Source organism: Coffea eugenioides, chromosome 9 (genome assembly GCF_003713205.1).
Source record: "Coffea eugenioides isolate CCC68of chromosome 9, Ceug_1.0, whole genome shotgun sequence".
In the NCBI taxonomy this organism is placed as follows: Eukaryota; Viridiplantae; Streptophyta; class Magnoliopsida; order Gentianales; family Rubiaceae; genus Coffea; species Coffea eugenioides.
Genome location: NC_040043.1, coordinates 3,271,595 through 3,380,170, shown reverse-complemented (window position 1 = coordinate 3,380,170; position 108,576 = coordinate 3,271,595). Strand labels below are relative to the sequence as shown.

Below are 108,576 nucleotides of genomic sequence, written 5' to 3'. Positions count from 1 at the left end.
CTTAACCTTAGCGCTAGCATTGAATGTTATACTTCTGAGTTCAACTCCTAAGCCCACAATCCTATGAAATTTGATAGTAACCAAAGGTTATAACTTGTTGCCTCGTCAGCTACTGAAGAAGACTTACTTGATCAACCTGAAAAAAGAATTGTTAGATTGAGTAAACTCAAGAAAAATTATTAAAAAGAGAATCAACTTCTAGGATTCATAACTATACAACACACTAAATCTACTGACCAAATTCACATCAACTAATCAATAATATTCCTGCAACTCGTCAATTAGTTAACCATAGACATATTTTAGTTAATGGTCATATAGTAGATATACCAAGTTATCGCCGCAAACCCCGAGATATTATTACGGGGAAGGATGAACAAAAATCCCGAGCTCCGATTCAAAAATCTCTGGATTCATCCACTCAAGAGAAATTGCCAAGCCATTTGACCTTTTACCCATTCCAACATAAAGGATTGGTCAATCAAATAATATATAGTAAATGGGTCGGTTTGAAAATAAATGAATTATTAGTCATAAAATATTATTCTCGACATACTTAAACCTAACTAAACTAAATAAGGGTTTGGACATTTTTCTGCCCTTTCGTCAAAGTAAATTAACCTAACGTTAAGTAAGAAAATTGACCTGAATTTTCTTGCTTTTATTTATCATTAAAGGAATAAATATCTAAGTGAATATATAGAATAAAAGCAAGGAGTGTAGAAGGAAATTTACAATGAAACATAAATTTACAAAAGCAAGGAAAATCACCAATTTCATTTACCTTTCCACAAGATTTTGAGTAAATTCTTCAGCCTATTTGACAAAAAAATTCACAACCAAATTAGCAAAATCAAATAAGTCATTAACAACCTCACTAGTTAACGATAATCCAATATACAACATATTAATCAAGAAAAATAGACTTAAAATCTTGTCCATAGTAATAAAATATAGTAGAAGAAAATTCCAAAACTTTAAAGCAACAAAGAAATACCTGGCAGACTAATGAAAAGCTTAATATGACAATCAATTGGGGAAAAATAAATTAAAGTAAAGGAAGAAGAATGGTAAAGTATTATGAAGATTGAAGTAACGGAAACGAATAAATAAAGTTCAATATAAGGAGAAGTAACGGAAAAAGAAGGAAAATAAGCATCCCAATTCTAAAGTAATGGAAACTTAACGGTGGAAGTAATTGCGCAATGGATTGCCTAGCTTTTATTCCTCGCCAACAGAACTAATCAAACACCTCTTAGGATGAAAAGGTAATCATACCACCAAATTCTTTGCATATATAATTTGTACTCAACTTTAAGATGCATCTTACCCATGTGTGAAATACCTATCCTGACCCCTAAATGAGGCGGATGAAGGTCAAAGATTGAGTTTATCACAAACTCCTTTTTATATAATATACTGGGGAGGGACAGCCCGCGTGACGCGCGGGAATTTGGTGCTTGTAATTCAAGATAATTAATAATTATTGTTTAATATTTTGTAGTATAGAAACTGAAGTATGATGATTTTATCATGTGATTTTAATAGAAAAATCATAAGTTACATAGTGAGTCAATAAAAATAATGTGCAATGAGACATCCTTATCATTATACTATATAAGAATCCGTTGTGATCAAAAGTTATGTTTGAATTTCAATTACAAAGATAAGGGTAGTTTGAAAATGTAAGAATGTTTGAAGTGCAATTGAAAAGTATCCAAAGGTCTCTTCTAAAACTTATCCAAGATGATAAAACATTTTAAAGTATCAATTGGACCCTTCATCTCTCGAATCTATATATGTTCGTGAAAGATCCCTCAAGCAATGCTTCTGATTTCTCCCTCGACTTAAGCTCAACCTGAATTATCAAGTCAAGTTTATCCAACAATCACTTTGCGTCCAATCTAATCTAAAATAATTTTATTTTTGACTAACTATTTATATAATTTGGTGGGCATAATACGACTTAATCACATGTTTCTTACAGAGATAATAATGCCCAAAAATGATAGATAAATAAGAAACTTAAGTGGTTTTTTTCAAAGTTTTGTAGAAACTATTCAGATTTGGTGTTTTTTGCTAGGAGCATTTCTTTATAATATCTTAAATAAGTTCAAATCTGCATAATTGTTAAAGATCTGAATTGAAACTATCTTGATTATAAAAAATTGGTGTAAATAATATTTTCTAAATTTGAAATTGTAGAAAATGGTAACTAAAATCAGAAGAAATTCCTCATACGAGTTCAAATTGCAAACTATAGGTAGAAACTGCTTAATGATATTTTCCAATGTTTACTTGTATAAGTATCCAATATAGCATCTCTACTTAATTGACTTGTTTGAACTATGGATAATAGTTGGTTCAATCAAATCAAGAAACATTATTTATCATTGTACAACATACAATTATGAGTAAATGAATTAATACAATGCAATCAAAATGGTACTATAGCTAAAGCATTTAAACTCATCAAGTTCCACTACAAATTCTTTTAAATAGCATAAAAAGTAAATTTTTTGTATTTGAAACTATATAAACAGTAGAATACAAGAACGAGATCATAACATGAAAAGCAAATAGAGTGCAAATGACATCTTAGTACTATGTAGCATGATTAATTTTCTTTTTTAGTTTCAACGAAGTACAAAATTCTAAGTTAATAAATTTTACAATTATAAAATTCTCAATTAAAATAAACACAAGCTGAATTCCAAATTACACTACATGAAAAAATAACTACTTGAACCATAACTGTTGGAATGTAGTCAACAGATCTCTGGAGTCAAGAACAATAGGAGAAAGTTCATGAGAAATAAGGTTATTTGACTTAAATAAAGAGATAATACCTTGGCTGAGGAGAAGAAGATGATAAAATTGCTTTTCTGATTATTTTAGAAAGTGACAACAGTATCTCAAATTGTACTTTGATTAGAGACAGAATCTCTGGGATCTACTAAGGAAAACAATACAATTAACTAGTTTTTGGAATTAGAAGTATCAAAAAGCAAATTATATGGAGTTTTTGGATAAACCAATCATCAGAAAAAAAAAACTACAATCGAAAAAAACAAACCCAAAGAACTCACCTCAATTTAAAGGAAAAGCTACGCATTCCACCAAATATTTAATAACCATAATAAAACCAAAGGGGTGAAACCGAAAAAGAAGAAAGGGTATCGGCTAAACATGGGGGCATAAATATGATAATGATTGTTCAAATAATAATTAAGTTAATTAATTGTAATTAAAATCCAATTATGTAAACATCCAATTAATTCCTTAACGGATGGGAGAGGTTTCAAGAAATTGGAAGGCTTGGATGTCAGTATAATAAATGATTAAAAGGGCTTTTATGTAATTCTATCAAAACACAAGCTTAATTCAGTTGTACTTGATACTCAACTTGGCACCAAACATTGTAACATACCAAACCTGCTCCTAACCTTAAATGCCTGAAAGGTTATATATGTAATTATAGTGAAATTAAAGCTATAATGACTTGTACTCAATGTTTCAATTACACTTCAAACACTCTTACATTTCCAAAATAGCCCCACCCTTGCGGTTGAAATCTAAAAACCGTCTTTGTCCTAAACTCGTTCTTATATGGTATAAGGAAGTAAATTATCCACACTTGTTTAAGATAAATTTCTCAAAACCTTGAAGTATCGCTCTGTTTTTTTTTTAAAATCTTTTTTTATACTAATAAAATTACTAAACTATCGCTCTCAATCAACAAATTACGAGGTCAGGCCAGCTGTAGGAATATTTCTTAAATGTCAGTTGCCTGTCAACTTTTCCCTTGTTTGCTAAGTGTATATCTTTAATGGGGCCATCTTCTATTCTCTAATTATTATGAATTAAATAAGGAAAAGTAAGAGCTTAAAATCCGGAATCTACTATTTGATCACTTTCAATTTCTACATGGAAGATTTTCAACACAGCGGAGAGGGCCAGCATCACGAGTCAAACTAGTAGGAACTCCTTTTGCCGAAGCCACCTTAAATGCTTGAGATCTAGAATAATCAGGTCTCCAAAATTTCCCAGATGAAACAAAATATGCCCCGTTAAAAAATAAATCATTCTTGGATTTCCATGACCACTTCTTCCACCTCCGATCATGTGATATTCTCTTAGTAACCTGCCACAAAAATGCCACACCCAAACATCTCATCCTCCAGCAACTATATATAAACAACGTACTGAGATATATATATATATATAAACATTTTCTTGGATGTGGATTTATGGGAAATTATTAGAGAATTATATGAATACTCAAGCACCTCTTTAGTACGAGGATCATTTTGTGCAGTGTAGTGGTTGCCTTCGCTCAGTATTGTTGGATGCGAGCTCCCACCGATAGCATAAAACCCCCATTCATCGTACTTATTATTTGCTACATGAGCATATCCATACCTAACCCTGTAATTTTATCAAAAGTTGCAAAATACATCCGAGTTGAGAAAATATTTAGACAAATATGTAGGAACATCAAAATATATCCTAAACATGAAAACGACGAATTTCTGCCAAACAAGAAATATCAAGTGGTTTATAAGCCTCCTCCCCATTTTCAAGTTACAAGTTGCTTAAAGAAAATGCCAACACATTCAAGCATATCACGAACTATGTGCTACCTAGTTAATTTAAAGAATTGAAGTTCACATTTTAAACATATATTTCTAACCAAAAGCACTTATAATTTATTTAGGTAAAATTTGACCAACCAACAATTGATATTTTTATTAAAATGGGCACTACTAAGTGCGCCCAAAAAATTAACATGTACAAAATCGGCGTTCAATTGAAAAAGAACATTAATTAGATGGTTCGTAACCACCGCAATAAATTGATCTAACAAGCTAAACATTTGATGCTTTATAACGAGCTCAACAAATACGTAAACATTGAGAAGTCCAACAAAAAAAACAAGAACAGTAAGATGGGTTTATAATCACCAAGACATATTTTAAAGCAAAAGAAGCGAAGATCGCGATTTGATTAGAGCTTGATTTTACCTTGGCATTCTTTGGCCTAGTCCAGAAGCAAAATGGTTGAATACCACGGTAACATGCATCTTTTTGTCCTTAGGATACATATTTGAATGCCCTAACAGCATCACCTGTAAAGAGATTACATCAAAGTCATGACCACCTGAAATCAAGAAAATCCTTTTTTATGGTTTTTTTTTCCTTCTTTTTTTTCCGAGTTTCCTATTAAATTTATTCTGGATATTGTACTGTATATACCGTTTTTAACTTGTCCATTTTACCTTGTTATGCTGTGTGAAATAGTTGTTGGATACGGTGACGGCAGCTGATCCTTGAGTTATGTCAAGAAGACCATCTCCACATTTTGAAAGGTAGCAATGATCAATCCAGATTTTGCTAGATGAAGTCACTCGAATGCCATCTCCATCAGATTGCCCAATGGTACTTGTATTAACAAGATGATCGGGATCACGACGAACCAAGTCAAGTCTCCCACGCAAACAATTATGAATAGTGATCCCATGGATAATAACATGGCTCACGTTATCGAGTCTGAGGCAAGGTCCGTTTGCAATCTCAACCCTGGCACCCCTTCCATCGATAGTCTTGTAACTACTAATAAAAAGTTCACCACCTTCCAAGGTTATGCTCATGTCCCGTTTAAAGATGATCCAAAGAGGTCTTTTTTGAATTGCACCATATCTGAGTGTCCCCTTTTTGGGATGGATCGGGTGGTCAGAAGGGTCAGTGACAACATATATGGCACCATTTTTGCCTCCTCGGGCATCAGCTCCATATCCTTTGCCACAATCAGCTAATTTTTGGCGATTGGAGGCCCACTTGCTGTCTTTTCTCCAACAACTATCGATAACGTTGAAACCGCTGCCGACTTCAGATGGATAGGAGTTTGGGAAAGAGGATATGTTTTGGGTACTTTTTGTCTGGTAGGCTTGAGTTATTATATGGAAATAACACATGATGGCTAGTATCCATGAAAGCACTAGGCAAGGACTTAAATTTACCATGGCAGAAATTTGATGAATTGGGATGAAAAAGAAGATTGAATTAATAGAATTTTTCGGCAGATGAGATTAGCGTTTTCTCACATTTTACTTGTATTGACTTTAGTTTCAAGTAAATATCACTCATTTTCCTTGCACTTGTAGTCTATACAAGAGCTGACGATTGCTCATAATAAGCTGAGGCAGGTAGATGAGGAAGCTCATAGTTTGGCACTTAATGCGCTGATCTACATTGCTTTTGTCCTATTCTGTCACAGCCTGCTGTTGTGTTCGTATTACAAGATTAAGCATGATTAAGAATTTCTTAGTTGTCCAAAAAGAAGAAAAAGAATTTATTAGTTGGTTACAACATTGTTTTCAAACTCGGACTGGACCGATTGGTTTGATCGATTAAACCAGGAACCGGTCAGGTATCCGGTCCGAGTTATGCCAAAAACCATGTTGGAAAAAGTTCTGTCAAATCCGATCAAAAATAAGGTTGAACCGTGAACCGTGCAAACCGAGTTAATTTCTATGTTCTAATTTTGCTTGACTTGCCAACCGACCAACCCTAATTCTTGATTCTTCCCGTCATATTCACACCAGCCGTCACCCCCCAATTCACATCCCACTTCCCTTTTCCTTCTTACCCAATTTGCCTCCGTACTCCTCAGAGACATGACAATTGCCTCATCTCCCTAAGCCGACGACTTCATCTCGCTAATGTAAATTTCTCTCTTCATTTGTCTTTTTAAAAAAAAAAATTTCATTTTTATTTATTGCAAGTATAAAAGTGTTAATTGGCATCTGCTTTGCTCTTGGGGATCGGCTCTATGCACTGATTTTGTTTGTTTTCATACCAGTTGTAGTTAAAAACGTGCATCAATATAAGAAGCAGAATAGTAATAATTGATACTATTTGGGAATCAATTTTTGTATTAGTGTTTTTTCATTTTTGGCATTTGTATTTTAGATTAAGCATCGCATGTAAGTAAGAACTTGCCAGGGATTATACTTTGCAATAATTTGTGACATATGAATTCTAAGAAAAAGAACTAAAATGTATATATTGGGCCTAGAAAATTCTTGAATAACTCAATATATAGAAACTTAATATGTGAATGGCTAAATAAATACTATGATATGTTTTCAACTAAACAAAACTTATTATACTTCAATTTGTTCTGTTTTTGTTCTTTCAGATGATGTTGCTGCATCGAAGTTTTAGATTGAAACAAATTATTACAGCATTTCAACTTGAAGGAGTTGATGAATATACAGAAAAAGGTGTACTTTTCATTGTCTTAAGATTTTAACATGTGTTAGATTCCTATTTAGTTTAGTTTGTTAGTTTGGATGGATTTGGAGGCTATTGCTCTTCATTTGTGAAGTTATTCTTTGGATTGTATTATTTGAGTTATCAAAGTTGGTTTTACTTCATGGGTATGATATGTAGGAAATGTGTAGGAAAAAGAAAAACACCAAAATGTGTATACTTTTCATGGTATTTCAAGTTTTATATGTTTAATATATATTTATGATATCATGATGACATCACCTGGTTCGGCTTCAATTGAACCCAATCAAACTTATTGACCCTTAACCCCTGAGTTCGACTGAATCGATACCCAATCCGAGTCTGAAAACATAGGGTTACAACTATTACAGAACTTAAAGACTCGGCAGAGAGAGAGAGAGAGTTCAAGTATAGTCACTCTCAAGCAAATCTTCAACTATACAAATCTTGCTGGAACGTTGAGATCATCCCCTATAACTGATGCTTGTTGAAACCACAACAAATACAATACCTATTTCAGAAAGATATATTTTTCAGTGCAATGATAGTAGGGTGGATCCAAAGGGATTGATTGATTTATTTCTTTACTAAAGGAAAGAGTGAGGGTATTGAGAAATTTGGCTAAACAACTTAATTAAAAGAAAATAATAATGCAACAATACAATAAAACTAATTTAATAATATAGAAACTTCTAGTCAAAAGACTAATCTCGATTTTGGTGCATGTAATTGATCAGTGATACAAAGATAAATTAATATATTTATGAATAAATTGGTTAAATTAGTTATAGTTGTTTATAAACTCGGACAAGCAATCTTTGCTTACTTTCTTAATAACTAAGGTACGACTATTAATTACTTTTTTAATCAAAAGACAATCCTAAATAACTTATTAGGATTTAACATTTCAACAACATTAAGAATTAAAAAAGTCCAATTCTAAGCAAAACACTCACAGGTTTGGCTCATTTAGATTAGATTATATATTTTCATGATATATATTTGAAACTTTTATATACAATCAAATTATGCCATATGCCACAAATACTAAAACAATCAAATTATGTCTCGCGTCCCATGAATTTCGGACTTTGCGGATGCACCTACGCCATATTGACAGCAAGTCTTCTGAAAATTCCTCTTTGAAGCTCTTTCTACTTCAAATTTCTATGAATATCACCAAACACAAAATATGAGCAGATTCCATCAACTGACATTTTGCTTCAATCAAGGAAGATATTCATAAATAAAATACACAATTAGCTCTCTATCAATAACTGACATCCTTAATCCATATCCAAAATGACTTCTACATTCGTAAGAATATCCAAATGGGATCATAATTGAAAGTCGAATTTGTGGTCTCAGTCACGACCAAAGTTGTTACACTACACAGTAGCTGTGGCGTATGGTCACAGCTGCAGTGAGAAGTAGTTTTTCATATACAAAAATTGTGAAAATATGTCAAAAGTATGTAGAAACATGTAAAAGAAGAAAATGATCAAAGTAGGTTTTTTTATCCTTGAGTATTAAAAATATCAATACAGTAAAACAAAAGTAGCTATAAATTAAAAAACAATTACAAGAAAGTAATAAAATTTAAATTACTATGCAATTATTTTAGTTTAGAAATTAGTTAGTTCAATAATAAAAATAATATTATTTGACAATTTTGGTACTTATAGATGATTTAGAGATGAATTATGATTTTAGAAAAGTGAAACAAAAAAAAGAATAATCATAAATAAAAATAGGGCTGACTATGAGAATTTAAGAGAAGTATGAGGACTTATATGTAAAAACCAAATATTGCATCCAATTCAAAGCCTGCTTCGACATCACCCGGTACTAAGGGCCAGTTCGGAAGTTGGTGATTCGGGCAGAAAATAAAAGTAAAAGAACTGAAAGATAGAAAGAATTTCTATTGCCCAGCAATTTTTTTTTTTTTTTTTGGTTTCTAGGGAGAGATTACAGTCTCTAGATCATAACAAACCCCCCGGGGGGGTTGGTAGCAACCCTTATAACATCTGCACCAAGTATTTGACTCATCCCTTCTGGTGGCTTTTCAATGCAGTTTTGAGCTGCTTCCATGTACAGTTCTCTGGCCAGCCAATCTGCGCTCCTATTTCCTTCCAGGCCAAACATGCGTCAGTTTGCACCACCATTTCTAGGCTCCATTTCTGTTTCAGGAGATTGTTATTTTCTTAGATTGTTCAGATGCTATGATGGTAGGCCATGTATAGAGTATAGAGTAATTGTATTGCATGGTACAAATTAGAGTTCATTTTTTTGGACTATGTTAATTGGTTTTTTTGCTTAATTGACCTTCTGAAATCAACATTTGTATGGAGACAATTTGCGTTGTGAACCAAGGTTAAGATTTGATCCCATTGACAAGTCCTGTGCATCCATAGTTGGGATAATGGGGATCTATAGAAAATTTATGAAACGTACATCTTCTCAATGAGTTAAGAGTATATGTACATGAATGAATCTCAATCATTCAAGTTTAGCACTAAGATTTTGACGAAATGTTGACCTTCACTTTCTAAACAATTGCACAGGCGGCTATTAATTAACTGAGGCTCCTGGGCACTGTTGGTGCTCTTACATTTTCAGAGTTCTTGTTATTCCCATTTCTTTTTCTTTCCTTTCCCCCTTTTTTTTTTTTCTGGGAAAGTCATTAACTACATAACCATATTCCATTAAGCAGCAAATAAGAGGCATTAGTGTTGTTGGAATTTCTGAAAGGAACAGATTGCAAAAATTTTGTCCTTTGCGAAATTAATTCAGCCAGTTGCACAGGAATAAAATTATGCACATTTGTACGATGTAAATTTTTCAAAAGCGTGAAGTATTTTTCTTTTTTTTTGGGTTTTTTTAGTTTAGTTAATAACAAAATTACTAAAATCACACTTCCAATCAAGAAAATATGCAGTTAGCCCAGCTGTAGAATTAAATCTTAATCTTGAGTTGGACGTACGTTGTTGTGAATTATCTTGAATAGTTCTATATTGCAACGAGAATGCATGAAAATGATATAAAGTAAAAACCAAAAATGGGGAGCTGATCACAAGACATAAAGAAGACAAAAGCCCACAATCTGGAATCAATTATATCACTTTGAATTCATACATTGGAGACATTCATTATAATTGGAGAGGACCAGCATGAAGAGTCAAAATAGGTACACTTCCTCCTGGAGCCAATTCAAATGCTTGGGATGCAGAATAATTAGGCGTCCAAACATTCCCGGATGAAACAAAATATGCCCCGTTAAGAAATACATCATCCTTGGAATTCCATGACCAATTTTTCCGCCCCGAATCGTTTGAAATTCTCCTGGTAACCTGTCAAAAAATGCCACATCTCCGACGTTGTTAATCCCCCAGGCAATTCTAGATAATTGGGATGCAAACATTTTCTTGCTATAGAATTTATGGGACATGGTCAAATTATAAGAGCAATTATTCAATATTTGAGCACCTGTTTAGCATCAGAATCATTTTTCGCTCTGTAATAGTTGGCTTGGCTCAGTATTGTTGGACACGAGCTGCCACCGATAGCATACATTCCCCATTCATCATACTTATTGTTTGCTACATGAACATATCCGTACCTGACTCTGTAATTATTTCAAAAGACCAGAATCCATCCAAGTTGAGAAGAAATATATATATATATATATATATGTAGACGGTTTACAAATTAAAACCATTGAAATAAATTCTGAGTAGAGCTTGATTTTACCTAGGAATTCTTTGGGTTAGTCCAGAAGCAAAATGGTTCAATACCAAGGTGACATACATCTTGTTATCCTGGGGAAACTTATCCGAATGCCCTAACAGCATTGCCTGTAAAGAGATCACATCAAACGTTATGAATAGCTGAAATCAAGATCAACCTTTCTAATGTTTATACTTTCCCATTTTGGTCTGGATATTGAACCATATATTTAATTAGTTTCTGTGGCTTTTGATTTTTTTGGCATTTTACCTTGTCATGCTGAGTGAAATAGTTGTTGGACACAGTCACGGCAGTTGATTTATGGGATATGTCAAGAAGACCATCGGCACAATTAGAAAAGTGACAATGATCAACCCAAACATGGCTAGATGAAAGTATTCTAATGCCATCTCCGTCAGGTACTCCATTAGAACTTGTGTTAAGAAGATGATCAGGATCAATCCGAACCAATCCAGGTATCCCACGCAAACATTTACGAAAGTTGATTCCATGGACAATAACATGCTCCACATCATTGATTCTAAGGCAAGGTCCATTTCCAATCTCAACTCTAGCACCTCTTCCATCTATAGTCTTGTAACTATTAACAAAAATTTCAACGTCTTTCAGTTTTAGGTTCATGTCCCCTTGAAAGACGATCCAAAGAGGTTCCCTCTGGATTGCCCCATATCTGAGTGTCCCCTTTTTGGGGTTGATGGGGTCGTCCGAAGGGTCAGTGACAACATATGTGGCACCATTTTTACCTCCTTGGGCACCAGCTCCATATCCTTTGGCACAATCAGCTAAGGCTTGGCGATTGGTAGCCCAATCCCCGTGTTTTCTCCAACAAGTATCGATCGCATTGAAACCAATGTCCTGATCTGGGGTACTTTTTATCTGAAGGGCTTGGAATGTCGAGAAACAGCAAATGATGGCTAGCATCCGTGAAAGCACTAGGAAATGACTTGATTGTGCCATGGAAAAGATTTGATAAATTGGGATGAGAGGGAAAATTGAATAGCATTTGGGAAGATGATCAACATTTTTAGACTTGATATTCATGTTGATCAATTTACTTCTAAACAAATATTACTGATTTTTCTTGCACTTGTAGTCTAGAGCTTCTGATTCCTTATATAAGCTGGAGCTGGTGGAGAACGTAAATTGCAAGCTTGGCACGTAGTGCCCTGATAATTTAAATTGCTTTTGTCCTGTACTTTCAAATCCTGCAGTTATGATAATCTTAAAGATTAAGGATAATTAAGAATTTATTAGTTGCCACAAAAAAAGAATTTATTAGTTTGTTGCAGCAGTTGCAGAATATTAAAGACTCTATATATAGAAAGAGAGTTCAAGTATTATCATTCTTTAGCGCATTAGCATTGTTTCTTAAACGATCTAGTGCACACTTGGCTTATGAACAAATCCCTCGTGTCACTTGAAATTTAGAAATGTCCCAGATTTTTAACTTCTCCAATGTTCTTTTTAGTTAGTTTACAGGGAATTGTTTTGTATTGGTTCCTAAAAATCGAAATTTGTTAGAATGAATTGGCCTATACATTTAGATGGATTATTTCAAATTGGCCTATACATTTAGAATTTGTATAGCTACAAACGTAGGGATGAAACATATATACAGCTACAGAGCACTTAGGCAAGCTATCCTCACATTCATCCAACAATGGTACACTTAACTATATCACATCCAGCCTAAACAAGTTTCAGCAATTGTTAATTCTTCAAGTCCAAACTGATTCAACTCAATAAACATGTATAAGCTACATTTAAGCTCATTAGATTTAGGCTCCCTTTGGAGTTGTGATAGCTTGTAAAGAAGCACTTCTGACACAAGTACTTTTATAAAAGTTGCTATTAAATTATCAAAAATTGGACTGCTTAAATTATGGGAAATTAGTTACCAAACATTTTATAACTACTTGGTGGAATTTTATAAAATCAATTAGAATATGCAAATTATATATTATCTCAGTAGTGGCGTTGTGCCATGCCGAGATTCGAAATGGAAATGATTTAAACAGTCTGCACGAACATTACAAAAGGTACAAGATATGTATTTCATAAATCACTTGCTTCCTCGTAAGGCATTCAAATTTATTTTATTTTATTTTATCAAAGACCTTAAATATTTAGCCACTGGTTGTAGGTGTACAATTTTAAGGTTATCATGATGGCACCAACATTATGGTGCAAGGCACAGGCACCAGTCCAAACCGGTGCTGAATACTGGATCTTTCTTCTGATTAAAGAAGTCATAAAAAAAATCTAACTCCTCGAGATTAATTGGTTATGATACATGGTGGAATTAACGCAGACATCAACTAACAAGCTTTATTCGTAGTGCAGCGCATGGGGCCTGCATCAGCTGTTAAAGCAGGTACCAACGAACCATCGGCCACCGGAAAATTCTGATATCTGTTGTAACCAGGCGCACAGTTTCCATATCCAGATTGAACAAAATATGCTCCATTCATGAATTTATCTTTGGAGGACCTCCATTTCCAATTTTTCCAACCATTTTTAGCCTCTCTCTTCGTCACCTGTTCAATCAAGCTAGTAATTACTAGGTATTAAAGAAACTATAAATCTTGCAAGTGTTACATGATTAGAAGATCTCTCTGCTCTAAAGGTTTTAAGTGATATCACAAGATTGGTGAATTAATGTTGTTGGTCATATAATTTGGATTGGCAAGCTGATTAGGTGAAAGAACATCTAGAATGCAGATAGCATCCAAAGAGATTCTAACAACGGCAATTCTTGCCTCACCAAGAAATCAGTTGACCTTACTTGTTTAGCATCAGGACTGTCCGGAGCCATGAAATAGTTCCCTTCGCTGAAAATGGTTGGATTGGCACTTCCACCAATTGCATACATCTCCCATCTATCGTACCTGTTATTTGCCACGTGCGCATAACCTAGCCTAACCCTGAGAGGATTATACGTTAAACTGATGTGCATGAGTCATATATATATATATTCAGACAAAAAAAAAAACTGAAGAATTCCCAAACCTTGGCATCCTCTGCACAAGACCAGGACCAAAATGGTTGAAGACTACCGTAACTTTTATGGCTTTATCTTCTGTGTTCTTATCGTTGTGCCCAAATAACATCACCTGCCAATGAAACCCAGTGAGAAAATCTGCTGTACCTACGAAACTAAATTACATGAAAGGCTCACAAATATTGTGTAATTTCTAGCGAAATCTAGTCGAATATATATATATATATATATATATATATATGTGTGTGTATAAATATATAAGCATTTTGCTGACCTTATCATGCTGAGTAAAATAGTTATTGGAAATGGTAATGGCAGTGGAAGCATGGATAACGTCAATGAGGCCATCGCTGCACCTCGCAAGAGAGCAATGATCAATCCATATATAGGAAGAATCGAAGATATCAATGCCATCTCCGTCCGAGCCACCACGGCGGCCTGTGTGGGTTGAACTGCTCTGGACAATGCCAGCCTTCCCTGGCTTACAGTCATGAATGCTAATCCCATGAATAATCACATGGCTAACATGTTGTACTGTGATGCATGGTCCATAAGCAATCTCCACTTTCACCCCTCTCCCATCAATGGTCTTAAAACTATTTACTATCAGCTCATTTTTCAGAGTTATAACCATGTCCCTAGCAAATATAATCCACAATGGTTTTGTCTGTACAACACCGTGTCTAAGAGTGCCCGGTTTTGGGTGTCCCGGATTATCGGATGGATCTGTGACGATATATGTTGCACCATATTTTCCACCGATTGCATTCTTGCCGAAGCCTATAGCGCAATCGGCCAATGCACGCCGGTTATCTGCCCAGTTAGACCTGCTTCGCCAGCAAGAGTCTATGATATTCATGACTTTTCTGGCGGGCTTAGATGCACTAGGGCCAGCAGCTTGGGAGGTGGAGAAAGTGATGCTTAGAAGACTAGTTATGATGATCAGTAGCAAATGAAAACCCTGGGAGGCCATGGCTTGGGAAGTGATAATTTACTTGTGATTATAAGATGTAATATGTCAATTGTGTACAAGATTACAAGGTGGCACACACGATTAACTTAGACGACTTTCTCGTGGTATTGTTTTCTCGAAGATTTAGGGGACGCAAAAGATGTGATTGCACGAATTCAGGTTGTTTCATTGACTTTTCTTATGAATCCAAGTTTTGAGTGCAGAAATGAGGCATTTCTATATTATTTGACCACCAAAGATGTTGTTTATACATTACATTAGGCTCCCTACCGCTCTCCCTCTGCCCCTTGGAGGGGTGCGAGGGGGAAAATAGTTAGGAGAAGAAGCTATTGACTTTTAAATTCTTGATCATTGAATATTAGCCAATTTTGAATGGAGGATGAATGTTTTCACATAATATATTACTACTAAGATTCTCTCTTTCCATTCAGATGTGCATTAGGAATAGTTTTGGTAAACTAAAATATAATAATGTTCATGCAAAGCGAGGAAAATGAGACTAGTAACTGGTAGTCGGAAAAGTGAAATTAGGATAATAAAAAGCAAGAAGGTAAGTTGTACACTTATATTATATACCGTACGTCCTTAATATCTAACCAAACCAAATCCCTCCATTTCCTTCTTCTCTTTGGTAAAATTTGGAATCTCCTTTGAATTGATAAAAGTTCATATTTAGTATTAATTTCTAGTCACAAATTCTTATTTGATTTTGAAAGATAAGGATTAACCTATGCATTGGACAGTGACTAGTACATATTTAGAATTCACATGACCTGAATTTTACCGCTCCCCTTTAAGTCTCCGTTCTGTTTCAATATCATCTTGCTATGTCCATTTTATCTCGTACGACAAAGGTTTTTTCTTTTTCATTGGTATGACAGTGATTTTTTTTTACGCCCATAAATGCACTTCTCTTTTCTCATGTTATTTTCTTCTGTTTATTTTGTATTTTTTAGTATCTAAGTCCTAAAACTGTTCATCTCCTATCACCTGTACAGTCATTCTTCCTCATAAGAGTTTTTTTCCTTTTTTTTTTTTTTGTTTATTGTCACCGTCTATACCTACTCCTACTTCTAGTTCTATTCTAACCTATACTACAGAAAGTGACCCAATAGAGTCATCGGAAATCGATAGGAACTGAACCACCATCGGACCATACATATGCATTAAGCGCCCATATGGATCGCCGTATGTATTAAGTACCCATATGGATCTTAGAAAATCCACATTAAATAACAACTTTTTTATGAGAGAGAGGCAAGGTTTGAATTCTTGAACTCCCACCTCACAAAATATGTATTGACCAACACCTTCAGAGGAGGTTGGCTATCCTCATAGGGCAAATTACATTTTATCTCCTGTGATTTAGCATTTTTTTACATAACCCCCCTATGGTTTCAAAAGCTATACATAACCCCCTCATGATTTGGATTAAAGTGTCAAAGTGACGGAAATAGTCATTCGTAACGGAACTTCTAAAAATGTTGAAATTACCCTTATAAATACATGACACACTAATTCCGTAAGATTTTTATATTTTACCATATAACCCCTTTATGGTTTAATACTTTACCATATAACCCTTTTATGGTTTTCAAAATATACACATAACCCCCCTTGGTTAATAAATAATATTCAACTTTACATAAGGGTATTTTTGATATTTTAGATGACTCCGTTACGAATGATTATTCCCGTCACTTTGACACTTTAATCCAAACCATGAGGGGGTTATATATAGTTTTGAAAACCATAGGGTGGTTATGTAAAAAAATGCTAAACCACAAGGGGATAAAGTGGAATTTGCCCTTCCTCATAGGAGTTAGCTGCACCAACTTTTCTAATCTTTATCCACGCTGTTGATAGATTCAATCAATAAATATTAATAATATTTTGGTCTAATGGTTAAAGTTTAGATCTTATGAATTAAAATTTTTTGAGTTCAATTCTGTCTTTTCTCTCTCCAATTCTTAAAACCATGATAATCATCTTTCTTTCCCATATATTTTTTCTCCTCTCTAGTTTATTAGTTTCCGAAAACTCCTCCAGTTTGATAGTTGTATCTTAAATCTATGATTGTTTGACATTTATCATGGTTCAATGTGATGATTATAAGATTATATATTTTCCACATTTTAAAGAAACAAGAAATACAAATTTTTTTTTCATTTTCTTGACCATAAAAAACTTCCTCTCTTTTAATCTTTATCCGAGTACCTCCTTTTTCTAATTCGCTTTTGATTATTTTTTCTCTACTTTTTTTCTGTCTCTCTGTCATTGATTAGTATTCTCATAGTCACTCAAATTTTTTTTTTGGGTAACTTGAATCACAAAATTACTGGATGCATGCTCTCGAAAAAATTCTTTTCATCATCAATATAGTCCCACATGACTTATGTTGTACCTATTTTCTTTTTTTTCTTTTGTGATTTTCTATATTTAATTTTTTTTCTCCAGATTCTGTATACTGTACTTCAAATTTTCATGACATTTCTGAATCTCGATTGCTCATTCCTTTTCTTTTGCTAGGCTAGCAAAGGAAGGAGGTGATACTTGATGGAACAAAGTAATTAGAGATGTAAAAGAATTATCATTTTTCTTTAAAGATTTGATTTGTAATATTTAGCAAATGCCATGCATGTGGTACATAATTTTTATAATCCATACTATATGCTTTCATTCTTTTCTCCTTCTAATCTCCTTGGAACCTTCCCACAACAATCCGAGTTCTTTTCGTCTATTACAGAAGATGCTGCTTACTTTTAAAGGAGGAAAAATAAAAGGGTGCAATATTCCAATAATATGATTTTTTTTATTTAAATCGGTCTAAATCAGCATGCCTCTCCAGGATGACAATTGAGAGGACCAGCATCCGAAGTCAAAGAAGGAACCAAGAATCCTGAAGCAACAGACAATAATTGAGATGCAGAATAAAGAGGAGAGCAGCTTCCCAATCCAGATTGAACAAAGTAAGCCCCATTAAGAAAGACATCCTTAGAGGTTCTCCATTTCCAATTCTTCCACACTCCTGGACCCCCTTCAATGTCTCTTTTGGTAACCTATCAAAATAATTGCACCACAGATTGCATCATTTATTTAGTAGATGTATTCATACAGAGCTACTTACGAAATTGGGGAGCTAGATTTTTCTGCACCTGTTTAGAGTCGGGATTTTTTGAAGCTACAAAGTAATTTCCCTCGCTTAATATTGTTGGATTTGAGCTTCCACCAATTGCATACATAAGCCACTGGTCATACCTATTGTTTGCTACATGAGCATAGCCGTACCTAACCCTGAAATCAAGCAATGGATCCAAGAAATTGAGTCAGTTCTCAAACATGCAATGATTGACTAATCCATTTAAATGCTTTTAGAAGACTTAGAATTCATGGATGGCTGGAACTCGTCTACCTTGGCATCCTTTGGACTAATCCAGGACCAAAATGGTTGAATGCCACTGTCACCTTCATAACTTTGTCTGCAATATAGCCATCTTGATGCCCAAGCAGCATCACCTGAAATTCATCCAGACGACAACATCTCACTCATCGATGATCAGTTAATGAAATTCCATTTTCGAAGTGTATGCTAAAGAATTTTCAGTGATAATGGCTCCATTCTTTTTTGGTGGAAATGGCAAGCTATTGGACTCCCTAGCATAGACTTTCCCATTCTCAGACTTTCATCATATGCTTAACATGATATTTTAATTCCTTTAATGCCGGATAAAGTACTTAAATGGAAAAGGAAAAAAGAAAATCATGATAAAAGATGTTCTTGATCACCTTGTCATGCTGAGTGAAGTAATTGTTTGAGACAGTAATGGAAGTTGATGCATGGATTATGTCAATAAGACCATCGGTGCAACGAGCCAAATAGCAGTGGTCAATCCAAATATTAGAAGATGCAAATACAGCAATTGCATCTCCATCAGAACCCGTTCTCTCTCCAACATGATTCAGACTACTTCGGACCATACCACGTTTTCCAGGTTTACAGTCGTGTATGCTGATCCCATGAATAATAACATGGCTGACACCTTCAATAGTGATGCAAGGTCCATTGGCAATCTCAACTTTGACACCCCTTCCATCAATAGTCTTATAGCTGTTCACCATCAGCTCATTCTCCAGCTTGAGGACCATGTCTCTTTGGAAAATGATCCATAGGGGTTTATCTTGGGTAGCGCCATATCGAAGTGTACCTGGTTTAGGATTTATTGGGTCATCGGACGTGTCAGTGACAACATATATGGCGCCGTTCTTCCCTCCTAAAGCAGCGTTTCCGAACCCTCTAGCACAATCAGCCAAGGCTTGTCGATTTGAAGCCCATTTTGGGTTCCATCTCCAACAAGAATCAATTATGTTCATGGCTTTCTTTTGGGGGTAATATGGACTTATGGGATTAAAATTTGTCGGAGTAGTTTTATATGGAGTGATATGAATTTTATGAGCTTGGAAGGTTGAAAAACAACAGATTAAGATCCATGAAAGCAGTAGCAAGAAACTAGAATTTGCCATGGCTGAGGTTAGAGAATTTGGGAGATGGAAGGAGAACAAATAGCTAGCATGTCAACTGCGAAATGGTTAAGGAGGTGGTCACCATGTTTAGAGCATTCGTCAGGAAATGATTAATAAGTTGTTTAGGAGGATTTCGGCTTGATTTTCTAACGCTTTAGATGAACGTGATGGCACGAGATATAAAGATAAGTTGACCTAGAGATTACGAAGCACTACTGCCTACTGCAACATCTTCAGGTACTCTAGCTAATTAAAAGCCATTTTTATTTTGTTCTTTTGTTTACTATCATAAAACCATGATGTAGTATATGACTGGAAGTGTTAATTCTGGGAAAGGTTTTGTGTAGCATGTCTAGTAGCAATAGATGTGCCATCAGTACGCTCTTTTGAGATGCAGCAACGCAAAGCAAAATTAGTGAATCAAATGCAAAATACAACTCTAGTTTTCAAATTGGGCTGTAACAAGTACCAACACACTATTTTCTTAAGTGTTTAATTCATATTAAGTCCTCAATGATTGAGTCCGTTGCAGTATATGCATCAAGAACCCGAATGCGACAGGAGGAAATAATTTGCATGTGATATTATATTTGATTCTTGGTTGAAGCACGGACTTCTTAACCAATTCTCTTTGAATTCTATGGCTAGCTAAGCTGTTGTTTGCATGCACCCTCAAATTAACATAAATGTAACTTTTGTTTTGATTCATGGTACATCACAGCCAAGAAAAGGCCTATAATTGATATGACTATTGATCTAAGTAATCGACTCAAAAATCAGCACGCAACTCCAGGATAGCATTTGAGGGGACCTGCATCCGATGTCAAAGAAGGAACCAAATCTCCTGAAGCCACAGTAAATACTTGAGATCCATTATAATTAGGGTAGCAGCTTCCATTTCCAGACTGAACAAAATAAGCCCCATTCACAAACACATCGTCGAGGGATCTCCAATTCCAATTCTTCCAATTGTTCGGACCACCAGCATTGTCTCTCCTGGTAACCTACCAAAATAATTGCATAATCTTACGTCAATCTATTACTATTAACACGTGTCATACAAAACTATGCAGTAGTAGTAGTTTTTTTTTTTTTTGTCAAAACGATAAGTTGCTATGAAGTAGTAATTTGCGCACTTGTTTGGTATCAGTACGGTTTGGAGCTATAAAGTAATTCCCCTCGCTAAGTATTGTTGGATTTGAGCTTCCACCAATTGCGTAGAAAAGCCACGGCTCGTAGAAATTGTTTGCTACATGAGCATAGCCGACCCTAACCCTATACATGATTTGTCCATGCAATCCATTCGGCCATCGAGAGTGAATCAGTTATCAAACGGAAGGAAGATTTATAGGATAAATTATCAATAACTTCCTGCGAAATTGCAAATGACTGCATTATTCGCATTATCCCTCTAAAATGTACCTTGGAATTCTTTGAACTAATCCATAACCAAAATGGTTAAATACAACGGTCACCTTCATAATTTGGTCCTCAATATTGCCATCTCGATGTCCAAAAAGCATCACCTGAAAATCATATTCAATGTAAGCTCATACCATGGTCCTTGGGAACAAATGTCAAAAGCTGAGCCCAACTTTTTTTTAAAAATTTTTTTTTTGTTAGCAACGATACATTTGTATAACCTACTCTATCATAATCTAGGGGGAAGGAGAGCCTAAAGAGGCTGTGGTAGGGGCTAGTAGGTATACAGACCCAACTAGACCAAGGAAGTGCTATGGCGCAACTCTTTAGATTTTTTTCGCTACTGGTGAGGTTTGAACCCTCACCAACTGCCCAAGGAGGGACTTAAGTCCCTCCCTGGTGCCCAACTGAAATCTAACTGATGATACCATTAATTTCAAACTCTTAATCAAATGTATCATCGATTTCTAAACCATCAATTTCAGATAATTGAACCCAAATTTAAAAAAAAAAAATTTTAAAAAAAGCCATGAAGTACTACATTCGTCACCTCCTCATGCTGAGTGTAGTAATTGTTGGAGATAGTCACAGATGTCGAACCACTGACTACATCCACGAGGCCGTCCGCACAATTAGCTAAATAGTTGTGATCAATCCAAACATGAGAAGATGTGAATACAGTAATTGCATCTCCATCAGAACCCAATCTGAGGCCGACGTGATCTGGGGTGCTTCGAACCAGCCCCCGTTTCCCTACCGTGCAGCTATGGATGCTAATCCCATGAATAATAACATGGCTCACATTTTGAATTGTGATGCACGGTCCATTTGCAATCTCAACTTTGACTCCTCTTCCATCTATAGTCTTGTAACTATTCATTATCAGCTCGTTCTCCAGCTTAAGGACCATGTCTCTTTGAAAAATGATCCATAACGGTTCATATTGGATCGCACCAAATCTGAGTGTACCTGGCTTGGGATTTATAGGGTCATCAGAGGGGTTGGTGACAACATATATCCTACCATTCTTCCCTCCAAGGGCATCACTTCCAAAACCTTTAGCACAATTAGCCAAAGCTTGGCGATTTGAATCCCATTTTGGGTTTGATCTCCAACAAGAATCAATTGCATTAAGGGTCTGAGTTTTGGAATTGGTATTATTTTGAGGAATACTATGTATTTTTTGAGCTTGAAGGGGTTGAAATCCATATACCAAACCCTCAAAAAAAAATCCATATATCAAGATTGTCCATGAAACCGCTAGGAAGAATGCACCAGACTTGGCCATTGCCGAGGAAATTGAGAATTTGGGAGATGGATGGGTCAATAAATAGGATATGTTCCCATGTTTAAAATGCATGTCATTCAATCCAATAATCATAATTTATCTTTTTGGGCAGATTATGAATTGATTTCTAAAGATTTCGTTGCCAAAAGCACATATGCACACACATATATATCATGCGATGCATATAAACGTCATGGCATTTATATATATACCTAGCAGGAAGATTAGAAGTTTATTAAAAAAAATCTTCATCACTCACCGCTCAAATTAAGGTACTTTATTTCTCTCACCAAACTAATATCTAAGTATTTATTTATGTCTTCTTCTAGCAGCCTTATGTTTCTTAGTGAAGTCATATTATTAATTTTTTTCAATAAAAGGATATTTGCTTGCTTATATGTTATATACGTACATTGCAACTCATAATAACCCTCGAGTTTTACCCTTAATTACATTTATTCGTATAGGTGCATCAAGTAGCGAAACGGAAGCATTATATAGAAAGCACTTTACTCCTCAAACGACTAAATTATTTGCAAATATGTTGAAAAAGTAAATATGATTACTAGAAGAAATCCACTTCGTACGTCATTTTATGAACTTCAGAATAATGCTACCTTCAGCAATATAAAAGGAAAAATATCTTCTTTTGTCAAAGTTAAAAAGGAAAAGTTTTTGAATAAAAAGGCAACATTATAACTCAAAATGTACTTGGTATAATACGAATATTTTTGCATCCATTTTCCTTTTGTTCTTCAACAAGCATGTCTATACATTGCGTTAGGCTTAAACAAAGGAAAGACACCATATACATGCAATATATGTCATATCCATTATATGTACAAAAGCGCTCCAACATGGGCAGGTTTTTCTTAACTTCCCTTCTCGAGCTTTCTCTGCATTTTACTTTTATTTTTTACTTTTTTTTATTTGTTTACTTCCTTCTATTATTTTCTGTCAATCAATAATATCTGTACTTCTGTTACAGTGACCTATACTGGGAGAAAGTCAATTGGACCAAATGTGGTTACTGGGAGGGAAATTTACTCTAAAGTAGAGGAGTAATGCATTACTACACGCCCCGAAAAAGAAGAGTTTGAACTTGTGCCCCGCAACCAAAAGTATATACTATGCGTTGCTTGTATTTACTCGCGTTGATTGTTAACAAGTAAATTTTGTCATTGTTAGAAGAATTCATTCGGGAGAAAAGTGTTTATTGAATTTGTTAATGTAAATAAAATATTTTGTTGTATTGTTAGCACCAACTAGGATTAGAGTTGCTGGTGAGTTAAGTCGCTTGCAAGTTACTCACGAGCAATTCAGTCAAATACTCGATTCAAACTCGATTTGATCGAGTTTAAACTCGAACTCGAGTAGATCAATGCATATACCAAGTCGAGTTCGGACATCCATTTGTGTTACTCGAGCGCTAGTCAAGTAGTTTAATTATTGGTATATTGTTTATATTATATTTTTATTTTTATTATGAAATGATTAATAAGGGCTAATGTTTTAGGTAATTTACCATAAGTGTTGTCTATTCAATAAAATTCATAAATGGCAAAAATGTAATATTGTAAAAACTAAAAAGAAAATGAGAATTTTAGATAATTTACCATAAATTTTTGAGGCATAGTATCAAACCCAATACCCAACTCTAATACCATGGATCAGAAGTTATTCTTTTAGATGTTTGTGCTGCTCATATTATGGTTGAGTTCAAATAACGTCAGGATTCGTCAAAGTACTTCTTTTGGATGCTTAGTTCTTAATTTTCCAAATTCTTGCGTAAAAACACCTTTTTTGATCATGTTCTGGATTTAAAAATAAATCATTTCATACTTTCTTTGAACTTCTGAAATAATGTTCTACGTATGACTTGAAAATTGCAAGCAATTACAACGGAAATACCCATATAGGAAATTGAAAACAAATAACCAATTGAAGAGACAACCAACCCGAGAGACTATGGGAAGGCTTTCCTTCATTATTCCTTGTACACAAACGAATATTTAGGACCAAGTAATAGTGCTTCAATAGTCAGTTAATTACATGCATGTTGCCTAGCTATAAATGGTTTCAGTCTTCTTTATAAGAGATGTGTGGCATCAGTGCTGCGATTTCTATGCGTAGCTGCACATTCCATAAACACAAAAGCTACCTTTGTTGCACTTATTGCTGCAACTTCCACAGTGTCTCCTATCTGACAATGGATTCACGCACCTTCCTTTGCAACAGATCTCTGGGTACTTGCATTTCTTCCCGCACATGCCACAGTTTAGTCTGTCAATTAAAACATTCACACATTTCTTCTTGCAGCAATCTGGCCCTGGACTTCCCCTTATGTGGCATACTCTGGGGTAATTGTTGCATGTCATTTTGGCCCTATATTTTTGGGGAAGGAAGCGGCTAGTCCCACGAAGTGACATAGGTGCTTCATCTTCAGGCGAAGAAATTTCAGAGGAATCAGCTACTTCAGAGCCTTCCTTGTTGCCAAGAAATGATTCGTCTCTAGATGCTTCTGCTGCTGATATGGTAATGGCCAAGGCCATCGCCATCACCATTGCAAGTAGTACTAAAATCTTTGCGCACTTCATTTCAATCCCTGGTCCAATTTTCAATTTTATAAGCTGAAGAACGAAAGAATGAGGGATTAGTTGGAGGAAGTTTGAAATTTGGATGGGTGGATGTAATGGAGGAACAAGAGTTTATATAGACAAGAATTGCATGGAAAGAACGTGGTATTCCCTGCATCGTTAGTGGGATAGTCTACTAGAACGGCTAGGAACAAACTTCAATCAAGCAAACCTAAGTTAGGCAGTGGAAGAAATATTAGCTCCTCAAGAAAGGAAGACTGCTGCCACCAAAATAAGTCAGCAGGCTACCACACATTTGACAGATTAGGAATAACCGTGAGTTTTTGTCCCTCATTATTTTGATTTTCACACGCGAAGGTAGTGGAAATTAGAGAGATACAAAGATGGAAAAACCATCATGTTGATTGAAGATCAGAAAAAAATTCTTTCAGTTGAATACTTGGGATCTCTTTTTCAGCATAATAAATAAAAGGAGTGGCCTCGTTGGCGTTTTTTTCCCAAAAAAAAAAAAAGGAATAATAGTGCCTCATTGATCGTGCATATATATTTTAAATTAGAAAAGTATCACTAAATTAGAATTGTTTTTGGAAAAAGGTACTCTAACTTCGTAAAAAGATATCCTTACCTTCAATATAAAACAAATTAAAGTTCTGGTAGGCAAACATCATGAAGCTAAATTGTCACGGACAGTTAAGACTTGATCAACTTTTTTAAGTCCTAATTTATTTACCAAGAACCTTGAGTACTGAGTTAGTCGTCAAATACTATCCTAATCTTAGCCAAAGTGATGGATTATGTAACTTTTTTCTAAGTTTGGGCAGATAAATCTGGAGTTGTTAAAAGTCAGATGTGGATTTTGCAGGTCAATGGATGTTAGCTGCTTAAATTTAGAAACCACTCGAACCAGAGCTCACAAGAAACGTTTAAATAGGTCTAGAAAGCCCAGAATGAGACCAGAATCCTGCTTGGATTTCTGAACTTTGATTTTGGAATTCGTTACACTTGCACTTAAAGTGTTCTTAGCGTCTGTGATTTGACTATCATATACAATTATACAGTACTAACATTTCAGGTTCCTAATTTGACCCTACGGAGCAGAGCGGACCCACCTTTGACTCGTTGCCTTAAAACTTTATTTTAATGGGTAAAAAACAAAAGAGTCCCAGTGGGAAATCTAATATACAGAAAAATCTCCATGGTTTCAAAATATACAACACGACACCCCGTACTTTGAACTAAATTGTAAAGGTGACGGAATCCGTTAAACTTAATGGAAATGGAGAAAATAACCAAAATACCCTGATATAATTAAGCAAAAGACAGCTCAAAAAAATCATTTGTTTTATTCTTTAGATAGAGAGAATTGAGGGTTAAGGGATAAAACAGGTATATTTGTTAAAAATTAGGTATAAATTTTTTTTTTTTAGGTTCCAATAAGTCATTTCCGTTAAGTTTAACGGATTCCGTCACCTTTACAATTTAGTTCAAAGTACGGTCGTGTTGTATATTTTGAAACCACAGGGAGCTTTTCTGTGTATTAGGTTTACCACAGGAGACTTTTTTGTATTTTATCCTATTTTAATTCATGTGAAACGCAACAACAGATCTTCCCTCCAATTTTCTATTCCGCTCTTTATTTCACTATTTATTATATTCTCATTTCTTTTGCATAAACATTTATACTTTATATTTTTTTATTTTCTTAAATTGAAATAACTCTAAGGGAGTAAAAAATAAAATGCAACAGTCTAAAAAGATAATATATAATAGAAAAGTAAAATTTACAATAGAAAATTCACAAAATTTTCATTAAACAATTAATTTTGCTCTTTTTAGTTTGTTGAATTTCGTGTATTACCTTGTTAATATTTCTTGAAATCTTATGAAGACAGAAAAAAAGAATTATAATATGATGTTTATAAAGGAAAAATAAAAATATAATAAAAAATGGAACAATGAGTGGGATGGAAGATTCGTTCTCAAAAAAATATATATATTATCACATTCTATTGCTTCTGCTTATTTTCCTGCGAAAAAGGGAAAAGGAAGCTCAATTGTTTCCGCAAAATTCATTACCGTATATGAAACTTGCAACTGCATTTCACGACTTATTATCTAGGTTCATGATTTTAATACTCGCGTAAGTGAACGTCTAGCCCTGAAATATATCATAGTTATTGAAGCACAAAAATGGAAATATCTGGTTCCTTTATTTTGGTTACTTTAAGATAAGAAACTGGACGCAATAATAATAATAATAATAATAATAATAATAATAATAATAATGATAATAATAATAAAGGAGAAAGAATTCACAATGATCTTCTTAGTTTCTTAAATTTAACAATAAAAGTATTTTAAAAAGTTTCTTCTCAAAGCAAAGCCGACATTGGCTTCTCCCTTTTTACAGTTTCTTTAGACCCCCTCCCTGTAGAATAAGACAAATTAGCCTCTTTAGATTCTTTAGATTATACAAATGTTATCGTTGTCAAAAAAAAAATCAACTATTTATCATTCCCCTACATAGACTAAATTAGTTTATACAAATGTTATCGTTGCCAAAAAAAAAAAAAAAAAGAAGAAGTCAACTATTTATAATTCCCCTACTGACTGAACTTAATGAAAATCACCTCCTTTTTTTTTTCTCTCTTTTTAATTCCTGAAATACTGGTGGATGTGGAGGGAAGGGGGCACCCACAAGACTTTAGAAATTCTTTTTTCCCTCCTTAAAAAAATTAAATTTTTTATATCCTTTTAGAAATTAGACTTTACCCTCTCCCCATTAAGATTTTTTAGAAATCCTTCATTTAATCTTAAAATTTAACAGTTTTCACTTATATCGTCGCAATCTTAGACTTCCTTTTATGTACTTGTACACCTTTACTAGTCTTGCCCCCAAATCCTTTTTTTTTTTCGCCCCTAGTTCTGCATTATAAATGTTCTCAGGGAAGTAATACTCATTGACTTCCTAAAATACCTTTCTACATAAATAAAGTCAATGTGAGGTTAAAAATGAGAGATAAATGCTAGTCAAGACAGTACAAGTTGTCCCTTTATTCCTAATTTCTTATAGTTGATCTCTGAAATCTTAAAAAGAATTGGGAAAATTTGGCACATCTTCGCCTATATATTTTTCCCTCTAACAAACCTTCTGAGACATGCTAGCATGTTGAATCTCAAAGTCGTAACATAAATATTTTTCTTGTAAACTGGATTGAGCTGTGACGGCTGACAAATGCTAAGACTATGTAATACCTATTATATTAGAATCGAAATCCTGTGTTTTAAGCTCCTTGAAATTGAACAGTAAGACAAATACATTCTTAAATTTTACCAACAGGAAGAATATTCGTACCTATATATATATATAATTTCATCAAGTTGTATTCCATTATATCAACTTGATCCCAACTCCTAATTACAGTCAACATCAAGTTGGTGAATATGAAATTGATAACGTTGACAGTTTCATGTACTTTCTGCCTTCAAGGAAAACCAAGATGGCCAAATTTTTCAAATTCTAATTCCTATAGCATTTTACGGCCGGCAAGCAGCAAAAGTCAGCGGCACCAAATATGTTCTACTATTAATGTGACCATTCGAATTGAAGCCCACCTCTTTGATCAACTCATCGGGTTTTTTTTTTTTCTTTTTTTCAACTGTTTAATCAGTTCCAGTTGCACTATAATATTCAATTACATGCAGTGCAAGAGTTGGATTTATTTTCTTTCACGACTTTGTTGCCAGTGCTCGTCAATGTTTAATAGGCTTAATGTTCGTTCAGTCAAAGTCCATCTGCAAATTCCTGTGCATTACTAACTAATGGGATTGTGACAAGAAAGTTGCCCGTTTAGTCTTCGAGTCTAAAATTTGCTTGTGCCCACATGTATTTCCAACCTGTTCAACACAATTACTTGGCACGTAATTATCATTCTTTCAATCACCGTTTTTAGCTAATACTTAATGAGTAAATCTTATATATACTGACAGTTTATATACTATAATCATTAGATTCATGACATGTGTGCAAATGTTGAATTTCAAATTCAAATTTTACATAGTTATCATTCATCCAACGCTGACAGTGTATACACTGTAATCTATACTTAATTAGGGTTTTTTTTCTCCTATTTTCTTCCATTGTATTAGGTTAAATTTAGAACATATACATCTTTGGTGTTTGTTACCATAGGAACCTACATGGTAAATCTTGATCTTATAATGGGTGATAAGTTCGCAATTAATGGCTGATAAAGCAATATAAGTCAGTTTTGCTCAGTATACATCTTCAATTTCTTTGTTAAAGAGAATGCATTCGATAATTCATGTCAAAAACATGCTACTCATGATGGATTTTGTATTTTTATGTCAAAGTTTATTTGTTATTAGTTGTTCATATTTTTGTTATCACTTACAAAATAATTCTGCATGCGTTGTTGCTTTGTATGATTAGTGGAACCAATTGTTCTGATTTTTCTAATAAGATTACAACTAACATGTTATTGTCCAACATATTGTCTAATTATAACAAACAAGATTACACGTACCCAACAACAATATAAGGAGATGACTACAAACATATTCTTAAATTACGCTCACAATAGTAATAGTAGAACCTCAGATCTCCTTCCGATAACCATGGTACAATTAAATGGTTAAAACAACTGTCATGCGAAGAAAATAAACTTTGTGATTCCAGAATAACAGACACAATAAATAAATAAATATAAATATAAACATATACATATATTCATACACACACACACACATATATATATATATATATGTATAATGGTACTAGAACTTAAAGCCCATCTAACTCAAATTTAAAGAAATGGCAGATTTCATCATGACAATTTATTTTTCTAACTAAATAGAGGAAATATGCGGGATTTACTCTGGTTTACTGGATTACATTGTATAAACTGAAGCCACATGACACCGCGGTCTGATCATCAGTTGAGGTAAAAAGAACAACCCGGCCTGGGACTTCAGTCGGGACATAATTTGCAATTCTGCAAAGTTTCTTCGAGAAGGACTTGTAACTTTGCAACATGGCACATTTTAACTGTAATTTATTAGTATATTACTGGCTTGTTTTAAGCTTTGTTTCCAAGCCTTTATTTGATAGACACCATCTTCACAAGTCGCAGATTGACATCACTCTCACCCTCCAGACTGGAATTCACGTAAGAAGTGATTAACAACAAAGCATTTTTAAAAGTAATTATATGTTACATAGCTCTCACGGAATTTGTAATTGTAATCAAAATGAAAAGAGGGAAATTCAGTATGAAGAAACAATGAAAAAGTATAAGTATTGATTGAGCCTTTGTAACCAAGAATTTTATGCATAACCGCAGAACCCATAATCACAGCGATCACCAGGTTTGCATTTGACGTTGCATCCGCCGCAGTTATTCTTATCGTACAATGTATTCTTGCATTTTCCGTTGCAGCAGTTTTCACCAAATTTGCACTTGATGTTGCATCCACCACAATTTATAGTATCGTTCGACTTGTTCTTGCATTTTCGATTGCAGCAGATTTCACCAGATTTGCACTTGATGTTGCATCCACCACAATTGTTCTTATCGTTTGATGTGCTCCTACATTTTCCATTGCAGCAGATTTCACCAGGTTTGCACTTGATGTTGCATCCACCACAATTATTCTTATCGGATACCATGCTCCTGCATCTTCCATTGCAGCAGATTTCACCAGGTTTGCACTTGATGTTGCATCCACCACAATTATTCTTATCGGATACCATGCTCCTGCATTTTCCATTGCAGCAGATTTCACCAGGTTTGCACTTGATGTTGCATCCACCACAATTATTCTTATCGGATACCGTGCTCCTGCATTTTCCGTTGCAGCAGATTTCACCAGGTTTGCACTTGAGGTTGCATCCACCACAATTATTCTTATCGGATACCGTGCTCCTGCATTTTCCGTTGCAGCAGATTTCACCATTATTGCACTTATGGCCACACATAAAACAGTTCAAGCTATCAGTCTTCACATTGACACATTTCTTGTAGCAGCAATCTGGTCCAGCACTGCCCTTCAGACGACAAACTCTTGGATATACGTCACAGGTATAATTTCCCGGAAGTTTTTGCTGAGCAAGGGAGCGGCCACTTAGTCGTATCAAAGGCTTGGATCCTCCAAAATCAGGGGTTAGAAAATCATCGAAGTTGCTCAAGTCCTCGTCTTCATCAATCATGTCATCAGCTCCGAATGCTCCAACGATAATTGTTATTGATGATAGAAGAAGGAAGAGTATGAAGAGTCTTACTGCCTCCATGGCTTTGAAATTTTAGTTGTGGGACTCTGGGAGGCAGTAGGGAGTTGAGAATGACATTCGAGGAATTGGGCTTTTTATGGAAGCATTAATTGGCAAAGAGTTGACTGAGGGAAATTGAAGTTGCAAGTCTTTCTTTTTTTCTGTTGTCTCGATTCAATTTACTACTTGCAGTTTACCGAGTATAAGAAATACCGTGTTTCTACTTGCCAATCAGCGAATCTATTTTCAAACAGCTATTTTCTTGATTGGAGATGAAGAAAAGTGGATTACCAGAGGATCTGTATCCCCACTCTAAAGAAAATTGCAGCAATTGACTTCTTGATTGGCCTCTACTCGCCCAGGGGTGACACGGTATGTGGTCGGTCAAGTGTGTATATTCTTGCTTCGAAGGGCAATTTGCAGAATTTTTCACTGCTCCACTACTTTATTCATGATGTCAACCTTCAACAGCCTGGAGATGAAAGCAAGGATCTCTAAGGCCTAGAATTTTGAATTCTTAGTAATTTTCTGAAGCGAAACTCGTTAATTAGGAAGACTCAGTGAACCTTTTTTTTTTCCCTCCTGTTTTTAATTCTTTCTTCTTATTGCAGACTCAAGTTCAATCTTAACTTGATTAGCATAGAATTGAAATTTATAGGAACAAAACTCAAGTTACTCGAGCTCATCTCGATAAAAATTCGCTCGAGTTAGGCTCGATAAATAAATAAATCAAACTGGAGCACAACTGTAAACTCGTTAAAATAATCAAACAAATTTGAACATAAGGTTTGATTAGACTCATTCACATCCCTAAACCAGAGTAACCATTACCAACTGTCTAACTCTTGCTCTACAATGAGACGTATCATTCGATTCCTAAAGTTAAAGCAATACATCGGAGAAGATCTAAATCAGAAACTACGCCTTACATGTTCAAAGAGATTCTAGAAAAAGGAAAAAGATGTGAAATGATGTTGGAATAAAATCTGATTTCGTTTGCAGCTCTTCTGTCAATTAAAGTGGTCGACAAATATTTCCCTTGTTGAGTTGGGTAAGTAAGGTACATATTCTAATCCTCCCAGCCGCAGCTTTCGAGGATCAAGTGTGCCTAGTCTTGCCTGCATACACGATTATAAAGGATCGAAGAAGCTATCATTTAAGACATTCCAATTCTACTCCAAGAAATTACACTAGTATTTCTGAGCAGCCAAAGACCATGATTTTTCATTGTCTCATTTTTGTGGGTTTTATCTCTTTCCTACCCTCAACTGATTCCAGTATTTCTGCACTCAGCGAGAAGCTTTCTCCCACGATGAATGATGACAAGATTAATAATGTTCCTATAATGGAGTTGCAATCCAGCAAGGGGCAATACAAGCTTCCCGTTCCACATCAGAACTTGAGGCCGCGGAACCTCCGGCATCACCCTCTCCGCCTAAAATTAGTAAGGGGTGGTGCTTCATTCTTGCAGAAAGTGTTGTATTCTTCTTCCGATTACTTTTCCTTCCTTCCTTCGTGATTCTTGATCTTAGCTTCAATGAAACTTGACACTTCACAGTCACTGACGGAGTAGCCATGTGGCCCTCAACTTTCAAATATTAGAATTTAAGCTCATAATTTTGTTAATTTAGCTCGCACTATTGCACTGCATAAAATGCGACTTAAATTATTGATTGAGCATCAAAATCATAGATAAAATAGTGTAGAATATGATTATGTGAGAGTTGCCAACAGGTCCATGGAATGGTCAACATTTTTGGATGGGGAGTTCTCTTGCCTATTGGTACAATAGTTGCAAGACACTTCAAGAAATTGCCTTCGAACAACGCTGATTGGTACTCTCTGCACATATTATCCCAAACATCAGGATTCCTTTTGGGCACAATTGGATGGGGCCTTGGTTTGTCTATTAGAAGTGCAGCCAAAAAGCATAATATGAGTGTCCACGGAATTCTTGGCACCATCATTTTTGCCTTGGCCACATTACAAGTAATTAAGATCCCAAATCCCTTCCTTTTTTTTTTTTTTGGTCAATTAAGGGTTATTTTTGTTTCTTTATGCAGACAAGACAATAACATATTACAGTTAATTATAGCAGTGTGTGTGAGACCAAATCAAGAAGAACATGGATCGAAGACTTATTGGGTGATAAGCCATCATATTTTGGGCTATGCTCTGATTATTCTCATCATCTCAAATGTGTATGAAGGAATTGGCCATCAAAATTTTGCAGCAGCCAAGAATTGGAAATGGATATATGGCGCCATCCTGGGGGCACTTGTCTTTACATTCCTTGCATTGGAGCTTGTAAGGCGTGTTAAATTTGATGTCAGGTCAGCGTAGTGATTCTAGATCATCAGAAGAACTACTGTATTTTTTTTTATATATAGAAAACAAAAATTCAACAATAATATTATTAATGAGTTAGTTGGAAATCGTTCGAGTACAATTTATTTGACAAGGTCAGGAAGAAAAATTCATAAAGATTCAGTTAGGTTGGCAAATTTAACGATCAAAACTACTACATCTGATTGTATCCCTTATGGAGGAATTTCATGTAATTTTCTTATCGATTTTTTTATTAATTGAATGTTTATTTGAATTTTTAATTAAATCTTTGCTTTTAAAGCTGCTTTACTGTTCGTTAGCTCTTTTGAATTGATTGCAACATGTTTGATTATCCTAAAATTTGATTTTTGAAATTTTACACCAAGAAATACGGAATTTCAAATTTTTTATTGTTATCAAGGCTATACATCTCATCCACTGGTTTCCTTGTACAATACTTTATTTATTATCACAAAAGATGTTTCTGAACATTTTAGAGGTTGGTATAAATTTTTTGTGTCATTTTTTATAATTTTTATTTTACCCTCCAAATAAAGGATAAAATAATACTGTCATCTCTCTGAAATAAACAACACATACACGCACCCCTATTTTTCTATCCTAATATAACTTCCAATAAAGAATAACTGCTAATAACTTTCTATCCCAAAAAAAAATAAAAAAATATTTTTTCTATCCCAAAGAATAACTGCTAATAACTTTTATGTGAAAATATCCAAATGGAAACCTACTTGTGGATTATACACACAGGAGATATTGACTGCCCATAAATATTTTTTGGTAATAATGCAAATTAAGCGAACTATATATTTATTGGCGATGGATCTCATTTATTTATTTATTTATTTATTTGGGGGTTTATTATGAGTTTTTGGATGCCAGGTGGTAATTGTTACCCAAAGAAAGAAAGGACAATGGCCCCAATTCAAACAACATAAAATCAAAACCGTAGAAATATAAAAGAAAAATTTGTCAAATTGATCCCTAACATTTTCATAAAAAATTTTTTTAGTCCCTAATATTTAAAATCAGCCAAAATAGTCCCTAACATATAAATTATGAGCCAGTTTGGTCCTAATGCGCGTATTTGCTTATTTCTCCGACTAAAAACAGCACACTTCTCTCACGTGGGCATAATTTCAAAGGCAAAATAGGAAAATATTGGTTAATCCATGGTTTTACAGGCAAAATCCCCTTGGATTCCTATTACTTTTCTCCCTTTCCCTCGACACCATTTTGCAAACTAGCCGGAAACCATCAACAAATTTCACCTTCTCAGTCAAAGCAGCTTTTGCACTTTTCTTGATTTCCCTGTCCCCATATCAAACCGCCAAGCCCTTCTTCAATTTCAACATACCTCTCAAAATAATTCAACAAAGTCTCAAAACTCATCTCAATTGGTTGGCGCATTCTCCACCAATTTTATTGCTGACAAACCCATCAATTTTATTGCTGGGATTTTCTAGGGCAAGTAAGAAAGACTTAACATTCTTGAAAGTAACAAAACCATAGACTTTTGATAAAAATCTTGCGGTAGGACGGGATGTCATCAACGATGGAAAGAACGGTATGAAGACTGCTAGGATGGACAATTACAGCTTCTGAAGGATTCAACAACTTTGGATTTCGTGAAGGATTGCAAAATGCAAAATTTCACCTTCTTCAAACTTCAAGTTTTCTAGTTCTCTTGAGATCATCAGGCTTTGGGTTAGTGGTGATGGTGGAATGCATCTGATGGAGTAGATGCAGGGAAAATGACTCAAGATTGACTCTAGGAGGAGTGGGTGGAGTTATGGAAGAGTAACTGTTGAGAACTCGAGCTTTGAAGAGAATATTCTTTTTCTTTCAAAGTCTAAAACCATGGATTAACGAATGTCTTCCGATTTTGCTCTTAAAATTATATCCACGTGAGAGAGGTGTACTGTTTTTAGTCGGTGAAATGAGCAAATACGAGCATTAGGACTAAACTGGCTCATAATTTGTATGTTAGGGACTATTCTGACTGATTTTAAATTTTGTGAAAATGTTAGGGATCAATTTGGCAAAATTCCCAATATAAAATGAGCAATACTTTATGGACCAAAAAATATATTTGGACCCTATAAAACCAATATTTGCTCCAAAGTCCCAAAGAAAATGGAGAGTGCAGAATCAGCCTCAGCAATCGCCGAGAGAGAAAAACGGGACAACCAAAATCCGATTTCGAGCGTACCGAAATTAACGGAAAGTGGGAGTTCAGAAATGGCGGCTGCTTCCGCCACGGACGGTGTGGCTGCGGCGGCACTGAAATCGGTGCTGCAGCGCGTGCAACAGACGGCGGAGAGGTGCGGACGTGGGTCAGATAGGATCCGTGTAGTCGCTGTTAGCAAGACGAAGCCGGTTTCACTTCTCCGGCAAGTTTACGACGCCGGCCACCGTTGCTTCGGGGAGAACTACGTCCAGGAACTCGTAGAAAAAGCGCCTCAGGTTTTTCTTCTACTTCTTAGCTCCTCCCTATACATAATTTTAACTTGCTTATTTTTTTGAAAAAAAAATTCAGATTTTTGTGGGGATTAGTTATTGAGGAATTTATTTTTTGTATTTCAGTTTGTTCGTTTCCCGTTAATTTTTTATTTATAGCAGAAGTATGAGATTTTTATCAAAAAGATTAATACGAGATGATGGACTATAAACATCCAATTTGGGGTGGAAATGAAGACCTTGAAAGAAAAGGATTGTATTTTGGCTGAGTTTTTCTACCTTTTTTTTTGTTTGCTCACATTTCGTGTGATAGGTATACAGAAAGTATGAATCTTTAGCTGAAAATTTATGTTTTTTGGGTGAAAATGCAGCTACCGGAGGATATAGAGTGGCGTTTCATTGGGAATTTGCAGAGTAATAAAGTGAAGCCGCTTTTAAGTATGTTTTCCTAACTCCGAACTCCCTCATTTTCAGAGTATGTATACATGCAACTGCATCTTGGTTTTGATTTCGTTGGTTTAATAAAAAGGCAAGTGTGCTAAGAAAAAATGGAGATAAACTAGAAAACAGTTCTTGAGTTTCTAGGAAATGAGTTTAGTTGGAGTAAGATGTAGGCTGAGTGCGAACCTCAGTCTTTTTTTTTTTTTTAAGGGGTACTTGGATAGGGAAGATATGATGTTCGGATGGAGGATTTAAAATGTTATTCTGGAGCAATTTCTTGAACAAAATCTTTTGATGCTTTACGCCTGCCCTTCAAGTTAAACTAAACATGCAATTCCAATTCAACCTACTGTCCGACATTCTGACTGGATAGTTAATTTAGACTGATGACCTAAATTTATGATTAAGTGTCAGATAACCTATTGTGCTTTGAGCATTTTGGCTCATCATTTCAAGGTAGTATTGAAAGCAGTGTACTTAGCTAATAGGGCTTTAAATAGGACACTTGATTGCTTATGGTTCATAATGTCATTCATCTAGAGTTTGAAAGACCGATACAGCATTATATTTGCCAATTCAGCAGGAACGGACTGATGCGCGCTTAATTAGTTTACTCTCCGGTTGATCATCTGTTTAATAAATGGCTCTATGGTGTCCAGAAGTCTGGATTTTATTACTTGTATTTCTTGAAACTTCTTATTGCCCCATTTATATTCTTTTCTCCAGTATGTTGAGTATACTGTGCCATTTTCTTATCAGTTGATTCTCAGCCACTCTTTTTTTTTTTTTGCCAGCTGGAGTGCCAAATCTTGCCATGGTGGAAACTGTTGATGATGAGAAGGTATGAATGTTAGCAGTAACAGTATTTTTATCAAATAGGTGAAGACCTTCATAGAGTTAGTTCTTGGTGCTCTGTGGTCGCACTTTGCTATTGTGCTGTCTCAAAAGGTATCTACATTATTAAGAGACGCTTTAGCTACATTTATAATACTTTGGTAGTAAGGCTGTCGGTCCAAAGATTTTCTAAAGTGGTTGGTTTACATGCTGAGACATGTCATGATTGATAGAGAGTAAGGTTGAAGCTGTTCGTCCTAGGTGATTACTGCAAAAGCACCTCCCAGCATTCCCTCCCTTCCTCCATCTGTCCTAGTCATAATTAAGTTTAAATCACTGTGTTGCTTCTCATAGTAAAGATGACTTTACTTTCAGCATAATGAATCTTAAAAAAATTTTAACTTGGAGTTCAGAAAATGTTGCTGGATCATATGGATAAGTACAAACACATCTTCTTGCGCCAATGGTTCCTGATGGGCATTGTGATGATACCCAATACCTGCTAATGAGTATCATTGCCGATGTCTTTATGCATTGTTGTGATTGTTATTGTCTTGAACTCAAAATCTATCCTTTGATCTTGTAGATTGCCAATCTTCTTGACCGCGTGGCTGGAAACATTGGAAGAAAGCCTTTAAAAGTGTTTGTCCAAGTTAACACAAGTGGGGAAGCATGTGGGTAACTAGCGTATGTCACTAATTTAGTAGGATCTCCAGTATTTTTCAGAAGCATATAGGAAGCCACGTTTAATTTGCTGCTGGTCACAGTTCCTTGGACAGATCAACACACTGAGACACAAACACTGCAATGAACAAATTTTTTCTGCTGGAGAAAAATGAAAAAATTGTTAAAGTTAGTTTTTTCTGCTTTTTGCAGCTAAATATGGTGTTGAACCTGCTGGTTGTGTGGAGCTTGTCAAACATGTTACTTTGCGCTGTCCAAACCTTGAATTTTGTGGCCTAATGACAATAGGAATGGCTGATTATACTTCCACCCCAGAAAATTTCAAGGTGGTAATTTTGCTTAAATTGGTAATTGTTGTCTCGGATTGTCTTATTCTAGTGCCATTTAAATTGTTCTGATGATGGCAGTGATTTACTTGCAGACTTTGGCAGATTGCAGAACTGAGGCCTGCAAGGCACTTGGAATTACGGAAGAGCAATGTGAACTGTCAATGGGCATGTCTGGCGACTTTGAGCTTGCTGTAAGTTAATTTTCGCTTGTGACTCGCTGTTAGCATCTCATTTGCAACTGAGATATATTTCTTGAAGTGAATGTACCATATTTCTTGTTGGTTTTCCCCATTCGCGTCTTTGGGTTGGAGTATTAGGCTTTCCTACTCATCGCCTGCATGACTTACGTGAAGTATCTTGTGTGTGGTGTTTTTTTTTTTTTTTTTTGGCAGATTGAAATGGGTAGTACAAATGTTCGAATTGGATCCACCATATTTGGAGCGAGGGAGTATCCAAAGAGGCAGTCGAATTAGCAATGCAAATATCAGCATCGCCACCCTTGGCAAGTTTAATTACAGAAATCACACACCGTTTACCCCCAGCAGCTGCTTGATCAGCTTGCCCAAGATTTATGTTGTATTTTTTAATATCATGCAGCTAGACTGAGCCCTCTGATTTTAAGGTTGCTTATATTTGAGCCCTCTTGACAGTTTTTAATCACTTATATCCGCTGATGTATCAAATGGCATGCAAAGCACTTGATGAGTTGTGCATTTTTTCTTTTTTATCTTCAATTCTTAAAACTGGCTGTCTCCTTTTTTCTTCCTTCTTATGGCTCTCAACATACACAACAGTATTTTCGAGGAGCCTATATTAGCAATTTGGCACTACGCTAACGGCACTCCATTCTACATTTCCTTCTCTGCATTATTGGACTGGCTTTTCTTGGTTTCCCAATTTAAATTAGTCAAAAGTGATATTTAGCTTCGTCTATTCTTTCCCAGCAAGCAAATAGACGACCAATTAGGAGTATTATTTTATCCTGCACCTGCATTCCTGTCCCTATTGCAGGCCAGCCGTCTCCTGGTGACTTGTTCCTCGCAATAATTTTTCGAAATCTGCTCCGTGTCGCGCCCCATTTTTTTAAAAAATAAATAAATGATTTACTTTGGTGGTAGAAAAAATGTATTTTATTTGAAAATTTTTATTTTGAAATTAGTTTTTATTTTAGAAAATAAAAAAGGAGGGCCTAAAATAGGACTTAAAAAGTGTGACGATTTTGATTCAAATTAATAGTCTAAGAAGGGTTTTTAAGGAAAAATAAGAGTCGTCACTTGATATCGAGTTTAGAAAACAATTAAGTTCGAAGAGATTGATATCATTTGGAATAGGTTGAAGATTTATTTATAATTTTTGCAGATCTGGTATATATGTAAATCTTTTAAATCTGTTGTTTCTATGATACATTCGATGATTATTTTTTTGTCATTAGTGCAGATTTATGAATGAAATGATATTTTTTATTCAAAGAAAAGAAAAAGAAAAAGATCAATGATGATTATAGGACTTACCATTATTCAAGCGACTGAGGTAAGGTACTCAGATGATCTTTTAGTAAAAATAGAAATAAAAATGAAGTAAAAATAAAAGGTAAAATTTTGGTGTCTACACTCCGAGACAAAATTCTAGGGATAAAAACCAAATAAGATACTAGATGGGATGACAATAAAAAGCAAAGAATAACAGAGCGTAACATACTCAACCGCCGTTATTCCAGATCCCAAAAGATCTCCATGCAAAGACATACAGGCAAAAGGAACAAACTAACGAGTATAACTCCAGAAACACAGATGAATCTACAGCACAAACAACAGGGAACATGCAGTCCCAAGATGATGAGGTTAGCTACAGGGCTGATGGGTATGTGCCTTGCCGGTTACATAGCTGTCCCGCCAATTTATTGGCACCTCTCCGAGACACTGACTTCCGTAGGCCACTTTTCTTGTCCCCCTTGCGACTGCGATTGCCCTGATCTACCCCTTTTCTCCAACTCACAAGGTAGACAAAAATGTACAGCATGTTACCAATTATCCCTCAATGATGATGGTTGTTTATATTATAAATATGTGAAAATCCAACAGTTATTTCGCCATTGGACAGTGAATTTTTTTAACCTTAGGGTATGATAAACGTAAATGCCATTTTTATTTGGTCATCTGGAAATAATTTTTGGTACTATCACATGCAATGGAATTTTTATTCTGGGTTCATCCTAGAGTATAGTCTGATGAAACCATTAAAATTTGTTGAAATAATTTGGTTTACAGTCGTCGGCCATGTGTGGAAATAATTTGTTGAACATACGTGTCTGATTAATTTGCTAGATGCATTAATGCAGTATTTATAGCGATGAGCATATCTAAGCGTACGTGGTTTCGTTGTTTACCATGCAGGGTTGAACTTCAGTTTCTTTACAGGTTAGTTCTTCAATTCCCCTATGAAGTATCATGAACGCAGTCTAGGATAATATTTCTGGCGCCATGAATGATTGAAGTCTACTTTAAAAGATGCAAGCTCTCAATTTGCTGCGAGACCATTATTGACCTAGGATTCTTTTTTGATCGAAGAAGATCTACTGTCATTAAAATTCTATCATTATATATTCTTGGTGTAAGATGGCCTCCTTTGTTCTTCTTGATTGGAGATAAATCTACGAATCAGAGCACTTAAATACCAGTCTGTTCCTTGCAACATCATACAGCAGAATCACTGGCTGAATTAGCTGATATCAACTTGGTGCTTTCAACAGTAATTAAAATCCATTTCCTTTGAGGCCGCGCCTCGGAACTTCGCATGTTCTGCAGCAATGCTAGGAAAGAAGGCTTTGACATTCCCTTGCATAGTTGATTAAGTGCGTCTTTAAAGAACTCTCCTTCGGGGGAAGAAAATCAGTTTACACAGGAACAGGACATTTTAGGGTGCCCCTTTGCTGATTAACATGATGGTTTTCTATTCTTACTAATAGTTGATTATTTCCCCACTCAGATTGCATGAAACATGATCCCGAAATGAGTGAAGAGACGGAAAAGAGTTATGTGGATTCGTTGTCTGACGAGTTGAAGCAGAGGGAAGCTGGAGCTCTGGAAAATCAGTACCGCGCCGACATAGCACTGCTGGAGGCTAAAAAAGTAACGTCACAGTATCAGAAGGAAGCAGAAAAGTGCAATTCCGGGATGGAAACTTGTGAGGAGGCCAGGGAGAAGGCAGAAGCAGCTCTGGAAGTGCAAAAAGAGCTCAGTGAAATGTGGGAGATGCGGGCTAGGCAAAGAGGATGGAAGGAAGCCACCATCTGATCATATCATCTTAGGCTCATTGTAGAGTCGTGGTGCAAAGCTCATAGCAATGCCCCGATTGAGTTGGGAACTGTGATCCTACTAAATTTAAGTTAATCAAATGTCAGAGCTTCAATTTGATCCCCCAGATTATCAAATCACAAAGCCTTCTTCATTTGCAACACCACTTCTTTCCTTTTTTTTTTTCCCCAAAAGCAGGAATGATGGATTGCAGGAGTAAAGGATTGCGTGTATATGGTTATAAAACTCATTAGCCAACAAATTACAAGTATAAATTGCACCTTTGAACTTTCCAAGTTCTTTACAACCTGAATGAGTATAAGAATGGTCTTTCAGAGTTGATGGCAACTCTAGCTATCAAAAACTGGGTGATTCGGTTTCGAACAAGTCATAATTGGGTGATAGATATAGTTAAGTCAACCTATCAAAATAAACGGATCAAAAATGAATATGACCCTGAATGGATAGGAATTACCTATTTATGACCTATTTAAAATTTTACTTACAATTTTTTTGTTCGACAAGAAATAATAATATTTTATTACGGTAAGAAAAAATCAAAGATATAGTATCAAGGTTAGTAAATAAATCCTTTTATCCAATAAAAAGAAAAAAAATCAATGAAAATTGTACATACTAAAAATAATGATGAGCATGATGAGCTCCAAATGATGTCAGATGCTAAGAGTTGAAATATTTAAGTATAACAAGAGAAATCAATTAACACAATAGTTGAAGAGTTTACTTGAATTTTAGAAGCGGAGGAGAGAAAGAGAAGGCAAAAATAAATGAAAAATCAAAGAAAACAAATATAATAGTAAACATGATGGATAAACTTTTTTGAAAAATAGTTATTGAATTGATGAAAAATCTAAAATTTTCCACCTAACACCCACTAATAAATGAGTTTGAATTTACATTAGTTTTAAAATAAAATGGGTCCACACTGGTGATCCAAAGTCAAGCTATCATCTGACACCCACTAATTAAATAAACCTACTTGAACCACTCATTTAGACCTAAACAAGATACATTACACACCCAAACCCATTTATTCGTGGACGAATATTGGAGTGGGTCCCCTTAAAACAACTCTAATAATGTCTACATATGTTTGGGCAATTCATGGTATGTCAATATGGACATACATACAGCTAAGTATGTAATTGGGCCTTGTATCAACAACGATCTACAGGCAGCCCCGGGTCAACCTAAATATCAGTATCAACTACCAAAAAACATCTCTGCTTGCTATATATTTTTATCTGTATGTATGATATCTATCAATCTTTGTATATCCTTACTGGGTAGCATCAGCATTTTACATAAGATAGCAACTAGCTGGATGGTTTGGTGAGGTTGAGACGCCTGAGATGTTAGTAACAGGAGTACAATTAACTCAGAGCGAAGTGTCCAGCAATGAAGGGGGTACCAGATTGGCCAACCACCCCTTCACTTAAAAGGCGCATGGCAGCTCCTTGGGAGAACTTCCTGGCAAATAGAAAGCAAGGAACCAGTGTACCATTATTGCTGCACCACTCTGTCCTAAATTCTGTCTCGTAGTATACGTGGTTCATACCCTGTAAACATCCATAGGAGAAGAGTCAGCTCTCCACTCAAAAACAGGGACTTGATATGGGTGTCTTAAAGAGTGATTGAAGGATGAAACAGTTCAGTGATGAGTACGCGTCATGTAAACCGTCTATTAGTAGTTTAAACATCATTTAACCATAAGCTTAAATGTCAAGCACCCCATCAGAAGCAGAAAGGCCACAAGATTAAACCTTTATTCTTCGGATTTGTTGAGGTCCAGCATCTGCATGTCTAAATGTTATAGGGTGCCAGCCCTTCGTTTCCATGTTGCTCATAGATTGGTTCCACAAAGTATAAGTCACCGGCCTTTGTTCAATTTCATCTTCAAGATCATTCATCTGTCCAGAATAAGAAGGTGATTGCCAATAAACTATAGGAAACCAAAGCATCAGGAGCAAACATTTTAAAACCAAAGAAACAAATCTTGACAAAGAAAGGGAGCGCACAACCAAGAATGTAGTAATACTGTACGGAAACAAAAACAATAAATGTGAAAGAGAATAGATTGAAGAGCAATCATAACTTACAGCAAGTAACGTCGGCACGTAATGTTCATCGGGGATACAGTTGTGCTGCTTCTGAAGCTTCTGTAATGGTTATTGCGAAACGTTAATGAAATAGGTTAGAAACATAGACACAAATGCCGGCAAACAAGCAGCTAGGCCTGTTTTTCAGACCCAAATTCCAAAATGAACTGGAAGCACTTCTCCATTTTAGAGCAGGCTATTACAAAAATTCTTTAACTTACAAGGTTCATCTTTCCCTTACTGGCGTCCACCATAGGACGTCTCTGAACAAGTCATAGGAAAATCACAGTGAGCTAGCATGTAATTGGAATCCCTTCAAATTAGAACATTACACCAATTTTGCAAAAAAAATTTATGTAAAAGACACTGTAGCTCAAGCACTTGTAATTTGAAGTCAGAAGCTTATTTTTTAAAGAAAAAAAAAAGGTAATTGAAATCAGGGGAAGATAAAATAAAGTGGTTTCTCTCTCACATACCTTGCAGAACTTTTGAAAAATTGGAAAGATGACTTGATCATCTACAATAACTTCTGCATGCTTCCGGATCACAGTAATCCACTGCAATTATCCATCACGTTAATTAGTTCTACTTGCAAACCATTTGACCCAAGTACTCAATCATGAAAAGAAAGTTATCAGCTAGTACTGCCAGATTACCCTTGAAAATGAAGTATTCTTTCCAAGTATCAACCCTTTAATTCTTTAAGAGAAATCATTCTCATCTTTTATATGACTTTTCAATTTTTTTTCCCGCAGAGGGAATTGGCTTCTTCATAGAGAGAGAGAGTTCTAACAAATTAGCAAAAACGTTTCATATGAACATAGCAACACACAGAAAAAGTCTACATCTAAAATTAGCAATTAGTACAACAACGGTTTCCTAGCTCCACAGATTGAAGGAACCAGTAGATGTCACCCAGCATATTCGTGTATTTCTATAGAAGCCACCTTAGAAGACGGATCTGTTTTGCAGTGGCAAATTTGGCAATCAAGAACATAAATGCCACCTTATTATCATAATTCAATACATAAATGAAACAACTGACTATTATCAAGTAGATAAACCGTTATCCTAAATCAATCAGACTACCTTACTTGAAAAACAAGAATGAAGCAGCCATAATTTGCTTCTCCTAATCATCCAAAAAACACGGAAAATAGTACACAATTAACATACTAATGGAAATCGTGTCAAAGATAGAAAAACATAAAATCAGGATTGAAGGGAATTACCTGTGATCCTTTCCGCCATTTGTTCTTAGGTATAACTGGTGACATCTTCTGATTATAGCGTCCTTCCTTTTTATCAAGAAAACTGCAAGATGGAACAGAAACTCAGGAAGTTCTGTTATGTGGCAGACAGCCTAAAAGATTTGACAAGGCTCATGTGATTTAGAAAACCCAAGAGTCAATCTGCAATCACACAGCATTTATCCTAGCAGATCAAGTATATCCACTTACCTGTCCACGAAACTCCTTGGAGAAGCCATTAGATAGTTGTAGATATAGCTGAAGTTGTACAATGGAACACAACTGCAAAACGAAAATGGTAGATTCAATCAGAAGCAACAGGAGAAGGGCTGTAGTCAAAGAGAGTAAAAACCTCTAGTCATCTATAATAAAACACCCAGCTCAATCACTCTGTGACATCCAAGTTACCTATACCCAATGTCTCTAGGAGGAATTTTATGAATTAGCAAGTAAAAATAATTTAAACAAAAATTAAATGAGCTAAAAGGTGCTGCTGATAAATATGACAGAGAGAATCAACTGACTTGATAAGCTAAAAAGGTGGGGGTGTTTTTGAAAAACTTTTCTGTAGCAGAGTTTTTAGAATATATTTTGGAATATTTTTAGAAAATATTTTGAGATATTTAAGAGTAGAAGAGTTTCTAGAATATATTTTGAGATATTTTTTAAAATTTTAAAAAAATTTAAACTAATTTTTAGATTTCCTTTTAGAGTACTTTTTAAAATTGTATTTGAAAAACTAGTTTTTGAAAAACACCCCAAAAACAGGGGATCCAAACAGAGTTACTGTTTTTCCATTTATCAGTCCCACTTTTTGCATTGTGATTTATGCATCTAAGAAGAACATTCCTGCTAACTTGTACATATAAAGGATTGACCACCCCATGTAGGTCAAAAATCCAAGTACGCAATACAGCCATCACAAACTACATAAGAACGCCAAAACTTCATCATACAGAGTCTCAAGAATTACTAAACAGAGGCTAATTTGAAGGCAAAACAGAAGAACCTTTCTGATAAGAGAACAAATCTCTGGTTAGCTGGATTTTCCAGAGCTGCTCCAAGTAGCAACCTCTCAGCTTCAATCATGCTAGATTCTCCCCATGCTACCTACACCATCTTTCATGTCAATCAGTGGAAAAGACAGAACTTACTTAGACAACTTATTTAAACAGAAAAGAAGATGGGAAAATATAATTTAAATTCCAAATTAAGTCCTCCATTTTTCTTCTGCCGCGAATGCTTATCAAAACATTGCAACCCACACTTAGGTATTTGAACATCCAATGTGCAACATGTTCACAGTGACATGCAGGAGAAATCAAAGAGAACAAAAGCCAGTCTGCCTGGGTAATCCATTTGTCTATGACCATATAACGCTCTTCCTTTTTTGACGAAAATGTTGTTGTCTATTCTCTGACTTTTCTCCTAAGGACTCATTTTTTTGTGGGTAATGTATGTATATTATTCGGTCATCCCTGTCATAATAGTAAAATATCCATAGAAAAGATGAACCCCCAAGTTTAGATGTTCGTTTACTGACAATCAGATAAACCAATGGATTTTTGCTGTCCTGACTATCAAAAGAAGTCCTTTTTCCTTCAGATGTCTTTTCATTTTTATTATTGGTTCATGCAAAATATACCGGCATCTATCATCCCTCACATTTGCTGCTCTCTGATCAAATTAAGCGCAGACTAATACCCTGCCATCCAAGCAACTAAATGGTGAGCTAGTGAATACAATTCTATTTACCTTAATGCTATTCTTTAACTGACGATTATAAAAGAAAGATGTCTTCGTAGTTGATTCATCAAATACAAACCCAGGTTCCGCATGTATATACACCGAAAAATTTCCCACATCAGCATTCTGCAAATAAGAGGAAAAAATTAAATTAAAAAAATAAATGCCAAGTTGTAAATTCAGCAGCTAGGCATAAAACACTTAGTTAAACCATGCTCCTCCATTCTTTTGAATAAATAAACGAAAAGATATTTATTAATAACCCAAATAAAAAAGACAATTTAAGAACCAAGTAGCGTAGCCAATAGCACAAACGCCAGAACTCACAAGTTCCCAACTTCGAGTCATTTTCAACGGAACCAGCCGGAGAAAATTTAACCAGACGGGGAAAAAAAACTGAATCTTTACTTCAATTGTCATAAATTGCAGAAAATGAATCGAAGAAATCAGCAATTGTAAAATAAAATTTCCAAAGAGAAAAAAGAAACGGCTACGTTTTGAAGAATTTTGTCATCATCTCAAAAGAATACTAGTTGAAAAGAGTAATAAATAAGGAAAAAAGAAAATGATATAAAGTACTAATAGCACTTGCGACAAGGAAGATTGATTTACCTCGAAAAAGCTTCCCCAAAGAAAATCCAGCGGTAAATTTCTCCGAGCAAGAAATAAAAACGCAATCTTGGCATTGCCTTCAAACTCATAACTGCTCATAAATCTCGACCGATGACGAACAAAAGAAGTGGGGGGCGACAAACCCGGCTCCGAGTCGGAGTAAGACAGAGAATATTGCAGTCTGAGAAAAGCCATTAAACAAAGAATAATGCACACTCCAATCACCAGTTTCCAGCTTAACCGCAGCATGTACCTCACCGGTATCCCCGGCGCCGCCGTTGCTCCTCCGCCACCTGCCACCGCCTTCTTCATCATACGTCCTCCTCAATATTTCAAAAAAAATTCTCATCAATTTTGAATCATTTAACAAAGGAAGGCGTGAAAAAGGTTGAAAAATTATAGAAAGTCTTCAGGTTCAGATGTGGCGTGTGCTTTGCTGGTTGGTTGCTGCCTCTTTTCTTTTTTTCTTTTTCTGGTTATGTCATGCGGAAAGGCGGAAAGTATACAGCTGGTGAGGGAGAGAAGAGATGCCGACTCCGAAACGGAACGCTGTTGTTTGGTGGATTTCGTGAACTCTATAGCTTGTTCTGAATCTGACAATCGAAAGTTCAAATGCCCACTCGGTCATTACTGGTGGTATTTAAATCAGGGGATGGCTGCGGAACCACCGCAACATGGTCAGTTTTAGGGTTAATTACACTTTGCCCACCTGAACTTGAGGGTGAGTAACACTTCACCCCTTTGTACTTAGGCAATATACACTTTACCCCCCGTACTAACATCTTGAGGGTTCTGAATGAAATCATCAATTTTCATTCCAAAACTAACCCAACTAAAGTTTTTTCACGTGGAGCACAATCTGTAATACACTATTCCAACTATCACTTTCTTAATTATTGCTCAATATTCTCTACAAATTTGGCTATAAAAGGGCAACTTGAACTCTTGCACATTCCAAACTAAAGAAGCACGCTATTCAATCATTGTATAAACATCTAAGAATCCAAACAAAATACACAAATTAGAAAAGCAACTAGATAGCATGAGATCCATAAAAAGCCTGATGCTCATCTCATATTTCATCACTATGCTCAATCAAGAAGGAAAATATTTCAAGAAATAAGATGTACATCCACCTTAAATCTGTTTGATGTTTCATCGATTAAAGGCCATCAATTGTAATTTTACGAGATGAATCATGACATGCACAAGATAGGAAGGAGTAGTAATTTTGGAAGAGTTTTAGAAGTTTTTAACTTGTTGCGGATGACATTTAAGATTATCTAATCTTTTTTGTTTTCTTTTTTAACGTTACATGAGGTTTTATTATTTAGGCGCCTATATTCCAACCTAATGGACAAAGTTATCCATACAAACAATATATGTGGGCATTAATGTCAATTCACTAAATTTTTGTACGAAATTCTAAAATTTGATGTCAGTAGGGGGTAAACTTTATATATTCTGAGTTCAGGGGGGTAAAGTGTTACTTACCCTCAAGCTTAGGGGGTAAAGTGTAATTAACCCTTAGTTTTACTTTGGTCCTCTAAAAATCGCTCAAAAACTCAATTTGTTCTCTCAAACTGAAAAGGTCTCAATTTGGTTCACCAAAGGTGCAAATGGTCTCAATTTGATCCCTTAAATTGAAAAAGAATCTTAGGCATTTGGATTCGTAATAGTATATCAACTATTAAAATATATTTTAAATATTAGAATAATTGGTTATTTAAAGATCCAAGTACATTCTAAATAATATAAACATCTAGAGGGATTTGAGAAAATTTCAAATTTTTCATCAAATCCCTCGATTATGTTAATGGTCCAACTTGTGGAAATCGTTCCAATTTGGTCCTACAAAATTGTTATGCTAATGGATCGATAAGTAGAGAAGAACAGAAAAAAAAAAGAAAAATTAAGGAGGATTTATTCAGCACTCCATTAAAAGTTTTTCTGATTTTAGAGGTTTTAATGATTAATGTCTTTTTACACTCAACTAAAGTTTTGCGCACTTATTTCCCTTTTACCGCTGATGAAGCCTCTAAATTGCTCTTATTCACATCAAAATAACATGAAAAAAATTGCACCTTTATCATCCACAAATTATGGTGTGGATGCTTATCAGACTTGTAAAACAAGCTTTGAATTTTCTATATTTTTTTATAATCAATGAATATTTAATGCATTCAATAAAATATGGTTGGAATATCAATGTAGAACATCCTTCTGAGTTTGGAGGAACAAATTGAGATTTTTAACTTAGATGGATCAAATTAAAATTTCATACTACTTTGAAGGGCTAAATTGATATTTTCTCAATTTGAGGGACCAAATAGATGTAGGGAACCAAATTGAGACCTTTTTAGTTTGAAGGACCGGATTGGCATTTTGATTCACGTTGGAGGACCAAAATGAAATTAACATACCTCAATATCGATAGTAGTTATTATTCTATTAATTGTTACGGGTACTATATTGCAACTGAAGAGAGAGGGGTGGACCATTTGTCATTAACATTTAGCCATTATTTGGCAAAAATTATTTGCTTGCATTATAAATACAATTTTCAACACATCTTTTTATCTTTTCAATCATGTTTTTATCTCACATACACCACATCACAAAGAGTGCTACACTAAGTATTTCAAATAATATTTTAAAAAATCTCCTATCCAAACACTACCAGTAGTAATGCATTTTGTACCGTGGGTATAGTTAAATAGTAATAGGGAACGTACCGTAGGATTTTTTTTCTTTCTATAATTGTCTATTTGCCATGATCAAAAAGGTTGTTTATTGGTAATTTGTTACTTGATTAATGGAAATGATTTACCAAAATTGGAAATTGTACATATTGATTTAGATGTATGGGTGATCAAGGGGCCATGCCAACTTCCAAAATAGGAATAAAGATCACTTTACCAGCTGTAACTTGTGCAGAAAACCAAAAACAAACGTTTCATTACGAAAAAAGAAGATTTGTTTTCAAATTTTCACTCATATAGTTCAATATGCCATCACTAATTATTTCTTTTTTGTTTTTAAGAAAGAATTAGTATGATTTTAAATGTTTTTGAAAAAAAAAAATCAATTACTTGTTTGTTGGCAATTGGCACCCTATATGTTTGTTAGCATTTGGAAAAGAACGACAATAATATCGATTGGATTATTCTCTATTTGGAAAAGCACGACAATAGTTGATTTCATTGTAATATACCTCAAAGGCTAAGGACAGCAACGGTGATGAAACAAAAGAAAGCATAACGTGTTATGAAGAATCCAAGAATCCAAGAATCCAAACCAATGCTAACTTCTAATTAATGGTGGTATTTGCTTAAATGTGCATTGTAGATTTATCAAAGAATGAATATAAGTTACATACCATAAGAAGGATCTACAATGAAATTACTAGATGTAAATGATTCTTAATATTGTTGCCTGGTGCTCAAATTAAGGCCAAACAGCAAACCATTGTTTCGTTCTTTGCTGCTATGTTCTGTTGTTTAACGCATCATTGTTACTTCATTGGTAAGACGCTTCGTCGATGACTAAATAGGTTACGATTTGAATCATCAAGAGAAGGTTAAATGAAGAATATCTAATAATCCTCTCTTGAAAAGTGGGCTCAAAAAAAAAGACCGTTAGAACGTGTAGTTTACCAGATGTTTATTCTTGGTATTGGGTCTCCTAACTCCAACCATTAACTGAGTGTTGTGGTCGTGATGCAAAATTATTTCAAAAAAAAAAAAAACCATTGAAAGTAGAGAAATGTCATAGGCGCAATAATTAAACGAGACATTGCACCAGCAAGAACGTGAGACTTGAAGAAGGCGTCAAAATGATAGTACATAAAAGTTTAAAGAAAGAAAGAATAATGGGCATTCCAAGCCAAGGCAAAGCACTGGTTTCGTTTTGAAGGGAATTGGCAAAAAAAAAATTGTGTGATTTGTTTCTTCTGCCCTCTTCGGGTGTGTTTTCTTACCTAATTCCCCCAATCTTCCCCTCCCTGCGAACCTTTTACCTAATTCCCCAATCGTCCCTCCATGTCAACTCCCCACATGTTGCGTTACACCTACATCAATCGCCACATGGTTTGACCGACTAATCTTTTCAAATACTTCACATCTGTGCAAGCAAGGGGCAGGACGTGGCGCCAACTGATTACACCTTTCTCTCTGTTGCAGTGAAAATCTTGACAAAAGAACAATAATATAGTCATATATGGGGATAATTGCAGAAACCTCTCCTAAGGTTTCCGACACTAGCACTTATCTCCCCTGTGGTTTAAAAAATAGCATTGACCTGCCTTGAACTTATTGATTCTTTGCATGTGCAGTCCAAGCTAGAAAAAGTGCCATTCAATTATTATTTTAAGGAGTGAAATGAAAATTTTGTTCCATATTTGCTAACAAAATATTGTGAAAATTTACCTTTATACCCTAATTATTTGGAGAAACCTAATGAACAAATTTTGCAAAAGAAACCTTATTTCTTGTCAACAAATTAAGTAACTAATTAAACCACCTGTAAGTGTTACTTTCACATTTTAATTTATGTTAAATACAAAACCTACTACTTTCCTTTTCGTAAAAATATTAGTGTAACACTTTTTGAATTATACTGACAAATATTCATGTATTTAACATAAATTAAATGATTCAGAATAAAATGTCCATAAATAGCTAGTACTTTGTTCATGTAATGAGGAAACTCATAAAGAACTGATATGTTATGGGCAATTTCTTTTTTTTACCTTCGCGTATTTAATTTATGTTAAATACAGAACCTATCAGTTTTCCTTTCGTAAAAATATTAGTGCAACACTTTTTCAATTTTAGTTACAAACATTTATGTATTTAACATAAATTAAATGATTCAAAATAAAATGCCCATAAAGAGCTGATACTTTATTCATGTAATAGAAGAAAGCCATAAAGAATTAATACTTTATGGGCCAATTCTTTTTTTTTTTAAATATTTAATAATCTACCGGTTTTCTTTTTGTAAGAATATTACTGTAATATTTTTTGAATTTTACTTACAAACATTGATGTATTTATTATAAATTAAATGTTTGAGAGTAAAATGCCCCTAAAGAATTGGTACTTTAAATGGGTAATGTCTATTTGTCCATAAACTATACCCCTTAAAGTTTATTATTTGTTAATTGATTTGTAGTGCTATGTCATTCCTTTACTAATACTCTACTTGGCATGTAGCACAAAAGACAAATCTGGCACAAATTTCTCATCTCATTCCCTAAAACAATATTTTAATGACACTTGTTCTAGTCTGAACCAAATATGCAAAGAATCAGTAAGTTCAAGGGAGGTCAGTACTATTTCTAAACCACAGGGAAGGTGTGTTTTAGTGTCAGAAACCTCCCTTGAGGTTTCTGCAATTTTCCCTAATATATATTAAAAAAAAAAGAAACAAAGTAGAAGCACCTTTCATCACGCCCATAATCTTTGGGACTTCTGATCACTGGCGTCCGACCGAGCAGCTGATGGGAGCTCTGAATCATATAGTAGTACTAAATTATCCCAATTTTCTCAGGGATCCGATTCACATGATGTATAGGTGTTATTCACGTTGCCAACATTAAAGACAGAGTCAATTTAGATAGTCATGATTTGCATGAAAGTTTCATCAGTTACCATTGGTAAACCAGCAGCAATTACTAGAATTTTCTTGAAGTTGGTTTAGCTCTCCTTACTTTGCCAATACAGAGGTCAGGAGCCAAGGCCAATAATAGCTTTGCCATTTGTGCGATTCCATGCACGCCTCTAATCATGCACAAAAGCAACGCATGATAAACAGCAAAAGGATCTCTCCTTCTTCTTCTCCTCCTTTTTTTTCCCTTGAAATGAGCGATGTCGACAAAAGAATAGCTTTATTTATTTGACCATTATTATCAAAATTGCACTGATTAATTAATACATGGACTGATTTACAACAAACCAACCTAAAGCTACAAATAGCTACGCATGTAAATATTGATAGGAAACTCCACTAATCTGCTGTTTCCAGCAGAAAAAGCTACAGGATGCAAAATCTGCAGCATTTCTTTTCCTACTATACATCTACCACCAGGCATTGTGCTGGCGCTGCTGGCGCTGCTGGAGGTTTCACTTTCACAAGCACCGTGACTCCTTCACATTTGATCCAGTGAGACATCGCACAAGGATAATTGAGAAGTATGAGGTTCCATTCCCGAGGCAGCTTAGCTCCATGTGTGCACTCGAAATGAAGGCGAAGAGACTACCTTTGCCCAACCTTCACCTTTTTAGCATCTAAGATAACATTCAAAATTTTTCCAGGAACATATATTCTCTTCTTAACTTTTTGCCCGTCCAAGAACTTGGACAGTCTTGAATCTTGAGAAGCTAACCTAAAAGCATCCTCCTCTGAACATTCTTTTTCAACCTCTATTGTACCCCTTGTTTTCCCATTGATCTGGACAGGTAGGACAAGAGTGGATTCTTTCAAGTACTCAGGGTTGGCCTGCAATTTGAAGATAGAATTCAATCAAAGGCTCAACATGACAATATTATCCTGTTCATGATCTAGTCTATGCATGTCTCAGTACATTAGAAATTGCTGTACATGTTATGTTATCTTTTCCCTGAGCAAACTCTTCAGCTTTCTTTAATATTCTTCAACTGTAAATCATAATATGGAGTTTTATTGGTCTTGACAAGCATCAAAGAAAGAAAATGCTGAACAAAAGAACACAAAAACATCTAGAATTAGGTAAGGGATGGCAGCCTTAACAAACAAGAAAGGAGATCACAATTAGTGAGAATTAGATAGTAATATGGCTATTAACTGTACCAGGCACCTATATAAACATTCAATGCTTCAGAAGCGTTAGTGATTTTCTTCAACAAAACTCTCCACTGCTACCATTTGCTTTCTTTACATTCATTTTCCTTTTAAAGAATCTTTCTCTAAATTGTGGTCATTTTGGATACAAGGTGATTTTTTATTTTTTGCAGCCAAGAGCTTTTGTATCTATGTTGGAAAAACTGAAAGGGAATAAGTTAGCTGTTAAGTGATATTCGGACATTTTTTGCTAACCAGATAAAAAATTATTCTGTTGAGACCAGTCTCATATTTGGCTGCTCACAGCAGATCTCAAATGCATTACATATATGTATAGGGATGACAAGATATATGGTCGCATGAATTGCTGCATCAATTGAACAATTACAAGAACAAACAAAAGAAATACTGTGGTGCGATAAGCACCTGCAACAGGAGTCTGGTGGGGCTAGGGGATCACGAGACTGAGAACCCTAGCCACAGAAAACTGTATTTGAAGAAACATGCCCATACCTTGGGAAAAGGCTCATGGGCAAGGGAATTTGAATGACCCAGACGAGACCACAGCTCCTCGGCCATGTGAGGTGCATATGGCGAAAGCAGCAAAACAAATGCTTCAGCAGTTGATCTTGGAAGTTTCTTCCACTAGAAACAAATTTTAAAATTTGCAAACAGATAATCTATTCAGTAAATGCGTTGAAACCTAAGTGCAAGTAAAATGGTTCTCCTAATAATAACCATTCCATATCAACTGACATCATCTTGACATCAATGCTTAAAATCTGCTTAAAGGAAATAAGGTTCTCATTGCAAAATAGAAAAGAAATCACAGATAGGTTAAAGAAGCTAATAGAAAATCGTTAAAAGAGAAAATGAGCAGGGAAAAGAGTAAAATAATTGAAAAAGTTGAGAATTTGTTCAACAGTTTTGACCAGTTCAGGATTCTTTTTACCAGTACTTAGTCTCGTTGATTTTGTAGTACAACACAGATAAAATCGGGAAGGTTCATTCTAAAACCAGTCGAAGAGGTAACTACACCATGAATTTGAAAATTTGTCTTCCAATTTCCTTCTTCAATTCAAGGATACAAGTCCTGCCTGATATGGGAGTGACCATTTTCTAAAGCTTAGTTTGTTATGAAAAAGAAAAATGAGAGAGAGAGAGAGAGAGAGAGAGAGAGACCTTATATGCAGCATTAATGAACTCCATCATTGCAGAAATTCCTGTGTTGAACCGTGTTGCTTCAATTTCTTCTGTTACCTGTAGCATGAAACCAGTTTATAAATAGACAAAGTAAACATAAAGAGCAAATGCAATCACATGAGCCCATCAGATGCTGCAAGGAAGAAAAGCTTTAGATTGACAAGAAATAATACATTTATTGTTAACCATAGAACCTGCAATCTACAAAAGAAAAGGGATATACAAACTATGAATAGCAGAAGCCGATCCAAAATTTTGATAAATCTACCTTATCAATGCATTTATGAAGAGATCGAAGTTGGTCTGTAGAAGGTTCCTCATCAAGTGCTACTGTTCCATCTTTAAATTCACCACTGGGTGATGGTGAACCAACAATTAATCTCCAAGCTCTTGCCAAAAAACGATGGACCCCTTCAATACCACTAGTATTCCATGGTTTAGAGTCACTGAAATGTGAAAAAATTATGATGTAAAGAAAGAAAAGAATAATCAGAAACTCACTTCTAAAGAATTAATAGCAAGAGTTCATTCTAAAAAAAAACCAAAAAGGAGTGAAGGAAGCTACCGTAATGGGCCCATAAACATTTCATACAACCGAAGAGAATCTGCACCATACTCAGAAACAACATCATCAGGATTTATGACATTTCCCCTACTTTTACTCATCTTGTGAGCTCGTGCAATTAACCGAATAGTCGGATTGTCTTTAAGAACATAAGAGTCGCCAGATTTTCTAACCTACATCAGCAAAGAATACAAGGCATGTTAAGCTGGGTGTAACTGCATGCATGATAAACTATATACAAACTACTCTCAAGAGAATTAGAGGGGAAAGCAGAAAGAGTTTGGAGGAAGAGAAAATGCTGCAAACATTACCTAATATGTCAAGTTTGGCTGAGGATTAAAGCCATTTCAAATATAGTCACACACAAAAAAAGAACACAATGAAACTAATCCCAAAAAGGCCGACAAGGTGAAAGGAAGCGAAAAGGAGGATGAAGCCACAAAAAGTTACCCTTGTTCACAAACACAGGTAAGCATGCATCAATGACAGCACAGGAATAATTACCCAAAAATTCAGAATATGCAAACGAAAGTACCTCATCCTCAGGGACTCTTTCTTGACTAAGCTCAGTCAACTCATCAACAATATCTGCAGATATCAAGTTCCCATCTGGATCTCTGTATGCAATATATTCAACCTGCAACGCAAAACAATAAACTATTTGCTACAGGAAGATGCATAATCTTTTATGATTACATTTCACTTACTTCTCCAAGGATGATGCCCTGATTTATGACACATTGGAAGGGTTCCTTCTTTGACACTACTCCAATGTCATAAAGAACCTGAAAGAAAACAACAATAATTCAAAAGGTACAGTCAAATATCCTCCTATTACAAGGATACAATCAGCATTAAGCTCTAATTTACTACTTCCTATGTTTAAGAGTTTTAGACAGCTCTGGTCATGGAAGTTTATAACAAAATTAACAACCATCTACACTACACTTGAATTTGTTTGAGTTTTACCTAACCTTGTCATCATCCTAAAACAAAGGTTGGCTCACACAAAAATGATTAATAGTGATGATAACCAGTTTCCTAGAAATAGAATATTCCTCATTTCTTTTGGGTGTGTACCAATTGATAAATGTGAAGGATGATATGAGCTGGTAATGAAATGTGATGGGTGCAGCTCTTCACTATTGTGGAAGTTGCTGTAGGACTTATATTCAAGCAAAGCTTGGCGGTACAAACCTTGTGCCAGAAACGGGCATAGAGTAAGTGAAGAACTGCATGCTCAGCACCACCAACATAAACATCAACTGGGCTCCAATATCTGAAAAGCAAAAGATGATTGAAAAGGGCAACATAATATTTCTTTAAAAAAGGAACTGGTAGGAAAATAAACTATAGTCAAATTTAGAGCTTACACTTCTTTTGCTTTATCTACCAGCATTTTGGAATTTTTAGGATCCATAAATCTCAGGTAGTACCTGGAAATTATTAACAAAGGTATAAAGTTTACAATCTATAAAAGATGGTGAAGACCATAGAACAACTTTGTCAAGAGTGCAGACAAGAATATCAAGTGGATATGATTACGCTTTTTACAACTCAGTAATCAGTTTGTGATTCTGATTCAATCTGGTTTGCGTCCATACATAAGAGAACTTGGGATACAAAGCCAATGATATGAGAAGATGAATTAGCAGCTTAAAAGTGAAAACTGTACTGTAGAAAACACACTTGACTAGAAAAAATGATGCCGTACCAACCAACAATGCTTACAGCAAAATGATGGTATTATACAAGACATAATGCCAAAAAATATAAATATTATCTGTATTTAGAGCTAAGATACTAACTTCTGTTTATTTTGAATAGCAATCAAATCATGATGAAAAATGAAGCCTTCATATGACAATAATGTGATAAAACTCCTCCAACCACAGATAGTTTATTCTAGCCTGATATCAAATCAGCAGACAAAAGTTAACTTTGCCCATTCCCAATTTTCCTCTGTTTTGCTGTATTTCCTATGAAACCCCTAGATAACTTGGACAAATGTACTTTTCCCAAGAAAACTTCATATGCCATTTTTATCTCATGTACAGAATTTTTAAGGAGGAATGGAGCAAGTGAAGAAAATTTTTGTACAACAAAGGGCAACAAATACAGATACTTAAGCTAATTAACCACAAATTACCAGCATGAACCAGCCCATTGTGGCATAGTGTTTGTCTCACGTTCAGCAGGTTTCCCTGACAAAGGATCAAAAGTTTTAACCTGAAACCAACCAGTCAGATAAGGCATGAAAATATTAGTCAAGGACGTAAAAACAACCTTACCACTAGGAAAACAGAAGGAAGTTGGAACAAAGAAAATACATGGCTAACTTCGGTTTTGAGGTTTATAACTTCAATTAGAGCTCATTCTCAATGAAGATGTTGGGCAAACAATCTCCAAATGTATCCAGATATTTCCTATGAATATAACTAAGAAATGGTCCCAACAACCCAAATAACAACTCAATTATTGTTATAAAGCTAAACATACCCAAGATGCTGCTTTTGACAGCGGTGGTTCACCTGAACCAGTTGGAGTAAAATCATCCAACTCTGGAAGGGTAATAGGCAGCTCTGTCTCAGGAAGAGGAACAGTTTCACCAGTTTCACCCAAAAAGATAACTGGAATAGGCTCCCCCCAATAACGTTGTCGGGCAAAAAGCCAGTCCCTCAACTTGTAATTAACCTAAGAAAAGTAAAATTTGTTAAAAAAAGAACCGTCTTTGCTAAACAACGCATGTAAAAGAAATGCCCTCCTCCATGAGTTGCAACTTGCATCTTACATAGAGCTAGCATTCCTTCTAAGAAAATGATCAACTTAAATTTTATCTTGTAGAGGCAACATAATGAAGTCCCTTGCCTGTGACTCTAGAGCAGATTATCTACTCCAAAGAGTATCTTAAACCTAAAGGCAAGCCATGCTCTTTTGAAGCACAATCTAAAAATTTGGAATGCAAATGCACGAGGAACTTTACATCTCTGTGACAAAAAGACATACCTTTCTCTTTCCGTTCCCACTTTTCTCAAGCCACTTGGTAACTTCAGAAGCAGCTTCTTTGTTTGACAAGCCATTGATGTCAAGCCCTGTGGTCAAATTTGATGAATTTATCACAGTACCATCACCAGAATATGCTTTGTCAAAACTGCTAATATTCTGATCATTTGGCATCACAACTCCACAAATTGGAAGGTTATACTTTGAAGCAAATTCATGGTCCCGCATGTCATGAGCAGGTACAGCCATTATTGCTCCAGTCCCATAGCTGCATGAATTTGTATACTCTTCATTAAAACTTAAAACAGTAAATTATTCCTAAGTTGACAATTTAATCAGCTAATGCACCTCACAATCAATTCTAGAGATCTGGTTGGCACTGCAAGTGCATCTAAAACATTCCCAAGAAGTTAAAAAGAATAGGACCCAAAAAGCTAGAAAAATTCAATACACACCTTCCTAAAACATAATCAGCAATCCAAATTGGAATAGCCTCTCCAGTAGCTGGATTTCTTGCATAACAACCAGTAAACACCCCTGTTTTTTCCTTTTGAAGTTCTGTCCTTTCAAGATCACTCTTTCTAGCAGCAAGTTCTTTATATTCTTCCACCTATAATTGATGACATTCCTCTTTTTTATAACCACATCAGGCAAGCACTGGAGGATAAGTCAAAATTAATGCATTAACATACGTGTTTGCTTTGGGCCTCAGATACCATTGATGACAATAAGATATGCTCAGGTGCCAGGACTAAATAGCTGCACAGCAAGAATAGCCATAAGGGTATGATAGTTGTTTCAAACACTGGTCAAAAACAGAATTGAACAATCATAGACATACGTTGCCCCAAAAATGGTATCAGGTCTGGTCGTGTAAACTACAATTTTTATATCTGTTTGCTGCCCATCCGTGTCCATCACATGAAATTCCACTTCTGCACCTTCTGACCTCCCTATCCAGTTCCTTTGCATTTCCTTAATGCTTTCAGGCCAGTCAAGATCATTTAGATCTTCAAGAAGACTGTCAGCATATGCAGTAATCCTCAGCATCCATTGCCGCATAGGCTGCTTGGTAATAAACAAGTAACTGTAAAATCATAAAACCATCCAATAAAAAAGATAAGGAAAAAAAATAGAAGTCAAAGATAGATAACTCAATGCGGAAACATATAGAGCAAACATACCTTTCTAATAACTGGATGACCCCCTCGTTCACTCACACCATCCACCACTTCTTCATTAGCCAATACAGTACCAAGTGCAGGACACCAGTTTACGGGAACTTCAGCCTATAAAATTGGAAGACTGTAAACATATCTTCAAATAAGCACGAAACAGAATTTTGATCATGGAGGTATACCTGATATGCCAATCCTCTTTTCAAAAGTTGCAAAAATATCCATTGTGTCCATTTATAGTAGTCCGGTTCTGTTGTAGAAATCTCACGGTCCCAATCATATGAGAAACCTAATGACCTAAGCTGGAAAAAGGCACAGACGTCAGTGCGTGTAATCACATTTATGTATTTGGCCTAGAACAGTAATATGCATAAAGATCATTCAAAGACGAAAGAATATGCTATTCAGCTACAAAGGATCTAACAACTGAATGGAAAATTCTCAAGTCTACTCAGTTTGTGTAGACTATTTTTTAGTTTAAATATAGTTTCAGAAACCGTATGCTGAAAAAAAATACCCGACCATTAATTGGTCTGCAAAACATCTAGATAACAAAAAAAAAAATCCACAGAACAACAGAATCAAGGGCAGAATATCATCATTATGTACTGTGATTCAGCATCTGAGAGCAAGCATTTTTTCTCCAGGTCAGTCATAAGTATGTGTTTTTAATCTCGATGATTCATTAACTTAAATACACATCCAGTTAAATAACGCCTACTAAAAGAAGAGATTTACTATCCATTTTACAAGAGAATCGGTAACAACAACGAATCTAGAAGTCAATATTAAAAAACTTGAATAAAGCATGATAACCATGGAAAAGGCCTTTATCAAGCAGACTATGAATCAACAGGGTTCTCAAATAACCTGGGAACGAAAGTGCTCAATATTTCTTAATGTCGTGATTTTTGGGTGTGTTCCAGTCTGTCAAACACAAGCAAACAAGAGTTACAATATTAATAACCCTTCACAGCCTAATAGCCAATTGTGCCGACATGTTCACGAATTTGCTAATCAACCTGGATTGCATATTGTTCTGCGGGTAAACCAAAAGCATCCCATCCCATTGGATGCAAAACATTGAACCCCTGCATTCGCTTAAACCTAGCAAGGATATCCGTGGCAGTGTATCCAAGAGGATGGCCAACATGTAAACCAGCTCCGCTGTAACAATGATTTAATCAGAGACAGAACCACCATCTCAACAAGGCAGGTCACAGAATTTGTCACCTTAGTCAAAATCAAAATTTCTGTTGCCAAGGAACATTATTTGGAGTAACGCCATTACAAACTTAGCCCCATAGTTGTTAAAATTTTTCAAAGTTCACGCCTTTACTCACATTCAATTCTACTCTATGAAAAACAGGAATACAATAGATACGTTTCAAAATAAAGATAGAGAAAACACCGTGTAAAAGTTCCAGCTAGTTTAGGCTCTAGGAAGGTCCAACTTCAGACAATATTAGACCTGCTTGGAAGATATCTTCAAAGAAAAAATCCATTTTTCTTTTTTATATAGCAACCTTACAGTAGCTTCCTCATGCATTTGAAGAAGAATTACCTTTCAACGCATACAGAAAGTCAGCTTCTTTCTCTTTTTTTTTTTTTGGCGAATTTGAATGACTTCTATTTAAGAAACAAAATAAACTTTCTTTCTGCATACAGCAAAGAATGACATAATTACAGAGTCACACAGCATATCCAGGAGCATTTCCAGAGGAGAAAAGGCTTAAAAAAGTGTGAGAAAGATTGGACCTTGGATAAGGGAACATGTCAAGAACATAGTACTTAGGCTTGGTAGTGTCAAGATCATCATGTGGGGTTCTAAAAGTTTTGTGCTCCTCCCAATATCGCTGCCACTTGGGCTCTATTTCATGAAATGGGTAGGCTTTCACTCTCTTATTATTACTGGGTCTCTCCTCTTCTTCGTCAGTACTTAAAGAACTGCTGATAGTACCAGTAGAATTGATACAACTGGAAATTCTAAGTGGGAAACGAAGGGAAGTGGGTCGTCGACGGTGAAGGGGTGGCAGGCGATGAGAGTATAGGAGGATGGTACGGCGCGACAGTGGAGGAGAATGAGTTAGTGGGAGTGTAGGAAGGAGAGTGGAGGTGTGAAATTGGGTGTACATCCTTGGGCTTTTGAGGGGCTAACTGAGGAAGAGGAGGGAGTGTTGGTTTCCAGTAGTTAAGGATAGGAGAGGAGGTGCCATTGGTTCAAGCTTAGGACAAATTGTGGTTTTTGAAGCGATTTTAGACAAAGGCGTGGTCTTCCAACCGGAATTTCTTACTTGCTACTTTAACATTTTTTGTAACAGTATTACTTTCAAAATTCTAATGCATAAGCTAAACTGTAAGATTACATTTTTTGTATTCGAGACTTTTGTTTTGTGTTAGTATTTAACTTCGTGAGATTATCGAATTAAATATATTTTTTAGTACTTTTTTTTTCCCCATGATTTCCAATCCAGTGAAATATTTTAGGATTATATGCTAAAAAATGTAGAATTCTTTCGTTCATGCGAGGTTTCTGGTTTAACTCACAAATTATTTCTTTATTTTTATTATTAGAAGGTTTTGAACTTCTCTTAAAATAAATTATTATAATAATTAACAAAATGATAAGTATGGATGTGCATTCATTTTCTTCTTAAAATGATCAATTAAATTCCTCGTAATTCATGAGTTCATCGAACTACTTATTTCAAATACTTGAACTATTAAATTATATATTTAAATTAATATGAGTACATGTATATTTGGTTTTGTATTACCTATGACAGAAAGCCTTACTTGTAACCTTAAAAGAATGATTGAATCAACATAAATATTCTCTCTCTACTATTCTTATCTCTACTTATAGTAGTAGAGACAACAAAAATGAAGTTCTTTTCTATTTGGGATAATTTTGGGATCTCTCTTATGGTTCCTTATGATATCGCTTAGTTTTTGTAGTTGGTAGAATCAGGGGATTAAATCAAATGAATGCAAATCTTCAACAATCATTCGAGGAAATGAAACTCCTCGAATGTCATCAGTGCATATACTAATACTACTAACAGAACCGGGGAGGAGGGAACAGGTGCAAAACAAAATCCTCCTCTTGCTGAGCTCCTAGTTTAGCCAACTCATCTGCACACCTGTTTGATTCTCTGAATACATGTTTAAACTTCACTTGCGGAATCTGCTGGACAAATGCTCTGCAATCAAATCAGTAGTGACTTTAAAGTCAGATTCAACAATAACGTGTGCGCGAATTTTTTTCTCAATTGCAATGTGAATTCCATCTCCAGTCGCCCAAGCCTCGGCATCCATGTACCTGTATGATCACGAAACACCCCACCAGCACCAGCTGCCCCAAGATTACCTTTTGAGGAGCCATCGGTGTTTAGCTTCATGAAGGCCATCCGTGTTTCCCTTCAGGATTACCAATATGGGCAATTGTGAGTTTAGGTGGTCATGCTGCGAATATAAATGCCTTCAGTATGGGCCTCTACAACCTCTACCACTACTCCTGTAATTGCAGAGTACCCTTCGTGGTGTGAATCATTGATAAAAAGATAAGGATGGAAATATCATTCTTTTCCTATTTTATAGGAAGTATATTTTGTTAAATTGACATTGGAATGAACTCAAGATCATTTCCTGTCCCGTAAGAAGTGATATGATGATATCTAATTAGTTTAGGTCTGTCTTTCTCCATCATGATTCTAGCTCAATCCCTATCCCATAAGTGGTGAATTCAAGTTAGTTGTCTGACTTGCTCCGCTCCATCAGGATTCTAGCTTTAATTTTAGCATGCCTGTGGAGAGCGTAACGTGTTGTCAGTTGTGTACTAGTTGTGCTTTAATGTAATTTTTCCTTCTCATTATGCTAATCGTGCTTCGAAGTCTTCGCATTTTTCTCACGTCATTGGTATTTGACGCATGCCTAAAAGAAGACCAAGAGATTGGATTGCAGTTGGGGATGCAACTCAGCCAAATTCGTCCACTGAATAGGGATATTCTAACTGTTAAAACCCTTAGACACGCACTACAGGGCTATTGTTTGGATAGGAGATTATTTGGAAAAAAAAACTACGCTGAACAATACGTATAAAAACTATTAGTAATTGAATGTTGTGTTTATGATACAAATTAAATAATATATAAATTTATTTTTTCAAATTATGATAGAAACATCCGTTAATACATTTAGTATTCATCTAACCTATTATATATATAACCAATTTCTCTAAAAGAAGTTGGTCATCACATGTATTGTGGAGTGGGAGGTCAAGGGTTCAAATCTTAGATCCCATCAGTGTGCCACTATATGTGATTTCTTTTAAATCCATATATAATCAATTTCTCTAGAAGAAGTTGGCCATCATATGTATTGTGGAGTGGGAGATCAAGGGTTCAAACCTTACCTTCCATCAGTGTGTCACTATATATATGGCTTCTTCTAAATCCATACAGGTGATATCTAAATTAGACAAATCGAATTATGATATCCAAATTCTTTTTCTTGGATAAAATGAAAAGGGTAATTTTGTTAATCCACAATTATATGTGAAGCCCTAGAGCACTCTCCTTTCAAATATAAAAGGACAATTCCAAGGGGTTGCATCATTCAGCATCACAAGAAAAGGTGAGGTAGTGCTGGAGAAGCAGGAAGAGCAAAAGTTACACGAGTATCGATACTAAGGATGGCCGCTCAAGGCAGGGTTTTGGTCTTGGTCAGTCGTATGATGGCAGGGTGGGTCGTTTCTTTCCCGGCCATTGCATCGTATTCTTGTGGTCGGATTCAACCGGATCCCTTACTTATAGCACAATAGCCCACAAATTTACCCTTTTTTTTTTATTGCTAGCACTATCAGGGTTGTTCGCTTTCCTGGTGATGCAGCCATGGATAAACACCTTTGAGAAGGATGGAGGAGTAATTTTCTTTCTTTAATTATTGGAGGCAATCAAAGCTAGAAGAGCAGTGAATTGGTTGCAAGTACTTCTTTTGCCCAGGTTTTCTCTTTTTTTTTTTCTTTTTAATATTTATATAACAACACATCTTTGCCAAGTTTTACTTTTATTTTATTTTTCTTTTTTTTTCTTGTGAAGTATAATAACCCATATTTTATACTGATGCTAACTCATAGCTATGGTTAAACTAAGTGTATTTAGATAAAAAAATTATTTAAAATAATTATTGAATAAATCTTTTCTACACTGACGGTGTATACACTATCATCGTTGGACTCATGACATGTGTACAAAAGTTAAATTTCAAATTCAAGTTTTGCATAGTTGTCATTCATCCAACGCTGATAATGTATACACCATCAGTGTAGAAAAGATAAATCCATAATTATTATAATACTTTTTATGATGTGATATATGTGACATAAGAATGATGTTAAAAATAAAAATTATAATTTTGATGCAAGCAAATAATCAGTCCGTTTCAATGATAAGTTTTTTGAATATTTGTAATGTAATAAATTTTATTCTAACTTAAGTGTTGAAGAAGTTGTTTCACTTATACATCGTTTGGGAGTTTAGATTTCAAAGGAATAGAAAAGAAAGGAAGGGAAAGGTGGACTTTCCTCCGTTTGGGACATTTAAGTGAGACAGAAAAGAAAAGAAATGAACGGATCTTGAAGGGAAGCCAAGCGCTGCTACAGTGCAAAATTTTTTCTGACCAAAACGGGCGAAAAGCGAAGGAAAACTGATGGAAGCTTACAAAATTTTTTCAAATTGCCCATTTTATCTTCACAAAGGTATTGGATAAAATTTTATTGACATATATATCCAAAATTATTCCATTTCTTTCCAGAACTTCCAAACAACATTAAAATCTCTTCTTTTCTTTTCTTATCCTTTCTTTTCTCTCATAACTTAACATTTCTCTCCTTTTCTTTTCTATCCCCAACTCACAAACTAGCTGTTAGAAAAATTGTATATTTGAAGGTTGAAAAAAAAAATTTCTTTCTCCTTTTCTTTTTCTTTTTTTTTCTTCTTCTCCCTCCTTCCACACCACCACACCTTTTCCATCCCCCTTCCCACCGTCACTTGCCACCACCATCTCACCTCTCTCTCTCTCTCTCTCTCTCTCTCTCTCTCTCTCTCTCTCTCTCTCTCTCTCTCTCTCTCTCTCCTTCCTTCCTTTCTCTTCTTGCCCTTTTCCTCGCCTCCCAAAGCAAAGTTGGCAACCAACTAGCATTTAGGGGTCAAAACTAGTAAATATGTATACCTAAGTAACATTAGGGGCCATAGCGATCGACTGGATTTAGAGGCAAAACTAGTAAATATTTCTACAATAATAAAACAGGAGCGAGAAGAGAAGTTTAGTTTGGCGTAAATAATTAAGTATCATTTTTTGTAATTCTAATTTTATTTTTCAAATTAACTATTAACCAATAAATGTACATATCTGTAAAACTTATTTGCTTAACTACTGATATATTACAATTTCTTAAATTACACAATTGCAAAACTACTTTTTCACGATTATAAACTCCTTCTGATCCAATTATATATCAAATTAAACTGCCAAACATGACAACCAAATATCTTCATGTTTACTTCTAAATTCTTACTCCATAAAAAGTCTTTTCTATTGACCATGATAAAGTAGTTCTCTTGTTATTGTACCATTATTATACCACTATTGGTTTTGGATATCCTTAGTACATTTTACTGGGAGAGAGATCTTTCATAAATCAATATTTTTTGTCTTTCATTTTTCCCTTTTAACATGATATTTCTTTAGTCTTGCATTTTCTTTTTCTTTTCATCAATCTATTTATCTAATTCGAATAATTAATACTCACTCCGTTCAATTGAAAGTGTCCTACTTTTCTTTTTTTGATTGTCTCAAAATATTTGTCATGTTTGATATTTCTAATTATTTTATACTCTAAAATTCACCTTATACCCCTTCATTAATGAGGCATAAAGATAAATGTGATGGGATTGTTTCTACTCATTTTGATCAGCACATGATTAAGGGTAAAAGTGAAACAAAACAAAAAAATTTTTGATGGAGTATACCGTACATAAAAAGCATATATTTCCAAACATGACTAAATATATGGAACAAAGGGAGTAATATTTTTGAACGAATTGCACATGCATCGAGTATTTCTCGATAGCTAGTTTTTTACATTTTTTTATGAAAAGTATAAGGATAAAGTCTAATAGCTATAACGTTTAATGCTCAAATCTAGGATTTCTTTTTTTAGGAGTTAACTGTCAACAAGTTATGAGTGATCACATTTTGATAGGATCTGAAAAAGATTCCTAAAATCTTGGGAGCGACAAAATTTAAATCTATAATGATATAGACGAAGACAAGTAGATATTAAAAGATTTCTAAAAATTTTATATGCTTTTGTTTTGATTGTAATTTTCCACATAAAAAAATTTTACATTTTTCATAAACACATTATGAGTGATCACATTTTGATAGGATCTGAAAAAGATTTCTAAAATCCTGGGAGGGACAAAATTTAAATCTATAATAACACAAGCGAAAACTAGTAGAAATTAAAGGATTTCTAAAAATTTTATATGGCTTTGTTTTGATCGTAATTTTTCACAGAAAAAAATTTACGTTTTCCTTGAACACATTTTTCAATTATCTTTTTTAATAAAAATTCCTAAAAATAGCAATCCAAACTAGAAGTTAGGTTGCTCCAATAATATCAATCAGAGTGAGCATTTGAGCTACCCAAGTGTTGGAAATAAATCGAGCTAGCTCGCAAGCAACTTGCTAGCAGGCTCATTAAACGCTTGATGCTCGGGAGCTGGCTTGTTAAATGTATTATTTGTGAGTTTCTAGCTAGTCATTAAATGCTTGAGCTAAGCTCAGTATAACATCAAGCTTTGCTCAAGCCTTCAAGTCAAGTGCCTCATAATATTTTTCGAAAAATATTAAATGTGTTTTTTATTTGGTATTGACTCAGTTCAAACTCAAACTTTATTATTTTTGAACTTGAGTACAAGCTCAAGTTTTATGCTAAGAACACGATTAAGCTTGAACTCAACCACAAGCTTAGTAAAATTGGACTCCAGCATGAAGGAATGGCAACGGGGTGGATTTGGGGTGGGGAGCCTTCCCCGTTGCCTACTACTTGCTCCCGCCCTCAACCCTGCTCCTTCCTTCCCTTGCTCTGCCCCGCCCCAGCCCCATCCCGCTTCCCTTGCAAGTTTAATAAAAATTTGTCAAATAATTTAATTATAGTCAAATTTAGTAAATAATTAAGTACTAAAATATCAACACATCACTAAATCATTATCCATTGTAATTTTACAATTGAAATTTATAAAAAAAATCAAAAAAATTACTTAAATACATTCCAACATGATGAACAAATACAACTAAAGTAGTCAAGTTTTCACTTTTGAAATAAATACAACTACTAAGTCATTATTGTATTTTTTTAAAAAAAAGTGTTATTATGTTAAGTGTAATTAAGAATTTAGTATAAATGTATTAGTAAATTGAGTATAACAAATTAATAATTTTTATTAGTAGACATGTATAATTATTAATATAATTGATAATATCAATTATATTATATATACTAATATACATTATATAATACATATAACTAATAATATCACTATTATAAGGTTGTAATTAATTAAATTAAATATTATATATATACAAACACACACACACATACAGATATATATTAGCGGTGACGGGGTGGGGGATGGGGCGGAGGTATACTCCCCCGCTCCCCGGCCCATTTCTTAACAGGGGAAAAAAATTTCCCTCACCCCGTTAGCTCCCGCAAGCACCCGTCCCAATTATCATCCTTATCAGTGTGCCAAAACTCGAATTGGCTACACTTATTTGCAGCTGGCTGCCCTCCTTACCACTCAAATCGGCTAGACTTGTTTGCGGTTGGCTGCTCTTTGCCAGTGATGCCAACCTGATTGAGCTTGCCCAATGTTTGCCGTTTGGGTGGTCAAAATGCCAACCAACTAATGGATCCAGATTCTATGCAATCATTATGTGATTGTAAGGTATAGTTAAAAGTTAGAAATGAGTTAACATAAATTTAAATGGATAGAATTCATTGTGGAACATGCATTTCAATGAGCGGTCAATTTTATTTTACTTTTATATGTTATTGTGTTTGTGTCTACTATTTTTTATTATGGTTTCTCTTTCTTTTCTAAAAACTTTTATCTTTTATAATTAATGTGTTATTTTTTATTCATATGGATTAACTTGGATTAGAGTAATTTTATTTGTTACATTAGTAAATTCATTAACTCTGCTAAACATTAAATATTCGTTCATAAGAAAATAGATTGTTGCCTCTTTTGTATATAATTGAATATAAATATGTAGTTCTAGGTCTAGAATCATTGTAAAAATTTAATAATTATCTCAAAAAATTATATAAATTTTTTTGTATGGCTTGCATAATTTGATGGATATTTTTACATTATAATAAATACAACTATAGAAGCTTTTGAAGTTTGATATGAAAGTTGAACACTTAAAATATGTTAAATTTCTAAAATAAAATTAGTGAACATGTAAAAATATTTGATTTCTTTTTCATGAATTATTAATGCTTACACAAGTTGACAATATACACACACACTAGTTTAATTGGGAACCTATGTCAATTCTTCTCATACTTGTTTTTGAGGTCAATTAGATCAATAGAAGAGTGGCAATGGATTGAGTTACTCACAATAGGCTCCATCAAATGCTCAATTTCAACTTGGGTTTGATCAAATTTGACCCAAGCTCGAATTGTTTGAGCATCTTGTTGAGCTTTTCACACACACACACACACCATCCAGATGGTGTGTGTGTGTGTAACACATAATAATATAGTGGCAATAGGGGTTGAGATTGGTTTGGTATAAATAATTTTGTATCACTTTTTTTTTTGTAATTTTAGTTTTACCCTTCTAATTAACTCTTTACCAATAAGTACGCATAGGATCGAACTTAGGGTGCGTTTGATAAATTGAAGTCTAAAATCTGAAATTTTAATCCATTAAGTTATTGAATAGTTAAATACTAAATTTGATACATTTGAGTGTATATCACATTAAGTGATAAATGAATAGCTTATCAATTATTTTTGACAAAAGTTTTGCTTAGAAAATTTAGTGTCACTTAATTAATTCAAATGTTCTATTTTCGTTATCAAACACAACTAAACATATTAAGATTTGAACTCATTAAATTTACGTACTGAATTGAATTATCAAACATGGCCTTAATTATTTTACTGATATAATACAACTCCTTAAACTACTCAATTGCAAAATTACTTTACTATTAATTAAATAACTTCTCATCTCAATTATAACACAAACTAAATTACTAAATATCACAACTTCTAAAAACTGTCACGTTTAAACAACTTCTGAGTTCTCGCTCTATAAAAATGTCTTGTCATGGAAGCCATCTTCCAGGACAAACTACTATATAATTGGGATTTTCATGGTGCGTTTTGCTTTGATGAAAGTTTGTTGTAGATGTGTTTTGTATGTATGAGTCTATGTTTCCTTTGTCTTTCATTTTCTTTATCTTTTTAAAAATTTCTCACTCTTTTTTGACTTCTATAGTTTTGCATAAACATGATATTTTTAATAAATTTTCACTATTTTTTAATTTCTTATAATTTTGCATAATTAAGCTACTTCTGTGTATGTCCATGTGTGCGCATTTCCTTTTGAGATTTTTTTAATATTATGTTATTTTAAACTCATCTTCTTAAGCATATTCAGAAGTGTGTGCACACAAACATGCTAAAAATAGTGAAATTACCTAAGCCGCCTCAATTAGTCATAGGACTTGAGTTTGGGGTGCATTTAATAAAATTGAAATTTAAAGTCTAAATCTATTAAGTTGTTGAATAGTTAAGTACTAAATTTGATACATTTGAGTATATATCATATTAAGTGATAAGCGAATAGTTTATCACTTATTTTTGTAATCAAGTTTTGCCTAATGTCACTTAATTAATTCAGATGTTCTATTTTTTGTTATCAAATGCAACTAGACATATTAAGATTTGAATCCGTTAATTTTAAGTACTGAATTGAGTTATGAAACAGTGCTTTAGTTTAAACTCGCTTATTTTAATTGAGTTGAATATAGTATTCATCAAGTTCGAGTCAAGGTAAATCGAGTTTGAACTTGAATATACTTAAAATAGTGAAATTACCTAAATCTCGATTAGTCATAGGACTTGAGCTTAGTTTGAGCTCGCTTATTTTAATCGAGTTGATCTCAAATGCTTGAATATAGTATTCATCAAGTTTGAACCAAGATAAATCGAGATTGAACTTGAATGTACCCGTGTTTGGACTTGACTGGACTGTTACCACGCCCACATTTCATATCATGGTTCAAAGACTCAGTCGAGTCGTCATCGGAATGAGGTTTTCCGTTTCGATATCGAGACGAGATGATTCCGAAATAATGGATCGCCAAGAAGTTGGTTGAGATGTCTCCGAAACGGATAGAAATGGTTGAGTCGCTCCAAGTTATCACGAGTCAACTCGAATTTTTATTATTTTTACTAATTTCTTTTTTTTTTTTACAATTTTTAGAATATTAAATGTTTCAAAAATTTGCGTATCGTCGAAATCGCAACCGATATACCGCGAGACCGATGTGGAATAGTCCGAGCCATGGCCGCGGCTTTGAATCATGTTTCATACACAATATTTGCACCTGTAAATTTTTTTCTCCGCGAGGAATGGGCAACTCGGGCAACTTTTTCCTTCCATGGAGGAAGCAAAGAGGGTTGGCTTTAGTTGAAAAAAATATGACCAGAAAAGCAAACAGAAAAGAACAGGAGAAAAAGCGTTATGATGCATAGCTAATGAAACCAAAAGCCTTCTTTATTATTTATCTTTTTGCGTAAAGTATGTGAAAAAGCGAATACTGTTACTAATTCCGTCTTTTATCTACAGATGTCTCTGAACTTTCTCTCCCGCAAATGTCCAAAATCCAAGGAAGCGTTGTATCAATTCAAATAGATCAACACCATCAATTCTTTCATCTGCATGCTGTTACTCCCAAATGAATCCACATGTTTTCATACTGGTATTTGTCAACTGTTCAAGTTCCTGAACTGCTTGGTTCACGCCATGAACAATCATTTTCTTTACCTGTTCCAGAAATGAATATTGAGTCAGACAGCACTAGGTGTTCCCATTTTAACACAATTACCCAAAAAATGATCCATAATCAAATAAATGAAAGACAGGCTGCTACCTCTAGCTTGTCTTCTCTGGCCTTGTGGTTCTTTGGAAGTCTCCTAAACTCCTCAGTCAATCGAAGGCACTCATGTAAATTTTCCGGAGAAACGAAGTCTGCAGCAACTTTTGTACAAGACTGAAAGTGCCAAAGGAAAGTTCTGAGTTGAATGAATGCATCAAAAGAATGAGCTAGAGGGGAAGATATTTTACCTTCAGATTCCGAACCTGATGTGGGCTACCTGCTGGAATAAAAACCGCCTCTCCAATTCTCTGCTCAAATGTCCAGGGCTCTATACCTAAAATGATTCAGATCATTTAGTAAAATGAAATAAAATGATTCAGACAGGAATAACAAGTAAATTTAATGTTTTGTTTAGTATTTCTTTATTTTCCTGTGGTGTGGAGTAAAAAGAGATGCTAATGCAATGGCGGATGCTAACCATATTCTTCCTTTAGCTTCCTTTTGTGTTCCATGGTAAGGTAGAACGACTGGTCATGAATTGGATGAATAACCTAAAAACATTATAAGGTTACCCAAGTGCACAAGTACATTATAAGGTTCTAAGAAAATAAAATTTCCTTGTGTCAATGAAAGCTACCTGATCAACTGGACAGCAGTAAGTGTGCCTAAATTCTGTTGAATGTTTTACAAGATATTCTTTCAGTTTGGGTACATCTTCTCTCCTGAAAATGTCCCACAGAGCACCACCTCTTTCATCTATATGTTCCATGGATGAAAAACTAGAACAAGGTTGTTCTTCTACACATTCTTCCAAGATATTTCCTGCTTTTTCACTCCTTTCACATGCGTTCCCGTCTTTTATTACATCATGAAACATCCCAACCTGACAAACATTCTCTAAGCTAGAGCCATTATTCAATTTCAAATTTCCAAAATGTTCTTTTTCATCCTGCGCTTTATGTTTCTTCTTCAAAGTCTCAATTGCAGAACGTTGCTCATCAGTTAATACTACTTCTGCTGTGTGAGTCAAAATATTTACCTGAAAAAGTTAGCATTAAAAGACATCAGCTTGCAATAAACCAATAATAATAATAATAATAAAGGCAAGGAAATAGACAAAAGTTGCTTCTGAATTATGCATTATTCAGCAATCAAAAGGAAAGAGCAAACACAGAAAAAAGGGGACAACAACATTTCAACTGTGGAAACAGGTGAAGATAATATGTTTTACTGGTCCATCAATCTATTAGCAGAGAGCTAACTTCAAAGCAAAACAAAAAGGTTCCACATAAAAGACCTCGCGACATGCTCTATTGAAGACCAAATGGATTTAAAGATGCATAAGTAATCATTGCAGTTATAAGACAGAACTCAACAACTGATTTTCAAACATCACATCAGTTTGGTGTAGCATAATTTTCTATGTAAAGCAATGCTCGTATCAGAAAAGAATACCCTATAAACCTAGCCTATTTTCCCAAAGTTTTTTTTGTCAATTAAGTACTGTACAGGTCCATCAGCATGAGGATATGAATCCTTGTTAAAAGGGGAAGGAAAAAGACTTGATGGAAAGACCGCACATATGTTGACATGTCCAGCACCTACCGCATCTGACATATCGCAATGAAGTTTGGTTACAGAATCCCCTCTTCCCAGTTCTTCTGCAAGTCCATATGCTATGTAAGTCTTTGGGCCTAGATCAGGTTTCAAGACATGAGCAGGTAGCTTCACAGCCAAATTCAGGAAACCAACTCGCGGGTCTGTGTATTCTGGAAATGGCAATGCACTGATGAACTCATCACAATGCCGTGGCAAAAGGTCGTCAAACTTATCAGATGGTGGCCAGTCCTTGAGTTTGAGCATCTCAGGCCAAAAATTCTTATATGTTCTTCCTTCTATGTAACCCTTAAAAAACTTGCGGGTGCTGATTTCAACCTGCCAAAGGCATAAGTGTTAAAACAATATTAAAAGACAATGAAAATGCTTTCTGGACAGAAAACAAAGTATATTATGGCATCCTACATTTAAACACTTCTTCAGACGAAAGCTAACAGGATAAAGCATGAAAATGGTAGAATTACCTCGCAACCTGCAAGGCAATCAATAGCCTTGACTTCTGACATTTTTGTACTGACAATTGAATCATTGTGCTCACACAATGCACGCCACATAACCATCGGCTCCCAGCTTAATCTACTTGTCTGCTCAAGAACATTCTGAACTATCACTGGTTCACCTCTAGCCCAGTGACTACGGAAGTGGAAAAGCTCCTCCTGCCTCATGACATCCAATGAATCTGGGCAGTACAAGTAGTTGTCACAAGACCCTTCTCTAAAAGCAGCTCTCCTTAACCTTTTAGGGTCAGATTCCTGGAGAATTGGCCATGAAATTGCATGACTAGTTTTGCAATCATCTAAAATTTTTTGTGCTCTGGCTTCCAAAGTTGAGATCCAATCTTCTTGAAGGAGATGCTTGAGCTCAAGCAGACAACTACCACAGCCACCCATTTCTCTTGGAGCACATGTGATACTTCCATTATCATTGGCAACCCATCTGATTACTGGTTCAACCTGGTCTCTTGCACGTTCCATATCCAAAGTTCCTGGCAGTGGATCTCCACCATGCATATAATCATTGCCTTTATTCACATAGTGGTAAAGTACTCTATCATGACTTCCTAAAAACTCATCTTTGCGTATCTCACGACAACAATTAAGACAGAGCTCGTAGGAACACTTTGGACAACTTCGATGTAGATCAACTATTGAGGTCGAACAGTGATTACTGTAAAGATGAAAAAGCCCTATTTATCTCCATTACCAATCAGTTGAGAACAATATTCTCTTAGAGAAAAGATAATATACCAGTAGACACGTTCATCATCATAGTGAGTTGACCATCAGTTAAGAACAATATTCTCTTAGCGAAAAGATAACGTACCAGTAGACACGCTCATCATCATAGAAAGTTGACCGTTTTACTTCAATTGAAAATGATGGTACCCCTGATGGTACAATTTCTATCAGAAAAAAATTATATTGAAGCAAACAAATTCAAATTCTATTATCAAATATGCATACCTTGAATACAGGATTCCATTTCTAGCTCCTCAATTTGCTCCTGATGAATTTGTTTTAAAATAGGGAGAAGTTGGTTGATTAGATAGTGAAGATGCCGAACCTTTTCTGAATCATCCAGATCTCTTTGTGATGTCTAACACAGAATTTGAATAAAACATCAGCCAGTATTTCAGAAACTACAAAAAAGATATGCTGTTAACTTCTAAAAAACCAACAAACCTTAATAAAGGAACTTGAATGCAAGCATAAATTGCAATTGCAGTTTCTACTGCAATGTGGACATGTTTCTGAAACTTCTTCCTCGGACAACTCAGGATACCTACATTAAGACAAAAGTTTTCAGAAAAATAAGACATCCAAGTTATTATAGATTTCCTAAAAGAATGAACAAAAGATACCAATGCAAACATCTTTTTTTTTTTTTTGAGAGTTGAATGAAGGCTAGCAAGTTACCATTGCTTAATGCATTGTATGCAGTAAACTTTCTCTTTACACTTCGTACAAGGAACAACTGTTACCCTGTCATTCCTCTGGCACTGATGACACTTCACATGCCGCTTTTTCTCTACCTGCTTTATGAACATTTCTGTTTATACAAGTTTTTCATCAAAAGAGAAAGTAATGAAAGAAACAAAAGATGGGACTTACCTTGATGTTCCCATTTGAGGATCTGTCCATACTTTTCCTATCACATATCGAAGCTGACTTCCAAGAAGAGGAAGATGAGGAAGGAGATGAGTTAACCGAAGAGCCTTTGCCATTGTTATCCTGTTTTCTTTTTATGTCCTTAATACTTCCCTTTGTCGGCACAGAAGTTGATCTGCTACCTCCTTTCACTGTAGCATAACTTGAGTAACTACTTACAGTGCTTTCTTCAAATGATAAAACCACATCTTCTTCGTCATCTATCCAATCCCCAAAAAGATAATCACCCTCAAAACTGAATTTCTTGTTTGTGGCACAGCGGTGTCGTGCAGAAATTCTTCTACTATCTGAGCTTTCAAATTCTTCTTCAGTTTTTTGAACATCTACTTGAGCTGTTGATATCCTTGGCTTTTCCTTGCTTTCATTCCAGTCATCATCACTTCCATCCCCATTTCCTTTGGCAAAAAAATTGGCTACAGAAACTTTTTTCCTTCTTGAACCATCAGAATTTCTCTCTGAATTCTTCTTATCTGAGGTTCTTCCCTTAGGTGGGTGCTGAGCTACTTGTGCTTTGCCAATGGCTTTTGTGGAATTTAATTTATTCACATCACCTATATGCGTCCTCATTTTCTTTCCTTCACACATCCCTTTTTGAATAGATTCATTCTGAAGAAATTTATTCTTTTCAGAAGTGTTCGAACAATCTTTTGAATTTCTCTTGTCATCTGAAACTTCAAAATCTAGGACCATTCTTTGCTGATTAATGGCAGTTTTGGTCATTGAGGAAGTTCCTGGACTGTCCTCTCTGTCTTCCTCTTCTTCTGATTCCTCTTGAAGCATGCAACCTTTTTTCTTGTTTGACAAACTAGGATGCCTCTTGGATGGACCTCTGCCATCTAAGCATTTTCTCCTCCTTTTCTTTGACAAGATTCTCATGTTTCTTCGAGGTGATCCCAGATTGATCAGTTCATCAGAAAAACTTGTATTTTCCATCGTACTTTCACTGCTTTGGCAACAACTAGGCTTTTTTGGATTTGCACCACCAGATAATTCCGTACATTGACATAGCTTGACTTGGTTTGAGGTCTCTTCCCCGTTGAGTAGTGTGACTCTGTTATCCTCCTCTTCATCTTCAAAACTCAGTACAAGCTTTCTCCTTTTGGGAAAACCAGGCCTTTTTCCAGAACTCCCACGAACCATTTGGATTTCGTTATCAGCATATTGCCTTACACTTTCCTGCTTTGTAATCAACACAGCCATCTGCACAGAAAATGCAAACAAAACAGGCTGAATAATCAATGCCAATGTCCAATATTTGAGTCCAAAAATGCAACAATGTAACTGAATGTAATACATAACAACAAAGAACCAGTTAAACTGTATTGGTTATCAGACCCAAAAGTCCCTGTCACCCCCAGACTTCACCTCTCAAGACAATTCTTGAGTGACATATTCAAGCCCAGGGATAAATTGAAATGACTCTTCATTGTTTCTAGCTCCTACTTTTAAAAAGTGAATCAATCTTTTTCTCAAAAGGATCAGAAGTAGTATGACACTATGAAGTTACATTATTTATGCAAAGTCAAAATGCATGTGCCATGTTTGTGATTCATGTGCAGCAGAAGGTGCAAATGACGCCCATCCTAGCAATTGCTTTTCTGACAGAAGTTTCAATATCAGATGCCGATACTAATACCCATGTAACAGCTCAAGTTCTCCTGCTTAGCAATCACACTGTCATCTTCTCTACCATGCAAGCAAATAAATAAATAAAAGCCTTAATTTTGAAAGTAATCCCTTTCTTTTCAGCATTATCCCTGAGCTCAATAAATAAATACCCAAACATCCAATTTGATTATACCGCTAGATATCCAATCCAAAAGCCCTCCTTCCCAACACTAGCCCACCACCCCAAAAAAAAAAAAAAAAAAAAACCACAATAAAGAAACTAAAAGAATTGGAAGATACAGAGATTACATATATATTATTCATAGAAATTCAAAAGTGCATGTGCGCATAAATGCATGTGCCATGAAGCTCAGCCTGACAATTACTTCAGACACAAATGAAAATGCAGAGAAGCAGCAAAAAAATTCACAAAAAAGAAACAAAATCTACATTGATTCCACTCCACGTCAGCAAGACTCGGCCAATGGAATTTAACAAACATAACGTGTCATTATCGGCTAAACAAACAAATAAAATCTAGCACAACCGAAATTCATCATTCCGATAGAAACAGAATCCAACTGATCAGCTCAACAAGAACTCAAAAAGACACCCATATGCCGTAAAAATTCAAAAAACCCATGATGAAAACAAGCCCAAAACCAGAAAAAAAGTCAACATTCAACAGACTCTGATAGAGGGTCGTCGTAAATAAAGTCAGGTAATCAAAAAATGCAAAAAAAAACTGACTGACCTGATGAATCAAAATTTAGAAAAGACGATCAAAGGACAAACTTTGCATGGTAGGAAGTTGGGATTTTGATGGAGAGGTGATCAGGTGTTGGGGGGGTCGGCGAACGGGACTGGACTGCAATTGGGATTTGGATTGAAGTGAAAATTGAGATGAGTTGAAAAGGAAAAAAAAAAGAGAAAAAATTCGACGTCGTCAAGGTAGGAAAGAGATATACTACTAGAAATAAGAAGAGTCCAGCCAAAGCTGCAACAGAGAATAGAGGGAAAGAAACCGAACACTAGCCTGTATCTTTTCGCAATTAATTTGAGGTATTTTTCATTTTAAAAATTGCTATTATTTAATGAAATAAAAAATTATGCTTTTTCCTGTGGATTAGACGATCAGGCAAGTAGTCAGCAGTTCACAGTATTAGCACTTTTTTTACTACAAAAAAAAAAAAAAAAAAAAAACTTATACTATGTTGTTGTTAGGTATGGGGAAAGAGAAAATCCATGCGTATCAATTTCTTGCCATGTGGGCTTTTACCCCTTACATAATTATCTTTTTGAAAACAGCACCAAAATCGGAGAGGTTTTGGGTGGAAATATTTGGTGGAGTTATTGATTTCCATTTATTGATACTAAAAGAATATTTTCTGGTAATTATTAGAGTTATAAAGTATGTAGAATTGTAAATTGCCACTCAAGTGTTAGGTCTTTTGATTTTTTTATTTAATAAAAAGTTAAGAGTGCGTTTGATAAAATTAAAATCTAAAAACTAAAATATTAAATTTGAATTTATTAAATTATTGAATTATACATTTTAAGTGAGTGTATATCATATAATGTATAAGTGAATCATTTATCGCTTATTTTTAGAGCAAATTCTACATAAAAAATCTATTATCACTTAATTAATTTTTTATTATTAAATGCGTTCAAATATGCTAAAATCTAAATTCATTCAATTTAAGTGTTGAATTGAATTATTTGATTTAATCGAAACTTATTATAAATCGTTACCCGAATTTGCTAGATTTAGCATAAGATACCGATAGAGGTGGCAAAATGGGCGGGATGGGCGGGATTTGCTTGGGTTTGAGATGGAACCGAGTCATATGGGTTTGGGCCCAACCTTACCCATATGTGTTTTGGGACTAACTTGGGCGGGATCATTTTGGGATGGGTTTAGATTGATCCCGCCCAATACCCAAATCCATTTTCTACATATTTTTTTTCCTTTAATTCATTTTTTATTTTTATATAATTTTTATATTTTTGATTTATTAAATTTCTTTTAGTTTTATTAAATAAACATGCAAGTGCTTTATACTCAAGATTCCCACCAAAAATTGGATTAACAAATAAAGGAAAAGATAGATATACAGCCATATTCCAACATATATCAAGATGGCCAAGGTCCTTAGGATGTTGAATATTTATCATTATCATTGTCCAAGGATGACAGGTCTAAACTAACTGAAATGGTGGAAATTCTTGTGGATAATGACTAGGAAGACTACTAGATTATATTCGCTGGTATGACTATAAAAATTGTTAAAGATAATTTTTGAATCTAAGATTCCGTTTGGATTGACTTTTTTTTCAAAAAATAAGTTTTTCAAATACAATGTTACAGTAATATACAATAACTCAAGAAACATCCCATCCATATTAATATATCAAATATTTCAAAAAAATTTTATAGTAAAAATTTTTCATATACACTGCTACAATAAAATATTTCAAAAACACCTACCAAAAACAGCTAATCCAAACGGAGCCCTTGCCATTTGAGCCCAATGGGTACCCAAGTATTTCCCATCCTTTCCCATTCATTAATGGGTATAGTTGGGATGTGTCCCAACTTAAACCCAATACCAAATTATAGTACCCATCCCGCCCAAAGTTCCTTTGGGCATGGGTAGCCCATTGGGACTTGAGACAAATTGCCAACTCTAGATACCGATACGCGAGCAAAATTTGTTTGGGACCCATCTCACAGAAACATTTAAATTGCTTAAACTATCCGAGGCAAAATGGAGGAAAAACAATAATATTCTTGTAGACAAAAATTTCACAAAATAAAACAGACATATTGAAAGACGCTAAAAAGTTTAGAACATTCCTGCCATGTGCAGGAGTATCTATGTGCTGCTGTTACTTTGGTGGCGATACAGAAAAAGGAGCTGGATAAATGTAAAGCATTTTGGATGGGAAAAACACAAGTAAGAGGCGGCGGCATCCGTTCGGTCCCCGGTACGTATAAACTGCTGGTTTCCACGTGTCTTTTTTTCTTTTCTTTCTTTCTACTCATGTTTCACGTTTTTCTTTTTGATTAATTGATTCTAGGGATAATTTCACGTACCGCCCCTGAAGTATCTGACAATTGCAGAGAGCTCCCCTCAGGTTTTAGAAATTACACCTAATTCCCTTGCTTTTACTATTTAGGTAACAAAATAGACCCATCATGCTAGATTTTTTTTCAAATGCCCTAAATTACCCTTGTTCTATTAAAAAAACAAAAGAAAACGAGTTTCCTCAATATTTTCTTCCAAATTTGCGACAATACCACTACCAAACAAACACTTCAAACTTCAATGCCAAATCTAATTATTTTCAAACATGCGACAAACCCACCAAGCAAACAGTTTGAACAGTTTAAGAATTTCACCAGCTCCAAAAATCCCAACATCTGTCTTGTTATATCATTCCAGGCTAAATAGTTTTTGAAAATTTAATTCTCCCTTGACAATCAACAACCAAACTCACACTCTAAACTTAAATTCAATACCTAACACTGTCGCAAAACAAATAATAATCTAACCTACCACCACCAGTAGAACAATACTCTGACCTCCACAGAAATATATATTAACATCGTAAAATAAAGTTAAGCCATCCATAACAAAACCAAAACCAACGATATTAATCAAGTAAAGAAAATCAAATGCATTTATTAACATCCTACACAAGTTTTTAGGATAATAATCAATCCAACAATTTTCTCACTAATCCATCCTCTTCCATGCGTGTTAGTTATCAATTGCATTAGTTATTTCATTATCATCACTACAAGCATATTCATTTCTCTTTAGTTGATAATAAAATCTATTCCTACAAGTAAAATAGTGTCATATTTCTCAAGTAAATAGAGATGGTTATGGTATGGTAAATTATCATTAAGATAAATAGAGATGTGGATATAGAGAAAAAGTAAGAGAAAAAGAAAGGTAAAGAGACAATAAGAGAAAGGAAGAAAGAATCGTTGCTTACAAGAGTGAGAGAGAGAGAGAAAAAAGAAATGGTTGTTGGTGGAGAATAAAAGAGATAGGGTTTCTTTTTCTTTTTTCTTTTTTCTTGGTTTTATTTAACCTTTGCATCATATTGTGAATTGTCTATCAAGTGAAGGATATTATAGTCATATTATCACACCAAGAGAAGTTAGTGTAATTTCTTAAATCTGAAGAGAGTTGAATGAAATTGTCAAAAACCTCATGGGAGGTTTGTAAAATTATCCCTTGATTCTAATCAAAGTTACAAGTAAAATAGTGTCATATTTCTCAAGTAAATAGAGATGGTTATGGTATGGTAAATTATCATTAAGATAAATAGAGATGTGGATATAGAGAAAAAGTAAGAGAAAAAGAAAGGTAAAGAGACAATAAGAGAAAGGAAGAAAGAATCGTTGCTTACAAGAGTGAGAGAGAGAGAGAAAAAAGAAATGGTTGTTGGTGGAGAATAAAAGAGATAGGGTTTCTTTTTCTTTTTTCTTTTTTCTTGGTTTTATTTAACCTTTGCATCATATTGTGAATTGTCTATCAAGTGAAGGATATTATAGTCATATTATCACACCAAGAGAAGTTAGTGTAATTTCTTAAATCTGAAGAGAGTTGAATGAAATTGTCAAAAACCTCATGGGAGGTTTGTAAAATTATCCCTTGATTCTAATCAAAGTTACAAAGCCATCCCCAAGTTCATGACTAATTACTTGCCCTTTTAAAAAATTGTCATCCCATATGTGATTATTTGAAAAAAAAATTATTGTGCGCAAATTGGATCAGAGTTACAGATGACTCGCTTTGAACCATTTGATCCGAATGGTTGAACCGGTGACCCGCTAAACCATGCGATTTTTTATGAACCCGACGGATTTTCGGAAATTTTTCTAAAATTACCTTTTTGCTCAATATTTTAATCTGACCAGCCACACCAACATAGGCATTGTCGTCTTTTTGACAATTAGATGAGAAAAATTGAAAAGGGATTTGGAAATTAGGGTTCCTTTCTTTTTCTGACACTTAGATTTATCATTTATATTTGTGTATGATATCAATATGAATTCATGAACTAAGAAACACGTGTGGGTATGACTTGTGTGTATGAATTATGAAATATGAATAGGTTATGACTTGTTAACATTTAGAATTTCTGTATTTATATTCGAATTTATATGTTTATTTAATTATATTATATATTTTTTATTATATAGTGTGATCCGACGGTTCAACCAGTGACCCGCTAACTCGATCCTCCCACCGGTTTGATGTCCGAGTTGATTTTAATAACTATGGTTCAGATACATATGCATGCTATCTAATCCCAATTTGAATTTATACTTCAATTTTTTGCAAATGCAAAACATGGCACGCATTTGTGCTCACCATTGCAAACACAGTTGTTTGTACGTGCAAAGTTGATCCAAATTTAAAATAGTCATTTGAAAGTTGGCAACTTCTTTCTAAGTTTGTTATCTACAATCCAAAGCAAAAAGTGAGCATTTTTTAGCGTTCATCTAATCTCCTATCTGATTCAATTGAAAAGTTTGAATTTTGAGGTAGACTGAATATAATTTTATTAATTTGATTTGATTAAACTATTCTCTTTTGCACGGTATAGGGTCTATGCATCAATACTGATTCGGCCCTTCATTTTTTTTTAAAAAAAAAAAAGAAAAAAAAATTTACTTCACTAAAGTCATTCAAAATTTCTAAGCAGTGAGACTAATTCTTGAAGAAACACAAAATGGAAATCTTGTTAATATCTCTTCCGGTCAGCTCTAACAGGCCGAAGTGGACCTTTCAAGGGCTATACAAGTTCAGATATTCGCATAATTTACAGCATTACTCCCTTAATGAAGATTTTTAAGTCTCATGTACAAAGAGGACATTCAGGTTTCTTGACAAACATTTCAAGGACGCCCTTTTTCTTGAAGATCCAGCAATGACGGCGAAGAGTCACCACTAACTTTGCTAGGGACAGGTGTGTTCCTCCGCGACTGCCGTTTTGTAGGCACCAGCACAGTTGCTTCCAACTTTTCAATGATTTCATCCTCATCCTCATCATCATCTCCACCTTTGAAAACAGGATGAATATAAGCATTCTGGAGGTAGGCCTTCAAGTTCAGGTGTGGTTCTTTTGCCCGCTCCAGAGTATCTTTCATCATTGCTTCCTGTAATGAAGCACAAAGATAAGAGCACCAAGACTTCAAATCATGTCAAGAGGCTAAGAAAGAGAGGTAATAATATAAGAGCAACTAATTGGTAATGAGAGTTTTTTTTTTTTTTTTTTTAAAAATCAAGCATTGAGTAAAATATTAGTGGATAAGCAAACCATTTCTTCATCATTCTGCAAAAAGCTATTTGAATAATTGATTTACCATTTAGAGCATTTAAATGGCGTCCAAAGCTACCTGTAAGGGATATCTGCGGAAAGCTGGTTCATAACGGCCTTTGCAGTATAAATGGAACGAAATGGTCAGTATTGGGAGCGCAAGAAGGAACGGTGTGGACAGAGCAGCATGTTTTGTACTCATCAGCCCCATTAGAAGTAGCTGCGAGATGACCATGGCAGAAATGATACGCCCATGAACATCTGGCCAAAAAGCTGCAGCACTTTCATACTCTTGATTATACACGTTTATGATCTGCAGAATTTTATAAAGGCTCTGTAAGAGAACTCTGGGCAGATGAAAGGCAAGCATACAAGTTGGTTATAACTTTAAGATGTTATTAGGTTAGTGAAACTTACATAGAAAAGAATCCAGAATATATGAAGAAGATAATGCACATGCATGAACAACAAAATTCATCTGTAAGAAAAAGAGGCCTTTGCCCAAGAGAAAAGTCAATGCCAGAAAAGAAATTTAACTTTCGTTCTTTCTTTTCCTCTTTTGATGAAGCCAAATTTCAAAATCAAATCCTCTTCACATTTTTGGCCAGCATATGGTTTTTGAGAAAAAGAATGTGGTGGTGTATGAACAATAAATTTCAACCTGTAAGAAGAGGAGGTCATTCCCCAAGAGAAAAGTCGATGCCCAGAAAGCAAACAAATTTTATGTTTCTTTTTCGCCTGGATAAACCCAAATTCTGAAGTCAAGTCTTAATACTTTTAATCAGCATAAAGTTTTCAAGGGGCAAAAAACAGAGCGAAAAAATGATTCCATAACCGTACTCTTTAAATATGGACTCAAAGACTGACTCGCTAAGATCAAACTGTAATCCCAAATTCTTGGCAGAGACGTATAACATTGAGCTGCCTATCATTTAAAGCTCATGTAAACTATTTATGGATACATCTGCCTGAAAGATTACAAACTTAGGCACCGAAATTCCACCCTTCACCAAGGTGGACTCATCCAAATATATGGTGTTTGTGCACGCTAACTCCAATTAATAGATAGCAGAGCATCAATTGGCTCAACATCAGAAGACAAGTAATTACCTGATGACGAAACACAACATATGCCAGGCCAAAGAAAACCAGTATGAATGGAAGTAGAATTGGTGTCACGACAGCATACACAAGGCCTAGTAGAAAATAAAACTGTATTTGGGGTTCCCCAGTGTCGAAACCAAGACTCCCAGGATCCATTGCTTCATCTCGGTCTTTCTCAGTCTTCACCAAGAAAAAGTTCTTCAGGTGGAAAATTATCAAAGGCTTCAGCCTTAAGATCTCTGCAGCGATACCAGCCCATCCATCAACCATTATATAAGTTATGAAAAAAGTTGCTTTCATTGGAATAGCCACACCAATTGTTTTTGGGATTCTGTAGTTTAAAAAAAAAAAAGATTAAGCAAAATTCACCACATGGATAACAGAACGTGAAATATTTTCTAAAGCAAAAGCCCAGAAAGGTGCACCACAAAGTCAAAGGATAAAGAAAGGCCATAAACTAAGTTCACCTCATAAAATCAAATTCCTCATAAATCTGAACATGCAGCTTTCAAATTTACAAAAAAAGTTCGAAAGTAAATGCAATAGGTTTGAGCTAACTTTAGATAAATCTTTTAACTGCACCCCCTAGGACAATATGCAAAATCCAGTCAAAAGTCAATCGCTTCATCAGTACCCCCAACTGCATTTGAAGTGTTGCTTCAAATAAAAATGTTTGAAGAAATAATTTTTTTAAGCTACTCATAAAAACTTAAAACAAATATTAATACGAAGTGGCAGATTAGGCAAAGTTTTAAACCTACAATGATAAGATCTTTTAGTTCAAAAAAGTTCATGATCTAATAGCATTTTCCAGTCTGATTTGTCTAATTCAATATTTTAGTTTCCGGTAGGAGTACTTATCTGAACCAATATAGTGGAAAATGATCCATTAAGGTTTCAAAACTTTGACCTTTTGGTTGGAAAAAATTACATGCTACAGATGCTTTTTTTTTTCTAATTTTCTTTTTTGGGGAAAAACCAAAAATGTTTTCTGATGAGCTATTTTTCTTTCCAATTAAAGCCAATACTTTGAAAGAACCCAAATGTTAGCATCACTACTTTCCAGCAAGTCTCTTGATCGCCAGTCACTCTACTTTTTAGGCCTCACTCATACTTTGGACTGATTAAAATGCATTAAAGATGCAAATTGTTGTCTCTTACAGTTTTTCTACTCGAGTTCAGCTATTTTACCTATAATTTCTATTCTCTCTCTCTCTCTCTCTCTAAATTTTCACATTATTTAGCAATTAGTCAGACTAGTGTACCTTGCCTAATCAATTTGCATGTCTGGTGTAGAAGTTATTGGTCTCACTAACCAAACCACTTTGCTTTGCCTAAATAGTCACATCAATATTCTTAACTTCATTAAACAAATCATGCATTAACTTCTCCCCAGTCATGCCCAAGTAAGATACTGAATGCAAAAGCTGAAATAGAAAACTAAGCAGACGCTAAATGTTGAATGAGAATCTAGAATTGGTTAGCTCCTCAAATGCTTTGAATTCAGTTGGCGGAAACACTACACAAAATCCAATTTAATAATGGCAAAATAATAATAGAACAATAGGATAACTAAAAAGAAAAATGAAAGCAAATAATTTCCAGAGAAAATCAAAGGTTGAAATACATAAAGACGAGAAGGCTTTAGAGATCAGAGCAACATACTCATTTGCTGACTGGTTAATAAATGTATTAAGCTGTTGAAATGCAGTTCCTGCAATTATACTGCCAAGGAAAACATTCACAATGTTGAAAATATAATATCTAGATGCTGATCTCCTCTCTAATCCTGATATACTCAGAAAGCCTTCAAATTTGGACATTATCATCAAGATAGTTGGCAGCAGTATGAGGAAGATTTTCAGGGCAATTCCAGGTAGAAAACCTTGGATAAATGACTTGATGAACTTACTGCAAAAATAACAGAAAATTAGGAGAAAGAAGCTAGCAACTGATACTGCAGACACAATAACAAGAGAAATAACACCCTGTCATCACGATTTGATGCAAACCAAATGAGGAGTTAATCTACAACGAAGCTTCCAATTCATACAGCAGATATAAAGAGGAAGGTAAAATAAAAACCAAAGCAGGTTACAGCAGACACTGGATGCCACAATACTGAAGCTCTGAAAGTACAACAGAAATGTACTAAACATACACATCAGGATTGTAAATTCAAAGACAGGAAAAGAAAGGAGAATTCACATGGTAAAAACTTGTACGAAAGGGAAAAGTCAAACCCAAACAAGCATGCAACACCAGTAGGTCAATTTTTTTAATTATTAAAAAAAAGTAGTGCACAGACATTACTCAAGAGGGGAAAAGAAGAGAAGAGATATTAATTTAAAACAAGTACTAGACAGTGAAAGCGTATAGACAATGAAATTGATCTTTCACAACCCTTAAGCTAACAACATTAGTGATGTTCAAAAGGAGAAATAAGGCAAGATTTATTTCTTTCTCTATTTCAAATGCTCTGCACAGTATAAATTGGTCAAAGTATGGAACCAGCAAATGCATGTTACAATGCCACTGAGTTCTTGTACTTTGAGAAACTTTACACCTATAAAATCCATGCAATTTTTGCAGCGCATCCATATCCTTCTTTCTGCACCCATCTATATGCGGCTATGAGACTTTAATCCCTTTCTTCTAACTGTTCTTCCCTTGTTCTTAGTTATGATTTCTTTTCTCATAAACATCAAGTTACTTGCGAATGTCTGATTGACTCATTTCTTACGAGCTGCATCGTCTCTCAGGAGAAATACAGGGTTTTTAATTCAAATTGATCCAAGTACTTTACACTCTACAGAGGTAAAGCCCAGTATAATAACGGCTAAGACCAACCCTCCACTCCCCCTCTTCCCCAAAGCAAAGAAAGTAAAAGATTAAAGACAAAGCTAATTGAATAAGGCAGAATCTTCTCTCCCAATTTGGTGTCACCAATAAAATTTTGTTTCTGTGGAACAGGCTGAAAAAGACAGATTCTAGCAATATAAACGACTGAATATTTTTCCTTTAAAATAACTCGTGATTGCCAAAACACACAAAATGTATTCCACCAAAATAGGCTGAGGATTATAGAATCCAATAAAACTCTAATAGGATAGACCAGCAGGAGAAAGTAAACTTAATTTTCAAATATCCAATGAACTAAGAATACAGAAATGTATATGGTAAAACTCTAAAGAGGAAGATCAACGGGACAATTAGCCTTGATTTTTAACTATTTAATGGACTAAGTTTCTTCAGAAAAATTGACATTTCAAATTGAATGACTAAGGTATTTTCCATCCAAAAAAAAAAACTTGCTATAGGCAAAACAAGCTTACTTGTGTCTACAGGAAATACAAGAATAAAAAGAAGGCAGAACATCTATGACCAAAAAGAGCAAGCCTACAAGCATAAGTTAAAGCTGGTACCATTGATAAACATTGTAATTACAGGTTTACCTCAACTTTCTTGTCATTCATCTTGTAAACATGCTTTTAAAAACTAGAAAGCACATTATCACTACAACCTACACTCATGCCATATAAGGAATCACGTAATCATCAACAACGCATTGAGCATATGGCTCTAATATTGTCATCCGACACAAAAATGAACTCCATCGGAACTTATATGAGTACTGGATTTTAAACTGCATGTACTGCAAATTGAACAAATATAGGCAAGCTTTTGAGCAAGTATAGATAGGAAACAAACTTACATCTCAATTAATGGCTTCAAAAACGGTGCTTTTTTCTCAATATATTCAATATTTGCAAGGGATTGCACAAAAGCGATGGGTATCATGAAAAAGAAAGTGAGGAAAAAGAAAGCGACACCAATTATGAGCCTCCTGATTGATACTGAAACATAAGGAATGGCCAAGTTTGGCCAGTACACGTCGCGTGGCTCAGAAGCCCATTCCGTCAACCATAAAGTTGGATTACTTGATTGCTGTGTTTGAGCACAAACAGCAGCACCCCACCTAGTTTTAAAGGAGACAAATGCTGCAGGCATAATAGACTTTGGATCATTTATAACTCTTTCTCGTTCTTCAGCAATCTGCATGTGAAAGCAGTATATAAGGCAATTGATTTATGCCAAAATTTTCTCAGAAAGACATCAAGGAAGATCATCTTCTATCAAATTCTTATTTTTCCATCCATTTAGTCATATGTGGCATGAATAATACAGTTATGACGTCATGGCTATGCACTTCCATGATTATTTTTCAATCCAAATGAGTGGTATTGTTGTTTATTCATGTTCACACATTGTATCCCAAGCTACTTACAAACATTGAAATAGAAATATCAAGGATGTTATACAAATACCAACATGGAGTGTACAACCCAGGCAGATGGTAAGGTCAACAACAAAGTAATCTGAAAACTTTTCAAGTCATGAAAAATATCAAAGCATAAGAAGCATTACTTCTTTTGATAATCTTTCAATTTCTGCTGTCTGATGATCAATTGCATCCACTTTTTCACCACAAAGGCCAAGAAAACCAGTCTGCCAGTTTAGATTCCAAAGTCAGTCAGTCTGTAATAAACCTGAATACACATCATAAAGGGGACTTCCACCACCCATCCCAGTCCATCCAAATAAAAAAGGGGGAACATGATGAAAAATACAAGAATTCATGATAAGAGAGGATATAACAAAGTACCTTCATCATGGGCCGTTGTGATTGATTTCGAGCATATTTCAATTGGTAATAGTCAAGCCAGTTTTGGTTTCTTTTTTTTTCCTTCACCAATTTTGCAAGTTTGTTGGCATTGCATACAACCTACATATATGTAACAACATTAGAGTTAGGATGTACAAGGTCTACTGTAAGGAAAGATCAAGAGTGGTCCAGAATAAGGAGACCAATACTTGATCGTCCAATGAGATTAAATTTAACAGAAGACTTTTAAACAACTTCCCAATACTTTGTTGTTCAGGGTTCTAAGAAATTGAAATGGAGGAAAATAGAATTATGACATTAATCAGGAGAGATTTTGCAATTAGAAGTCCTCAGATATGTTTGCCAAAAACGTCATTATACTATGTTTAACTTCACCTACATTTTTGAGCTTAAGAGCAAAATATGCTCTTTGCTAAATGTTTATTATCCTTCTCTAGCATTTTCTAAACACATCACGAGTTTTGGATAGGAAGCCTGTGGTTTGTCCAGACTCGAACAAAGAAAAGAAACTCCTTTCCAAAGCTTAGGGACAAATAATTTTTTTGTTCCCAAAGCCAGAAAAACTAAAATACAATGAAACAGACAAGTTCTCTTATTTGCAGCATGTGAACCTTTAGAATAGATTGTTTGCTTAGAAGAACTTAGGTGCGGTGTAAGCTTAAAAAAAAAAAAACTGACCGCAAAACCCCCTCCTCTCCCCCCCCCCACCCTCCATGTTGAAAGTTGGTAATTGCTTAAAAGGGGGGATTGATCAAACTGAGAATATAAATTTTTACTCGGTAGCATATACACACACACACATAAACATATACATTACTGTTAGCTGGCTTTCTGAAATCCTATTTTGAATCAGCAGTGATCTGAAACCATCCTCAATGTTGATTTATTGGAGCTAAAGAAGATTAAAGCTTTTAATTGTTCAAATATAAGTATTTTCAACAGACAAGTAACAAGAATATAATGAATAGACATTCTTTCATTCAAGCACAATGACAAATCACCCACAACAAATATCGATGAGATATCAGTAGGATCCAACCTGATGAGTAAGATAGTGATCTGGATGGTTCACAAGGAAAAAGTGCTCAACAGTTTCACTAATTGATTCATCTGGGTCTGGTGGTACATTTTTAACAAGGACCTGTGCATGGTTCATCAAATTTCATAATCAGAAGCAATCCCAAGAGTGACCTTCACAGCAGTGAAATTAAATTGTAACATATGAATGGGAAGCATTATGCAACGAAAACATTTAAAGATGCCTTTTTTTTATGTATAAAAGACTCCAGGTATGTTAACCAAGTGTCAACTATCAATTAACATAAGCTATACCTTTTCTATGAGGAGTTGATAATGTTTAAGATAGAGATGTCCCTAGAAAAGTAGCGATTTATAATTTATTCATCAAGAACATCAAAATGCTCCTAAGCTATTGAAATGTGAATAAACGAAATAGCTCCTTCTGTATACCAGAATAACATTGATATAAGGTAGCTAGCAAGTAGCATTAAAATCATACAGCACAGTCCACCAAAACCCCTTGCTAGGACTTAAATAACATAGTGGAAAACATCTTGGCTAACTTCTAGCTATTACATTCATGGAGAAGAAGAATTAGATCTGATATTTACCATAGATTGTTTGAGAACACAGTTCAATATAACTACAAATCATACCCCTCTGGAGTCCATAATCTACATAATGTAAGTAAGTTGTCTTAATTTTTGGTTTCTTCTTAGTTCTATATCAAAAGACCAACCAGAGATGCCTTCCAATAAAAAATTTGGGCTCCCAGTAAATGTGCTCAATAATTTTCTCTCAACGCCATACAGAAAACAAAGGCACAATTTTGCAACAGATGCTCGCATATCCTACAATAGAATTGTCATATTAACTTGAAAATACATATAAACAATGAGATCATAACATACATTATGCTCATTCAGAAAGGAAAAAGTGCCCTGTAAAAGGAGGAGAATGAACCACCCAAGAAAAGAAGAAGAAGAAAGAAGAAGTGTCTCACACAAGGAAATGATATTGCACTCTATCCTATCTTCTCAAGAATATAGGTTGCACATGAATTAACTAGTAGATCTACAGCTTGAGAATCAAAAGACAAGAGAAACAGCATCTTACTGTAAACTGATCAGGCCGTCGCTTTTCAGAGGCAATAAAGTGCAGACGCATGCGTGCAACTTTTGCATATTCTTGTTGTAAAATATAGCATGCCCAAAAAGTGAAGGCATAGGCCATTAACGTATGAGTCCAGAACCTACAATTTTGTAACTAAATACATTAAGTTTCTGAATTACAAAGAGAACACCTCACATTTTCTGACTTCTCCTTCCCAGGATACGTGAGTAACAAGAGAAGCAATTCTATGCACTTTCCCAGCATAAGAAATACTGTGATAAATGCCAGAAAATTGTAGTTTGTGAATAGCTACTGCCAACTTATTGGAAACTAAGCCCTGGATCGACAACTGAAAGCCTTCAACTTAACATATGCATGAGACAACCACTCTTTCTCAGGGGCAACCAATGCCAAAGATCTTGTAATTTGTTTAAAGGGGAGCACCTCAAGCCAAATTACTATTGGGTTTAGACTAGATAACAAATTAACACACATTCATACCAATAGCTAAAAGTTGTCAAGTATTCATTTGTAAACATAGGGTGTTAAAAATAAGAATAGATACTTTTTCAGGAACAATTACCACCTACAGTCTTGCCTGGGGATAAAATTTCTTTCCTTTTTACTATTTGGGCTGGGTTTCGGTGCTGTTACAAGTATCTTGCTAACGAAATTCCAGAGGGACTAGAAAGTAACTCTTTTATAAGATTATATTCTCCTAAAGGACTACTTTGTGCTCTAAAATTGCAGTTTGCTACTTTCAGTTACATATTAAAAAGAAAAAAAAGTTAAACAACACTGGAACAAATAAACTTGATTGCTCCAAACCTTTGTGATCCAAGTGGAATATTTGAAATAGAGAGCAGATCAATCTCGCTGTAATTTACATCTGATTTAGCCAATGTGTGATTTGTCCAGTTCACTGGCACAAGGATTGTCCATGCAATCAATGTCACAGGAACAAAGATTTTGAGCCTATATAAACCATCCATGAGCAAATTCAGCACCAGAAGGAAACTTGGATTGTCAAATCAAAATCCAGCAAACACGGTAGCGTCATTATTAGATTATAATAATAAGAAGAAGAGCCTACCCCAGTAAATAAATCCGCAAATAAACTGCAGAATCCAATCCCGCATGGTCAATAAGCTCAGGTTCTGGCATTCTCAGTGCATCAGGCATCCAATTCAAAAACCTTAGATATGATCTCCAATCCAAATTCACAAATCTCGTTACAAATGCCCCAGAGCGTGTTGGACTGCTTCTCAAACCCTTAAGATACCACTTTGGGAAATACACTCTATCATTGAATGGTTGAAGCCGTAAAATGGCAAATGCTACTAAGAAAACCAATGCACTGAGAATATTAATTGCAGCTGAAAGCCCCATGTCCCCAAGCGTTGCCATCTAGCTAGCTGTTACTAAAGACGAACAAAATTTGGATTAGAAACTCAAACGATTAGAAAATGCTTGCACATAATTGATACAGGATGTATTAAACTATGCACGAGGCGTGTTCCTGTAAAAGTCGAAGCACATACAATATGCAAGGCATATTTGACATCTCAAGAAGTAAAACTCCAAAAAAACATCATAGTCTTACTAAACAAGCTACATTGACATAACAACTACCAAGACTAAATAATACCACTCACCATCTATTTGCAGTCGAAATAAATTACTTCTAAATGTATTCTTTCATTCGGGGAACACATCATACATTCCCTGCTATAGTATGTATTCAGTTAATTGAGAACGATGAAAGTCTACAATATGGTGGATCTGTTATTTATTGGTTGTACAATGAAGAGAACGCCTAATCCATTTGTTGTGCTCCCAGGAAAGAAAATGTTGTAACTTGGGCAACAGAAGCTGCTCAAAAAATGCAATTACAGTTGAATTCTTCAAGAGTAATGTGAAAATGCTAAACTTACTGCCTTTGGGTCGGAAAAAAAAATACCCATGAGAACAGATTAGTCATTAAAGTTGGAAAGATTTTGACAGCCAAGACGCAGGACAAAGAGAAGACAAATTTTTATATTGTCTATCGAGAATTGCAGATACGAAATCTGTCCGACTTTAGAGTCACTGCGTACAAGAGATGCTCTCAGACTACCACCAGAAAGTTAGATATAATCATCCCAAGAAAACTACTATCAAAACCAAAATTCAACTCAAGCTACACAGGAAATGATTGGATAAAATCATAGAAACGCATCCTACAAAATACAGTCAAAGACAGAGTATTTTTCACAAAAAATAAAAGAAATAAAAATCTCACCTTATGGGGTGGTGATTTCTTGAGGTGGGTTAAAGCAGAATTTGAGCAGCTGGGCTTCCAACAATATCTAGAAAGACAATAAATAAGAGAAAGAAAGACAGAAAAGAAATCCGACAAACTGAAACGCCTCTAATCTACATTTAAGAAAAAAAAAATGACAGCAGCAGAGAAGAGCAGAAGTTGATTGCGTTGGGCGGATTGCTTCACTTCAACCCTTCAATTCATCCAAGGAACATTTATTCCTTCCCCTAATCTCCCCACTTCCTCTCTCTCTCTCTCTCTCTGCTCAAGTAAACTCAACCCCAAGACATCTATCTATCTAACCACAAACAAAGAAGAAATGAAAAAATAATAAGAAATTCGGAGCTTTCTAAGCTGCTATCTGTGTACTACTCACTAGTGTATCTAGCTTTTTCTGGACCGATATGAAGTGATGGAAAATGAGAGCAAGAGAAGCGTTGAGAAGATAAAGACAGCCACTTTTTCCAGAGAGAGATAGTAAGCATGCAGTAGGAGTACCTATTTTCTAACTTCGAACTGTAACGTTTGGGTTTTTGTTGTGGGGAAGCGGTAATCGATCTCAGCTGTCGAAATGGAAATTAATGGTATTTATATTTAGGCAAATTTAGGTGTCTTTTTCAAGTAGTGCTAGTAATCAATTAGTATTATTAATTCCTAAATTGGTTTATGGGAAGTCGGAGTAGCAAGTAACGCAATCGTAGGAATTTTTACTTAGGAGAGTAACTTTCGATGTCGGCAAGGCCCCACGTCGATGTTGCAACGGCTACTTCTGCTGGGGGTTTTCTTTCCCGTTTTGAGGGCTTTACTTTTTCTGTGGTTAAATAAAATGGCACCCAATTAAAGAATTAGCATTGTCAGGCCCTACATTGAAAATGTTTGTGTGTATCACGCAGCAACTTTGACCTTTTAGTGTAAAGAGCTGCTAAAATTTGGGTTGTGACGTTGATAGCTGGCCATCTTTGATTTCGAGGGCTATTATTTGGAAGAAACCTCCCTCGATGATGTTTCTGATGCTTTCACTGAGGTAACTTTTCTACCTGTTTGACATTTTTACTGACCTCTTCTGAAATTTTAAAAATTACGTCTCTAAACTCTTTTGTTAAAAATTTGGACCTCATAACTTTTATAAGATGTAGTGAAAGCCCTACCATTTTATCCTAAGACATCATACTTTATTACAAATGGATGTTTGATTAAAAATAGATTAGGGCACTATATAAATAAGATTAACTAATTGATCCAGAATAACAGTTGTTTCATCTCAAATTAGCAACCATAATTATAATTAACAAAAATGATGTCAATTGCTATCCTAAGATGGCGCCATTTTTGTGATTGACATCACTTGATAATGACAAGGACGCATAACCTCATATAATCTGGATAAAAGGATTTTATGAACAAGAGAAATAGTAGGATTTTCTGATTGACTTGTTTTGTTGAATCTTATGTCGAGGCAAAACTATTTCACGCCGTTATTGCTGATTTGTTGATTAAGATCTGTATGTTTATGCACCAACACTTTTACTTTCAACTTGCCAACTACAATAAAAAGATTAAAATTTTGCCCCAGAATCACATGTTTATACTAATCATTTGATTGTTTTATAGAGTTAAGTGTGTCCTTTATATATAATTGTAAAGGACAGAAAATATGGCTGTTGCAATTTGCACTAAATGTTGCAAATATCATAAATATGGCCGTTGCAAATTGCACTAGCTGTTGCAAAGATCATAAATTGTTGCTTCAAGTTGCTGCTGTAGCATTTTTTTTTTTTTAATTTCACTTATACCTCTTTAACTTTTATCAATTGTTTCATTCATTACTAATACAACTTCAGAATAATTAGAAAATGGCATCTATGAAATGAAACTATCATCTTACTCCTCAAATTACTTTCCTAATAGTACTCTTTTTGAATTGGACTAATTTTGTTACTAAAACTTTAAGTTCAAGAGAGGTCAGTGTAATTTTCAAAATTTCAAGAGAAGTCAATGAAAGTGTCCAAAACTCCTTTAGTAGGTATTGAGGTGATATGAACAACTCTAGATTCCCCCTTGCAAGCTTGTGAGCGAAAGAGATAAAATGTCTACAAAAGTTAGCATTAATTAAGTTGAAGTAAAGTTCTTAGCTTTCATGAGCTTTATTTTTGCATAAGTTACAAACAGAACTCGACTGAATCACCAACCGATCAAACACAACATTTTGCTTTTTTTTTTTTTTACATTGTTGACTGTTAACCATGCATCTGTTAATTATCTAATTCCCCAAAAGGAAAAATCTAAAGGAAAAAAAAAACATACTACAATGTGCAGCTGCAAGCAGTAATGCAGCATTATTTGACAAATGGAATGCACGTGTATTATGGTTGACCGCGGCATTAGGAGACCGGTGGCCGCATCGGGCCGGCGCTCGACGCGGGAATATAGCGTCCGGTGCGTGTTGTGACGGCGTAAATAAATAAACTAGCGCTGTCCGCGGAGTATGACAACCTCGTTCTCGTTCCGGCCGCGGCTTCTACTCGTAAAGTAACTGGAGTTTGTGATTTTCAGCGTTTCTGTAACTTTAAGATGGTGCAGCACATTTAAGTGTGATTAATTGGAACTCTTTGGTGCAGCATGAATTTTTGTTTTGGTGTAAAAAAAAAAGACAGAGAGAAAAACTTTCAACGTAAATAAATTTCATTTTTCTCAATCAGATTCTCTCTCTCTCTCACATTTTGTCCGTCTTTTTTTCTTTTTTCTTCCTTTTGTTTTTTTTTTTTTAAAAAAATTCAGTAAGACTCTTATTCTCTTTGTCGTCAATTGCCACATTGCAATATCAGTATCACATGTCCAATAATTTTGGATTACCTACAATTATTTTCCTCGAGATTTGACGAAATCACAGACAAAACCTTGAAGTTCAGCTGTATTGCAAAAGGCCACCCAACATTCCTATAGATCTATTACCAACAAACTTTTGCCATTACTTTATTCATGTTTACCCTTAAAATGGTTGATGATGCCAACATTAGTTCTTTCTGTGAAAAAAAAAAATCATAGTTTCTTTCAATTCTTGAATTTTTAAGTACAAAAAATTACGCGCGCTTGCTAGCCTAAGTCACTCACAAAAATTTTAAAATGTGTTACATAGAGTTCAATAGTAAATAAACTATGTTGGTATGCTATTTCATATTATTTTTTGACACACAAAATGCTTATTTTCGGCTTAGATTACTATTTTTAGAATTTTTTCTTTTAAAAAAACATTGTAGTAATTTGGCGTATATGAGTTAAAAAAAAGAATTAAAAATACGTTTACAGAAAACGTAAAAATTACATCCAAATCACATCAGATAGGCAAGGGTATCGTTGGCCATTGTTATGCATGTGAGAGCAAATCCAACCACATAGAAAAAAGTAAAGGAATGGGCCTGGGGATGGTCCCAATCTCATGATCTCATCAAAGTGCGATATGGGACAAGAATCAAAGATAGCAACCTCGCTGTTATCGATTTGGCTAACGGGTGCCCAGGAAGGATTTCAAGTGTTAATTTTTTGAGAAAAATTTAATTAGTTCAGAAAAATGACATAATTCAGGAAGTACAATAAATATATTAATATATACGTGTGTCTTTACATAATACTTTAAATATTATTTAAATATCATAACGGGTGATTAACAAGTATCGGTTGCAAAAATCCATCTCTCATTTAATTTATGATTACAGATTGAGGTGGAGTCCACCTAGCGTTTCAATTAGTTACTACCACCCTCAGAATTAACTAGTGATTAATTAACCTCCATCTGGTGTATTACCACTTGCAGCTAGTAGTAACTGAAAAAAACATATGTGTGTGTGTGTGTCTACATATATGTATTAGAGAAAAATCTATCATGAATAGGTGTCATTAATTTGCTATTAGTCGAGTTCTTCAGAATATATCTCAAAGAATGGCAGAATTTTTTGAGTACTCCTCAAGTCTTTAAAGCATGCGTCCGCAGTATATTTTTATGTTTTGTTGACGAAGGAACTCGCAGCCGCTGCTCGAGAGTGCGTACTGGATAAATCTCGTCCCATGTAATAGCCTTTCTAGTCACACGGAGAGATAAGATGCATTAGGCAGCATTCACAGTATTTGTCATACTTCGTTTAAACCAACAGAGATTTAAGAAAGACCAGCAAAAATCGTTGTCTAGTTCAAACTAACATTCTGGAGCAGTACTCAAAGTAAAAGCTGTCAATTGCCTGCAGACACCCCCCTCAAAATTAAGAAATGAAAGTGCTAATAATTAAGTTTCGCTTTCAACGAAAGTAATACTGAACAAACCAGGCAATCCCACAAATTAGAGATTAAAAGTAGTAATGAGTTTCCCTTTCAGCTAGTATCAGCTAAATTGGTGGATTACTTGGAGCCAATGAACAGAGAGCACCACAATCTGGACAAAACTTATTTTGATGGATTCATCTGTCATTGAATTATTGAATTATCGGCTAAGGGCACAAGTTAAATATATACATCAATGGTCCCCTTCCCTGGAAAATCAGGGGACCTCTTCTCTTTTTTTTTTTTTTTGTGACAAGAAACCCGCGACTGCTATTCAAGTGTGCGCACTGAAAACCTCTTGTCTCTTGACCATTTATTAAATAATTGATTTATGAACAATGACTTATGATCCAAACTAAAAGAACACACATAATCATAAGGTTTGGAGAACTGAATTGGTAGATAAAATGCATTTCTTGCCAGAACACGAAACAAAATATAATGTGGATGCATGATGACCCCTCCTCCACCTTGTGGGCACATTTACTGATTTATCAACTTCGATTATGGTAATGTTCGTTTAATGATCGGGACAGAAAAGAGAAAGAGCTATTCTGTACATGGTGGCCTGGAATTTGAGTAAACATGCAGGATTTGTTTTTGTTTTTTCCTACAATTTTTACAAGGGAATAGATGAGGAGGAAGAAGTGCATGGCGGAATGAACACCATACAGAAGGATAAGAAGCACATTTTAGGATGAGAAACAAGTATCAGCATCACTAATCAATATTGGGTCAAATATATTCCATGCTCATATACGTTTGACAGTGAAAGTTTTTTTTTTTTTGGGACAATTTGAGAGTGAAAGTTTACATGTCATTTCAAGAGAAAAAGTCTTACAGGTGACAATCGTGATATTTTTTTTGATCTATTTGGATGCATCTGCCAACAAAACAAAAAGGGAGTAAAATATTTCAACATCATGGATGGCAAGTGGCGACCGCACCCCACAAGGGGGAACAGATGGGTAGGTATATCATATATGAATAATAATCATCTCTAGAGTAGAGTCCATGTTACCAGTTTCCTCTCCTGGATTCATGATAATATTATGAATATAGTTTTGAAATCCAATTTGGCCACTTGTTTTTTCTTTTTTCGTTGTATCCATCATTATTAAATTTATGGATTAATTTGATTAAGAAGAAAAAGTAAGCGTCTGAACATGATGGTTTATGCATGATTTTGGCGGAGACTTGAAGCATATAATAACTTGTTTTGTACTACACAATAATTAATATACGTAAGCTTAGGCTGTTAATGGTGCTGAAAGGAGCAAAATCATTCACTCAGCATTATGCAGAAAGCTACGAATATAAAAAGCCCTGAATTGTCTACGAGGGAAAGTCCAAAAAATCTTCACAATTATCCCAGTGATAGAAGCGTAGAAATTCTATTGGCTGATATTAGTAATGCGACCTTATCTTTATCACACAGCAACAAAGCACCATCAGCAATATCAACGTCAGAATCCACAACTCGGCTCCCAAATTGAGAGTCTGTTTAATTGATTGACACTTGAGTAGGATGCAGATTAATTAAGCTGCTCGACGAGCAGTCTAATTAAAGGTTTGACTCGAATTCGATCGTCCAGTTCGAACTATTCGATAAAGTAATCGAATTGAGTTCGAATAGAAAAAAAAAATCAAAACTCAAATATTTATAGAATCTTTTCTAGTAGTGTATTTATATATATATATATTAATTATTTATTGTAAACTTATTAAATTTGCAAAAAAATTGAGTTTGAGAGCTCGACTAAGTTCGAGTTCGAATAATGTAAAATTAATTCGAACAACTCAAATTTAAAGAATTCGATAAACTCGAGTTCAACTCGACTCCACAAGTTGGGCCCAATTACATACATGTATTTGTGCTATTATTATTAAACAAAATCAAATAGACATATACATATGTTTAAAAAAAAATGTATTCACACACATAATTAGTGAGGGATGAAAATATTCATTTTTTAAAATGTGAGGGATGGAGAAATTCATTTTGTGAAATGTGAGAGATGAAAAAATCATTTTATAAAATGTGAGGGACGAAAAAATTTATTTTATAAAATGTGGAGGACTATAGATTAGATTATGTAAAATATAATTTGACAAATTTACCCTTAAAAAATGATCACGTGCCTTGCACGTGATGAATTCCGGCCAAAAAATGATCGAAAATCTAGTTAGGAACTAAATTTGACCGATGTGAATATGTAAGGGACATAAAATTACACTTTTAAAAGTGAGGGACGAAAAAAGTCATTTTACAAAATGTGAGGGACATTTTGGACGATTTTCCCTTAACAAAATGGGATTTTGATTTTCCAATTGTAGCACTACACTAAAACTTGGGCATCACTATTTTTTACGTGATATACAGCCCACAGATGATGATGATGATGATGGACATGCTCAAAGTTTGGGATTGCAAAACTCCAAAAACAATTTGCAACATCAAAATTTGTTGATGCATGCTGTACAGAGCAAGAAAACCTCATTCCACACCAAGACTTGCACACTAGCTAATGCTACCTTCCAGACATTAGATGTACCAGACCTTGGTTTTCATAAATGGAACCAATATCCCAATCCTCAGTAGCAGATGACAATGTCATTAATGCAACCACAATAGACCTCATGCTTGGCCTGAGCTGAGGATTTTCGTGTGTGCATGCCCTGCCCAGCTGAGCCATCTGCAATTAGGGAAGAAACAAGTTTTGATAAAAGCAGATAGATGATGGATGTTTAACTAACTACTCTGGTCAAATAAGATGGAACATGATGACATTTTCTTGTTGGCATTGTTGGTTTACACTACCTTTCGAACTGAATCAAGCGGATAATCGTCGCCGAGCCCGGGATCCATCAGTTTGGTCAAGGCTTCTAGAGGATCAGGTTGGTTAAAAGCATCCTCAAACTGTGTATGCAACAACGTGACAACATCAAAATCGCGACTCTTGAAGCAGCTTGAAACTGTTAACATCAACTGCTAAGTCTAGAAATTGAGCATGATTAATTACCAAAGCAACAAGACCCCTTGATTCTGTAACAACTTCATTCGTCTTGATAATTGCTTCTTTAGCTGATATAAGCTCATAAAGAACAACTCCAAATGCGTAAACATCTATTTTCGGGGAAACATCACCATACTGGGCATACCTGAATCAATGTAAGGCCATCCTGCTTTTCATCAGAAGACCTTCCAATCTTACAGATTTACATAATGCAAATGATGACAGTAAGTGGATGTGTTTTGCTTTGGCCAATATGTGTTTCTTTATTTGTCGGGAATGCAAAAATGGTATACAAAAATTAATCTTACTCTGGAGGCATGTAACCGAAAGTACCCACTAGACGCGTGTTTTGCAGAGATGTACTTCCAACTTTTGTAAGTTTTGTGAGTCCAAAGTCAGCAACCTGCAGAATAGGAGATTGATTTTTAATGCAAGACGAAAGTCACAAGGCCTTCATCAAATGCTCATATACCACCTGATGTCTTTCACAACCTTTGCTCGGAAGTTTTTGTCTATCAAAATGTTAGCTGGCTTAATGTCTCGATGAATGTAAACAGGAACTGTATGCTCATGAATATACTCGAGTCCTCTTGCTGAATCAAGGGCAATCTGCATTCTGGCAGACCAAGGCAATGGTTCCCTACCTGTAAAAGGAATATAAATGACATGAGACAGATTGTAAGCAGGAAGGATTTCGTGCTGATTTAGGAACTAAGGATGCAGCACACTCACCAAAACCGCGCAAATGCTGAGTTAGGTTGCCATTCTCGATGTATTCATAAACCAGAAACAAGGATCCCTTGACACAATATCCAATTAAGCGGACCTACATTGAACTTCAAGTGTATTAATCTGGTTGAAATTGAAAAATGGGCAATATCTGTGTCAATCCATGGCAAGAGATGACAAAGAATTCTAAGTACTAGGAATAAGGAACAGGAAAAGTCGTTAAGTCCATTAGGAAGAGGGAAATACCAGGTTTAAGTGATGAACATGGGTCAAAACCTTCAGTTCAGCAAGGAATTCTTTGGACCCTTGCATATCCATCTGCTTAATTGCAGTTTTCTACAAGTTGAAGGATAAAAAATTTGAAATTAAAAGCCAGATGAAATAGCACTTCAAAGATCAGCAAACTTACGGTTTTAAGTAATTTCTTGTACATGGGGAAGTTGATGAGGGGAATTACAATCTCAAAACCATAACTTCTACAATCTACTGGAGAATAGTTCAGAAGATTTAAATTTATGAAGTGCTGACATCAATAAGATCATGTCATTTTCTTCCTACCCCCTCCAAATAAAGGTTACTATGATGGAGTCAAATGCCTAAAACACCACTGGACGATAAGCTTCAGGAATACCAACATGAAATAAAACACTCAAAAGTTTCAGGAAGAAAATCATAGACCTATCCTTGCAGCTTTTTTAATCTCCACAATTATCAAAACATGCAATAGCATTCCCATTTCCCCATTTGTTTTTTTTTTTTAAAAGTTCATTTCTCAAGTAAAGTCCTAAGTTAGTTTGTCCTCATACTAGAGGTGGATTCATCTTCTCTAATTGGCATCCTTGAATCCTTACCTTAAATAAAATCCATGGATTATCTTCTAACTGTATCAGAGATACTACTCTTTTTTCAAAGACCTAAAATTTTCTTTGACAGCAAACTCAAGAAGTCTATCAGCTAAACACTTCATTAGTAAGACTGTTGACACTTTTCGTGTATCAAGTGAGCAGAACAAATGTACAAACCTCGCCTCTTAACTCCCCATAGAAAACAGAACCAAATCCACCTTGACCAATTTTGTTTGCTAGGCTAAAGTTCATTGTTGCCTCGGCAAGTTCTTCATATGAGAATTCAACAGATTTGTCCACAGTGATGCCGGGCATTCTTGTAGTGGTGCTGACAAGGGGACCTGATTCCGATATTTTCTCCAGTGCTCCAGGTCCTACATCAATAGAGGAAAGGTATTTTATGTGTTTGAGAGTTCCAAACATGAATTAGATATACTACCAGAACATCTAAACTGATTGACACCCCCTCCAATATCCGTGATATGCATTTTTAACTACAGCAAATGAGGTAGACAGTGAATATGTTTGGATCTCAAATCTTGATGGTCCCATGCAGAAGACAACGAGAAAATCATTTGTCTGGACAAAAGCATAGTTAGCCTTGAAATGAAAACTAAGAACAGGGAAACTAAAACAATGGACACTTCATATCCTACATCATGCTTAAATGGAAAATGTAATCTATATACTATACCGAGAATGGAAAAAAAAGGCTACCATGCACATGCTCATCATTTAGTTCATGGGGTTCTGCTTTAGGAAATCCTTCTGATATTCTCCTTTGTCTATAGAATATTACATACAAGCAGACGGCCAAGAAAATAGCTCCAGCAAGTACTGCAATTGTAATTCCAGCAATAGCTCCACCTGAGATTCCTGTTCAAAATGGCACTTATCAATTGATCTTAAATAATCATTGCCTAAACGCCATGGTTGAACTCAAAAAAATTGTGCCAAGCCACATTTGGTTGCCATTGACGATAAAGGAACTAACCACTTGAGCTGCAGGAGAAAAAAAGGATATTAGAAGTGAAAGGGACATTAAAGATGGTTCCAACAAATCAAAGTTTAGTAGTATAAGCTACCTTGACTTTAATGGTGGAAAAATTCCATTTTGATCTGCATCAGGGAGAAAACAGTACGTCAAGAAGAGTCTAGCAATCAGGCTCTCATATTTCCTGGTAAAACGGCATCATTTACAACAGAATTGACACTTGACACTGATAATTTCCTAGAGAACAAAAAGCTACTCATTATTTCCTACTAGCTCATCATGTACATCAATTATGAAACCTTTACCACCTCTAAAATGCAATTTTTCTTCACCTGGCTAATCCGACTGTTTCTTCAATTAACTTTGACAAAAAATTGATATCTGTACCTATTTTCCTTTTCAACTTTTAAATATGCTTCTTTCTGTTGCTAGTGACTAATTCTGTTTTAGCTAGTATGATGGTCTTATGAACAGTAGCATTTTCTTGCAGAAAATGAAAATGAGATACCTTTTCCTGGGACAAAAATCAAACCACTTCCGCCACTGAAATTCACTCTAGGATTGTAATCTTCCAACAATTTCTCAGGAAGATCAAACTCATTGGCTAGGGAAGAAATAGTCTCCCCTGATCGAAGAGGATAGGCTATGAATAAACCATAATCCTTCGACACTTTACTATTCCCGCAAGAACAATTGACAGTAACATTCAACTGTGCAGCGGCGGGAACATTCTCGGGAGGATAACTATTAAACCTTTGTAACATCTCAACCGTGGTAAGATTTGCATAAACAAGGTGAGCAATCCTTCGATAGTAAGTAGCAGACCTGACCCGATAAATAAACTGATGCCCCATAAATCCCTCTTTTAAGCAGCCACATGGGAATGGAACACTAACTCTGCTGCCAAATTGAATAATGTCCGGATTGGTTATTTGAGGATTGTATTTAAGAATGTGGCTGATAGAGGTAGAAAGAACAGTGGATATGAATGTAAGATTTGTTCCATTCCATGCATAATATGAAGCTAAAGCATCACATCCTCCACCGCACTGTGATTCAACTCTACCCAGTAAGATTATCACGGTTAAAAAGCCTAATACCAGCTCAAAGCTTCTCTTTCCCTGCACATCCATAATTCTTGACAGTGCCACAAAATTTTGTTACTGTATTGTGATCTGGGGACTTGCTAGGTAATTCAAAGATGCTAAATGGAACCCACATGATAATTTTCTGGAAAAAGAAGAAGAAGAAGAAGAAACGAGGTAAATTCTGATTTTCCAGTAGTTGACTGGTGCAGTCTACTGATGTATTTTGGTCAAAGTTGGTAGTGATTTTTCAACTAAACAGACACTTTCATGATTCTATCACGATAGCTTAAATAAATAATTAACTTGCAGGATCAGGACTTTGCGTGGTTGACTTCTAAAAACTTTATTGACCGAGTACTAATCTCATTAACAATCATACGCTGCTTGATATCATAACCATCAGAAATCATGACACAAAATTTTGCCAGTGTATTTGGAATTTGATCCCATGGATACTGATAAAACGGATTTAATTAATTAGTTGTCTAACTTTGTTACGTTTATGTTACTAAGTGTTTAGCTCAACAGTAATAATTGGACGTACCAATTCATGGACAAATATAGAAGATTTCCACAGTAATAATTGGTGAAGACAAAGCAACTAATATATTGCATGTGGGATTTTACTAATTTTTGTTTTTATTCTGAAGCAACGAAGCAAAGAATTTTTTGCCCACCTTCCTATACAATTAAGATGTATTACCACTGAAACAAAAAAGTACTACTATGCAAAAAGAAAGTAAATAACCAAAAGGTTTTGTGCCAATAGCTAGAGAACTAAAACAACAGACAACTGAGGATTTGTTGTTTAACATTATGGCGTTCATAAGCAGCAAGAAGTAAATTGTACCACATCGGCATTTGGCAATGCCTACTATTTCATATGGCAAACGAAGAAGGGGAAAAACTGGGATGTCGATCCATTGAGTCAGGTTAAAAATGTTCCAGCCGGAGCTTAGGTTTTAAAATGATGCCAAATGGATATTACAGCTTCGAACTTCTATTTTTATGCCCCAAGAAACGTGTATAAAGAACAATTTTGGCACTTTTAAAGCATCTCGAGACTTTCTTTCAAGAATTAGATGCTTTGATATGTTCTTATTGTCCATTTTGCAGGCATATAAATCTTGTTATAATAGTAAAAGATGGCTTTCAGACCACATGCAAACATTTTGAATTTTTCAAACCTACCATTAAATTAGAATTTCTCTTTTGCAAGTAGTATAACTTTCTAATCTTGTGGACCAATCTCATCAATCATCAGTGATATGCTGAAAGGTTCTTAATTAAATAAATGCAAGAAAACTAACCTTTTGCCGGCACAAACACAATTCCTGATCCTGCACTGAAGTTAGATCCTGGATTGAACCTTTGCAGCAACTCAGCTGGAGCCCCTGATGCATTTGCCACAGATGACAGATTCTCACCAGGACGTAAAGGATATGTTTCAAACAACCCATAATCCTCTGATACTCTGCTGTCCCCGCAAGAGCAGTTCACTGTTACATTGATGAAAACGGAATTTGGCAGCCTAGTAGGGTCATAAATGTTCACCACCTGAATCCAGTTCCCATTTGTCAGATTAGCAAAAGCTATTCTTGCAATCTTCTCATATGTATCCCCACCCTGAGTCAGATACTCAAAGTTATGTCCCAAAAAATCACCAGTCAAGCACTCACATGAGAATGGAATGTTGATTCTCGTACCGCTGTGGATGCTGTCTTGATTTGGAACATGAGGATTTTGTCGAAGAATTTCTGGGATTGTTTGATTGAAGATGGAGCTAATGTATGTGAGATTTGATCCTTCCCAAATGTAGTATGAAGCCAAGGCAAGGTCACAGCCACTTCTACACTTGGCCTCAACGCTAAAACATAACAACACAAGTACTAAACAAGAGCTCAACAATAGAATTAGCCTCTTCCTCTTTGATGCCATTATTTTCATCACTTGTTTGTGTGAAATATATAGCAAGAAAAAGGGAAGAGGAGAGACGAATTATAATGATTTAGGATGCCATTAAACAAACTAGAAGAGAGATAGTTGTTCAAGTCATTTCGTCATCTTTACTTCATATAGCCGTCTTGTATTGTTTGTCTTATTTTCCTTGCCCATTTAATTAAGAAAATTAGAGGCCTTGAGGGGCCATAATAGCCCGTACTGATCGAATTTTGTTTCCATCTTTTTATATATGATTCTTGAAGTGAGAGCTATTCTTGACTTTATCAGCAATAAACAAGCATAAAAATGTAATATAATGAACAATTTGAGACACTCTTCTAGCTTTGATAGCCCGGATGAAGGACCACTTGAATAATTCTTGAGATTATGGTATCAGTTGCTGCAGGCTAGCGAAATTTAAGAAGCTGGCAGAAACACCAGCACAAAGATGCTTGTCGTTTTGGTGCAGATTTTGTGCTAAAACGTTTGCTCAGTGTGCAACGTTCTTCTCGCTAACTTTAAGAAAAGGAGGAGGAATATAAAGTCCAAGATTTCGACCAATTATATTAGATTTTCTTTCTGCATTTCTGAAAGAACAGAGAAGCCATTTAATATAAGCAGTTTTTTAGTAAATGGAGAAATTTTTGTAGAGTTTTTTGGGGTTCCTGTAGCAAAAGTTGTTAAAAAACTAGTAGCAAACAAACTTGCTAAAAAACCTACGTTCCAAACAGGGCCCAAGTTTGTCCCCTATCAAACCTATTGTTTCAATAAGACAACTTGTATAGTTAGGAAAGTGAAAGTGCACAAAGGATTCCATTCCATTTCTTTCTCATCTCAATTTTAAACTGCAAGACTAACAAATATGTACAGTTTTTTTAGTATAAATAAAGAGCTTAAGCAGCCTGGGAGCTGCTTTTCATTTCAGACTTAAATCCAGCTAAAGTTTGCCGAAACTGCTACAATCCCTTTTGGATACGGTATCCATGATTTTAATCGACTCATATCTTACCACATTATTTAGTAATTTGAACTCCTGAAATAATTTAAGGATTGGTAACTCTTATTCTATATTCAACGGTGAATTTAATCTCATCGGTACGGTACCTTAAAGGGACTGCAGAACTCCCCAAAATTGCATGATAAATATTTAAAACTTTGGTTAGATTTCAGATTTGGGAAAATCACTCGAATCGATACTTTGTGAGCATAGTATAGTGATCAACTTTTTATACTTGTGTAAGCAGCAAGTCCAAAAATGAAATTATCATTCTGAGAATTCGAAATGAGCAATTTCTTTTATTTCATATTAAAAAAAAAAAAAGGAAAGATATTGACCCGCCAACATGAACCATGCTATTGATCCTTAACTGGTAAGCTGATAATTCTTCATCCATCCGAGTTTGACAAAGATTGAAGTTTTTGCAGTCCCAATTGATGACCAAATGGTGGAATGCACATTCGCTAGTTTTGCCA

At 35.1% G+C, this 108,576-nt stretch overlaps 14 protein-coding genes across 17 annotated transcripts; 3 read left to right on the top strand and 11 right to left on the bottom strand.

Moving 5' to 3' along the window:
- Positions 1 to 3,916: 3,916 nt before the first annotated feature.
- On the bottom strand, positions 3,917 to 5,974 carry LOC113782000 (probable pectate lyase 4). Its single transcript, XM_027327916.1, has 4 exons — positions 5,279 to 5,974; positions 5,025 to 5,128; positions 4,290 to 4,428; positions 3,917 to 4,144 (listed from the first exon to the last, which is right to left on the bottom strand). The coding sequence occupies exons 1-4, from the start codon at positions 5,972 to 5,974 to the stop codon at positions 3,917 to 3,919; spliced, it is 1,167 nt and encodes a 388-aa protein (XP_027183717.1).
- A 4,470-nt stretch (positions 5,975 to 10,444) lies between these two features.
- On the bottom strand, positions 10,445 to 11,963 carry LOC113781999 (putative pectate lyase 2). Its single transcript, XM_027327915.1, has 4 exons — positions 11,292 to 11,963; positions 11,046 to 11,149; positions 10,782 to 10,920; positions 10,445 to 10,645 (listed from the first exon to the last, which is right to left on the bottom strand). Exons 1-4 carry the CDS (start codon positions 11,961 to 11,963, stop codon positions 10,445 to 10,447), a joined length of 1,116 nt encoding a protein of 371 aa, XP_027183716.1.
- Positions 11,964 to 13,360: 1,397 nt separating this feature from the next.
- On the bottom strand, positions 13,361 to 15,016 carry LOC113781998 (putative pectate lyase 2). Its single transcript, XM_027327914.1, has 4 exons — positions 14,318 to 15,016; positions 14,052 to 14,155; positions 13,828 to 13,966; positions 13,361 to 13,579 (listed from the first exon to the last, which is right to left on the bottom strand). Exons 1-4 carry the CDS (start codon positions 15,014 to 15,016, stop codon positions 13,361 to 13,363), a joined length of 1,161 nt encoding a protein of 386 aa, XP_027183715.1.
- A 2,831-nt stretch (positions 15,017 to 17,847) lies between these two features.
- LOC113783710 (putative pectate lyase 2) lies at positions 17,848 to 19,537 on the bottom strand. Its single transcript, XM_027329918.1, has 4 exons — positions 18,803 to 19,537; positions 18,429 to 18,532; positions 18,172 to 18,310; positions 17,848 to 18,075 (listed from the first exon to the last, which is right to left on the bottom strand). Exons 1-4 carry the CDS (start codon positions 19,535 to 19,537, stop codon positions 17,848 to 17,850), a joined length of 1,206 nt encoding a protein of 401 aa, XP_027185719.1.
- Positions 19,538 to 20,313: 776 nt separating this feature from the next.
- On the bottom strand, positions 20,314 to 22,247 carry LOC113781997 (putative pectate lyase 2). The gene is made up of 4 exons (XM_027327912.1): positions 21,510 to 22,247; positions 20,960 to 21,063; positions 20,674 to 20,812; positions 20,314 to 20,541 (listed from the first exon to the last, which is right to left on the bottom strand). Exons 1-4 carry the CDS (start codon positions 22,245 to 22,247, stop codon positions 20,314 to 20,316), a joined length of 1,209 nt encoding a protein of 402 aa, XP_027183713.1.
- Positions 22,248 to 24,370: 2,123 nt separating this feature from the next.
- LOC113781996 (stigma-specific STIG1-like protein 1) lies at positions 24,371 to 24,805 on the bottom strand. The gene has a single exon (XM_027327911.1). The coding sequence runs from the start codon at positions 24,803 to 24,805 to the stop codon at positions 24,371 to 24,373; it is 435 nt and encodes a 144-aa protein (XP_027183712.1).
- A 7,518-nt stretch (positions 24,806 to 32,323) lies between these two features.
- Positions 32,324 to 33,665, top strand: LOC113783846 (cytochrome b561 and DOMON domain-containing protein At4g17280-like). 3 transcript variants are annotated; one of them, XM_027330084.1, is made up of 3 exons: positions 32,324 to 32,577; positions 32,868 to 33,122; positions 33,219 to 33,665. In XM_027330084.1, exons 1-3 carry the CDS (start codon positions 32,350 to 32,352, stop codon positions 33,474 to 33,476), a joined length of 741 nt encoding a protein of 246 aa, XP_027185885.1. In that variant the 5' UTR covers positions 32,324 to 32,349; the 3' UTR covers positions 33,477 to 33,665. The 3 variants fall into 3 exon arrangements, with proteins under 3 accessions (XP_027185885.1, XP_027185884.1, XP_027185886.1); XM_027330083.1 differs by having other exon boundaries at positions 32,324 to 32,607; XM_027330085.1 differs by having other exon boundaries at positions 32,324 to 32,607; positions 33,197 to 33,665.
- A 1,945-nt stretch (positions 33,666 to 35,610) lies between these two features.
- Positions 35,611 to 38,964, top strand: LOC113783380 (pyridoxal phosphate homeostasis protein). The gene is made up of 7 exons (XM_027329502.1): positions 35,611 to 35,948; positions 36,314 to 36,380; positions 37,178 to 37,224; positions 37,804 to 37,891; positions 38,094 to 38,227; positions 38,323 to 38,421; positions 38,623 to 38,964. The coding sequence occupies exons 1-7, from the start codon at positions 35,619 to 35,621 to the stop codon at positions 38,701 to 38,703; spliced, it is 846 nt and encodes a 281-aa protein (XP_027185303.1). The 5' UTR covers positions 35,611 to 35,618; the 3' UTR covers positions 38,704 to 38,964.
- A 1,056-nt stretch (positions 38,965 to 40,020) lies between these two features.
- LOC113781995 lies at positions 40,021 to 41,523 on the top strand. The gene is made up of 2 exons (XM_027327910.1): positions 40,021 to 40,228; positions 41,216 to 41,523. Exons 1-2 carry the CDS (start codon positions 40,021 to 40,023, stop codon positions 41,521 to 41,523), a joined length of 516 nt encoding a protein of 171 aa, XP_027183711.1.
- Positions 41,524 to 42,573: 1,050 nt separating this feature from the next.
- On the bottom strand, positions 42,574 to 47,838 carry LOC113783286. Its single transcript, XM_027329378.1, has 10 exons — positions 47,252 to 47,838; positions 46,649 to 46,765; positions 45,903 to 46,003; positions 45,104 to 45,175; positions 44,876 to 44,957; positions 44,120 to 44,200; positions 43,865 to 43,906; positions 43,644 to 43,703; positions 43,308 to 43,454; positions 42,574 to 43,103 (listed from the first exon to the last, which is right to left on the bottom strand). The coding sequence occupies exons 1-10, from the start codon at positions 47,564 to 47,566 to the stop codon at positions 42,918 to 42,920; spliced, it is 1,203 nt and encodes a 400-aa protein (XP_027185179.1). The 5' UTR covers positions 47,567 to 47,838; the 3' UTR covers positions 42,574 to 42,917.
- Positions 47,839 to 53,124: 5,286 nt separating this feature from the next.
- Positions 53,125 to 62,196, bottom strand: LOC113783533 (leucine--tRNA ligase, chloroplastic/mitochondrial). The gene is made up of 20 exons (XM_027329691.1): positions 61,781 to 62,196; positions 61,045 to 61,189; positions 60,893 to 60,949; positions 60,205 to 60,324; positions 60,029 to 60,133; positions 59,686 to 59,909; positions 59,537 to 59,603; positions 59,300 to 59,454; positions 58,848 to 59,112; positions 58,341 to 58,535; positions 57,991 to 58,070; positions 57,215 to 57,277; positions 57,039 to 57,120; positions 56,549 to 56,626; positions 56,377 to 56,478; positions 55,842 to 56,014; positions 55,545 to 55,722; positions 55,256 to 55,333; positions 54,587 to 54,718; positions 53,125 to 53,752 (listed from the first exon to the last, which is right to left on the bottom strand). Exons 1-20 carry the CDS (start codon positions 62,155 to 62,157, stop codon positions 53,510 to 53,512), a joined length of 2,919 nt encoding a protein of 972 aa, XP_027185492.1. The 5' UTR covers positions 62,158 to 62,196; the 3' UTR covers positions 53,125 to 53,509.
- A 9,678-nt stretch (positions 62,197 to 71,874) lies between these two features.
- Positions 71,875 to 78,559, bottom strand: LOC113782711 (lysine-specific demethylase JMJ25-like). Its single transcript, XM_027328614.1, has 13 exons — positions 78,362 to 78,559; positions 75,943 to 77,199; positions 75,748 to 75,863; positions 75,514 to 75,613; positions 75,295 to 75,427; positions 75,155 to 75,218; positions 74,296 to 74,998; positions 73,820 to 74,149; positions 72,852 to 73,253; positions 72,693 to 72,765; positions 72,463 to 72,548; positions 72,269 to 72,388; positions 71,875 to 72,162 (listed from the first exon to the last, which is right to left on the bottom strand). The coding sequence occupies exons 2-13, from the start codon at positions 77,197 to 77,199 to the stop codon at positions 72,064 to 72,066; spliced, it is 3,483 nt and encodes a 1,160-aa protein (XP_027184415.1). The 5' UTR covers positions 78,362 to 78,559; the 3' UTR covers positions 71,875 to 72,063.
- Positions 78,560 to 83,319: 4,760 nt separating this feature from the next.
- On the bottom strand, positions 83,320 to 94,700 carry LOC113783849 (calcium permeable stress-gated cation channel 1). Of its 2 annotated transcripts, none has more exons than XM_027330088.1 (12): positions 94,158 to 94,700; positions 92,970 to 93,297; positions 92,705 to 92,851; positions 91,880 to 92,015; positions 90,783 to 90,884; positions 89,723 to 89,842; positions 89,485 to 89,565; positions 88,772 to 89,112; positions 86,722 to 86,967; positions 85,063 to 85,387; positions 84,032 to 84,265; positions 83,320 to 83,791 (listed from the first exon to the last, which is right to left on the bottom strand). In XM_027330088.1, exons 2-12 carry the CDS (start codon positions 93,281 to 93,283, stop codon positions 83,531 to 83,533), a joined length of 2,307 nt encoding a protein of 768 aa, XP_027185889.1. In that variant the 5' UTR covers positions 93,284 to 93,297; positions 94,158 to 94,700; the 3' UTR covers positions 83,320 to 83,530. The 2 variants fall into 2 exon arrangements, with proteins under 2 accessions (XP_027185889.1, XP_027185890.1); XM_027330089.1 differs by having other exon boundaries at positions 92,970 to 93,291.
- A 6,107-nt stretch (positions 94,701 to 100,807) lies between these two features.
- Positions 100,808 to 105,314, bottom strand: LOC113783509 (lysM domain receptor-like kinase 3). Its single transcript, XM_027329664.1, has 12 exons — positions 104,583 to 105,314; positions 104,166 to 104,199; positions 104,075 to 104,082; positions 103,798 to 103,956; positions 103,258 to 103,454; positions 102,482 to 102,571; positions 102,239 to 102,332; positions 101,999 to 102,150; positions 101,815 to 101,909; positions 101,513 to 101,651; positions 101,311 to 101,409; positions 100,808 to 101,185 (listed from the first exon to the last, which is right to left on the bottom strand). The coding sequence occupies exons 1-12, from the start codon at positions 105,205 to 105,207 to the stop codon at positions 101,021 to 101,023; spliced, it is 1,857 nt and encodes a 618-aa protein (XP_027185465.1). The 5' UTR covers positions 105,208 to 105,314; the 3' UTR covers positions 100,808 to 101,020.
- Positions 105,315 to 108,576: the final 3,262 nt, after the last annotated feature.

Bases quoted from the DNA above. Each gene is read 5' to 3' on its own strand.
- LOC113782000 (XM_027327916.1), bottom strand. From the start codon at position 5,974: ATGTGTTATTTCCATATAATAACTCAAGCCTACCAGACAAAAAGTACC. The intron at 5,129-5,278 runs GTAAAATGGACA...ATCTCTTTACAG, and splicing joins ATTTCACACAGCATAACAAG to GTGATGCTGTTAGGGCATTC. The intron at 4,429-5,024 runs GTAAAATCAAGC...ATAAAATTACAG, and splicing joins CTAGGCCAAAGAATGCCAAG to GGTTAGGTATGGATATGCTC.
- LOC113781999 (XM_027327915.1), bottom strand. From the start codon at position 11,963: ATGCTAGCCATCATTTGCTGTTTCTCGACATTCCAAGCCCTTCAGATA. The intron at 11,150-11,291 runs GTAAAATGCCAA...ATCTCTTTACAG, and splicing joins ATTTCACTCAGCATGACAAG to GCAATGCTGTTAGGGCATTC. The intron at 10,921-11,045 runs GTAAAATCAAGC...AAATAATTACAG, and splicing joins CTAACCCAAAGAATTCCTAG to AGTCAGGTACGGATATGTTC.
- LOC113781998 (XM_027327914.1), bottom strand. From the start codon at position 15,016: ATGGCCTCCCAGGGTTTTCATTTGCTACTGATCATCATAACTAGTCTT. The intron at 14,156-14,317 runs GTCAGCAAAATG...TTTCATTGGCAG, and splicing joins ATTTTACTCAGCATGATAAG to GTGATGTTATTTGGGCACAA. The intron at 13,967-14,051 runs GTTTGGGAATTC...TAATCCTCTCAG, and splicing joins CTTGTGCAGAGGATGCCAAG to GGTTAGGCTAGGTTATGCGC.
- LOC113783710 (XM_027329918.1), bottom strand. From the start codon at position 19,537: ATGGCAAATTCTAGTTTCTTGCTACTGCTTTCATGGATCTTAATCTGT. The intron at 18,533-18,802 runs GTGATCAAGAAC...GATGAATTTCAG, and splicing joins ACTTCACTCAGCATGACAAG to GTGATGCTGCTTGGGCATCA. The intron at 18,311-18,428 runs GTAGACGAGTTC...GCTTGATTTCAG, and splicing joins TTAGTCCAAAGGATGCCAAG to GGTTAGGTACGGCTATGCTC.
- LOC113781997 (XM_027327912.1), bottom strand. From the start codon at position 22,247: ATGGCCAAGTCTGGTGCATTCTTCCTAGCGGTTTCATGGACAATCTTG. The intron at 21,064-21,509 runs GTGACGAATGTA...TATGATTTTCAG, and splicing joins ACTACACTCAGCATGAGGAG to GTGATGCTTTTTGGACATCG. The intron at 20,542-20,673 runs GTGCGCAAATTA...TTATTTTGGTAG, and splicing joins ACCGTACTGATACCAAACAA to GTTACCAGGAGAGACAATGC.
- LOC113781996 (XM_027327911.1), bottom strand. From the start codon at position 24,805: ATGGCGATGGCCTTGGCCATTACCATATCAGCAGCAGAAGCATCTAGA.
- LOC113783846 (XM_027330083.1), top strand. From the start codon at position 32,350: ATGATTTTTCATTGTCTCATTTTTGTGGGTTTTATCTCTTTCCTACCC. The intron at 32,608-32,867 runs GTGTTGTATTCT...AGTTGCCAACAG, and splicing joins GTGCTTCATTCTTGCAGAAA to GTCCATGGAATGGTCAACAT. The intron at 33,123-33,218 runs GTAATTAAGATC...AACATATTACAG, and splicing joins TTGCCTTGGCCACATTACAA to TTAATTATAGCAGTGTGTGT.
- LOC113783380 (XM_027329502.1), top strand. From the start codon at position 35,619: ATGGAGAGTGCAGAATCAGCCTCAGCAATCGCCGAGAGAGAAAAACGG. The intron at 37,225-37,803 runs GTATGAATGTTA...TTGATCTTGTAG, and splicing joins AAACTGTTGATGATGAGAAG to ATTGCCAATCTTCTTGACCG. The intron at 38,422-38,622 runs GTAAGTTAATTT...TTTTTTTGGCAG, and splicing joins CTGGCGACTTTGAGCTTGCT to ATTGAAATGGGTAGTACAAA.
- LOC113781995 (XM_027327910.1), top strand. From the start codon at position 40,021: ATGAATCTACAGCACAAACAACAGGGAACATGCAGTCCCAAGATGATG. The intron at 40,229-41,215 runs GTAGACAAAAAT...TTCCCCACTCAG, and splicing joins CCTTTTCTCCAACTCACAAG to ATTGCATGAAACATGATCCC.
- LOC113783286 (XM_027329378.1), bottom strand. From the start codon at position 47,566: ATGATGAAGAAGGCGGTGGCAGGTGGCGGAGGAGCAACGGCGGCGCCG. The intron at 46,766-47,251 runs GTAAATCAATCT...TCTTATTTGCAG, and splicing joins TTTGGGGAAGCTTTTTCGAG to AATGCTGATGTGGGAAATTT. The intron at 43,104-43,307 runs GTTTAATCTTGT...GGATGTTTACAG, and splicing joins AACAAATCCGAAGAATAAAG to GGTATGAACCACGTATACTA.
- LOC113783533 (XM_027329691.1), bottom strand. From the start codon at position 62,157: ATGTACACCCAATTTCACACCTCCACTCTCCTTCCTACACTCCCACTA. The intron at 58,536-58,847 runs GTATGTCTTTTT...TACTTTTCTTAG, and splicing joins GTGGGAACGGAAAGAGAAAG to GTTAATTACAAGTTGAGGGA. The intron at 56,627-57,038 runs GTTTGTACCGCC...GTTTTCTTTCAG, and splicing joins ATGCCCGTTTCTGGCACAAG to GTTCTTTATGACATTGGAGT.
- LOC113782711 (XM_027328614.1), bottom strand. From the start codon at position 77,199: ATGGCTGTGTTGATTACAAAGCAGGAAAGTGTAAGGCAATATGCTGAT. The intron at 75,864-75,942 runs GTAAGTCCCATC...TTCATAAAGCAG, and splicing joins CCTCAAATGGGAACATCAAG to GTAGAGAAAAAGCGGCATGT. The intron at 72,766-72,851 runs GTAGCTTTCATT...TAATGTTTTTAG, and splicing joins ACTGCTGTCCAGTTGATCAG to GTTATTCATCCAATTCATGA.
- LOC113783849 (XM_027330088.1), bottom strand. From the start codon at position 93,283: ATGGCAACGCTTGGGGACATGGGGCTTTCAGCTGCAATTAATATTCTC. The intron at 92,852-92,969 runs GTAGGCTCTTCT...TGGTTTATATAG, and splicing joins TTGCGGATTTATTTACTGGG to GCTCAAAATCTTTGTTCCTG. The intron at 90,885-91,879 runs GTAAGATGCTGT...AACCATGCACAG, and splicing joins GACGGCCTGATCAGTTTACA to GTCCTTGTTAAAAATGTACC.
- LOC113783509 (XM_027329664.1), bottom strand. From the start codon at position 105,207: ATGGATGTGCAGGGAAAGAGAAGCTTTGAGCTGGTATTAGGCTTTTTA. The intron at 101,652-101,814 runs GTAAGATTAATT...ACATTGATTCAG, and splicing joins TTCGGTTACATGCCTCCAGA to GTATGCCCAGTATGGTGATG. The intron at 101,410-101,512 runs GTAATTAATCAT...TTGCATACACAG, and splicing joins CAAGGGGTCTTGTTGCTTTG to TTTGAGGATGCTTTTAACCA.